Raw genomic sequence first — 144,179 nt, forward strand, 5'->3', positions numbered from 1 at the left:
CATCTGTTGCTCAATTACTTCCTAAACACTGCTTTGCTGAAGTACTGCAAACAGCAATTGTGTGGACACATTACATGTTTATTGTAAGCACCTATAAATCTTTCACGCTGCCAAATAAGGTTTTTTTTTTGGTCCAAGTTTTAAACTAAACATTAATGTAAAGTGCATGTTTTAATGTTTTAAATACTACCAAATGCAAACAAGTTGAATTAACCAAACTTAAACTACATCTAAACTACATAAAATGTAACCCTTTGTATATCACAAATATCTGTACCAACATAATGCAGCATACACTTAATTGAAAAAAAAACAAAAAACATTTCACTTTTGTTTGAATATCTGACAATGTTTAATATTATGTCATGTTGCCCATAGTAACCCAAAAACCTAGTTGTGAATACTATTTTAATATGGCCATTAAAGTGTTGTGCAAGGCATACCTGTTGCATTTTGAAAGATGCAATGCTTGTATGATTATTCGAGTTGTTCCCTTGTTCCCCAAGTGTCTAATATGCCTTGCTAAACTTTACTGGGCTAAGATTAACATAATGCATTAACTTTAATAAAGTACAGAATTTTTTTTAAAAATTTTTTATTACTGCAAAAAATTTAACAGTGGTCCAAACAACATGGCTACAGGTGAGTATCACAGGCAAAGATGGACCAAGCAGCAAGCAGATGCCACTGACACAAATCACATAGCAGAACTCAGTACTAGGGAAACTCCATCTTCTGACAAAATAATATTTTTAATGAAAAAAAATAATATGGTGTAAACACCCAGCCAGACATATATTTTGGGGGAACTGAGTTAGATTCAGGAGCCACCACACAAACACAACAATACACAGCACGCTAGGAAGAGGAAGATGGCTCTGGTGTACAGGAAAAAAAGCTCACAGGCTACAATATCTGAAAACTGAAATCTATATTTTCACTAAGAGGGAGTTAGCCATTCTGGCCACACAAGGCAACACAAAAAATACATAGAGCCAACATGAAAAACATGGGTGCTGCCCATCTGGAGAGACATCACTTTCCCCCCCCCCCCCCCCCGCCTGATGATGTTCTTCTTGGCTTGGTCTGCGGCGCAACCTTCGTGGGCCCTGCCCAGTGGGATGTTCTTCCTGGGCAGGGTGAGGGGAGGGAGCCGATGTGGCTGGCTCTCTGCCACTGTGGGCAAGGGAGACAGCGATGGCCTGGAGCCCTTGCAAGATCGAATTTGCAAGGTCTTTGAAGGAGGAGGCAAGTTGATCTTGTCCCTGCCTGATCTCTGCCAGACCTTGGCAGAGTTGAGCTACACCTTGCTCCACACTGGTTCTGTGCTCAGTGAGCCGGACAGCTATCTGGCTTACCTCCCAGAGCATCCTGTCCTGAAAAGCATTTAGGCTCTCACCATACCTAGCTATTTCAGTCAGGATTTCCGGGATAGCAGAGGGTTGGGTGGGGGGGCCAGTTGGAATCTGGATAGGTGGGATTTGTGGTCCCACACTACCAGACACACTAGGTCCCTCCACCTCAGCCTCAGCCACATAACCCTCCTGTGACTCTACCTGATCACCCCCCTGTGCTGTGTTATGTGCAAGCAAATAGAAGAATGTGTGGAAAAAGAGTAGAAAATTTAAATTTAGTGACTTTTGTAACAAAAACAATTAAACAATACAAATATGTGTGTAAACTTACCTGGCAAGTCATGTGCCGTCAGTATTTCAGGCAGGTCCGTGTCCATATAAGACACCCCTCCCCCCTCCTCATAACTGACACAGTCCATGGCCATCTCCTCCAGATCTGTGTACTCCACAGTGGCTGCTGGTCCTCCCCCTGTAGCCCTTGAGGCATTCCACTCCGCAGACCTCTTGCCCTTCAGGCGGGATTTGAAGTCGGCCCAACTACATATGTTTGGAAAAATAGGGGCAAGGTATAGAAAATAAATAAATACCTGCTTTAATATCTAGGACACATGTTATGCATTTGGTTGCTATAGGCAACATCACATCTAATATCTAGGACACATGTTATGCATTTGGTTGCTATAGGCAACATCACATCTAATATCTAGGACACATTTTATGCATTTGGTTGCTATAGGCAACATCACATCTAATATCTAGGACACATGTTATGCATTTGGTTGCTATAGGCAACATCACATCTAATATCTAGGACACATGTTATGCATTTGGTTTTTTAAGAATACTTTGCACAGATAATGGACTGCCAATATACACTTACCGTTTTCTAACTTCCTGTGATGTTCGGACTATAGAGCCGACTTCATTCACAGAGTGAGTGATGTCCCTCCAGATTCTATCTTTGGTAGCAGCACCCATGTTTTTTGGTCCTCTATGTATTTTTGACATGGCCTGTGTGACCAAAACACGCAACTCCCTCTTAGTGAATGCGGGCTGCCTTTTTTTTCTCCTTGAAGTAGCCTGTGAGCTTTGGTCCAGTTCCTCCTCACCATCTTCCTCTTCACTAGCTGCTTGTGTATTTTGTGTTTCTGCGGCTAATGCTGAATCTCCCTCAGTTACCCCAGTATGTCTGTCTGGCAGGGTATCCTCTCTTAACTGCTGGGGATCAGAAGCTGGAATGTCCCTAGTACTGAGTCCTGCTTCTTCAGAATCCGCGGAGGCGGATTGCAGCATCTGCCGACGCAACGCCATGCGTCTTTGTGTCAATGCGGACACCTGCTGCTGCACGCGGTCCAGCTCCGCTGCCAACTCCTCACGAGTAGCCATGTTGCTAGTGGCATGTCTGTACGCACAGGTGTGCAGCTATTTATAGCTGCGTGCGTAGCGGAAATTTACACAGGTGTAAATTATGCTAATTATGTGACTGATTGTACTGCTTATTTAAGAGCCTGGATTGCAGCCTGTGTGAGTGGGTGTATGATGAATGAAGGTGCTGTGTGGTCTCATAGAAGGTGGTCGTCTTTGGAACAACTTTGCAGAGTGAGTTATTTTTGCATTGTCTTGCAGACAGATGGCCGTTTATTCGCTTTTAACATTTTGTGTAGCGTAGTGCGTTTTTTTGGCTAAGTTTCTTTTGTGAGTATTCCTACATTAGTCAATTATCAAGCCAAGTATGTATGGTGGTGCAATGGAACTGGGTTTATGTATTTTGGAGGATATCTGTTTGATATTTAAATTGTTTATTATGGTATATGTGTTTTTTTTCTTACCTGTACTTTACAGTGTGTATGTTATATTGTTCACACAGTTTGTTTGATTTATTAGACTCCTTCTGTGTCTCTTGTAGGTGTCTCATTATTGTTTTTTGGATCCCTATTTATTTTGTGCCCAAGTAGGCTGCATTTTTGTTGATTTTTCTACCACATTTGATTCTTCATTTATTGAGCAGGTAAGTAGCCTATCCCTGTGTGTCCTGCTGTTTGTTGTAAGTGTCTATATGATCTCTTAGACTCCTTTTCTGTCTCTTGTAGGTGTCTCATTATTGTTTTTTGGATCCCTATTTATTTTGTGCCCAAGTAGGCTGAATTTTTGTTGATTTTTCAACCACATTTGATTCTTCATTTATTGAGCAGGTAAGTAGCCTATCCCTGTGTGTCCTGCTGTTTGTTGTGTCTATATGATCTCTTAGACTCCTTTTCTGTCTCTTGTAGGTGTCTCATTATTGTTTTTTGGATCCCTATTTATTTTGTGCCCAAGTAGGCTGCATTTTTGTTGTTTTTTCTACCACATTTGATTCTTCATTTATTGAGCAGGTAAGTAGCCTATCCCTGTGTGTCCTGCTGTTTGTTGTAAGTGTCTATATGATCTCTTAGACTCCTTTTCTGTCTCTTGTAGGTGTCTCATTATTGTTTTTTGGATCCCTATTTATTTTGTGCCCAAGTAGGCTGCATTTTTGTTGTTTTTTCTACCACATTTGATTCTTCATTTATTGAGCAGGTAAGTAGCCTATCTCTGTGTGTCCTGCTGTTTGTTGTAAGTCTCTATATGATCTCTTAGACTCCTTTTCTGTCTCTTGTAGGTGTCTCATTATTGTTTTTTGGATCCCTATTTATTTTGTGCCCAAGTAGGCTGCATTTTTGTTGATTTTTCAACCACATTTGATTCTTCATTTATTGAGCAGGTAAGTAGCCTATCCCTGTGTGTCCTGGAGTGTGTTTGTAGCAAGTGTGTATCTTATTTCTTATAGGCCATTTCTCTCTCTTGTAGGTGTCTCATTTCTTTGTTTACAAAGCATTTACTTTTGTCAAAGTAGGGCTGATTTTTGCTGTATTAGCTACTAAAGGCCCCCCGTTTTTTTTTTTTTTATTTAAAAATTTTTTTATAACTAATTTAAAATATTCATACTTAGTTGTTTAAAAATATATTATGGCAGTAATTATATGGGTATGTTTGAAATCTCAAATACTTTTTGATTTGTGATGTTAACCTATGTTTGAAATAATTAGCTAAAGGCTTCTTTTTGTTTTGTTCCCAATTTTGTGTTTTGGACCCGTATTTTAATCTTGAAGAAATGGAGTACGTTCCTGCAGTAAGTTAACACCTATACACTTTGACTTTGATTATGGATGACAATGTGTGTTGTAATTTTTTTTTTAATGATTCTTACCTTCATTTTAAGTTGGTGATGTCCATTCATGTGGCAGCTGAAGCCCTCCCACCCCAACCCACGGAACCACTCCCACCCCAACCGCTGCAAGCCCTCCAACCACAACCGGCTCCTCATCATCCAAGGCAATGGAGGCGTGCTAGGCCACCAATTTTCCGTACCCGTGTCCTCCTTTTTGGGATGCCTGATGATGTGGTTTTGCGCAGATACAGGCTGCCACCTCATCTAATCCTAGACACTCTCTCCATAATAGAGAGTGATCTAGAACAATCCATTAGGTATCCTACAGCAATACCAGCATTGACACAATTCCTTGCTGTGTTACATTTTGTTGCCACTGGTTCATACCAGCATGTTGTGGGCGATCTGGTTGGCATGTCGCAGGGCCAGTTCAGTAAGGTCCTGCGGCGTGTCAGCCAGGCTTTTATTAAGCGAGTTAAGCAATTTATTATGCCTTTGGATGTTGGGGCCCTAGATGTGGTGAAGCGGCAATTTGAGGAAGGTGGTAGTTGCTTCCCACATGTTATTGGGGTTGTGGATGGCACACATGTAGCTATTGTACCACCAAGACATAATGAAGAAATTTATAGAAACAGGAAACTGTTTCATTCTCTGAATGTAATGGTTGTTTGTGGGCCATCCCTCCAGATACTGTCCCTGAATGCTAAGTTCCCGGGGAACTCCCATGATGCCCATGTCATTAGACAATCAGGGATATGGCACAGATTAAGATCGATGGAAGGACAAGACATGTGGTTATTGGGTGAGTGTTTTTTTTTTTTTACTTACAATAATATTTTTAAATTTAAGATTCTAATTATTTTCTTTTCTTCTCATCAAACAGGAGACCGTGGATATCCTTGCACCCCCTGGCTCATGACTCCTTACAGTAAGCCCAGGCCAGGACTACAGACGGCATTTAACTCCGCGCTTACTGCCACTAGACAGCTGGTGGAGCGCACGATTGGTGTCCTTAAAGGGCGCTTTCGTGTGCTCCACCGCACTGGTGGCGACATCATGTATTCGCCGGAGATGGTAAGTAAAATTGTGGTCCTGTGCGCTATCCTACATAACATTGCTGTAAGGAGTCGCGTTGAGCTTCCTCACACAGAGGAATTGCCAGATGAGGAGCCAGGGGTTGGGCGGAGAGTCGGTGGGGGGAGTGTTTCCCGGAGGGGAAACAAAATAAGGGCACGCATTGTGCAGGAATATTTCAGGTATAGTGAATTGTTACAAATTATAAAAATATTAAACAAAGTCACTGTATGTTTATGTTCATTTTGCTCTGATGTCATTTAGGTAGCTATTGAAAGTTCATAATGTAATTTTTTTGGTGTGTGTGAATATATTATTAGTTGTTTCTGTAAATATTGTAACATGGTAACCTTACAATGTATTTTAATATTTTTTGTCATTTTTTGGAAATATATTGTCGTTGCTAAATTGCTGTAATTTTTTTTTTATTTTCCTGTTTTCAATACCAAAAACACAACATATGATAATAAATGTTGGAAACTTTGTGACTGTGCAGCTGATTGTTCATGCCAAATGTGATGAGTACACAGATTGTCTCAAATATTTTATTAAAAATGAGAGTTTGTGTGTTGAAATGTGAGGGTAGGAATTCCCTTTTTCATGTTCTTCCGCGACTGCGAATTTCCGCTGTAGCGCACCAACCCCTCTGCCCTTCACAGCACTGCCGAAAGCATTAAAGTGTTTACAATGCACACATCAATAAAGTTTATTTAGATGACAGCATAGATTTTAAACCAATCACATGCGAACACACACTATAAATATAAGCCCATATATGGAAAACGCCATTGCCATGATGCGCGCAGCAGCATTCACACGCCGCGAGCTGCGCGTACTAGTTTCAGTGATGGACCGCCGCGTAGGCCGCGCAGGGCCCTTTGTCCCAAATAGGGTGAAGCGCGAGGCCTACGCAGAGGTCCGGCGCTTATTGCGGACCCGCGTCCGCAGCCGGAGGACCGTTATTCAGTTGGAGAGGCACTGAAGCGACCTCCGCAGGCGTACGCCGGACCTGTTGGCGGAGCTCCGCCAACAAATCCGTACCCTACGTAGACGCAGTAAGTAAAATATTACAGTGCATAACAGATTTTTAGCAAATACTTTGCATACTTTCACTAAGTGAGAGTGTGTAAATTAGCACACTTACAATAAACTTGTAGAATAAACATGAGTGTGTGTGGGTAGGGCAAGCAGTACTGACTGTGTAGCAAGGTGCTTCTGAAAAAGTGCATGTTGTTGTACAGAGTTGCTACACAGGCTGTCAACTGAACCCAATAACTTGCTCAGTGTGGTAATTTTAATAAGGTGTGTTTTTTTTAGAACTGGAGATGTTGCCTATAGCAACCAATCAGATTCAATCTATTATATTCTAGAAGCAGCTTAATAAATGTTACATATAATCTGTTTGGTTGCTATGGGCAACCTCACCAGTTTCAAAATAAGAAAAAGCTATGAATGTTACCCCTGTGTCTTTAACATGGGACAGAACAGAGTAATAGAAAAATGCTGTTGTTAAAAATTTACATGCTACAAACAAAATATTACATATGTCATTCTAGGCCGAGCACAACGGCAAGCTGCTGCTGCTGGGAGCCCCGACCAGTCCCCTTCTGAGCCCCCCTCCCCTTCTCATACCCATTCCCCCTCTCCTTCCCAGTCCCCTTCTCAGCCCCCCTCCCCTTCTGTCACCCATTCCCCCTCTCCTTCCCAGTCCCCTTCTCAGCCCCCCTCCCCTTCTCACACCCATTCCCCCTCTCCTTCCCAGTCCCCTTCTCAGCCCCCCTCCCCTTCTCACACCCATTCCCACTCTCCTTCCCAGGCCTCTTCTCAGCCCCCCTCCCCTTCTCACACCCATTCCCCCTCTCCTTCCCAGTCCCCTTCTCAGCCCCCCTCCCCTTCTGTCACCCATTCCCCCTCTCCTTCCCAGTCCCCTTCTCTGCCCCCCTCCCCTTCTGTCACCCAATCCCCCTCTCCTTCCCAGTCCCCTTCTCAGCCCCCCTCCACCTCTCTTTACCAATACCCCTCTCTGTCCCCCTCCACCTCTGTAGGACAAAGCACCACTCCGCCCACCTCACCCTCTCTTTCCCATTCCCCCTCTCTGGCCCCCTCCCCCTCTGTGACCCAACCCACCTCTCCGCCACCCTCCCCCTCTCAATCTGACCCACCCTCTATACCAAGCTCCCCCTTCCAGCCTCCTTCCACCATCCAGCCTCCTTCCCCCATCCAGCCTCCTACCCCCATCCAGCCTCCTTCCCCCATCCAGCCGCCATCCCCCATCCAGCCGCCATCCCACCTTTGGAATGGGCAGCAGAGGCCCCGGAGGCACTTCTGGGAGGTGATCAAGTGGCACAGGACAGTAAGTTGACACTCATTGACATTTAATTTTTAACCGAATTTAACTACACATTCTAATAAATGCAGTGTTGTACTGGGTAAAATCTTTTGCCAAGGTAAAATGTTTGTCTTCTTCATCATGGTATGGATGTTGCATTTACATTTGTGTGAGGAACATTAGATGTACAGTGTCTACGTCTGCAATGTTGAGGATGCCCACTCTAGGTCGACACTCATTATGTTGACAGGGTTGCCCAGGACAACAGGGTTTGTATGTGCAACATTATTTGCTAAACAGTTAGACGTGAGTGGAGTGTAGTATGTTGTTGGACTTTTACACTTGTGGTTGGGTATTCCAATATTTGCACATTGAATTCGCATGCTTCACTTTGTTAGGCTGGCTAAGGACACAGTGATTTTTGTTGAGAAATTTACACTCAAAAATAAATAACATTTAATTTAAAAACATGTTGGACCTTATGTAGTAAGTAAGGCAGGCTTTCAGGGAGTGTGGGTATGCTACGATATGTTGTCCTTCTGAAGATGTTGATATTAGAGATGAGCGCCTGAAATTTTTCGGGTTTTGTGTTTTGGTTTTGGGTTCGGTTCCGCGGCCGTGTTTTGGGTTCGACCGCGTTTTGGCAAAACCTCACCGAATTTTTTTTGTCGGATTCGGGTGTGTTTTGGATTCGGGTGTTTTTTTTCAAAAAACCCTAAAAAACAGCTTAAATCATAGAATTTGGGGGTCATTTTGATCCCATATTATTATTAACCTCAAAAACCATAATTTCCACTCATTTTCAGTCTATTCTGAATACCTCACACCTCACAATATTATTTTTAGTCCTAAAATTTGCACCGAGGTCGCTGGATGACTAAGCTAAGCGACCCTAGTGGCCGACACAAACACCTGGCCCATCTAGGAGTGGCACTGCAGTGTCACGCAGGATGGCCCTTCCAAAAAACACTCCCCAAACAGCACATGACGCAAAGAAAAAAAGAGGCGCAATGAGGTAGCTGTGTGAGTAAGATTAGCGACCCTAGTGGCCGACACAAACACCGGGCCCATCTAGGAGTGGCACTGCAGTGTCACGCAGGATGTCCCTTCCAAAAAACCCTCCCCAAACAGCACATGACGCAAAGAAAAATAAAAGAAAAAAGAGGTGCAAGATGGAATTGTCCTTGGGCCCTCCCACCCACCCTTATGTTGTATAAACAGGACATGCACACTTTAACCAACCCATCATTTCAGTGACAGGGTCTGCCACACGACTGTGACTGATATGACGGGTTGGTTTGGACCCCCACCAAAAAAGAAGCAATTAATCTCTCCTTGCACAAACTGGCTCTACAGAGGCAAGATGTCCACCTCATCATCATCCTCCGATATATCACCGTGTACATCCCCCTCCTCACAGATTATCAATTCGTCCCCACTGGAATCCACCATCTCAGCTCCCTGTGTACTTTGTGGAGGCAATTGCTGCTGGTCAATGTCTCCGCGGAGGAATTGATTATAATTCATTTTAATGAACATCATCTTCTCCACATTTTCTGGATGTAACCTCGTACGCCGATTGCTGACAAGGTGAGCGGCGGCACTAAACACTCTTTCGGAGTACACACTTGTGGGAGGGCAACTTAGGTAGAATAAAGCCAGTTTGTGCAAGGGCCTCCAAATTGCCTCTTTTTCCTGACAGTATAAGTACGGACTGTGTGACGTGCCTACTTGGATGCGGTCACTCATATAATCCTCCACCATTCTTTCAATGTTGAGAGAATCATATGCAGTGACAGTAGACGACATGTCCGTAATCGTTGTCAGGTCCTTCAGTCCGGACCAGATGTCAGCATCAGCAGTCGCTCCAGACTGCCCTGCATCACCGCCAGCGGGTGGGCTCGGAATTCTGAGCCTTTTCCTCGCACCCCCAGTTGCGGGAGAATGTGAAGGAGGAGATGTTGACAGGTCGCGTTCCGCTTGACTTGACAATTTTGTCACCAGCAGGTCTTTGCACCCCAGCAGACTTGTGTCTGCCGGAAAGAGAGATCCAAGGTAGGTTTTAAATCTAGGATCGAGCACGGTGGCCAAAATGTAGTGCTCTGATTTCAACAGATTGACCACCCGTGAATCCTTGTTAAGCGAATTAAGGGCTGCATCCACAAGTCCCACATGCCTAGCGGAATCGCTCCCTTTTAGCTCCTTCTTCAATGCCTCCAGCTTCTTCTGCAAAAGCCTGATGAGGGGAATGACCTGACTCAGGCTGGCAGTGTCTGAACTGACTTCACGTGTGGCAAGTTCAAAGGGCATCAGAACCTTGCACAACGTTGAAATCATTCTCCACTGCACTTGAGACAGGTGCATTCCACCTCCTATATCGTGCTCAGTTGTATAGGCTTGAATGGCCTTTTGCTGCTCCTCCAACCTCTGAAGCATATAGAGGGTTGAATTCCACCTCGTTACCACTTCTTGCTTCAGATGATGGCAGGGCAGGTTCAGTAGTTTTTGGTGGTGCTCCAGTCTTCTGTACGTGGTGCCTGTACGCTGAAAGTGTCCCGCAATTCTTCTGGCCACCGACAGCATCTCTTGCACGCCCCTGTCGTTTTTTAAAAAATTCTGCACCACCAAATTCAAGGTATGTGCAAAACATGGGACGTGCTGGAATTTGCCCATATTTAATGCACACACAATATTGCTGGCGTTGTCCGATGCCACAAATCCACAGGAGAGTCCAATTGGGGTAAGCCATTCTGCGATGATCTTCCTCAGTTGCCGTAAGAGGTTTTCAGCTGTGTGCGTATTCTGGAAAGCGGTGATACAAAGCGTAGCCTGCCTAGGAAAGAGTTGGCGTTTGCGAGATGCTGCTACTGGTGCCGCCGCTGCTGTTCTTGCGGCGGGAGTCCATACATCTACCCAGTGGGCTGTCACAGTCATATAGTCCTGACCCTGCCCTGCTCCACTTGTCCACATGTCCGTGGTTAAGTGGACATTGGGTACAACTGCATTTTTTAGGACACTGGTGAGTCTTTTTCTGACGTCCGTGTACATTCTCGGTATCGCCTGCCTACAGAAGTGGAACCTAGATGGTATTTGGTAACGGGGGCACACTGCCTCAATAAATTGTCTAGTTCCCTGTGAACTAACGGCGGATACCGGACGCACGTCTAACACCAACATAGTTGTCAAGGACTCAGTTATCCGCTTTGCAACAGGATGACTGCTGTGATATTTCATCTTCCTCGCAAAGGACTGTTGGACAGTCAATTGCTTACTGGAAGTAGTACAAGTGGGCTTACGACTTCCCCTCTGGGATGACCATCGACTCCCAGCAGCAACAACAGCAGCGCCAGCAGCAGTAGGCGTTACACGCAAGGATGCATCGGAGGAATCCCAGGCAGGAGAGGACTCGTCAGAATTGCCAGTGACATGGCCTGCAGGACTATTGGCATTCCTGGGGAAGGAGGAAATTGACACTGAGGGAGTTGGTGGGGTGGTTTGCGTGAGCTTGGTTACAAGAGGAAGGGATTTACTGGTCAGTGGACTGCTTCCGCTGTCGGCCCAAGTTTTTGAACTTGTCACTGACTTATTATGAATGCGCTGCAGGTGACGTATAAGGGAGGATGTTCCGAGGTGGTTAACGTCCTTACCCCTACTTATTACAGCTTGACAAAGGGAACACACGGCTTGACACCTGTTGTCCGCATTTCTGGTGAAATACTTCCACACCGAAGAGCTGATTTTTTTGGTATTTTCACCAGGCATGTCAACGGCCCTATTCCTCCCACGGACAACAAGTGTCTCCCCGGGTGCCTGACTTAAACAAACCACCTCACCATCAGAATCCTCCTGGTCAATTTCCTCCCCAGCGCCAGCAACACCCATATCCTCCTCATCCTGGTGTACTTCAACACTGACATCTTCAATCTGACTATCAGGAACTGGACTGCGGGTGCTCCTTCCAGCACTTGCAGGGGGCGTGCAAATGGTGGAAGGCGCATGCTCTTCACGTCCAGTGTTGGGAAGGTCAGGCATCGCAACCGACACAATTGGACTCTCCTTGTGGATTTGGGATTTCGAAGAACGCACAGTTCTTTGCGGTGCTACTGCTTTTGCCAGCTTGAGTCTTTTCATTTTTCTAGCGAGAGGCTGAGTGCCTCCATCCTCATGTGAAGCTGAACCACTAGCCATGAACATAGGCCAGGGCCTCAGCCGTTCCTTGCCACTCCGTGTGGTAAATGGCATATTGGCAAGTTTACGCTTCTCCTCCGACAATTTTATTTTAGGTTTTGGAGTCCTTTTTTTACTGATATTTGGTGTTTTGGATTTGACATGCTCTGTACTATGACATTGGGCATCGGCCTTGGCAGACGACGTTGCTGGCATTTCATCGTCTCGGCCATGACTAGTGGCAGCAGCTTCAGCACGAGGTGGAAGTGGATCTTGATCTTTCCCTAATTTTGGAACCTCAACATTTTTGTTCTCCATATTTTAATAGGCACAACTAAAAGGCACCTCAGGTAAACAATGGAGATGGATGGATACAAGTATACAATTATGGACGGACTGCCGAGTGCCAACACAGAGGTAGCTACAGCCGTGAACTACCGTACTGTACTGTGTCTGCTGCTAATATAGACTGGTTGATAAAGAGATGTAGTAGTATGTATGTATAAAGAAGAAAGAAAAAAAAACCACGGGTAGGTGGTATACAATTATGGACGGACTGCCGAGTGCCGACACAGAGGTAGCTACAGCCGTGAACTACCGTACTGTACTGTGTCTGCTGCTAATATAGACTGGTTGATAAAGAGATGTAGTAGTATGTATGTATAAAGAAGAAAGAAAAAAAACCACGGGTAGGTGGTATACAATTATGGACGGACTGCCGAGTGCCGACACAGAGGTAGCTACAGCCGTGAACTACCGTACTGTACTGTGTCTGCTGCTAATATAGACTGGTTGATAAAGAGATGTAGTAGTATGTATGTATAAAGAAGAAAGAAAAAAAAACCACGGGTAGGTGGTATACAATTATGGACGGACTGCCGAGTGCCGACACAGAGGTAGCTACAGCCGTGAACTACCGTACTGTACTGTGTCTGCTGCTAATATAGACTGGTTGATAAAGAGATGTAGTAGTATGTATGTATAAAGAAGAAAGAAAAAAAAACCACGGGTAGGTGGTATACAATTATGGACGGACTGCCGAGTGCCGACACAGAGGTAGCTACAGCCGTGAACTACCGTACTGTACTGTGTCTGCTGCTAATATAGACTGGTTGATAAAGAGATGTAGTAGTATGTATGTATAAAGAAGAAAGAAAAAAAAACCACGGGTAGGTGGTATACAATTATGGACGGACTGCCGAGTGCCGACACAGAGGTAGCTACAGCCGTGAACTACCGTACTGTACCTGCTGCTAATATAGACTGGTTGATAAAGAGATGTAGTAGTATGTATGTATAAAGAAGAAAGAAAAAAAAACCACGGGTAGGTGGTATACAATTATGGACGGACTGCCGAGTGCCGACACAGAGGTAGCTACAGCCGTGAACTACCGTACTGTGTCTGCTGCGACTGGATGATAAATAATGATATAAAAAATATATATATATCACTACTGCAGCCGGACAGGTATATATATTATATAATGACGGACCTGCTGGACACTGTCTGTCAGCAGAATGAGTTTTTTATAGAATAAAAAAAAAAACACCACACAAGTGAAGTCACACGACGAGTGTTTAACTTTTTCAGGCAATCACACAATATAGTATACTACTAACTATACTGGTGGTCAGTGTGGTCAGGTCACTGGTCAGTCACACTGGCAGTGGCACTCCTGCAGCAAAAGTGTGCACTGTTTAATTTTAATATAATATGTACTCCTGGCTCCTGCTATAACCTATAACTGGCACTGCAGTGCTCCCCAGTCTCCCCCACAATTATAAGCTGTGTGAGCTGAGCACAGTCAGATATATATACATAGATGATGCAGCACACTGGGCTGAGCAGTGCACACAGATATGGTATGTGACTGAGTCACTGTGTGTATCGTTTTTTTCAGGCAGAGAACGGATATATTAAATAAAAACTGCACTGTCTGGTGGTCACTGTGGTCAGTCACTAGTAAACTCTGCACTCTCTACACTTCTACAATACTCCTAAGCTCCAGTAAATCAGGTCAATCTCTCTCTCTCTTCTAATCTAACTGGTGGCACTGGTCACTGGTCACACTATCAGCAGCAAGTAGTACTCCTCCTATATGCTCCCCAAAATTTGTGTCTCTCTCTAGTACTCTAGTCACTCTAAACGCAGAGGACGCCAGCCACGTCCTCTCCCTATCAATCTCAATGCACGTGTGAAAATGGCGGCGACGCGCGGCTCCTTATATAGAATCCGAGTCTCGCGATAGAATCCGAGCCTCGCGAGAATCCGACAGCGTCATGATGACGTTCGGGCGCGCTCGGGTTAACCGAGCAAGGCGGGAAGATCCGAGTCGCTCGGACCCGTGAAAAAAAACATGAAGTTCGTGCGGGTTCGGATTCAGAGAAACCGAACCCGCTCATCTCTAGTTGATATGCAGTGTGATGATGCAGGGCCAATCCCAAAAAAGATAAGTCGGCTTCACTCCAGATGTGAATGAATGCCAACATGGTGTTACATTTACTAAGATGGTAGTTCTCTTTAAGATGGGATGTTGCCCATAGCAACCAATAAGATTATACTTGTAATTTTTGTGGCCCCTTCTACAAGATAATATGTTGAATTTGATTGGTTGCTATGGTCAACGTCCCATCTTTAATAGAACTCCCATATTAGTAAATTTAACCCATGGTTTGGTACACTTTATTATAAAATAATAGTTAAAAACAAACATTGCTGAGCAGGCTTGTGTGTTGTTCTGCTACTGATTTATCCTTAAAACAGCCATGATGTAGTCACTTTGCCATTAAAGCAGGCCTCTCCAAACTGCGGCCCTCCAGCTGTTGAGAAACTACACATCCCAGCATGCCCTGACACAGCTTTTGCATTCTCTGACCCCAAAACTGTGTCAAGGCATGCTGGTATATGTAGTTTCACAACAGCTGGAGGGCCGCAGTATGGACATGCCTGCATTAAAGTGTGCTTTGTGCCTTGCTTGTATAATAGGTAATGTGAGTAAGTTAGTAATGTTTATGTTGCCTCTTAATTTCAGATGTTGCAGTTGGAGATCCCACAACTTTTGTGGGCATTCTGGACACCATGCGCCAACACCTGCATGGCTTACTCAGGAGTATTGACCAGCTCAAAAAATTTGCATGATTTTTTAAAAAAAAACATTTTATTTTTCTGTTAAAAAAAAAAAATTATTGACAAACAATAAAAACAATATATTTCAAGTTAAGCGGGTGTTGTGTTTATTAATGCAATAAAGGATCAGCAGATTGGCTAGCAGAAATTGATTACCTTAAACATTTCACACATCTAACGTAAGATTTAAAAAGAAAACAAAAATACAGTTAGGAGGTTATTGTCTAAGGCCCTCATTCCGAGTTGATCGCTCGCAAGGCGATTTTAGCAGAGTTGCTCACGCTAAGCCGCCGCCTACTGGGAGTGAATCTTAGCATCTTAAAATTGCGACCGAAGTAATCGCAATATTGCGATTACACACCTCGTAGCAGTTTCTGAGTAGCTCCAGACTTACTCGGCATCTGCGATCAGTTCAGTGCTTGTGGTTCCTGGTTTGACGTCACAAACACACCCAGCGTTCGCCCAGACACTCCTCCGTTTCTCCGGCCACTCCTGCGTTTTTTCCGGAAACGGTAGCGTTTTTTCCCACACGCCCATAAAACGGCCTGTTTCCGCCCAGTAACACCCATTTCCTGTCAATCACATTACGATCGCCAGAACGATGAAAAAGCCGTGAGTAAAATTACTAAGTGCATAGCAAATTTACTTGGCGCAGTCGCAGTGCGAACATTGCGCATGCGCACTAAGCGGAAAATCGCTGCGATGCGATGAAATTTACCGAGCGAACAACTCGGAATGAGGGCCTAAATAAACATGTAAACACCTTCATTCACAAACAACACCTCTACACTAAAATTATGCCAACAAAGTGTTCTTCAGGTATTTTTTGAAGACTTAATTGGTCATGAACATTATCATTCATTACACTAATTGTATTCGTAATTGAGGAGGGCTTGTGGACTTTAAACTGAAAGGTGTAATTTCACTTAATAGAAAAAAAAACCATTGTTGTGCGTTTTTCCGCAAAAGTGTGCACTTTTAAGAAGAATGTGTAAATCTACTAAAACTTAGTATTTTTACGTTGACGTTTGTGTTAATGCGATGCCTTCGCATTGCTGCGATGTCATTTGGCGTACGCCCACATTGTGTAATACTGTGAACGAATTGGCAAAAATACGTTGGGGGCGGATATTCGCAATTTTGCAACATATTCGCAATTTTGCTCATACCTTGTGCGAACGAAAAAAATAGCGAACAACTCGGAATGACCACCATAGTGCACACAATGCAAGTCGGATACAGTGCAGGTCGGAGTGCGGGTTGGATATAGTGTGCGTTGGCTACAGCGCAATGTTGGATACAGTGCAAGATACAGTACAGGTCGGATACAGTGCAGGTCAGAGTGTGGGTTGGATACAGTGTGTGGGTTGGATACAGTGTAGGCTACAGTGCAGGTTGGATAAGGTGTGTGTTGCATACAGTGAGGGTTGGCCAGGTCAGATGCAGTGCGCGTTGGATACAGTGCGAGATAAAGTGCAGGTCAGATACAGTATGGGTCGCATACATTGTGAGTTATATATATCATGGGTCAGATACAGGGTGGGCCGGATAAAGTACAGGTTACAGTGCGGTTCAAATACAGTGTGGGTTGGATACAGCGCAGGTCAGACTCAGTGTGGGTTGGATACAGCGTAGGTTGAATACAGTGTGGGTTGGATACAGCGCAAGTCGAATACAGTGTTGGATACAGTGCGGGTCGAATACAATGCGGGTCGAGTGCATTGTAGGTCGGATACAGCACGGGTTTCAGTGCAGGTGAAATGCAATGTGAGTCAGATACAGTGTTGTTCAGATACAGCATGGGTTACAGAGCAGGTCGGATACAGCATGGGTTTCAGTGCAGGTCAAATACAATATGGGTCGGATACAGTGTTGGTCAGATACAGCATGAGTTACAGTGCAGGTTAAATACACCAATAGTGCACTTACTGTGACAGAGGGTCCTCAGTGGGGATCCGGTCTGAAGATCGACAGTGTCTAGGTCGACAATGTTTAGGTCGACCACTATAGGGCGACAGTCACTAGGTCGACATGGATGGAAGGTCGACAGGGTTTCTAGGTCGACATGTGCTAGGTCGACAGGTCTAAAGGTCGACATGAGTTTTTCAAATTTTTTTTTTGGATTTTTTCATACTTAACGATCCATGTGGACTACGATTGGAACGGTAAAGTGTGCCGAGCAAAGCGGTAGCGGAGCGAAGGCACCATGCCCGAAGCATGGCGAGCGAAGCGAGCCATGCGAGGGGACGCAGTGCACTAATTTGGGATCCCGGTCACTTTACGAAGAAAACGACACCAAAAAAAACACCTCATGTCGACCTTTAGACCTGTCGACCTAGCACATGTCGACCTATAAACCCTGTCGACCTTCCATCCATGTCGACCTAGTGACTGTCGACCTATAGTGGTCGACCTAAACATTGTCGACCTAGATACTGTCGATAAAACGAACCACACCCCCTCAGTGTGGGGTTGTCAGCAGTGTTTTCAGTGTGGTGGTGCCAGCAGTGTCGGCACTGCAGGAATGCCTGCAGTGTCGACAATTGCGGGAGTGCTGGAGGTGTCCTCAGTACAGGAGTGCTAGCAGTGTCCTCAGTACAGGGGTGCCGGCAGTGTCGGCAATGCGGGAGTGCCGGAGTTGTCCTCAGTGCAGGAGTGCTGGCAAAGTCCTCAGTGCAGGTGTGCCAGCAGTGTTGGCAATGCGGGAGTGCTGGAGGTGTCCTCAGTGCAGGAATTCAGGGGTCCCGGCAGTGTCAGCAGTGTGGAAGTGCCGGAAGTGTCCTCGGTGCAGGGGTGCCTGCAGTGTCGGCAGTGTGGGAGGTGTCCTCAGTGCAGGAGTGCTGGCAGTGTCACCAGTGAAGGGTGCCGGCAGTGTTGGCAATGCGGGAGTACTGGAGGTGTCCTCAGTGCAGGAGTGTTGGCAGAGTCCTCAGTGCAGGGGTGCCGGCAGTGTCGGCAATGCAGGAGTGCTGGAGGTATCCTCAGTGCAGGAGTTCAGGGATGCGGCAGTGTGGGAGTGCCGGAAGTGTCCTCAGTGCAGGGGTGCCGGCAGTGTCGGCAATGTGGGAGTGCTGGAAGTGTCCTCACTGCAGGAGTTCAGGGGTGCCGGCAGTTTTAGCAGTATGGGAGTGCTGGAAGTGTCCTCAGTGCAGGGGTGCCGGCAGTGTCGGCAGTGCGGGCGGCTGTGTCGGCAGTGTGGGCGGTGGTGTCGGCAGTGCGGGCGGCGGTGCTATTAGCGCTGTGGGGGCATCCATCTTGGGGCCATTGTAGCCTATGGGGAAACGCTGATTGGCTGAGAGCCGTGACAGACAGCTCTCTCAATGGCCTTCCATAAGTTACTATGGAGACCAGCGTCCGAGGCAAAACCTCAGGATCTGACAGTGGAATCCTGAGGTTTTGCCTCGATTGGGGATCTGGGGCAGGCAGGGACATCCGAGCTGTGGCTCGGATGGCCCCGGATCCCCTAGGTTCGGGGGGGTTCGGTTCTCTGAGAACCGAACCTGCTCATCTCTACTGGAAATGTGATAGAAATCAGTACTTTTACTAATTTGTGAGCAGCTAGGGCACACTAGGTAAACTGTGTGGTCATAAAGCATTGGGGGTAATTCAGATCTGATCGTAGCAGCAAATTTGTTAGCTAATGGGCAAAACCATGTGCATTGCAGGTGGGGCAGATGTAACATGTGCAGAGAGAGTTACATTTGGATGGGTTATATTGTTTCTATGCAGGGTAAATACTGGCTGCTTTATTTTTACACTGCAATTTAGATTTCAGATTGAACACACCCCACCCAAATCTAACTCTTTCTGCACATGTTATATCTCCTCCCTGTGCAGTGCACATGGGCCCTCATTCTGAGTTGTTCGCTCTGTAACTTTCTTCGCATCACAGCGATTTTCCGCTAATTGCGCATGCGCAATGTTCGCACTGCGACTGCGCCAAGTAAATTTGCTATGCAGTTAGGTATTTTACTCACGGCATTACGAGGTTTTTCCTTCGTTCTGGTGATCGTAATGTGATTGACAGGAAGTGGGTGTTTCTGGGCGGAAACTGGCCGTTTTATGGGTGTGTGTGAAAAAACGCTGCCGTTTCTGGGAAAAACGCGGGAGTGTCTGGGCGAACGCTGGGAGTGTTTGTGACGTCAAACCAGGAACGAAACTGACTGAACTGATCGCAGTTGCCGAGTAAGTCTGGAGCTACTCAGAAACTGCTAAGAAGTGTCTATTCGCAATTCTGCTAATCTTTCGTTCGCAATTTTACTATGCTAAGATTCACTCCCAGTAGGCGGTGGCATAGCGTGTGCAAAGCTGCCAAAAGCAGCTTGCGAGCGAACAACTCGGAATGACCACCCTGGGGCCTAGATCAGACCTGATAAGGGTGGTCATTCCAAGTTGTTCAGTCCAGGAGACCAGTTGCAGCTAATCATAGAAGACGGCGCCCAGCTTTTCAGTCAGGGGGAGAGCGTGAGGCAGCTCCAGGGCGGTAACACCAGCAGTAGAGGGAGCCCGGAGCTGGGGGAGCAGCTACAGGTCAAGCGTCTTCTCCTCTAGGCTGGTCCTCACCCCCCGGTACTATGGAGTCTTTTCTAAAGAAGATATTGATATATCCGACCTGTACTCCTATGCCCAGGTGGATATAGTGGGGTCCAGGGCTTAAAGTGGTCCTGGAGAGGTGGGGGAACTCATCCCCTTTATCACCTGCGCGCCGTAGGCGCGCGCCGCAGAAGGGGGTGTGGCCTCACCAAGAAGGGGCGTGGTCACACAATAGTACCCCCAATTAAAAATCCGCTCCATTACACCTAATTACATCACTGTTACTTTAACGTTAATGAAAAATTGAGCCAGCCTAAAACTACACCTGCAACCTGGGAAGCATGTAATTCAATGCACAGCCAAGATGGGGGTAGGGGACCCCAGCTGGATACATACAGAGCAGTATCTCTATATATACACAGCGAGGGGTCTTAGCCCCGGTACTCACAGAAAGATCCCGAACAGCAGCGCAACAACTCCGAGCTCCTGTAGCAGCACCCTCATCGTCCACTGCAGGGGCAAACACAGGATTTGGTAGGATGGGGGCGTGTGTGTGTGTGTGATATATAAATAAAATGCCCCCGCACACACACTGGGACTGCAGACTGTACATACACACACACACTGGGACTGCAGTCTGCCCCACCACACCATGGCTGCAAATTACAAACACACACTGGGACCGCAGACTGCCCCCACCCCCCCCCCCCCACACACACAGATACTTAAACTGCAGAATACATTACACACATGCTCACCCCCCCCACACACACACACACATATACACAATGGGACTGCAAATTACACACACACACATATGCTGGGACTGCAGATAGTACACACACACTCCCCCTCTCCCTCCTTCCCCAGGGACAGCAGCAGCTCACACACATCTGACCTGTGTAATGATGGGAGGCACTGGCAGCTGTGGACTGGAGCTGAGGAAGACGGAGTTCCTGCCGATGAGTAGTGCAGTGAGTGTCTGGTCCCCTGCACTGCTTGGAACATGAAAGGGCTGCACGGAGCTGTGCCGCGGCAGCACAGATCACAGTTCAAGCTTGAGGCTTCTCTCACAAATAAATAAACAATAATCAGTGCACTGCGATGGGTCTGCCTGGCAGTCCTCCTGCATCGCAGTGCAATGATTATTGTTTATTTATTTGCTTGTTTGTGAGAGAAGCCTCAAGCTTGAACTGTGAAATGTGCTGTCCACCGGCATCATAGGGATTGGGACAGCCGGAGGCACTGCACTGGAGGGAGGCGGCTATCCGGGGCCTGCACACTGCTAGACGCGGGAGAGAGGAGGGAGCACACCTCTGTCAGTGGGACGGAGGAGTAGCAGGGTGCGTCAGTGGGTCCCAGCTGTAGTGAGGTTTGACGTTGTCAGCAGCCGTCAGCCATTCCTGCGGACCAGCTGCTGATCAAAAGAAGAGGCCGCTCTTTGAATCTGATTATGGCGCCGACTGTGCACCAATCACGGCTGGCGGACCGCCAGCCAATGAGAAGGTGCCACTAGGCAGCTTCTCATTGGCTAGCGGTGCGCGAGCCATGATTGGCTCACAGGCTCATCCAGTTGGAAAAAAAAAAGCCTTGCTTTCTTTTTATTGGCAGCCGGTCCGCCCATGAGCCAGGATTGGCTGGCGGGTGCTGCAAGCTACCAAGTGCACTGATCAGACGCTAGTGGTCGGACGGAGGCGGAACTGGTTCCGCCTTCAATTTGAAGTGACGGAACGCAGTTCCGCCCCGTTCCGGCCCACTTTAAGCACTGGTGGGGTCCCTGCTCTGTTACAGTGACCACGTCAGCATCGCAGTCCGTCTCCTTAGACTGCGCCCGGAACGCGATTTAATGGCTTGTCCCGCCTGGGGTAACCTCTTATCTCCTCCCTTCAGTAGCAGCCATACGAACCAGGAGATCATCTGCGACCGTCTGCCTGGAGACGGAGCGTCTCCGCCGCAACTACATGGGAACAGAGCCAGTAGGAGTATGCGACGCTGCTGGGGAGGTGACAGACCCGCAGCACAGAATGTCACCCTGACGTGTGTGCAGAGGGGCTGCTCCAAGCAGCCCTAAGAAAAGCTTTTTATGAGGTAAAAAGTGAAGACTTCAAGGGTAGCAGTGGTGGTAAATGTCTTGTGACATTCACTGCTGCAGCTCCAGCTCTCCCCAGCGGCGCTGTACACTCCCGAGCCTTGGTTGCCGGGTACCTACAGCGGAGGCTCCGGTTTTCTTCATGTTAGACACACACGGCTGGGGCTCTCCAGGATCTGCGCTTCGGGAGGTGGTAAGTGGGTCCCGCTCGCGGGACCCGGTCTTTATTGCGATCCAGCGCGGTCAGTGGGAGGCGGGCCGCGCGCGCTGGCGGTGGACACTGTGGATACAGGCGATCCCACTAGATCACCAGGGCATGGGCGCTGGTCAGGTGTTCTCTTAAAACCGATTTTAATATCGCCCAGAGTACCCGGTGGTTTTGCCAGCAAGGGGGATAAGGCTTAGACCTGAAGCCCCTTCCCCAGCCCCAGGGCGCCATTTCCAGCAAGTGTTCCCACCCTGGAGCTGCATCTCTGTCTTTTCCTCACTCCCTGTCAGTGTCTGCGGTGCCATTACTCCTCAGCTCACTGTTCCTGGGACTGCTTGGGCAAATCCTACTGTGTAAAGCCGCCTGGTTGTCAGCGCTGTGCCCATACTTGCCTACTTTTGAAAAGTAGTTTCAGGGAGATTGTAAATGTTAGCAGAATGTGTGGCACGCCATTGAGTGGGCGTGTCATGTTCCACCCAAGGGGCGTGTCTAGCTCCACCTATGGGCGTATCTATTTCCACTAATGGGTGTGTCCTGGAAAAGTGGGCGTGGCCTCGCAACTTCATACTATCAAACAATAAATATCTTTTCACCCCCCCTCTGCACACACAATTACCAGCCTTACACATAACAGCCACAGTAATGTTCCTTACACACAGTGTCTCCAGTACAGTGCCAGATACACATGATATACCCCCCAGCAGTGCCAGATACACATGATATACCCCCCCAGCAGTGCCATATAGACATGACATTCCCCGCAGCAGTGCCAGCTACACATGACATGCCCCGCAGCAGTGCCAGCTACACATGACATGCCCCGCAACAGTGCCAGCTACACATGACATGCCCCCAGCAGTGCCAGATAGACATAATATGCCCCGCAGCAGTGCCAGATACACATGATATGCCCCCAGCAGTGCCAGATAGACATGATATGCCCCCCCAGCAGTACCAGAGACACATGATATGACCCCCAGCAGTGCCAGATACACATGATATGCCACCCAGCAGTGCCAGATACACATGATATGCCACCCAGCAGTGCCAGATACACATGATATGCCACCCAGCAATGCCAGATACACATGACATGCCCTGCAGCAGTGCCAGCTACACATGACATGCCCCGCAGCAGTGCCAGATAGACATGATATGCCCCCCAGCAGTGCCAGATACACATGATATGCCCCCCAGCAGTGCCAGATACACATGACATGCCCCCCAGCAGTGCCAGATACACATGATATGCCCCCCAGGAGTGCCAGATACACATGATATGCCCCCTAGCAGTGCCAAATACACATGACATGCCCCCCAGCAGTGCCAGATACACATGACATGCCCCCAGCAGTGCCAGATACACATGATATGCCCCCAGCAGTGCCAGATACACATGACATGCCCCCCAGAAAAGCCAAACATGCCCGACAGAAAAGCCGCTTCCAATCGGCTACCGCTGCCCAGTGCACGGAACCCCGCGGTGGGAAACATTTACATAAAATACCATACATGTCATGATGTCGCCCGTGAAGACCCGCCCCTGGCATTGTAGGGAGGGGAGCGGCGGAGAGTAGCGTCGGCCCGTCGGCTTGGGTACGGCGTACCCACAGCTAAATTCTTGGACCCCTACGCTTTATGTACCCCATATTTTTGGAACCAGGACCAGGCGCAGAGCCCGGTGCTGGTTGATTAAATATGGGGGGACCCCTGTCATTTTTCCCCCCATATTTTTTCAACCAGGACCGGCTCAAAGAGCCCGAGGCTGGTTATGCTTAGGAGGGGGGACCCCACGCAATTTTTTTCCCCGTTTTTACACTAAACAGACCCTTTCCCATAGATAACCATGCACAGATCTCACTGATCCGTGCATGGTTATCCAAACTCGACTGGAAAAAGCAGGTCTATTTTATTGCTGCTTTTTTTAACGAATCGAAAAAAAACAGACCCGCACTTGAGCACTCAGAAACTAACACCCAAATACGAATGAATAGTGAATGCCCGTATTCTATGAAATAACAGCCGCGTTTGACCGATGGTCTATTCATTCGTATTTGTGAACGCTGTCATTCAAACCATTGCGAATAGTCCAAACACTGCCGAGATTGGTGCTTAGTGAATTCCCGGATTGGGACTTAGAAAAAAAAACACAAATCGGCCAAACTTGGATTTTTAGTAAATACTGGCCCATGTCGGGATGTCAGTATCGGCATTCCGAGCAATCGCGGTCATATTACAGGCAAAGAGTTGTCACTCTGAGTCTGTGGATAAAAGCAGCTCCACTGCTTCCTGTGGTACGAAGAGCATAATCCCGGTAAGTGCCAGCATTTCAAGGAGTAGCGTGCTGCATCGGGGCTAATTGGATAGTCCTCGCGTACCAATTAGCAGCAGTAAATTACCACGGCTAATTGGATACCACCATATTCATACAGTATACATGTGATATCCCAGCAGATGGGACGCCAGCGGTCATATGACTGACACCTGCAAACTCCAAGTAGAGAATCCCCGACCCTAGCCCTCTCTTCCCACATCCTAACCCTACCCCCCCCCCCTTCCCGCAGCCTAACCCTAACCCACCCCGGTTGTGCCTAACCCCCCTTCCCACAGCTTAATCCTAACTCCCCCCCCCATTTCATTTGGATGTTTCTGATATTTTCATTTGCACTTCAAATTACATATAATCCATTTAAACAAAATAAAAATAAAGTGAATGTGTTGTACCTGCTGCAGTTTAAAAAGCCCCACAGTCTACCCACATCCCTGCATACACAGCTGAGACACAGTTTAGCAAGACACCCATATACATATTTAACACTCGCCCGCTTTTGCCTGTCACCTTCACTCAAGCCACACAAACACGCATTTGTACAATGGTCCAAACAAGCACATTATGAGCCACCAGTTCCTGGCTGGGTTCTAAAATTTGCAGTCACTTTCAGTGTCCAGGCGTCTCCCGAATCTCTGCCCTGTGCCATACAGAGATCAGGTAATGGGTGATAAAATAACAGCTATCAATGCAGACTCACCATTTGCAGGCCGCAAAGTACCCAGCAACAAAGAATCAATAGGTCACCAGTCACGTGCTCCCTGGCAACCCATTGCTGCATGGTAGATGCTAGATCCAAGTGGCCTAAGGGACCTTTTATGTCAGGGGGAGGAGCCACGACAAAAGGGGGAGGAGCTAGGCCAGCAGGATAGTTCCTCTACTATCCACGCTACCAACTATTACCTTTAGTAATGAGGTGGGGAGCGAAGCGAGCCATCGAGCCCGAAGCTTGGCGAGCAAAGCGAGCCCGCGAGGATACTTTTCGGGCACCCTGTTCGGCCGTAGCTCCTCCCCCTGGTAACGTGTCTCCTCCCCATGTGATGTCAGAAGGTCCCTTCTCCCACTCCGATTTAGAACCAACCATTGCTGCATGGCACATGCCTCCAGCAGTGACTTTCACAGCCTATTGCTTCTGCAACACATCCCAACATAGAAAGGAAGAGTATGAGCGACAGGGACAGGGGGAGAGACAGAAAGAGAGAGTGGTGGAAGGAGACAGATGGACGCAGAAAGAGAAAGAGGTAGAAAGAAAGCATTAGTGAGACAGACAGAGAGGGAGAGAGTTTGTGTGGTTGTTGGAATAGCTAGAATAGAACAGCAGCTAATATAAGAGAGAAATTGAGAGCGCTCAGGAAGAATCACCACACCACACTTACCGACATTCTTTGTTTCCTCTCCAGGAGAAGCTGCCGGACACTTCAGAGGGGCGAGCTGGTTTCTCGCATCATTAGGCCCAGCCCCCTCGATGCAAAGCGCTGAGATTCGGGAGTCTGTAGGGAGGTGCTAAAATGATGCAAATTGTACCATTTAGCCCCGCCTCCTCCATACAGCATTGTGATCCTGACCGCTTTACTAGGAAGCAGGCAGAATGCGGGAGACCTGCCTACTCTCCCAATGGTTGGAGGGGGGGAAAGGGGGGGGGGATAGGTTGGGGGCACTACCCAGAAAATCTGGAGTTTTCTGCAACTTCCTGGAGAGTAGGCATGTATGCCCCACACATAGCTGCATCACCAGCATGGGGGACACTATGGCATATCTGAACTGGGTATCTGTGTGGCATAATGTAAGCTGGGGCACTACAGTGTCTTTAATACATTTGTGGTGCTGGGAGTATTTTAACATTATACTTTTGAATAACATTACCAGCATATCATATCAACAATTTTATTGGTAGGGGCACCCCAGGCGATAATTGCCCTGGGTCCCCCACAAACTTTAATCCAGGCCTGATGGGTGATATAAGAGAGACAGTTAAAGTCCAAGGCAATGCCGGGTACTTCTAATATGAGGGAGATGTACTAAGCAGTGAAAAGAGCGGAGAAGTGAGCCAGTGAAGAAGTTGCCCATGACAACCAATCAGCTGCTCTGTATAGGTTTAAGTTTATAGTATGCAAAGTATATACCAATCCTATATAATAAAAGGCTAATGCTAAGTGTTTTGCGCAACACCAGCCACTAGATGGAGCTATTCAAGTGTTGCTCCGTTCAAGCGCACACACCCTCCAGCGCTGACATTACTGTTACATTGTTCTGTCATTTTAACATGCTGATAACTAGTCTTACAATAAAGCAGCTTCTACTGTTCTAATAAAACATAGTTATGCAAATGATTTGGATATGGTATACCGGCTGACAGGATGCTGGCTGTCCGAATCCCACCAACGGCATCCCGCCAGCCATAATACCGTCAGCGTGCGCAGCGAATCCCCTAGCAGGTTCTATTCTCCCTTGGGTGGTCGCATGGACCCACTACCCGAGCGGGAATACCAGGGGAGGGGGAGGGGGGGCAGTCAGTATTCTGACTACCGGCATTTTACCAGGTGTCGGGATTCTGACGTCGGAATACTGAACGCCGGGATCCCGACAGCTGGTATTTTAAATCCCATCCAAATGCCAAGCTTGTTCAAGCGCACACACCCTCCAGCGCTGACATTACTGTTACATTGTTCTGTCATTTTAACAGGCTGATAACTAGTCTTACAATAAAGCAGCTTACACTGTTCTAGTAAAACATAGTTATGCAAATGATTTGGATATGGTATACCGGCTGACAGGATGCTGGCTGTCCGGATCCCACCAACGGCATCCCGCCAGCCATAATACCGTCAGCGTGCGCAGCGAATCCCCTAGCAGGTTCTATTCTCCCTTGGGTGGTCGCATGGACCCACCACCCGAGCGGGAATACCAGGGGAGGGGGGGGGCAGTCAGTATTCTGACTGCCGGCATTTTACCAGGTGTCGGGATTCTGACGTCGGAATACTGAACGCCGGGATCCCGACAGCTGGTATTTTAAATCCCATCCAAATGCCAAGCTTGTGTAATGTTGACAAATGAAATAATGTCACTCAGCTGGCATAGCTGAACTAATAAAGTAATACCGTCTGTGAGAGCAAGAGACTGTTAGCTGTGAATACTGATGATACAACATTGCTACATAGTTGCCTACCCTCCCTCATTCTGCAGGAGACTCCCTGAAATAGTAGCAATCTCCCTGACTCCCTGAATAAACCAGAAATCTCCCCGATTGCACATTACCCCCATTATATAGCTGGTAAAGAAAAATCGGAGATATATACATTTAAATGGGATTATCAGTGCCATTTCCCTGCATTGGTTATAAGACACAATGATCCCTATGGCTACATGCATTTTAAATAAGGTTTCTTGTGGCCACTTACAGTATATGTAACCTCTTGCAAAACACAATACACAAACAAATCCTGCAAAATATCAGTGTCTCTTCTTCAACAAGTAGATCTTACTAACTTTGGGGCTCATTTACATTTGGATATAAGTCATTTTCATGACACACCTCTCAGATATAGCCGTACACGTCGGCGCTGATGAGTGTTACTTTCACAATCTCCCTGAAATGCATTTTCAAAAGTAGGCAAGTATGCATTGCTACTGTATGTAGATATCACGGCCTAAATCCCAGCTTCAAAATGACTCTAAAATCACAGTTCCTTTAACCACCTCCTGATATTATATGATTCCACAATGTAGGTGAGGACTTTGAAATACTCCGGAAGAAAAATAAAAATACAATCTGTGCGGATACATACCTCATGACACATTTGCCACGTGTCTACTAAATATAATATTTTTAACTTCTTTACTGTGTGGTTTTTTTTTTCTTCATTACTGATATGCAGCCATGTATTCAGACTCACATGATATGAGCAGAGTTTCTTCATCAGACTGACTCATTAGCAACTCAGTGATCCATGAAAGAGCGGGGAGTCCCAAAGAAAGGGTTAAATGTTCACTTGGGTTGAATGTTGGTAAAAATGTAATATTTGTAGATAATTCTGTAGGATGAGGTCTTCTTGATGGGATCCGGTCTCTAAGTCGACAGTAACTAGGTCGACAATGTCTAGGTCGGCCACTATTGGTCGACAGTAACTAGGTCGACAGGGTGTCTAGGACGACAGGGTCTTTAGGTTGACATGTTCTAGGTCGACAGGTCAAAAGGTCGACATGAGTTTTTTCACAATTTTTTTCTTTTTTTGAACCTTTTGATACTTAACGATCCACGTGGACTACGATTAGAACGGTAATCTGTGCCAAGTGAAGCGAAGGCACCATGCCCGAAGCATGGTGAGTGAAGCGAGCCATGCGTGGGGACGCGGTGCACTAATTGGGGTTCCCGGTCACTCTACAAAGAAAACGACACCAAAATAACATAAAAAACTCCTGTCGACCTTTTGACCTGTCGACCTAGAACATGTCGACCTAAAGACCCTGTTGACCTAGACACCCTGTCGACGTAGTTACTGTCGACCAATAGTGGTCAACCTAGTTACTGTCGACCTTCCATACCACACCCCTTCTTGATACTGCATGGCATCATAACACCTTTAAAATATTCCGAACATTACATTACTGGAATTAGAGATGTGCGGCGGGCACTTTTTGTGTTTTGATTTTGGTTATAATTCGCCGCTCGTGTTTTGGTTTGGGTTGGTTTTGCCAAAACCACCCGTTCGTGTTTTGGTTTTGGTTTTGCATCTGGATGATTTTTGAAAAAACATAAAAACAGCTAAAATCACAGAATTTGGGAGTAATTTTGATCCTACAGTATTATTAACCTCAATAACATTAATCTCCAATAATTTCCAGTCAATTTTTACCACCTCATACCTCACAATATTGTTCACCAACATAGGCCAAAGCCTGGCTGGCTAAACTAAGCAACAGAGCAGCGGCACAAACACACAGCAGTTATTTCTGTTTAAAAATGTTTTACAAATTAGTATTGTATTAGCAATAACCAATCAAACCAATAGAAAACAATCCAACACAGAAATTTAGTCAGAATCGTGTGTACAATATCATTGCTCTTAAATAGTTACTAAACAGCAAATAAAAAAAAATACCCTAAACCATGTGTAAAATAGCAACAGTGGACATTGATGCCCCCCACACAAGTGCACATGCCCCCAGCACATGCCTATTCTCAGTGCCCAGTCTGTACCTCCCTCCTGGGGGCCCTGGTTCACTGATGACTGGCACCCTGTGCCCATGTAAAGTCCCAATCAGCCATTTTGTCGAGCAGCTCCCCAAATTCTCCCTAATCACAAAAAACAGCATTCTGTACCTGCGTAGGACAGTGCGGTTTACGTTGGGACACACAGTTAAATATTGACCAGGTTACAGTGCTGGTCGGATACAGTGCGGGTCAGACACAGCGCAGGTTACAGTGCAGGTTGGATACAAAGCGGGTCGGGTACAATGCAGGTTACAGTGTGGGTCAGATACAGTGCAGGTGGATACAAGGCAGGTCGGATACAGTGTAGATGGATACAATGCGGGTTGTATATTGGCCCTCATTCCGAGTTGATCGCAGCGGATCATCGCATCGCAAATAGGCAGAAATCGAGTAACTGCGCATGCGCAAAAGCGGAAATACGCATGCGCGAGTATAGCGAAACGACACTTGTGCAGAAATACTACAAAGAAAACTGCTCGTTACACAGAAACGAAAACGGGGATTGCCGAAGGCGTGGCAGAGGCGCGGCTTCGCAATCTTACGACATGGGCGTGAAAGTGGGCGTCTAGTGTGGGAGTATGCAACTAGCAGTAGGCGTGTTTTTAGCAGAAATGCTTTTTCGATGTTAAACTTAACATAGCAAATCTTCTCAATCTTGACGCAGCATCCGAGTAGCTCTGCAGTTACTCAACATTTGCGAAGTAGTGTTACAAGTGTGTGTGCAATAATTAGCAGTTAATTGGAGAGCCCATTCATCTGTTGCTCAATTACTTCCTAAACACTGCTCTGCTGAAGTACTGCAAACAGCAATTGTGTGGACACATTACATGTTTATTGTAAGCACCTATAAATCTTTCACGCTGCCAAATAAGGTTTTTTTTTTGGTCCAAGTTTTAAACTAAACATTAATGTAAAGTGCATGTTTTAATGTTTTAAATACTACCAAATGCAAACAAGTTGAATTAACCAAACTTAAACTACATCTAAACTACATAAAATGTAACCCTTTGTATATCACAAATATCTGTACCAACATAATGCAGCATACACTTAATTTAAAAAAAACAAAAACATTTCACTTTTGTTTGAATATCTGACAATGTTTAATATTATGTCATGTTGCCCATAGTAACCCAAAAACCTAGTTGTGAATACTATTTTAAATTGGCCATTAAAGTGTTGTGCAAGGCATACCTGTTGCATTTTGAAAGATGCAATGCTTGTATGATTATTCGAGTTGTTCCCTTGTTCCCCAAGTGTCTAATATGCCTTGCTAAACTTTACTGGGCTAAGATTAACATAATGCATTAACTTTAATAAAGTACAGAATTTTTTTTAAATTTTTTTTATTACTGCAAAAAATTTAACAGTGGTCCAAACAACATGGCTACAGGTGAGTATCACAGGCAAAGATGGACCAAGCAGCAAGCAGATGCCACTGACACAAATCACATAGCAGAACTCAGTACTAGGGAAACTCCATCTTCTGACAAAATAATATTTTTAATGAAAAAAATAATATGGTGTAAACACCCAGCCAGACATATATTTTGGGGGAACTGAGTTAGATTCAGGAGCCACCACACAAACACAACAATACACAGCACGCTAGGAAGAGGAAGATGGCTCTGGTGTACAGGAAAAAAAGCTCACAGGCTACAATATCTGAAAACTGAAATCTATATTTTCACTAAGAGGGAGTTAGCCATTCTGGCCACACAAGGCAACACAAAAAATACATAGAGCCAACATGAAAAACATGGGTGCTGCCCATCTGGAGAGACATCACTTTTTTTTTTTTCCCCCGCCTGATGATGTTCTTCTTGGCTTGGTCTGCGGCGCAACCTTCGTGGGCCCTGCCCAGTGGGATGTTCTTCCTGGGCAGGGTGAGGGGAGGGAGCCAATGTGGCTGGCTCTCTGCCACTGTGGGCAAGGGAGACAGCGATGGCCTGGAGCCCTTGCAAGATCGAATTTGCAAGGTCTTTGAAGGAGGAGGCAAGTTGATCTTGTCCCTGCCTGATCTCTGCCAGACCTTGGCAGAGTTGAGCTACACCTTGCTCCACACTGGTTCTGTGCTCAGTGAGCCGGACAGCTATCTGGCTTACCTCCCGGAGCATCCTGTCCTGAAAAGCATTTAGGCTCTCACCATACCTAGCTATTTCAGTCAGGATTTCCGGGATAGCAGAGGGTTGGGTGGGGGGGCCAGTTGGAATCTGGATAGGTGGGATTTGTGGTCCCACACTACCAGACACACTAGGTCCCTCCACCTCAGCCTCAGCCACATAACCCTCCTGTGACTCTACCTGATCACCCCCCTGTGCTGTGTTATGTGCAAGCAAATAGAAGAATGTGTGGAAAAAGAGTAGAAAATTTAAATTTAGTGACTTTTGTAACAAAAACAATTAAACAATACAAATATGTGTGTAAACTTACCTGGCAAGTCATGTGCCGTCAGTATTTCAGGCAGGTCCGTGTCCATATAAGACACCCCTCCCCCCTCCTCATAACTGACACAGTCCATGGCCATCTCCTCCAGATCTGTGTACTCCACAGTGGCTGCTGGTCCTCCCCCTGTAGCCCTTGAGGCATTCCACTCCGCAGACCTCTTGCCCTTCAGGCGGGATTTGAAGTCGGCCCAACTACATATGTTTGGAAAAATAGGGGCAAGGTATAGAAAATAAATAAATACCTGCTTTAATATCTAGGACACATGTTATGCATTTGGTTGCTATAGGCAACATCACATCTGATATCTAGGACACATGTTATGCATTTGGTTGCTATAGGCAACATCACATCTAATATCTAGGACACATGTTATGCATTTGGTTGCTATAGGCAACATCACATCTAATATCTAGGACACATGTTATGCATTTGGTTGCTATAGGCAACATCACATCTAATATCTAGGACACATGTTATGCATTTGGTTTTTTAAGAATACTTTGCACAGATAATGGACTGCCAATATACACTTACCGTTTTCTAACTTCCTGTGATGTTCGGACTATAGAGCCGACTTCATTCACAGAGTGAGTGATGTCCCTCCAGATTCTATCTTTGGTAGCAGCACCCATGTTTTTTGGTCCTCTATGTATTTTTGACATGGCCTGTGTGACCAAAACACGCAACTCCCTCTTAGTGAATGCGGGCTGCCTTTTTTTTCTCCTTGAAGTAGCCTGTGAGCTTTGGTCCAGTTCCTCCTCACCATCTTCCTCTTCACTAGCTGCTTGTGTATTTTGTGTTTCTGCGGCTAATGCTGAATCTCCCTCAGTTACCCCAGTATGTCTGTCTGGCAGGGTATCCTCTCTTAACTGCTGGGGATCAGAAGCTGGAATGTCCCTAGTACTGAGTCCTGCTTCTTCAGAATCCGCGGAGGCGGATTGCAGCATCTGCCGACGCAACGCCATGCGTCTTTGTGTCAATGCGGACACCTGCTGCTGCACGCGGTCCAGCGCCGCTGCCAACTCCTCACGAGTAGCCATGTTGCTAGTGGCATGTCTGTACGCACAGGTGTGCAGCTATTTATAGCTGCGTGCGTAGCGGAAATTTACACAGGTGTAAATTATGCTAATTATGTGACTGATTGTACTGCTTATTTAAGAGCCTGGATTGCAGCCTGTGTGAGTGGGTGTATGATGAATGAAGGTGCTGTGTGGTCTCATAGAAGGTGGTCGTCTTTGGAACAACTTTGCAGAGTGAGTTATTTTTGCATTGTCTTGCAGACAGATGGCCGTTTATTCGCTTTTAACATTTTGTGTAGCGTAGTGCGTTTTTTTGGCTAAGTTTCTTTTGTGAGTATTCCTACATTAGTCAATTATCAAGCCAAGTATGTATGGTGGTGCAATGGAACTGGGTTTATGTATTTTGGAGGATATCTGTTTGATATTTAAATTGTTTATTATGGTATATGTGTTTTTTTCTTACCTGTACTTTACAGTGTGTATGTTATATTGTTCACACAGTTTGTTTGATTTATTAGACTCCTTCTGTGTCTCTTGTAGGTGTCTCATTATTGTTTTTTGGATCCCTATTTATTTTGTGCCCAAGTAGGCTGCATTTTTGTTGATTTTTCTACCACATTTGATTCTTCATTTATTGAGCAGGTAAGTAGCCTATCCCTGTGTGTCCTGCTGTTTGTTGTAAGTGTCTATATGATCTCTTAGACTCCTTTTCTGTCTCTTGTAGGTGTCTCATTATTGTTTTTTGGATCCCTATTTATTTTGTGCCCAAGTAGGCTGAATTTTTGTTGATTTTTCAACCACATTTGATTCTTCATTTATTGAGCAGGTAAGTAGCCTATCCCTGTGTGTCCTGCTGTTTGTTGTGTCTATATGATCTCTTAGACTCCTTTTCTGTCTCTTGTAGGTGTCTCATTATTGTTTTTTGGATCCCTATTTATTTTGTGCCCAAGTAGGCTGCATTTTTGTTGTTTTTTCTACCACATTTGATTCTTCATTTATTGAGCAGGTAAGTAGCCTATCCCTGTGTGTCCTGCTGTTTGTTGTAAGTGTCTATATGATCTCTTAGACTCCTTTTCTGTCTCTTGTAGGTGTCTCATTATTGTTTTTTGGATCCCTATTTATTTTGTGCCCAAGTAGGCTGAATTTTTGTTGATTTTTCAACCACATTTGATTCTTCATTTATTGAGCAGGTAAGTAGCCTATCCCTGTGTGTCCTGCTGTTTGTTGTGTCTATATGATCTCTTAGACTCCTTTTCTGTCTCTTGTAGGTGTCTCATTATTGTTTTTTGGATCCCTATTTATTTTGTGCCCAAGTAGGCTGCATTTTTGTTGTTTTTTCTACCACATTTGATTCTTCATTTATTGAGCAGGTAAGTAGCCTATCCCTGTGTGTCCTGCTGTTTGTTGTAAGTGTCTATATGATCTCTTAGACTCCTTTTCTGTCTCTTGTAGGTGTCTCATTATTGTTTTTTGGATCCCTATTTATTTTGTGCCCAAGTAGGCTGCATTTTTGTTGTTTTTTCTACCACATTTGATTCTTCATTTATTGAGCAGGTAAGTAGCCTATCTCTGTGTGTCCTGCTGTTTGTTGTAAGTGTCTATATGATCTCTTAGACTCCTTTTCTGTCTCTTGTAGGTGTCTCATTATTGTTTTTTGGATCCCTATTTATTTTGTGCCCAAGTAGGCTGCATTTTTGTTGATTTTTCAACCACATTTGATTCTTCATTTATTGAGCAGGTAAGTAGCCTATCCCTGTGTGTCCTGGAGTGTGTTTGTAGCAAGTGTGTATCTTATTTCTTATAGGCCATTTCTCTCTCTTGTAGGTGTCTCATTTCTTTGTTTACAAAGCATTTACTTTTGTCAAAGTAGGGCTGATTTTTGCTGTATTAGCTACTAAAGGCCCCCCGTTTTTTTTTTTTTATTTAAAAATTTTTTTATAACTAATTTAAAATATTCATACTTAGTTGTTTAAAAATATATTATGGCAGTAATTATATGGGTATGTTTGAAATCTCAAATACTTTTTGATTTGTGATGTTAACCTATGTTTGAAATAATTAGCTAAAGGCTTCTTTTTGTTTTGTTCCCAATTTTGTGTTTTGGACCCGTATTTTAATCTTGAAGAAATGGAGTACGTTCCTGCAGTAAGTTAACACCTATACACTTTGACTTTGATTATGGATGACAATGTGTGTTGTAATTTTTTTTTTAATGATTCTTACCTTCATTTTAAGTTGGTGATGTCCATTCATGTGGCAGCTGAAGCCCTCCCACCCCAACCCATGGAACCACTCCCACCCCAACCGCTGCAAGCCCTCCAACCACAACCGGCTCCTCATCATCCAAGGCAACGGAGGCGTGCTAGGCCACCAATTTTCCGTACCCGTGTCCTCCTTTTTGGGATGCCTGATGATGTGGTTTTGCGCAGATACAGGCTGCCACCTCATCTAATCCTAGACACTCTCTCCATAATAGAGAGTGATCTAGAACAATCCATTAGGTATCCTACAGCAATACCAGCATTGACACAATTCCTTGCTGTGTTACATTTTGTTGCCACTGGTTCATACCAGCATGTTGTGGGCGATCTGGTTGGCATGTCGCAGGGCCAGTTCAGTAAGGTCCTGCGGCGTGTCAGCCAGGCTTTTATTAAGCGAGTTAAGCAATTTATTATGCCTTTGGATGTTGGGGCCCTAGATGTGGTGAAGCGGCAATTTGAGGAAGGTGGTAGTTGCTTCCCACATGTTATTGGGGTTGTGGATGGCACACATGTAGCTATTGTACCACCAAGACATAATGAAGAAATTTATAGAAACAGGAAACTGTTTCATTCTCTGATTGTAATGGTTGTTTGTGGGCCATCCCTCCAGATACTGTCCCTGAATGCTAAGTTCCCGGGGAACTCCCATGATGCCCATGTCATTAGACAATCAGGGATATGGCACAGATTAAGATCGATGGAAGGACAAGACATGTGGTTATTGGGTGAGTGTTTTTTTTTTTTACTTACAATAATATTTTTAAATTTAAGATTCTAATTATTTTCTTTTCTTCTCATCAAACAGGAGACCGTGGATATCCTTGCACCCCCTGGCTCATGACTCCTTACAGTAAGCCCAGGCCAGGACTACAGACGGCATTTAACTCCGCGCTTACTGCCACTAGACAGCTGGTGGAGCGCACGATTGGTGTCCTTAAAGGGCGCTTTCGTGTGCTCCACCGCACTGGTGGCGACATCATGTATTCGCCGGAGATGGTAAGTAAAATTGTGGTCCTGTGCACTATCCTACATAACATTGCTGTAAGGAGTCGCGTTGAGCTTCCTCACACAGAGGAATTGCCAGATGAGGAGCCAGGGGTTGGGCGGAGAGTCGGTGGGGGGAGTGTTTCCCGGAGGGGAAACAAAATAAGGGCACGCATTGTGCAGGAATATTTCAGGTATAGTGAATTGTTACAAATTATAAAAATATTAAACAAAGTCACTGTATGTTTATGTTCATTTTGCTCTGATGTCATTTAGGTAGCTATTGAAAGTTCATAATGTAATTTTTTTGGTGTGTGAATATATTATTAGTTGTTTCTGTAAATATTGTAACATGGTAACCTTACAATGTATTTTAATATTTTTTGTCATTTTTTGGAAATATATTGTCGTTGCTAAATTGCTGTAATTTTTTTTTTATTTTCCTGTTTTCAATACCAAAAACACAACATATGATAATAAATGTTGGAAACTTTGTGACTGTGCAGCTGATTGTTCATGCCAAATGTGATGAGTACACAGATTGTCTCAAATATTTTATTAAAAATGAGAGTTTGTGTGTTGAAATGTGAGGGTAGGAATTCCCTTTTTCATGTTCTTCCGCGACTGCGAATTTCCGCTGTAGCGCACCAACCCCTCTGCCCTTCACAGCACTGCCGAAAGCATTAAAGTGTTTACAATGCACACATCAATAAAGTTTATTTAGATGACAGCATAGATTTTAAACCAATCACATGCGAACACACACTATAAATATAAGCCCATATATGGAAAACGCCATTGCCATGATGCGCGCAGCAGCATTCACACGCCGCGAGCTGCGCGTACTAGTGGCAGTGATGGACCGCCGCGTAGGCCGCGCAGGGCCCTTTGTCCCAAATAGGGTGAAGCGTGAGGCCTACGCAGAGGTCCGGCGCTTATTGCGGACCCGCGTCCGCAGCCGGAGGACCGTTATTCAGTTGGAGAGGCACTGGAGCGACCTCCGCAGGCGTACGCCGGACCTGTTGGCGGAGCTCCGCCAACAAATCCGTACCCTACGTAGGCGCAGTAAGTAAAATATTACAGTGCATAACAGATTTTTAGCAAATACTTTGCATACTTTCACTAAGTGAGAGTGTGTAAATTAGCACACTTACAATAAACTTGTAGAATAAACATGAGTGTGTGTGGGTAGGGCAAGCAGTACTGACTGTGTAGCAAGGTGCTTCTGAAAAAGTGCATGTTGTTGTACAGAGTTGCTACACAGGCTGTCAACTGAACCCAATAACTTGCTCAGTGTGGTAATTTTAATAAGGTGTGTTTTTTTTAGAACTGGAGATGTTGCCTATAGCAACCAATCAGATTCAATCTATTATATTCTAGAAGCAGCTTAATAAATGTTACATATAATCTGTTTGGTTGCTATGGGCAACCTCACCAGTTTCAAAATAAGAAAAAGCTATGAATGTTACCCCTGTGTCTTTAACATGGGACAGAACAGAGTAATAGAAAAATGCTGTTGTTAAAAATTTACATGCTACAAACAAAATATTACATATGTCATTCTAGGCCGAGCACAACGGCAAGCTGCTGCTGCTGGGAGCCCCGACCAGTCCCCTTCTGGGCCCCCCTCCCCTTCTCATACCCATTCCCCCTCTCCTTCCCAGTCCCCTTCTGGGCCCCCCTCCCCTTCTCATACCCATTCCCCCTCTCCTTCCCAGTCCCCTTCTCAGCCCCCCTCCCCTTCTGTCACCCATTCCCCCTCTCCTTCCCAGTCCCCTTCTCAGCCCCCCTCCCCTTCTCACACCCATTCCCCCTCTCCTTCCCAGGCCCCTTCTCAGCCCCCCTCCCCTTCTCACACCCATTCCCCCTCTCCTTCCCAGTCCCCTTCTCAGCCCCCCTCCCCTTCTGTCACCCATTCCCCCTCTCCTTCCCAGTCCCCTTCTCAGCCCCCCTCCCCTTCTGTCACCCAATCCCCCTCTCCTTCCCAGTCCCCTTCTCAGCCCCCCTCCACCTCTCTTTACCAATACCCCTCTCTGTCCCCCTCCACCTCTGTAGGACAAAGCACCACTCCGCCCACCTCACCCTCTCTTTCCCATTCCCCCTCTCTGGCCCCCTCCCCCTCTGTGACCCAACCCACCTCTCCGCCACCCTCCCCCTCTCAATCTCAATCTGACCCACCCTCTGTACCAAGCTCCCCCTTCCAGCCTCCTTCCACCATCCAGCCTCCTTCCCCCATCCAGCCTCCTTCCCCCATACAGCCTCCTACCCCCATCCAGCCTCCTTCCCCCATCCAGCCGCCATCCCCCATCCAGCCGCCATCCCACCTTTGGAATGGGCAGCAGAGGCCCCGGAGGCACTTCTGGGAGGTGATCAAGTGGCACAGGACAGTAAGTTGACACTCATTGACATTTAATTTTTAACCGAATTTAACTACACATTCTAATAAATGCAGTGTTGTACTGGGTAAAATCTTTTGCCAAGGTAAAATGTTTGTCTTCTTCATCATGGTATGGATGTTGCATTTACATTTGTGTGAGGAACATTAGATGTACAGTGTCTACGTCTGCAATGTTGAGGATGCCCACTCTAGGTCGACACTCATTATGTTGACAGGGTTGCCCAGGACAACAGGGTTTGTATGTGCAACATTATCTGCTAAACAGTTAGACGTGAGTGGAGTGTAGTATGTTGTTGGACTTTTACACTTGTGGTTGGGTATTCCAATATTTGCACATTGAATTCGCATGCTTCACTTTGTTAGGCTGGCTAAGGACACAGTGATTTTTGTTGAGAAATTTACACTCAAAAATAAATAACATTTAATTTAAAAACATGTTGGACCTTATGTAGTAAGTAAGGCAGGCTTTCAGGGAGTGTGGGTATGCTACGATATGTTGTCCTTCTGAAGATGTTGATATGCAGTGTGATGATGCAGGGCCAATCCCAAAAAAGATAAGTCGGCTTCACTCCAGATGTGAAAATGCCAACATGGTGTTACATTTACTAAGATGGTAGTTCTCTTTAAGATGGGATGTTGCCCATAGCAACCAATAAGATTATACTTGTAATTTTTGTGGCCCCTTCTACAAGATAATATGTTGAATTTGATTGGTTGCTATGGTCAACGTCCCATCTTAAATAGAACTCCCATATTAGTAAATTTAACCCATGGTTTGGTACACTTTATTATAAAATAATAGTTAAAAACAAACATTGCTGAGCAGGCTTGTGTGTTGTTCTGCTACTGATTTATCCTTAAAACAGCCATGATGTAGTCACTTTGCCATTAAAGCAGGCCTCTCCAAACTGCGGCCCTCCAGCTGTTGAGAAACTACACATCCCAGCATGCCCTGACACAGCTTTTGCATTCTCTGACCCCAAAACTGTGTGAAGGCATGCTGGTATATGTAGTTTCACAACAGCTGGAGGGCCGCAGTTTGGACATGCCTGCATTAAAGTGTGCTTTGTGCCTTGCTTGTATAATAGGTAATGTGAGTAAGTTAGTAATGTTTATGTTGCCTCTTAATTTCAGATGTTGCAGTTGGAGATCCCACAACTTTTGTGGGCATTCTGGACACCATGCGCTAACACCTGCATGGCTTATTCAGGAGTATTGACCAGCTCAAAAAATTTGCATGATTTTTAAAAAAAAAACATTTTATTTTTCTGTTAAAAAAAAAAATTATTGACAAACAATAAAAACAATATATTTCAAGTTAAGCGGGTGTTGTGTTTATTAATGCAATAAAGGATCAGCAGATTGGCTAGCAGAAATTGATTACCTTAAACATTTCACACATCTAACGTAAGATTTAAAAAGAAAACAAAAATACAGTTAGGAGGTTATTGTCTAAATAAACATGTAAACACCTTCATTCACAAACAACACCTCTACACTAAAATTATGCCAACAAAGTGTTCTTCAGGTATTTTTTGAAGACTTAATTGGTCATGAACATTATCATTCATTACACTAATTGGATTCGTAATTGAGGAGGGCTTGTGGACTTTAAACTGAAAGGTGTAATTTCACTTAATAGAAAAAAAAACCATTGTTGTGCGTTTTTCCGCAAAAGTGTGCACTTTTAAGAAGAATGTGTAAATCTACTAAAACTTAGTATTTTTACGTTGACGTTTGTGTTAATGCGATGCCTTCGCATTGCTGCGATGTCATTTGGCGTACGCCCACATTGTGTAATACTGTGAACGAATTGGCAAAAATACGTTGGGGGCGGATATTCGCAATTTTGCAACATATTCGCAATTTTGCTCATACCTTGTGCGAACGAAAAAAATAGCGAACAACTCGGAATGACCACCATAGTGCACACAATGCAAGTCGGATACAGTGCAGGTCGGAGTGCGGGTTGGATATAGTGTGCGTTGGCTACAGCGCAATGTTGGATACAGTGCAAGATACAGTACAGGTCGGATACAGTGCAGGTCAGAGTGTGGGTTGGATACAGTGTGTGGGTTGGATACAGTGTAGGCTACAGTGCAGGTTGGATAAGGTGTGTGTTGCATACAGTGAGGGTTGGCCAGGTCAGATGCAGTGCGCGTTGGATACAGTGCGAGATAAAGTGCAGGTCAGATACAGTATGGGTCGCATACATTGTGAGTTATATATATCATGGGTCAGATACAGGGTGGGCCGGATAAAGTACAGGTTACAGTGCGGTTCAAATACAGTGTGGGTTGGATACAGCGCAGGTCAGACTCAGTGTGGGTTGGATACAGCGTAGGTTGAATACAGTGTGGGTTGGATACAGCGCAAGTCGAATACAGTGTTGGATACAGTGCGGGTCGAATACAATGCGGGTCGAGTGCATTGTAGGTCGGATACAGCACAGGTTTCAGTGCAGGTGAAATGCAATGTGAGTCAGATACAGTGTTGTTCAGATACAGCATGGGTTACAGAGCAGGTCGGATACAGCATGGGTTTCAGTGCAGGTCAAATACAATATGGGTCGGATACAGTGTTGGTCAGATACAGCATGAGTTACAGTGCAGGTTAAATACACCAATAGTGCACTTACTGTGACAGAGGGTCCTCAGTGGGGATCCGGTCTGAAGATCGACAGTGTCTAGGTCGACAATGTTTAGGTCGACCACTATAGGGCGACAGTCACTAGGTCGACATGGATGGAAGGTCGACAGGGTTTCTAGGTCAACATGTGCTAGGTCGACAGGTCTAAAGGTCGACATGAGTTTTAAAAAAAAAATTGGATTTTTTCATACTTAACGATCCATGTGGACTACGATTGGAACGGTAAAGTGTGCCGAGCAAAGCGGTAGCGGAGCGAAGGCACCATGCCCGAAGCATGGCGAGCGAAGCGAGCCATGCGAGGGGACGCGGTGCACTAATTTGGGATCCCGGTCACTTTACGAAGAAAACGACACACAAAAAACACCTCATGTCGACCTTTAGACCTGTCGACCTAGCACATGTCGACCTATAAACCCTGTCGACCTTCCATCCATGTCGACCTAGTGACTGTCGACCTATAGTGGTCGACCTAAACATTGTCGACCTAGATACTGTCGATAAAACGAACCACACCCCCTCAGTGTGGGGTTGTCAGCAGTGTTTTCAGTGTGGTGGTGCCAGCAGTGTCGGCACTGCAGGAATGCCTGCAGTGTCGACAATTGCGGGAGTGCTGGAGGTGTCCTCAGTACAGGAGTGCTAGCAGTGTCCTCAGTACAGGGGTGCCGGCAGTGTCGGCAATGCGGGAGTGCCGGAGTTGTCCTCAGTGCAGGAGTGCTGGCAAAGTCCTCAGTGCAGGTGTGCCAGCAGTGTTGGCAATGCGGGAGTGCTGGAGGTGTCCTCAGTGCAGGAATTCAGGGGTCCCGGCAGTGTCAGCAGTGTGGAAGTGCCGGAAGTGTCCTCGGTGCAGGGGTGCCTGCAGTGTCGGCAGTGTGGGAGGTGTCCTCAGTGCAGGAGTGCTGGCAGTGTCACCAGTGAAGGGTGCCGGCAGTGTTGGCAATGCGGGAGTACTGGAGGTGTCCTCAGTGCAGGAGTGTTGGCAGAGTCCTCAGTGCAGGGGTGCCGGCAGTGTCGGCAATGCAGGAGTGCTGGAGGTATCCTCAGTGCAGGAGTTCAGGGATGCGGCAGTGTGGGAGTGCCGGAAGTGTCCTCAGTGCAGGGGTGCCGGCAGTGTCGGCAATGTGGGAGTGCTGGAAGTGTCCTCACTGCAGGAGTTCAGGGGTGCCGGCAGTTTTAGCAGTATGGGAGTGCTGGAAGTGTCCTCAGTGCAGGGGTGCCGGCTGTGTCGGCAGTGTGGGCGGTGGTGTTGGCAGTGCGGGCGGCGGTGCTATTAGCGCTGTGGGGGCATCCATCTTGGGGCCATTGTAGCCTATGGGGAAACGCTGATTGGCTGAGAGCCGTGACAGACAGCTCTCTCAGTGGCCTTCCATAGGTTACTATGGAGACCAGCGTCCGAGGCAAAACCTCAGGATCTGACAGTGGAATCCTGAGGTTTTGCCTCGATTGGGGATCTGGGGCAGGCAGGGACATCCGAGCTGTGGCTCGGATGGCCCCGGATCCCCTAGGTTTGGGGGGATTCGGTTCTCTGAGAACCGAACCTGCTCATCTCTACTGGAAATGTGATAGAAATCAGTACTTTTACTAATTTGTGAGCAGCTAGGGCACACTAGGTAAACTGTGTGGTCATAAAGCATTGGGGGTAATTCAGATCTGATCGTAGCAGCAAATTTGTTAGCTAATGGGCAAAACCATGTGCATTGCAGGTGGGGCAGATGTAACATGTGCAGAGAGAGTTACATTTGGATGGGTTATATTGTTTCTGTGCAGGGTAAATACTGGCTGCTTTATTTTTACACTGCAATTTAGATTTCAGATTGAACACACCCCATCCAAATCTAACTCTTTCTGCACATGTTATATCTCCTCCCTGTGCAGTACACATGGGGCCTAGATCAGACCTGATAATAGCCGTGCAAAACTTTGCTCGGCTACGATCAGCCACCCTGAAATGTGGGGGAACGCCCAGCACAAGGCTAATCCGCGTCGCATGTCTGGCCCTCCGCCCGCCACACAGGTACAAAAGCATCACACGGCGGCGATGCTTTTGTACCTGAAGAGTACCCGGGTCGCAGCGGCTGCGTGTGACATCAAGCCGGGCCTGGTTGCCGGGCCCACACGGTCACACAATGGCAGTCCAACGCTGCTGGCCTGCCCCCTCCTGCCCAGCGAATGCCTCTACCTGATTGACATGCGTCGGCGTACTGCAGCACCGGCGCATGCGCAGTTCAGACCTGATCGCCCGATGGGCGAGAACGCACACAACAGCGATCAGGTCTGAATTAGGCCCATGATTTTGCCAATTAGCTAACTAATTTGCTTCTGCGATCAGATCTGAATTAGGCCCAATGTTGTTAAAAGAGGCAAAAATAAAACATTTTCTGCTGCGAGGTACACTGGGCTCCACAAGTCTGGACAATGGGGTGTAGAGTAGGATCTTGATCCGAGGCACCAACAGGCTCAAAGCTTTTTCTGTTCCCAGAATGCATAGCGCCGCCTCCTATATCACCCCGCCTCTCAGCACAGGAGCTCAGTTTGTCAGTTGGTGCTGCAGTACGCAGGCACTTAACAGAGGGGCTGCTCCAAGCAGCCCTAAGAAAAGCTTTTTATGAGGTAAAGGGCGGGATGTACTAATGTACATCGCCGCCCATCGCCGCCCTGCGCCACGATGCTGATTGCATATGTACTAACATATGCGATCAGCATTGCGGAGGACAGCTCTTCCGATAAGAGCTGTCCTCCGCGATGCACAGCGGTAGCCTGACTTCCGGGATTCGGCCCCAGAAGTCAGTCTGCGCATGCGCGGGGTGATGGGGGCGGCCGCAGGGCATGCTGGGAGGGATCCGATCGGATCCCTCACACAGCGCCGCGGAGAGAAGCCCATAGGCTTCTATGGACTATCGCCAGCTAAAGCTGGCGAACCCCGCCGCAGCGCTAACCTGGCGGCCGGGGGATAGTACATCAGGAAAATGCGGTAAACAGGGGGTTTACCGCATTTTCCGCTTAGTACATCCCGCCCAAAAAGTGAAGACTTCAAGGGCAGCAGCGGTGGTAAATGTCTTGTGACATTCACTGCTGCAGCTCCAGCTCTCCCCAGCGGCGCTGTGCACTCCCGAGCCCTGGTTGCCGGGTACCTACAGCGGAGGCTCCGGTTTTCTTCATGTTAGACACACACGGCTGGGGCTCTCCAGGATTGCGTGGCTGCTCTTCGGGAGGTGGTAAGTGGGTCCCGCTCGCGGGACCCGGTCTTTATCGCGATCCAGCGCGGTCAGTGGGAGGCAGGCCGCGCGCGCTGGCGGTGGACACTGTGGATACAGGCGATCCCACTAGATCACCAGGGCATGGGCGCCGGTCAGGTTTTCTCTTAAAACCGATTTTAATATCGCCCACAGTACCCGGTGGTTTTGCCAGCAAGGGGGATAAGGCTTAGACCTGAAGCCCCTCCCCCAGCCCCAGGGCGCCATTTCCAGCAAGTGTTCCCGCCCTGGAGCTGCATCTCTGTCTTTTCCTCACTCCCTGTCAGTGTCTGCGGCGCCATTACTCCTCAGCTCACTGTTCCTGGGACTGCTTGGGCAAATCCTCCTATGTAAAGCTGCCTGGTTGTCAGCGCTGTGCCTTTACATGACACTTAAGTATTCTACCTGCCTTTTTAGTCAGTGTTAGTAAGAAAGAGTGCATTTAGTCAGGGGTTTATAGTACAATTACCCTGTGATATACATCCAGTTTCTTACTGTGTAGTGTTATATCTATTGACTATATAGCTGTGTAAGCTAGTCCAGTGCAGTATTATTGTCTGTAATAACCTCTGCATTGTACAAACTGTGACTATCTGTGTGTGCATTGATAGCTGAGTGGTGTCCATCTCGTGTCTTTCACTCAACTTGCTATCCCTATATTCTATAACCTGAGGGGGCTTGGTGCGTCAGGTGTTATTTAATATAGGATTTTCACAAAGATTTACGGGTGGTCTTCTGTATGCCGAATGTCGGGATCCCGGCGCACAGTATACCGGCGCCAGAATCCCGACACCCGGCATACCGACAACTATTCTCCCTCGTGGGGGTCCACGACCTCCCTGGAGGGAGAATAAAATAGAGTGGCGCGCGTACACTGTGCCCGCAGCGTGGCGAGCGCAGCATGGCGAGCGCAGCGAGCCCGCAAGGGGCTCCTTTGTGCTCACCACGCTGTCGGTATGCCGGCGGTCAGGCTCCCGGCGCCGGTATGCTGGGCGTCGGGAGCCCGAGCGCCGGCATACCGTACGACACCCAGATATACTGTATTACGTATTTTTCTCTTTGATTTAGTCACCATATCTCTTCTTTATCTCTGCTGGTGCTGACTACACTGCGCAGGGGTTTGGGTTTAGGGATATAGTGCTGCTAATAATTGTACTGTGTTACCTCATACTGCAAGTTATATCATGTCTGTTTCTGAGGGTAACGGTTCTGGGGCGGAACACACTGCCGGTGTTGCTGAAGCCACAGGCACATATGGGGAGAATATAGCAGCTGTGGGCTCTGGTTCTGGGGGCTCCTTGCCAGGGACGTGCAGTCATGGGAGGCAGGGGAGGCAGTGCCTCCCCTGTCATTAATGATTAAAATAATATAAAGAAGATACTTATGACACATATTCTGTGTCATAAGTAATTTCTTTATCTTATCCTAATAATTTTAAGCCTAAAAAGTAGTTTGGGAGGCACTGATAACAGTGCCTCCCGTTAACTGTAGGAACTGGTTCAAGCTGGAGGGGCGGGGCCAAGCACTGGGCTGTCAAAGTCCATTAAAAACTGGAGCAGAAAGCGGCACTTATCCAAGTGCCTCGTTGACAGGGGAAACCCGCCCCTGTCAGCGAGGCAGATGTGATTGGACAGCGGATCCAGTGCTGGATCCGCTCGTCCAATCACCCGAAGAGGCAGGAGGACCCGGCGCCCAGCTCAGTTACAGTAGCGCATCGGGGTGAAGAGGCAGCGGGACCCAGAGTTGAAGCCAGGGCCGGCCGCGCAAACCAAGGAGGGCGCTGCTGTGGACCTACATCTCCGCAGCCGCCCGCTGTGCCTGGATGCCGCTGGGTGTCCCCCTGCTCCCAGCCCTCCCGCGATGCCAGGGAACTGGGGGAGACAGTGGCGGATTGCCCCCCCCCCCCCCCCCTCATGACGTCTGGGAAATGTGCCTTCAACGGTGTGACCTCCCGCTCCCAGCCCTCCCGCGATGCCAGGGAACTGGTGGAGGCAGTGGTGGATTGCCCTCCCCACTGTCGTCTGGGAAGGATCCCGCGGTGCCACCAGTGCATGAAACCCAGCCCCAGCCCACGGTGTCAATGTGGAACAGGGGACCCTGAAGGGGCCATGGCTGCCCGCTGCTGCACTACTGGAGCAGGTACCGCCCGCCGCTCACCGCCGCCAGCCACCCGCTGCCCACCGCTCAGTCAGAGGGACCTCACCGCCGCTGCCCATTGGTGCCTCCGCCGACCACAGTCAGGTAATGTTCCCCTGCTGTCACCCTCTCTCCCTGTCGTTACTGTCCCTGTCCCTATTGTCACTCTCTCTCTCTCTCCCTGCTGTCACTGTCGTCACTCTCTATCTCTCCCTGCTGTTACGCTCGTCACTCTCTCTCTCCCTGCTGTCACTGTCGTCACTTTCTCTCTCCCTGTCGTCAATCTCTCTCCCTGTCCCTGCTGTCACTCTGGCTGTCCCTGTTGTCACAATTTCAGCTCATTCAGTGTGCTACAATGTGAATTTCGGCTCATTCAGTGTGCTATAATGTGAATTTCGGCTCATTCAGTGTGCTACAATGTAAATTTCGGCTCATTCAGTGTGCTACAATGTGAATTTTGGCTCATTCTGTGTGCTACAATGTGAATTTCGGCTCTTTCGGTGTGCTACAATGTGAATTTCGGCTAATTCTGTGTGATACAATGTGAATTTCGGCTCATTCTGTGTGCTACAATGTGAATTTCGGCTCATTCTGTGTGCTATAATGTGAATTTCAGCTTGTTCAGTGTGCTACAATGTGAATTTTGGCTCATTCAGTGTGCTACAATGTGAATTTCTGGCTCATTCAGTGTGCTACAATGTGAGCTTCAGCTCATTCAATGTGCTAGTGTGAATTTTGGCTTATTCAGTGTGCTACAATGTGAATTTTGGCTCATTCAGTGTGCTGTAATGTGAATTTCGGCTCATTTAGTGTGCTTCAATGTGAATTTCGGCTCATTCAATGTGCTACAATGTGAATTTCGGCTCATTCAATGTGCTACAATGTGAATTTCGGCTCATTCATTGTGCTACAATGTGAATTTCGGCTCATTCAGTGTGCTATAATGTGAGCTTCGGCTCATTCAGTTTGCTACAATGTGAGCTTCGGCTCATTCAGTGTGCTACAATGTGAATTTTGGCTCATTCAGTGTGTTACAATGTGAGCTTTGGCTCATTCAGTGTGCTACAATGTGAATTACGGCTCATTCAGTGTGCTACAATGTGAGTTTCGGCTCATTCAGTGTGCTATAATGTGAATTTCGGCTCGTATCATGTGCTATAATGTGAATTTCAGCTCGTACCGTGTGCTATAAGGTGAAAGCGACACGCCCCCTTTTGGGTGACCACGTCCCCTTTTCTGGAGCACGTGCGTGCCTTCGGCGTGCAAAATTGCGTCCTTGTCTTTTCCATACACCCACTTCAAAATTTCCACTTCGACCACTATAAATATATATATACTTCATCATCACACCCGCAACACAGAGACGTCCATCCGATCCCAGACATCCATTAATTGTCGGTGAGCGGGACTGTGTGCGTTGGTAACCCCATGATCGGAACGCTGCATGGCGCTGATTGCTGGAAAGTTACAACTTTAATATATACTTTTATTTAGGAAGGACAGAATTGGAAAAATCGGAGGAGGGGTAGCAATGTATGTAAAAAAAATGCATAAATACTACATTAATACAAAGTATTGAAGAAAAAACTGAGGCCCTTTGGGTGACCATAGAAACAGGGGAAAAGTCGAGTATTCGTATTGGCGTGATATACAGGCCACCAGGTCAGGAAGAGGAACTCGACAAGTACCTATTGCAGGACATAACTAAAATGGCATTAAAAGGAGAGGTAATAATCATGGGAGACTTTAATCTTCCTGATGTAAACTGGGAAGTGTCTGTTGCTAGTTCCACTAGAAGTAGGGACATTTTAAATTCCCTTCAGGGAGCATCCCTCCACCAATTGGTGAGGGAGCCCACTCGGAAAGACGCTATATTAGACTTAATACTTACAATTGGAGACAGAATATCGGACGTAAAAGTGGGTGAAAACCTGGGATCCAGTGATCATCAAGCAGTATGGTTCAGCATAAAGACAGAGACTGACTCATCCCATACAAAAACAAAGGTGTGGGATTTTAGGAAGGCTGATTTTGTAGGGATGGGAAAATGTGTAAGCGATTCTTTGGTAGAGTGGAGGAACTTGGAAGCCGTGCAGGAGAGGTGGGAAACATTAAAATGTGCAATATTAAAGGCAACAGACCTTTGTATCAAAAGTGTTAGGAAAAACACAAGGAAAAGGAAGCCAGTGTGGTTTGCAAAAGAAGTAGCAAATATTGTGAAAGCAAAAAAGATGGCTTTTATGAAATATAAGCAGACACAAAATAATGAAGACAAAGAGATATATCTTGTTAGACAGAAGGATACTAAGAAGGTAATCAGATGTGCAAAGGCACAAGCTGAGGAGAAAATGGCCCAGTCAGTGGGTAAAGGAGGCAAAACTTTTTTTAGGTATATAAGCGAAAGGAGAAAAACAAAAGGCGGAATAACATGGCCTACATCATAAAACTAAAGACAGACACTGGGAGTCTTGTTGAGGGAGACAATTTAATAGCAGATCATCTTAATAATTAATTTTGCTCAGTTTTTACTACTGAAAGAGAGGGGAAGGGGCCACAGTTAAGTTTCAGGGATATTCAGGAAAATGACACAAGTACATTTACAGAGGAGAAGGTCCTAACAGAACTCTCAAAGCTGAAAGTGGACAAATCTATGGGGCCATATGGGATACATCCAAGGATACTAAAAGAACTTAAAGAGGTGCTGGTAGCACCATTGACAGAATTATTCAACCAGTCATTAGCTACAGGAGTAATTCCAGAGGACTGGAAAAGAGCAAACGTAGTCCCACTGCACAAAAGTGGAAGCAAGGAAGAGGCAAACAACCACAGACCAGTGAGTCTTACATCAGTAGTAGGGAAATTGATGGAAACACTCTTAAAAGAAAGAGTTGTAGATTATCTTAAATCCGGCAATTTACAGGATCCCAAACAGCATGGATTCACTGGGGGGAGATCATGTCAAACAAATCTTATTGACTTTTTTGACTGTGTGACTAAAGTGATGGATAAAGGTGGAGCCATGGATATTGCTTATCTAGACTTTAGTAAGGCTTTTGACACTGTTCCACATCGCAGACTGCTAAATAAACTTGAAAGTTTGGGATTGGATATTAGGATTATTGAATGGATAAGATCTTGGTTGAAGGATAGAAAACAGAGAGTTGTGGTAAATGGAGTGCATTCACAGGAGGGAAATGTTACCAGTGGAGTACCCCAGGGATCTGTACTTGGACCAGTGCTTTTTAATATCTTGATTGGTGACATTGCAAATGGCATTAAAGGGAAAGTATGCCTTTTTGCAGATGACACAAAGGTATGCAACAGGGTAGACACACCAGGTGGGGTAAAACAAATGATTGAGGATCTAGGTAGACTAGAGGAATGGTCAAGAGTGTGGCAATTACAGTTTAATGCCAAAAAATGCAAAATCATGCACTTGGGTCTCAAAAATCCAAAGGCTAAATATAGTATTAATGGCACTATACTGGAGACTACTGAGGAGGAAAGGGATCTAGGAGTCACTATTTCAGATGACTTAAAGGCAGGTAAGCAATGTAACAAAGCAATGAGGAAGGCTAGTCAGATGCTTGGCTGCATTGGGAGAGGAATCAGCAGCAGAAAGAAAGAAGTAATAATGCCACTGTATAGGTCATTGGTACGGCCTCATCTAGAATACTGTGTTCAATTCTGGAGGCCATATCTTCAAAAGGATATTAATACATTAGAAACTGTACAAAGAAGGGCAACTAAAATGGTGCATGGCCTACATCATAAAACATACCCAGAAAGACTAAGAAATCTCAATATGTATAGTTTGGAGCAGAGAAGGGAAAGGGGGGACATGATAGAAACTTTCAAATATATCAAGGGTTTTAACAAAGTCCAGGAGAGAATCATTCTCCAAATGAAGAGAAGCAATAGGACACGAGGACATGCACTGAGACTGGAGGGGGGGGAGGTTCAGGGGAAATTTGCGGAAAAATTACTTCACAGAAAGGGTAGTGGACAAGTGGAATAGCCTCCCATCGTAGGTGGTAGAGGCTAAGACAGTAGAGCAATTTAAACATGCATGGGATAGACATAAGGATATCCTTACAAAGAAATAAGGATCAATTAAGGTTAGAGATAAAAAAAAAAAAAAAAAAAAGGGGCAGACTAGATGGGCCAAGTGGTTCTTATCTGCCAACAAATTCTATGTTTCTATGTTTATACTCCCCATACCTGCACTACAGAGATGACCATCTGAACCTGTTACTTGACTCTATTTTATTTCTAAGGGTCCCCAACAAGAACCACAGGAGAAGAACCATACAAAGTTATTCCTACATGCAAGTTTCACAAGTCCTGAGGGTACTTATATATATTACTACAGGCGGTGGGCACTTTCTCACAGTCATTCTATTATGACACTGGGTGCACTGTTTATTTAAAGGCACTATTACCAATCACATCAGAAAATTCACTTATGCACACCTTCATATACGCTGGCAATATTACACTATTTTGTGGTATTCTTCTAATTTTCATACGGACCGTCCACGAAGTTAGTGGGAAAGCTACAGGACCGACATCAGGAGAACTACGATTTATATCACATGCTTGATATCCACATGGGTATTTAATTTGCACTTGGAGTTTGCATAACACAGAAGGCGCTGGGTTCTACCATTCTGTACATTTTACTTCTTTGGACTTATTTGGACTTTTGAAATAGAGTTCATACAAGAGGACCCTTTTAGCAGCCCCCCTAAATAGGGGAAGTGTTATTGACTGTTTTAATTCTTAATGATACTAGTCTTGTTATTTAGGTAGCAGCGCTATTTTGCACTATTGTTTTATATATATATATATATATATATATATATATATATACAGTGGGGATTGAAAGTTTGGGCACCCCAGGCAAACATTCATTTTAATGTGCAAAAAGAAGCCAAGAAAAGATGGAAAAATCTCCAAAAGGCATCAAATTACAGATTAGACATTCTTATAACATGTCAAAAAAAGTTTGATTTTATTTCCATCATTTACACTTTCAAAAGAACAGAAAACAAAAAATGGCGTCTGCAAAAGTTTGGGCACCCTGCAGAGTTAATACCTTGTACTGCCCCCTTTGGCAAGTATCACAGCTTGTAAACGCTTTTTGTAGCCAGCCAAGAGTCTTTCAATTCTTGTTTGAGGTATCTTCGCCCATTCTTTCTTACAAAAGTCTTCCAGTTCTTTGAGATTCCTGGGCTGTCTGTGACGCACTGCTCTTTTAAGGTCTATCCATAGATTTTCAATTATGTTGAGGTCAGGAGATTGTGAAGGCCATGGCAAAACCTTCAGTTTACACCTCTTGATGTAATACACCGTGGATTTTGAGGTGTGTTTAGGATCATTATCCATTTGTAGAAGTCAGCCTCTCTTTAACTTCAGCTTTTTTTACAGATGGCATCAAGTTAGCAACCAAAATTTGCTGGAATCTTATTGAATCCATTTTTCCTTCTACTCGTGAAATGTTCCCTGTGCCACTGGCTGCAATACAACCCCAAAGCATGATTGATCCACCCCAATGCTTAACAGTTGGACAGAGGTTCTTTTAATTAAATTCTGTGCCTTTCCTTCTCCAAATGTACCTTTGCTCATTCCAGCCATAAAGTTCTATTTTAACCTCATCGGTCCACAGAACTTTATTCCAAAATGCTTCAGGCTTGTCTATATGTTCATTTGCAAACTTCAGACGCTGATTTTTGCGGTGAGGACGTAGAAGAGGTTTTCTTCTGATGACTCTTCCATGAAGACCATATTTGTACAAGTATCTCTTTATAGTGGAATAGTGTACCACAACTCCAGTGTCTGCCTGATCTTAGTGGAGGGATCGTGCAGTCAAACGTGGATTTTTACTTGCTTTTCTCACAATCCTGCGAGCTGTTCTGTCTGATATTTTTCTTGGTCTTCCAGATCTTGCTTTAACTTCCACTGTTCTTGATGACTGCCATTTCTTAATTACATTCCGAACAGAGGATATGGGCATCTGATAACGCTTTGCTATCTTCTTATAGCCTTCTCCTGCTTTGTGAGTGTCAACTATTCTCAGTTTCAGTGTTCTACACAACTGCTTAGAGGAACCCATGGTGCTGATTGTTGGAGCAAGGTCAGATGAGTCTGGGCTTTTAAAACCTTTGAGATTGACATCACCTGGTCTTTCCAGATGATGATTGAGAACAATCCATGACACTGCCAGGTCTCAGCTGTCCAAAGGGGGCAGTACAAGGTATTAACTCTGCAGGGTGCCCAAACTTTTGCAGACGCCATTTTTTGTTTTCTGTTCTTTTGATAGTGTAAATGCTGGAAATAAAATCAAACTTTTTTTGACATGTTATAAGAATGTCTAATCTGTAATTTGATGCCTTTTGGAGATTTTTCCATCTTTCCTTGGCTTCTTTTTGCACATTAAAATGATTTTTTGCCTGGGGTGCCCAAACTTTCGATCCCCACTGTATATATATGTATATATACAGTCCAAAAACACGGCACTCTGCGGACTTAATCAACCGTATCAATAATTCCAATAGCCTTGCTTAGCTTAGCAAGGCTATTGGAATTATTGATTCGGTTGATTAAGTCCGCAGAGTGCCGTGTTTTTGGACTGTATTTTGACTTTCACCAATGAGCACCGCGGCGGGATGATAGTTGAAGTGTGAGTGCCGGTTACACGCTTGTGAGATATATATATATATATATATATATTCTCAGTGCCTCCCCAGCCAGTGCCACTGCTCCTTGCCCCCCAGTGGGACTGTGGCAACGGAGGCACATACTGACCCTCCGTGGGCCGCTTTTTCCACGCTTCTGCATACGCTAGTTCATAAACTAACACCCCCTATGGGACCCCCAATGCCGGTACAACCGTATGTGGTCCCTGCAGCTAACCCGCCGTGGGCGGACGATTTATCTGCTCAATTAAAGAAGTTTAACCAGTCCCTTACTACTAAAAAGTCGGACCATCGCTCGCCTAAGTCCAAGAGGTCCTCTAAGCGAGCGCTCGTCTCCTCACAATCCACTGCTGTCACCGACACCTCGTCTGATGAAGACAGCACATACACTGACCCCACAGGTTCTGACTCAGATACGGCTGATGGGGAGGGTAGTTCACATGTGGATGTTCCTGATCTTTTGGAGGCTATTAAGTTAATTCTGCAGATTACGGATGATCCCGAGCCATCCGTTCCTCCTAAGAAACCAGATAGGTTCAAGCGTCAGAAGGTGATTAAACAAGTTTTACCTCACTCTGACCACCTAGTGTATATACGTCAGGAACCCTGGCAAAGCCCGGGTACGAAGTTTGTGCCTCAAAAGAAGATGCTGGCTCGCTATCCCCTCGCGCCAGAGCTGTCTAAGAATTGGGAAACGCCTCCTCCAGTAGACTCACATGTGGCTAGGATGGTGGTTTCCTCAGCTCTACCTGTCACTACTGTCACGTCTCTAAAAGAGCCTACGGATAAACGTGTCAAGGGTTGTCCAAAAGCGATTTACACCCTCACGGGTGCTGCACAAAGGCCCACTATTGCAGCTACATGGGCGGCAGAGGCTATTGAAGCATGGGCCTTGGAGTTAGAAGCTGAAATCTCCTCTGACCATGCTAGACAATGCTCGTCATATATTGTCACAGCTTCTCGCTATATTAAAGGGGCGGCTTCTGATGCCGGTATCCTAGCAGCCAAGGCCTCTACTACGTCAGTCCTGGCTCGCAGGATATTGTGGCTGAGATCCTGGTCTGTGGATCTGGACTCTAGAAAAACCCTGGAGGTACTCCCTTTCAAGGGGGATATTCTGTTTGGGGAGGACTTAAATAAGATAGTGGCTGACTTGGCTACTGCCAAAACTGCCTGTCTGCCTAATACAGCTCCTTCTGTGTCGAAGGCCAAAGGCACGTCCTTTCTCCCCTTTCGTCCTTCAGGTAAAGCAAAAGGTCAGGCGTACCATAAGCAGGCCCGCACTTCCAAACCTGGTAAGCCGAAGCCCAAAAGAGCCTGGGCTGCCCGTCAGCCAGCAGCCAAGACCGATAAGCCTGCCACATGACGGGGCGGGCCTCCCCCTGGGGGATCCCAGGGTGGGGGGCCGGCTTCTAAGGAATACCCAGGAATGGTTGAAGACCACTTCAGATGCCTGGGTACAGGAAGTCGTCACTCGAGGTTACGCCATAGCCTTCAAAAACCGACCCCCTCATCGATTTTGCCAGACAGACGTCCCGTCGGACCAGACAAAGGCAAACACTCTGCATTCGGTGGTACAGACCCTCCTGGATACAGGAGTCATAGTACAGGTGCCTCTTGCTCAGAGGGGCCGGGGGTACTATTCTCCGCTGTTTCTAGTCCCGAAACCGAATGGGTCCTCCCAGCCCATTCTCAACCTCAAGGCACTGAACAAGTTTGTGAAGGTTTCCAAGTTCCGTATGGAAACCATTCGCTCTATAGTTCTGGCCTTGGAACCTGGGGACTACATGGTCTCCCTGGACATACAGGATGCTTACCTGCATATTCCTATAGCAGTGTCACATCAACAATACCTGAGGTTCGCTATTGGCAACCTCCATTACCATTTTCGGGCGTTACCTTTTGGTTTAACAACGGCTCCGCGAGTCTTCACCAAAGTTATGGCGGTGATGACGGTGGTACTCCGCCGTCAAGGGGTCAGGATACTGCCGTATCTGGACGACTTGTTTATCCTGGCAAATTCCCCAGATCTTCTCCTGCGTCATCTGGATATGACGGTCCGGTTTCTACAAGCCCACGGGTGGCTCATCAACTGGAAGAAATCCTCCCTGGTCTCTGTTCAGAGCATGGTGCATCTGGGAACTCTGTTGGACACTCACAACCAGAGGTTGTTCTTGTCTCAGGAGAAAGTCCTGAAGCTTCAGGACAGGATTCGTTGCTTTCTTTCTCGTCCGCAAGTGTCGATACATTCGGCAATGCAGGTGCTGGGCCTCATGGTATCAGCATTCGACATGGTGGACTATGCTCAATTCCATTCTCGCCCCCTCCAGAAGCTGATTCCAGCCAAGTGGGACGGCCTGCCTCACCGGATCAGGTCTCACATGATCTCATTGACTCCGGAGGTCCGTCTGTCGCTGCTCTGGTGGCTCCAGGACCGACAATTGTGCAGAGGCCGTCCCTTCTGGATATCCAACTGCGTCCTGTTGACGACAGATGCCAGTCTAAGAGGTTGGGGTGCGGTGCTGGAGCAGCACTCCTTGCAGGGTCGGTGGACCAAGGAGGAATCTCTCCTCTCGATCAACATTCTGGAATTGCGGGCGATCTTCAATGCGTTGAACCTAGCCCAGCATTTGATTCAGAACCGTCCTGTTCAAGCACAGTCGGACAACGCCACCACAGTGGCTTACATAAATCATCAAGGCGGCACTCGAAACCGTTTGGCAATGGAGGAAGCCTCACGGATTCTACGTTGGGCAGAACGCCATCTACCGGCAATATTCATTCCGGGAGTCCTGAATTGGGAAGCGGACTTTCTCAGTAGTCAGGACGTGCATGCCGGCGAGTGGGGCCTCCATCCAGAAGTGTTTCAATTCCTCGTGGAAAGTTGGGGTCTTCCAGATGTGGATCTGATGGCGTCTCGACACAATCACAAGGTTCCGGTCTTCAGAGCAAGGACAAGGGATCCTCAAGCAGCATTCGTGGATGCGCTGGCGGTGCCGTGGAGGTTTCGGCTGCCGTACGTGTTCCCTCCGGTGTCACTCCTGCCAGGGTAATTCGGAAGTTCAAGCAAGAAAAAGGAAATCTGCTTCTCATAGCTCCGGCGTGGCCCAGACGGCACTGGTTCTCAGACCTGCAAGGCCTATCGTCAGAGTATAAAAAAGAAAGATAACCCAGCGCAAGCTGATAATATTCCAATATCTGCAGCCTCTAGAGTGGGTATGCTCTTCCCACAAATTGACAAGAAGACTAGAAAATTTCTTTCCACAAGTGGAAAGAGAGTAGAGGCGCTGATATGAGAATATTATTAATACACACGTACTATGACAATATATATAATTAATAATATTTTATTTTAAGCAATAAAAACGATTTATTTATATTAATACCGGCCGGTAAGTATATTAAAATGCATTACATGATTTATACAATCCTTAAAATATAAAACAGATTTATTCCTGTATATAAAAAAAATTATTTATCAGAATGTCCGTTATAGCAGACAAATGTCGAGGCACTTGGGATCTATTGCACCAATGTATATACCCAGCTCAATGATAATAGTCCCTCTTCCCGTCCGCTGGTAGCAGTTCCTTTTAATGCGGACCTATCTGGAAATGAGGTATATTCAGATAATGAGCTGTCTTGTGTGCAATACTCAAACTGAATATTGATATACCCAGTATAGTTCACTGAAAGGCAGTCTCTTATTTGTTAAGGTGCAGGGGAGGCACAATTTTCCTTTTTTATGCAAGTGATGGTTTTACTTGGTAATGGGAGAGCTGTGCGGCAATAATTCCTTTTGTATGAGGTATATAATGAAGTGCTCACCTCATCCTCTCCCCCGGATCACACACCGCTTCCAAGCTTCGGTGCCGGCGCTGTCTCCAGCGCTAATCTCTCCCACAGCCGCTTCTCGGTCTGCTCCCTCTGAGCTGAGGTGTCAGACTCTACGGTGCACGCTGCTTAGAGCCCCAGCCGTCTCCTGATTGTTTGCCTCTGTGGCTGCAGTATCGATCTCCACACTGCCCATGAGCCGCGCGGTGGTCTGCTGTACCCAGCGCCGCTTCTCCTCATATGCCAACAAGCCTTCTAGCCGTAAGAGGCAATAGATGTAATAGATGAAATACCGGCTTTTGGTATAGATGTAGAAAGGTTTACGCGTTTCTCTGCCTTTAAATCAACTCGGCAGCTTAAAATAAAATATTATTAATTATATATATTGTCATAGTACGTGTGTATTAATAATATTCTCATATCAGCGCCTCTACTCTCTTTCCACTTGTGGAAAGAAATTTTCTAGTCCTATCGTCAGAGTGTCCACTTCTACTTCCACAACGCCCAGACCTCCTCGTTCAGGGCCCCTGTGTCTACCAGGACCCAGCCCGGCTGTCTTTGACGGCGTGGCTCTTGAAGCTTCCATCTTAAGAGCTAAGGGTTTTTCTGAAGAGGTCATTAAAACTATGTTGCAGGCCCGGAAACCGGCCTCTGCTCGGATTTACCATCGGGTCTGGCATTCCTACTTTGTTTGGTGCGCATCTAACCATTATGACGCTTCCAATTTTAGTACAGCCAAACTTTTGGCTTTTCTACAGCAGGGCCTAGATTTAGGCCTGCGTCTGGCCTCAATCAAGGTTCATATTTCTACCTTGTCGGTGTGCTTTCAGAGAAAAATTGCGACTTTACCTGATGTTCATACTTTCACTCAGGGTGTGTTGCGTATCCAACCTCCCTATGTCCCGCCTGTGGCTCCTTGGGACTTTTCGGTGGTTTTGGAGGCGTTGCAGGAGCCTCCATTTGAACCTCTTGGTTCAGCTGACCTTAAGTGGCTTTCCCTTAAGGTGGTGTTCTTGCTGGCTATTGCCTGATTTTTCACCGTGACCGGGCGGTTCTTAGGACTCGTCCCGGATATTTACCTAAGGTGGTTTCTTCATTCCACCTTAATCAGGAAATTGTGGTTCCAGCTTTTGTCTCTCCTGATTTGTCTCCCAAAGAGCGGTCTTTGTGGTACAGGCTCTCCGTATCTATGTGAAGAGAACTGCTTCTATTCGAAAGTCTGAGTCTCTCTTTGTTTTGTTTGGATTTCACAAACGTGGCTGGTCTGCTCACAAGCAGACCCTGGCCAGGTGGATTAGAATGGTGATTGCGCATGCTTATGTGAAGGCTGGTCTGTCAGCTCCTGTTCACATTATGGCCCATTCTACTCGGTCTGTTGGACCTTGTTGGGCAGCCCAACGTGGTGCGACCCTTGATCAATTGTGCAAGGCGGCTACGTGGTCCTCTGGGAACACGTTCATAAGGTTCTATGCCTTCGATACTGCCGCTTACCAGGATGCTTCCTTTGGACGCCGGGTTCTTGTGCCCGCTACAGTGCATCCCCTCCCATAAGGAACTGCTTTAGGACATCCCCATTGTCCAGACTTGTGGAGCCCAGTGTACCCCGCAGCAGAAAACAAGTTTTATGGTAAGAACTTACCCTTGTTAAAACTCTTTCTGCGAGGTACACTGTGCTCCACAAGGCGCCCACCCTGACGCACTTAGCTTCTTTGGGTTGATATGTCATTAGCCACTGACATTTCTCTTGTCGTGAGAGTGTGGTGTATGTGGCTACTAACCGTTGTCGTCTCTTTTCCTGCTACTGCATTGGGCTGGTTAACTAAACTGAGCTCCTGTGCTGGGAGGCAGGGTGATATAGGAGGTGGCGCTGTGCATTCTGGGAACAGTCAAAGCTTTGAGCCTGTTGGTGCCTCGGATCAAGATCCTACTCTACACCCCATTGTCCAGACTTGTGGAGCCCACTGTACCTTGCAGAAAGAGTTTTAACAAGGGTAAGTTCTTACCATAAAACTCGTTTTTGATACTTTTTTGATACTTGAACTAACAGCAGTCCTAGGGGCATATGTACTATGGGTCTGGGACTCAAGGTCGACACCAATAAGGTCAACACCAATTGGTCTGTTAAATGAAGTGCCCGTTCGTGAGCTCTGATTGGCTCACGAACCGGCACTTCATTTGCCAGACACGCTGCTGCCTCTGGAGAGCCAGGAAGGACACACAGGAGAGGCGCGCACCGTGCCCTCCGTGTCCTCCTTCCCAAACCGCACAGCCGCAGGGGAGCCCGGGGAGGGAGGGGTGGGGGTGTACCTGGCACAGGGTGAGCATTTTTGGCACTGGGGAAGCATATTTGGCACTGGGGGGGGTTTATGTGTGCCTGGCACTGGGGGGGGGGCATATTTGGCACTGGAAGTATATGTGTACCTGGCACTGGGGGGGGCATAGGGGCCACTGGGGGCATATGTGTACCTGGCACTGTGGAGGAATATCTGGCAGTGGGGGCATATGTGGCACTGGGAACAAACATTACCCCCTGGTTACAAGCACAACACCCAGCTCAAGATATCCCTGGCAACAAGCATTACCCCCTAGCAACGAGCATGACACCCAGTGCATGAAACCGCTGGCAATGAATATTACCCCTGGCAACAAGCTTGAAACCCAGCACATGATACCTTTGGCAACAAGCATAACACCTACCGCATGAAACCCCTGGCAACGAGCATGACATGCTGAGCATGAAAACCCCTGGCACTGTGCATGGAACCAAGAGCATGAAACCCCTGGCAACGAGCAGGTAATTTAAAAGTAATTAGAAGCCTTACTGTAGGACTTAATGTGTAATGGGCATTGCGGTGTGTGGCATAATGTATCACGGACATTGCGGTGTGTGTTATAATGTGTCACAGGCATTGTATGTGCTATAATGTATCAGGGGCATTGCAGTGTGTAGCATAATGTATAACGGGCATTGCGATGCGTGTCATAATGTGTCGGGGGCATTATGGTGTGTGGCATATTGTGTCATGGGCATTATTGTGTGTGGCATAATGTCTTAGGGCCATTGCAGTATGTGGCATAATGTATACTGGGCATTACTATAAGGAGGAACAATGACAAATAATGTAAGGTGCATGAATCAGGATTATTTTTTTTCCTGTGGTGGCCAACGTTTGGGCTTGCAGGTTGCAAAACTGGGGTATAAGTAGAGATGAGCGGGTTCGGTTCCTCGAGATCCGAACCCCCCCCGAACTTCACCCATTTTACACGGTTCCGAGGCAGACTCGAATCTTCCCGCCTTGCTCGGTTAACCAGAACGCGCCCGAACGTCATCATCCCGCTGTCGGATTCTCGCGAGATTTGTATTCTATATAAGGAGCCGCGCGTTGCCGCCATTTTCACTCGTGCATTGGAGATTGAACGGAGAGGACGTGGCAGCGTTCTCTCCCTGAAAAGCTCCATAATCTGAGCTCAGTGTGCTGCAAATATCTGTGCTCAGTGTGCTGCAAATAATCTGTGCTCAGTGTGCTGAAAATATCTACGTTCTCTGCCTGAAAACGCTCCATATCTGTGCTCAGTGTGCTGCAAATATCTGATCAGTGTGCTGCATTGTGGGGACTGGGGACCACCAGTATATAATAATTATAGTAGTACAGTACAGTAGGCCATTGCTGTATCTTGCAGCTCTGTGTCACTGAGTGCACGTATCCAATCCATATCTGTGCAGCATTTTTGTGAGCATTATATATATTATTACAGTGCAGCATTTTGGTGACCCAACAGTATATAGTTGTGTACAGTAGGCCATTGCTGTATCACTATCTTGCAGCTCTGTGTCACTGAGTGCACGTATCCATTCCATATCTGTGCAGCATTTTTGTGAGCAGTATATATAGTATTACAGTGCAGCATTTTGGTGACCCAAAAGTATACATACATAGTACAGTACAGTAGGCCATTGCTATTGATATATTACTGGCATATAATTCCACACATTAAAAAATGGAGAACAAAAATGTGGAGCGTAAAATAGGGAAAGATCAAGATCCACTTCCACTTCGTGCTGAAGCTGCTGCCACTAGTCATGGCCGAGATGATGAAATGCCATCAAAGTCGTCTGCCAAGGCCGATGCCCAATGTCATAGTAGAGAGCATGTAAAATCCAAAAAACAAAAGTTCAGCAAAATAACCCAAAAATCTAAATTAAAAGCATCTGAGGAGAAGTGTAAACTTGCCAATATGCCATTTACGACACGGAGTGGCAAGGAATGGCTGAGGCCCTGGCCTATGTTCATGGCTAGTGGTTCAGCTTCACATGAGGATGGAAGCACTCATCCTCCCGCTAGAACAATGAAAAGACTTAAGCTGGCAAAAGCACAGCAAAGAAATGTGCGTTCTTCTAAATCCCAAATCCCCAAGGAGAGTGCAATTGTGTCGGTTGCGATGTCTGACCTTCCCAACACTGGACGGGAAGAGGTGGCGCCTTCCACCATTTGCACGCCCCCTGCAAGTGCTGGAAGGAGCACCCACAGTCCAGTTCCTGATAGTCAAATTGAAGATGTCACTGTTGAAGTACACCAGGATGAGGATATGGGTGTTGCTGGTGATGAGGAGGAAATTGACGAGGATTCTGATGGTGAGGTGGTTTGTTTAAGTCAGGCACCCGGGGAGACACCTGTTGTCCGTGGGACAAATATGGCCATTGACATGCCTGGTCAAATTACAAAAAAAATCACCTCTTCGGTGTGGAATTATATTATCAGAAATGCGGACAACAGGTGTCAAGCCGTGTGTTGCCTTTGTCAAGCTGTAATAAGTAGGGGTAAGGACGTTAACAGCCTAGGCACATCCTCCCTTATACGTCACCTGGACCGCATTCATCAGAAGTCATTGACAAGTTCAAAAACTTTGGGTGACAGCGGAAGCAGTCCACTGACAACTAAATCCCTTCCTCTTGTAACCAAGCTCTTGCAAACCACACCACCAACTCCCTCAGTGTCAATTTCCTCATTAGACAGGAAAACCAATAGTCCTGCAGGCCATGTCACTGGCAAGTCTGACGAGTCCTCTCCTGCCTGGGATTCCTCCGATGCATCCTTGAGTGTAACGCCTACTGCTGCTGGCGCTGCTGTTGTTGCTGCTGGGAGTCGATCGTCATCCCAGAGGGGAAGTCGGAAGACCACTTGTACTACTTCCATTAAGCAATTGACTGTCTAACAGTCCTTTGCAAGGAAGATGAAATATCACAACAGTCATCCTGCTGCAAAGCGGATAACTCAGGTCTTGACAGCTAGGTTGGTGTTAAACGTGTGTCTGGTATCCACCGTTAATTCACAGGGAATTAGAGAATTGTTTGAGGTACTGTGTCCCCGGTACCAAATACCATCTAGGTTCCATTTCTCTAGGCAGGTGATACCAAGAATGTACACAGACGTCAGAAAAAGACTCACCAGTGTCCTAAAAAATGCAATTGTACCCAATGTCCACTTAACCACGGACATGTGGACAAGAGGAGCAGGGCAGACTCAGGACTATATGACTGTGACAGCCCACTGGGTAGATGTATTGCCTCCCGCAGCAAGAACAGCAGCGGCGACACCAGTAGCAGCATCTCGCAAACGCCAAATCGTTCCTAGGCAGGCTACGCTTTGTATCACCGCTTTTCATAAGAGCCACACAGCTGACAACCTCTTACGGAAACTGAGGAACATCATCACAGAATGGCTTACCCCAATTGATCTCTCCTGGGGATTTCTGACATCGGACAACGCCACCAATATTGTGCGTGCATTACATGTGGGCAAATTCCAGCACGTCCCATGTTTTGCACATACATTGAATTTGGTGGTGCAGAATTTTTTTAAAAACGACAGGGGCATGCAAGAGATGCTGTCGGTGGCTCGAAGAATTGCGGGCCACTTTCGGCATTCAGCCACCGCGTGCCAAAGACTGGAGCACCAGCAAACACTCCTGAACCTGCCCCGCCATAAGCTGAAGCAAGAGGTGGTAACGAGGTGGAATTCAACCCTCTATACGCTTCAGGATGGAGGAGCCGCAAAAGGCCATTCAAGCCTATACATCTGCCTATGATATAGGCAAAGGAGGGGGAATGCACCTGACTCAAGTGCAGTGGAGAATGATTTCAACGTTGTGCAAGGTTCTGCAACTCTTTGAAGTTGCCACACGTGAAGTCAGTTCAGACACTGCCAGCCTGAGTCAGGTGATTTCCCCTCATCAGGCTTTTGCAGTAGAAGCTGGAGAGATTGAAGGAGGAGCTAAAACGGAGCGATTCCGCTAGGCATGTGGGACTTGTGGATGGAGCCCTTAATTCGCTTAACCAGGATTCACGGGTGGTCAATCTGTTGAAGTCAGAGCACTACATTTAGGCCACCGTGCTCGATCCTAGGTTTAAAGCCTACGTTGTATCTCTCTTTCCGGCAGACACAAGTCTGCAGATGTTCAAAGACCTGCTGGTGAGACACTTGTCAACTCAAGCGGAACGTGACCCGTCAACAGCTCCTCCTTCACATTCTCCCGCAACTGGGGCTGCGAGGAAAAGGCTAAGAATTCCGAGCCCACCCGCTGGCGGTGATGCAGGGCAGTCTGGAGCGAGGGCTGACATCTGGTCCGGACTGAAGGACCTGCCAACGATTACTTACATGTCGTCTACTGTCACTGCATATGATTCTGTCACCTTTGAAAAAATGGTGGAGGATCATATGAGTGACCGCATCCAAGTAGGCATGTCAGACAGTCCGTACGTATACTGGCAGGAAAAAGAGGCAATTTGGAGGCCCTTGCACAAACTGGCTTTATTTTACCTAAGTTGCCCCCCCTCCAGTGTGTACTCCGAAAGAGTGTTTAGTGCAGCCGGTCACCTTGTCAGCAATCGGCGTACGAGGTTACTTCCAGAAAATGTGGAGAAGATGATGTTCATCAAAATTAATTATAATCAATTCCTCCGTGGAGACATTCACCAGCAATTGCCTCCAGAAAGTACACAGGGACCTGAGATGGTGGATTCCAGTGGGGACGAATTAATAATCTGTGAGGAGGGGGATGTACACAGTGAAAGGGGTGAGGAATTGGACGATGAGGAGGAGGTGGACATCTTGCCTCTGTAGAGCCAGTTTGTGCAAGGAGAGATTGATTGCTTCTTTTTTGGTGGGGGCCCAAACCAACCAGTCATTTCAGCCACAGTCGTGTGGCAGACCCTGTCACTGAAATGATGGGTTTGTTAAAGTGTGCATGTCCTGTTTATACAACATAAGGGTGGGTGGGCCCAAGGACAATTCCATCTTGCACCTCTTTTTTCTTTAATTTATCTTTGCATCATGTGATGTTTGGTGCCAATTTTTTTAAGTGCCATCCTGTCTGACACTGCAGTGCCACTCCTAGATGGGCCAGGTGTTTGTGCCGGCCACTTGGGTCGCTTAGCTTAGTCATCCAGCGACCTCGGTGCAAATTTTAGGACTAAAAATAATATTGTGAGGTGTGAGGTGTTCAGAATAGACTGGAAATGAGTGGAAATTATGGTTATTGAGGTTAATAATACTATAGGATCAAAATTACCCCTAAATTCTATGATTTAAGCTGTTTTTGAGGGTTTTTTGAAAAAAAAACACCCGAATCCAAAACACACCCGAATCTGACAAAAAAATTTCAGGGAGGTTTTGCCAAAACGCGTCCGAATCCAAAACACGGCCGCGGAACCGAATCCAAAACCAAAACACAAAACCCGAAAAATGTCCGGTGCACATCTCTAGGTATAATGTAGTCTTTTCCTGCAATGTCACGCCCCTTTATGCAAATCCACGCCCATTTCAGCAAGGCCACGCAGATTCATAGATTCATCACTTTACTAAAGGCAATTATGGGGGTGGGGGGCTGCGATGCGAGAAAAAAAATCTAGTTACGCCACTGGGTACAAAAATCGCATACTGAGAGCCGCCCAGCACAAGGCAAGGCCGCAGAGCATGTAAAGCACCATGCTGCGATGCGATCGCATTTCAAATGAGATCGCATCACAGAAATCGGGAAATACCAGTTGTCCACCTACATACGCAGCCAGGCTGCGTATGCAGGTGCACCAGCGCCATGTTTCTTTTCACAGGGATCGCAGGTGATGTCATCTTGCCACCCCAAAAACACACCTGCATTTCCTGCCCCTGAATGCCCGCCGGCTGTCAATCACTATGCGATTGCAGCATGCCGGGATGCGATTGCTTTGTGAAAGTCTGCGCATGTATGATGTGGTCGCAGTGTGACACTCTGAAACGGACCCCCTGTAATCTGCACATATGGAGAATATATATAAATGCAGGCACCCTCACTCATTGACTGAGACCCCTGAATGAGCCCCTTTCACTAGCTGGCCCAGTCAAACTGAAGGGATTAACTCCCCCTCCTGCGGTTGCTGGGAGATGTCAGCAACACCACGGCAGGAATCCTAGGGACACTAGGACCCTGAGTGCCCCTGCAGTGCTGGCCAGAGCGGGAAGGCTGAGAGAGCTTTGATTGGACTTGGCAGAGTTGAAATAGAGGTGGGGTTCGCGCTCAGAGAGTCTGTGTGAGGAGAGGCGCTGTGGAGAGGTGACACGTGAGGAGAGCCGCGTAGTGTGACCTGTCTGCTGACCGATAGATAGTGCCGAGTGGGGAGGCAGCAGTGTGCTCCCTGAAGAGAGCGAGCGGTGCAGAGGGCCAGAAGCTGGAGCAGCGGTAGAGGGAGACCGGACTTTGCGCACACGGAGAGGAGCCAGCACAGTGTGCTGAGAGGAGCTGCAGCTGGAGTGTGTGAGACCCTCGGCTGCAGGGACAAGTCAGTCTGGGAATGAACGTCAACCAGGGAGCTGCAGATGCCAGCGGCAGGGAGCTGGTGGGTGTGCTGAGAGACTCTGGAGCGTGAGAACGCGGTGACAGCCACAGGTACCTTAACTCCATATCCTCTTCCTGGCCGACTTACTGAGGTACAATCCTCTGCTAACTCCCTTGCGCACCTACCTAACTGCAACTGCCGGCTGATTATTTGGTATTATTGGCAGAGTGATTAGGCAAACAAAGCGTCCACAGCCTCACTGTAAACAAGCTAAGCCCAGTCAGCCAGTACTCAGACTCGAGCTGCCCCAACCAGCTTTGACCGGCCAGCCTGTCACTTAGTGAGTGACGTAGCAAAATACTTGAGACCCGAGTCACTGTTAACGGTCCCCTCTCCACATAAATTAATCCCCAGGATACTAGCCCGCGATACAGCCCCAGTCCGTCCAAAAGACAGGCAATCAGGCTCGGCTTGTCAGCTACTAGTATAGCTATTGGAGATAGTGGCTGAGTGAGGGAAAGAGACACTGCCATCCCTGCTTCATAGACAGTTACTCAGCGTCACAGGAATTCACTACAGCCTGCATCCAACTTTGCTTAGAGCCCTCTTGTTTTGCCTGAAACTGCTCTTCTATGCACACTAAGCTCTACTACTTGCAGGATAATGGACTCTGTTAAACTTGTAAGCTTATAAATGCTATCCCTATTGACTGAACACTGTTAAGAGTTTGCATGTTATTCTACACCCTGCACTGATCTGCTTGCTTTAAACTGCACCGCTACTGCATGCTATTCAGCACTATGGAACTGTACTAAATTCTGCCTTGACTGTGCTTGATTCTGCTAATCTGCACCCAGGGAGTGGGACTGTGCTGTAAACTCTGTTATTGACAGTGCTTTATCTGCTTTAACTACTACTTTGAAAACTGCAACTGTGTTGGGTCCTCTGGGGTTCCTCGTCCCTCTGCATAGGGTTCCACCAGCGAGATCCGGTCCAAGAGGTGATCCCGGGTGAAGAATCCAGGTACGTCTGCTGACATCTACACCTGCAACCACATTCCCACCTATACTCTACCTGTTACAGCAGTTCATGCACAGATGGAAGATTGGCTGATCTGCGTTTTCGCAAAATAGCAATTGACGCTGTATAACCCCCATAATGCACTGTGGTGTCCAACCTGCCCAACACCAATGACTGTACATATTATGTAATGTTATAAAGGCCACTAGTGCACACAGTGGGAGAGTTCTGAGTACCGAGAAACCCCCCCTGAATTGGACCAATTATTTTTTTTTTAAATTGCAAAGGGCCTACGGCCGGTGTTCGGAGCCCGGCCTCTATAATTCTATGAGAATAAGTTTCATACAAACGCATCATATTGGCTCCGCCCTCTCCATGCCGACCACTAATCGGGGAAATTTTGCCTTGGGGATGAGGCCTATTGGTGAAATATGCCCCAGCAATGACGTCCTGTTACATCTTCACCTCTTTCCCCAGGGCAGGCTTCAGCATAAGTCTGTGTACAGTGTGTTTATGTGTGTGTGTATGTTTTCTGTGTGTATTCTCTGTGTGTGTGTGTGTGTGTGTGTGTGTGTGTGTGTGTGTGTGTGTGTGTGTGTGTGTGTGTGTGTATGCAGTTAGCTTCCCGACGGGCGTGATCCCGGATTTTGATATACCGAGGTCAGGATCTCAAAGGAGGATGAAATCCCGGCGTCTAGAGACCGACGCCGCGTGGTAAGTCGGCATCACAATACTGACAGCCGGCATCCTGATCGTCCTGATACCAGGACGAGCTGGCATCCTGCCATGGGGTTTGGGGGGGGGGGGAAGAGGGAGGTTAGGTTTAGGCAGAAGGGGGTTAAGGTTAGGGTGCAGGGCCTGGAAGGTTAGGGATAGTGACCAGGGAGGGCACATAGAAGGGGAGGTTAAGGTTAGGCATCAAGCGGGGAGGGTTAGGTTTGGGCAGCGGGGAAGATTAGGGTTAGGCACCCACAAGGGAGGGTTAGGGTTGAGGGCAGAGGAGGGTAGGGGGACTTTAGAGGGGCCTGTCAGGATTCTGATGGGTGGGATGCCGCTGTCGGTATTCTGACCATTGGCATCCCGTCCATCGGTAATTCATACTGAACCCGTGTGTATTTATATATGTGTATATGTTCTATAAGGTAAATTTACAAAAGCTTTTAAAAATTAAAAGTGATGATGTTGCCCATAGCAACCAATCACATTCTGTCTATAATTTACTAGGATGCAATAGAGAAACGATAGACAGAATCTAATTGGTTGCTATGGGCAACATCACCACTTTTCATTTTTAGAAGCATTAGTAAATTTACCCCTATGTGTGTATATGTATGTGTGTATATTTTCTATGTATGTGTGTGTATGTGTATGCACTTGTGAGTATACAGTATGTGTGTGTGTTTGTGGACTATTTTTCTATGTAATGTGTGTGTGTTAATATATATTAATGCACACACATTACATAGAAAAATAGGCACCTAGCTTTCACCTAACATGGCAGTTAGGTGGTGATTGCCTGGTACTTTATCACCATGCTATTTATCACTCTCTGGCTTGATAAATCTGGGCCTTTGTCTTCATTTAAGGTACATAGGGGAGAATTCAAATGTTTGAAAAGTCGGTTGGGTGTCTGTTTTTTCCTGTCTATTCGATATAAAATAGACGCCCAAATGACTTTTCAAACAATTGAATATCCCCCATTAAATCCATTATGAATACAGGGGGTAATTTCAAATTGATCGCAGCAGGAAATTTTTTAGCAGTTGGGCAAAACCATGTGCACTGCACGGGAGGCAGATATAACATTTGCAGAGAGAGTTAGATTTGGGTTGGTTATTTTGTTTCTGTGCAGGGTAAATACTGGTTGCTTTATTTTTACATTGCAGTTTAGATTGCAGATTGAACTCACCACACCCAAATCTATCTCTCTCTGCACATGTTATATCTGCCTCCCCTGCAGTGCACATGGTTTTGCCCAACTGCTAACAAAGTTTCTGCTGCGATCAACTCAGAATTACCCCCACAGTGCACGAATATTGGAAGTTTCCACATAGATAACGTTGGACTATGACAAAGAAAATACCAATAAATTTACCAGCCAACTTATACCGCTTTCACATCGCAAACCCAGGTTGGACCCGACTTTTGAACCTGGGTCCGACCAAGGTCCAAGCAGCCTCAGTTTCAACCTGGGTTATTACTCGGATATTCCCTAGTTGGTGCCTTTCGCACTGAACCCGGGTCACCCATGTTAAACACTGTGATGTGATTTAAAATGGACTTTTCTAGCTCTCATTGATGAGGTTTCAAAGGAAATAAAATGAGGGGCTGGGGACTGCTCTGAGCTGTCACATAAACAGCCAATCAGCAGCTTTTTCTGAGACCTGGGTTAAATATTTCGGGTCAGAGGCTTTCACACTGCACAATGACCCAGGTCCGACCCTTGTTTAACCCTTCTTTTAACCCGGTTTGAAATGCAGGGTTGCTAGACCCGGGTGATTCACTTTGGCACTTTCACACTGCACCTTGACTCGGGTCGAGCCGGCAACAACCTGGGAATAACCCGGGTTATTCTGGCGATGTGAAAGGGGTATTAGCTAATGGACATCAAAAAGTTTGATTTTTGTTAATTAACTAAGGCCCCCATTTATCAAGCCTTAAAGAGTGATAGATAGCGCGGTGATAAAGTACAAACCAACTAGCACCTATCTGTCATGTTAAAGGCTGTGTTTAAAAAAAATGACAGGAGCTGATTGGTTGGTACTTTATCACCGTGCAATATATCACTCTCTAAGGCTTGATAAATCCGGGCCTAAAGTTGGTCATCTCATCTACCTAGTATTTTTTTCAATGTTAATTAATATCTGTTTAAAATCGAAATCTTCGAGGACTGTCAACAACACAAAAGTTACGATACTGTTACAGGAATATTTGCTTAAAACAAACACACCGATTCATACGACCATCTGGTTGTATTAGTAGCTCATGATATTTTAGATTTATCTTATGACAGTCAGCATCTTAAGCAATTTTGAAACAGTGAGCACTCCTAAAATGTAAAATCTAGACATTGAGTCCTGGCTTGGGGCCTTATTCAGGATTGATATCAAAATCTAATTTGTACAACAACCAGGCAGTATTTATTATTCACAGAAACAATATAACCCACCCAAATCGAACTCTCTTTTCACATGTTACATCTGCCCCACCTGCAGTGCACATGCATACCTCCCAACTTCTCTGCCTGATAAAGAGGGATATTGGCACGGCGAAGCCACGGCCCGCTGGAAAAAGGGCCGAGTTCTGCCGGGAAAGGGGCGTGACATCACGTGAGTGCCGTGCTCGCGAGTCACGCCCAGTTTTCATCACTGTCCCCTCTTCCTCTGTCTCTTCGGTAATAGATGCTGTGCGCATGCTTACAGCGTCTATTTACCACTGCTCTGCTAAGCAGAGCAGTGATTACAGGACACTGCAGCGGGCGGGTGGGACAGCAGGACAGTCCCAAAAAAAGGACTGTCCCGCGAAAATTGGGACAGTTGGGAGGAATGCACATGGGTTTGCCCATTAGTGTGCTTTTTTTTCCTTTGCTAACAAACCTGAATAACCCCCTTGGCTCACTTTGGGGTACTGAGTCTCAGCTTGGATCAACTCACCAAGTTTGTATCTCGGATCTAAAAACCGGGTGTACTATGAGTGGCCGGCTGTCGGGATCCCGGCGCCTAGCATACCGGCGCTGGGATCCCGACAGCTGGCCGATGCCGGCAGCGGGGCGAGCGCAAAAGAGCCCTTTGTGGGCTCACTGCGCTCACCATGCTGCGGGCACAGTGGCGCATGTATTTTTTCTCCCACCAGGGGTGTCGTGGACATCCCTAGAGGGAGAATAGTTGTCAGTATCCCAGGGGTCGGGATCCCAGCGCCGGTATGCTGAGCTCCGGGATCCCGACAGCCGGTATATCGAGTGCCACCCCTAAAATTCTAGTCTTGTGTCTTTTGAATTGCATGTAAGTCTCTCCCTCATGACTTCAGGTGCCATCTCACAGTGGAAATTACTGTTATTCAGGTTAAGAACACTGTAGTAACAAAACAGCTCCAAATTACATGATGTTTCTTCTTTTTAATGATGTTTAAAAAATCCAGATCCAAAGCCGAACTGAAACAAACTAACATCTAGACTAGGTCATTTTAGGTACTAACACCCAGACTAGGTCATTTTAGGCACTAACATCTAGACTAGGTCATATTAGGTACTAACACCCAGACTAGGTCATTTTAGGTACTAACACCCAGACTAGGTCATTTTAGGTACTAACACCCAGACTAGGTCATTTTAGGTACTAACATCTAGACTAGGTCATTTTAGGTACTAACATCTAGACTAGGTCATTTTAGGTACTAACACCCAGACTAGGTCATTTTAGGTACGAACACCCAGACTAGGTCATTTTAGGTACTGACATCTAGACTAGGTCATTTTAGGTACTAACATCTAGACTAGGTCATTTTAGCTACTAACACCCAGACTAGGTCATTTTAGGTACTAACATCTAGACTAGGTCATTTTAGGTACTAACACCCAGACTAGGTCATTTTAGGTACTAACATCTAGACTAGGTCATTTTAGGTACTAACACCCAGACTAGGTCATTTTAGGTACTAACATCTAGACTAGGTCATTTTAGGTACTAACACCCAGACTAGGTCATTTTAGGCACTAACATCTAGACTAGGTCATATTAGGTACTAACACCCAGACTAGGTCATTTTAGGTACTAACACCCAGACTAGGTCATTTTAGGTACTAACACCCAGACTAGGTCATTTTAGGTACTAACATCTAGACTAGGTCATTTTAGGTACTAACACCCAGACTAGGTCATTTTAGGTACTAACATTTAGACTAGGTCATTTTAGCTACTAACACCCAGACTAGGTAATTTTAGATACTAACACCCAGACTAGGGGGCTAATTCAGATCTGATCGTTGCTGTGCATTTTTGCACAGTGGGCGATCAGGTCATAACAGCGCATGCATATGCACCGCAATGCGCATGCGCGTCGGACAACAACAATGGGGATCGCCGATCAGCGATGGGATGGTGTGAAAAATCTGTTTGCACTGGCGTTCGCAAGGTGATTGACAGGAGGAAGCCGTTTGTGGGTAGTAAATGACTGTTTACTGGGAGTGTTCTGGAAAACGCAGGCGTGCCTGAGCATTTTAACGGAGGGTGTGTGACATCAGCTCCGGCCCCGATTAGCCTGATTCAAACGCACTGGGATAGTAAGTCCTGGGCTGCGCAGAGGCTGCACACACAGAATTTTAGAAGCTCGGCGTACAAATAGCATTGTACACTTGCATGGCGAAAATATACTCCCACTGTAGGTTGGCGACTATCTGAACGCAGGACAACAAAAAACGCAGCCCAGAGATCAGCTCTGAATTCCCCCCAGGTCATTTAAGGTCCTGTAGAATTAAGCATGTTATTTGCTGTTACATAAAATCTGAAAGGAAACTGTATTGAAAGAGGGGAAAGCAATACGGAGTGTGGTGGGTACAGAGCCACCCACCATGCTCAGCAGCTGCCATGAGCTGCTGCAAGCCTTGTCACTTTCTTAACTTGTTCCTCCCGTCTTCTATCTCACTGTGCTCTTCTGCGCACTGCATCTCCCACTCTTTTCTCTACTATTTGCTCCGCTCTGTGCCTGCATCCTCTATTCCCTATCTGTCTCACACTGGGTCACCTATCCCCATACACACACCCGATCACCATGCTGCAGTGCAGGGGAGCATGTACCTGCACTACACGTCCACACATCTCCCAAGAGTCATTCATTCATTCATTCATTCCCTGCAGCACAATGGTGAGCAGAGCCGGCCATAGGCATAGGCAAACTAGGCAGTTGCCTAGGGCATTTGATATGCCTAGGGGCATCAGCAGCTTCTGCTGATTAAAATGATATGCAGCATGCCTATATTCTGTGTGTAGCATTTCATATGCAGATACAGCCACAGTCTCACATAGTATATAGGCATGCTGCATATCATTTTAATCAACAGAAGCTGCTTGTGCATCCTAGCCACATAGCAATGCAAATAAGATGCATTTTCATAAAAAAAGGTGCCCGACGTTAGCATTGAGGCAAGATTTATGAGGACACATCTGTATCCAAGCAGTGGCAGAGGTCACAGTGTTAGTGGCAGTGTGAGTGCTGTGTGCATGTGAGTGGGTTGGTTGTGCAGTAGTGTTCGGAATATGTGTAAGGAGCATTATGTGTGTCATCTAAAAATGCATTAATAATGTGCAACATATGTGTAAGGGGCACTATGTGTGTCATTATGTGTATAAGGGCATTAATAATGTGTGGCATATGTGTAACAGGGTACTATTGTATGTGTCATTATGTGTATAGGGGCACTAATAATGTGCAGCAAATGTGTAGGGGGCACTATGTGTGTCATTATGTGTATAAGGGCATTAATAATGTGCGGCATATGTGTAAGGGACATTATGTGTAAAAGGGCATTACTAAAGGTTGTCATAATGTGTAAGGCACATTATGTTTATAAGGGCATTAATAATGTGTCTCATATGTGTAAGGGGCATTACTGTGCGGAATTGTGTATAAATGCATTACTATGTGTGGCATTATGTGTATAAGGTGCTCTACTATGTGGCGTTGCGTATAAAAAGGGCACTACTGTGTCGTCTAATGTGAATAAAGAGCAATAGGGTGTGGTGTAATGTGAATAAGGAGCAATTCATTGTGATGTAATGTGAATAAGGGGCTCTACTGTGAGGAGTAACGTTTATAAGGTAAAGTGATACTACTGTGGGATGTAACATGAATTATGGACACTATCACATGATCAAATGTGAATAAAGTGCAGTACTGTGTGGCGTAATTGGAATTGGGGTTACTGTTGTGTGGCCATGCCCAATGCCAGCAAAAACACACCCCTTTTTGGACTGTGTGCCAAATGTGCGAACTGTTCCTATTTAAAATATAGGGGGTACAAACCCCAAAATAAGGACTGCTATGGATGAGGGGTGATGGTGCTGGTAAAGAAGTGCAAGGTGAGAGGCGGAAACAGCGGTGGTGCTAGGGGGCACCAGCCAAAATCTTGCCTAGGGCATCATATTGGTTAGGGCCGGCTCTGATGGTGAGTAATACTTAGCCCTGCACTCATCTGGGGGTGTAATCAGGGATTAGGCTGGTGGGCTCTGAGCTGGGCTTCTGCTTCTGGGGGCTGCAGATTTCCTATTCATTCACACCCAGACCCACGTTTTAATGTATGCACAATCTGCTGAGAGGTTCCACTGTGCAGAAACGAGTTTTATGCATTGGAATTTGGAATTGCTATTATTATTATTTTTTTCAATAAACATTTTATTTAGTTTACAGCAGCCAAAATAGAGCACCAACTATTATATGTGTAATTAAACAAAATATTTGAATTGGCTATAGCTGGTAGGAATTTCTTAGGAGTGTGAAGTAAGGCACTAGGGGAATACGGAAAGAATAAAGCTTCTTCCAGTTTATAATTAGTAAACACAGATTGTTGTAGGAACCAGTCAGAGATATATCTAAAGAGTTTATAGAATTATGACCATATATTAAAATTAATTAATGAATAAAGTCAAATCAGGCGCTCTAAACAATGTATAGATCACAAAGGTGTAAGTCACAAAAATACTGCAATATTAAAATATAATGGCTGCTCCCATAGGGTATTCTGATAACCCAAATCAGACACTAATTTCTAATATACATATATACAGCTGGTTCAGGCGGCACTCGTAGGAATTTTTCAAAGGAAAAAAGATACTCAGACCATGTAGTCAGTCAACGTTTCAATTTAGTTGATACATTTTCGTCAGGACAACAATATAAATGAAAGTGCTCACCTTTTAAAGCTTCACCCGAAGTGCATTCCATGCCGCCGCATCCCGCGCTGGTCTTGTCTGACGTCACTGGAGTGCGCCCGTCCCGGGCCTCTTGACGTCAGGTTGCCAGGTAACGAGGAAGCGTCGCGGCCAGTGTTAATAAAACCCGTCACCATCAGGCACTGTAGAGCAATGTTAAAAGATATAGTTATATAGAACAGTACTATGTTAAGCCAGTATTCCCGTGAATTAGTTAATACTACACGGTATATTAATGTACAAAAGCAATTTAAAGCTATAAAGTTATCATATAGTTTAAATAAAACAATGGAAGCTAAGTTGGTCATTAAGTCCAAAGGGTTTCACTGTGTTCAGTTCATAAATCCAGCGTGCTTCACGCTGCAACAGCACCCTAGCTCGATCTCCTCCTCTAGGGCTTTCAGGAACAAAATCAATCATTTTGTAACGGAGAGTTGAAAGATTGTGTTTGAACTCCTTGAAATGTTTTGCGACAGGCTGGTCAACTTGTTTTCCTTACAGTGCCTGACGTATAGCACTTCTGTGTTGTGCCATGTGTTCACGTAAGGTACAAACAGTCTGTCCAATATACAGCAAGCCGCAGGGGCAGCGTATGTAATATATGATATAACGACTAGTACATGTGAATATGGCGAATCTTACATTTCTTTCCAGTCCTGGGATGTGTAAATGTATCTCCTATTTCAAGAAAGCTACAAGTGGTGCAGCCAAGACAACGGTAATTTCCTGGCTTCTTGGTTAGAAAATGCTGTGATTTACTGTTGTTAGATATTATCAAGTCAGTAATATCTGTGCGTACCACCCAATCACAGATGTTTTTAGATCTCCTATAACACGGTAACAATCTAGTATTCTGCAGAAGGGGAAGATTTTTTATCACTTGTGATAATAGGCCAATGTCTCTTTGCTACTCCAGTGATTTCTGTACTGGACGTTGAAAATTCATTGATCCAAGTTATTCTATCATCTGAGATGTCATCAATCTGTTTCTTCTTCAATAGTTCCGATCTCGGAACAGACATGGCTCTATTCCTAGCTTTATGCAAAGTATGTGATGCATATCCCTTCTGCAAGAATCTTCTTGTCATCAAATTCAGTTGTTCACATTCATCATCGGTGTTATCACAAATTCTCCTTATTCACAAGTATTGAGAAGAGGGCAAACCTTCTTTCAGTGCTCTTGGATGATGACTTGAAGCATTAAGCAGGGAATTGCAGTCACTTGGTTTATTGAATACTGTGGTGTTAATTATTCCACCATTCATTTTGACAAGCACATCCAGGAAATGGATACATTCATTACTAATCTCAAAGGTGAATTTACAACAGTAAATCACAGCATTTTCTAACCAAGAAGCCAGGAAATTACCGTTGTCTTGGCTGCACCACTTGTAGCTTTCTTGAAATAGGAGATACATTTACACATCCCAGGACTGGAAAGAAATTTAAGATTCGCCATATTCTAACATGTACTAGTCGTTATATCATATATTACATACGCTGCCCCTGCGGCTTGCTGTATATTGGAAAGACTGTTTGTACCTTACGTGAACTCATGGCACAACACAGAAGTGCTATACGTCAGGCACTGTAGGGTAAACAAGTTGACCAGCCTGTCGCAAAACATTTCAAGGAGTTCAAACACAATCTTTCAACTCTCCATTACAAAATGATTGATTTTGTTCCTGAAAGCCCTAGAGGAGGAGATCGAGCTAGGGTGCTGTTGCAGCGTGAAGCACGCTGGATTTATGAACTGAACACAGTGAAACCCTTTGGACTTAATGACCAACTTAGCTTCCATTGTTTTATTTAAACTATATGATAACTTTATAGCTTTAAATTGCTTTTGTACATTTATATACCGTGTAGTATTAACTAATTCACGGGAATACTGGTTTAACATAGTACTGTTCTATATAACTATATCTTTTAACATTGCTCTACAGTGTCTGATGGTGACGGGTTTTATTTACACTGGCCGCGACGCTTCCTCGTTACCTGGCAACCTGACGTCAAGAGGCCCGGGACGGGCGCACTCCAGTGACGTCAGACAAGACCAGCGCGGGATGCGGCGGCATGGAATGCACTTCGGGTGAAGCTTTAAAAGGTGAGCACTTTCATTTATATTGTTGTCCTGACGAAAATTTATCAACTAAATTGAAACGTTGACTGACTACATGGTCTGAGTATCTTTTTTCCTTTGAAAAATTCCTACGAGTGCCGCCTGAACCAGCTGTATACATTATTACTCTTGGAGGGCACCAAGGTGGATGTTGTTTATAAGGATGAGTGCCGGGCATTTGTCTGCATATATGAGTGTGTTTTGGAAACAACACGCTTAGCCAGGGCACCAACCTAATTTCTACTATACAAGCTTCAGTACTGTTTTATTTGCACGGTGATTGGAACTGTTTATGTGGGTTAAATCACCATGACTGACACTGAGTTGGACAATGTGGGATACAAAGAAACTGAGTTATCATTGGATAACATACATATCTTCTCAGATGATGAAGCAAGACATATTCCTTTTCCTACTAATTTGGAAGCTACCGCTGGCAGTGGCGGAACAAGCGAGCGGTGGGCCCAGGTGTGACAAAATGCTTTGCCCCCCCCCCCATCCCATCCAAGTCCACCCCCTCACCCCTGGAGAGGATCTGGGGAGGGGGACCTGCTCAGGGCCAGAGAAGTGGATACCTAGCAACAGTGCCGTAACTAGACATTTTAGCACTGTGTGCAAGAAACGGCATCGGAGCCCCACCCCTGCATGCAAAACAGGGGCAGTGCGCGCCGTAGGGAAGTAGTGTGTCCACAAAATAATACCAATTCATAAAACGGTGCACAGTAGTCTCCATTATTCAAATTACGCCGCACAGTAGCACCACTACACCAGGTAGAGACCCTTTTACACCTTACGGCGGACAGATTCCTCTTTTTACACATTACAGCAGACAGCGTCCCCTTTTTATACATTACGGCAGACAGCGTCCCCCTTTTTACACATAACGGCAGACAGCTTGCCCTTTTTACACATAACGGCAGACAGCGTCCCTTTACACATAACGGCAGACAGCGTCCCCTTTTTACACATAACGGCAGACAGCGTGCCCTTGTAACACATAGCGGCAGACAGCGTACACTTTTTACACATAGCGGCAGACAGCGTGCCCTTGTTAAACATAGCGGCAGACAGCGTACACTTTTTACACATAACGGCAGACAGCGTGCCCTTTTTACACATAACGGCAGACAGCGTCCCCTTTTTACACATTACGGCAGACAGTGTGCCCTTGTTAGACATTACGGCAGACAGCGTCCCCCTTTTTACACATTACGGCAGACAGCGTCCCCCTTTTTACACATTAGGACAGACAGATTCCCCCTTTTTACACATTGTGGCAGGCAGATTCCCCCTTTTTACACATTGCGGCAGGCAGATTTCCCCTTTTTACACATTGCGGCAGACAGTCCCCCTTTTTTGCAGAAAGAAAGAAAGAAAGAAAAAAAGAAAGAAAGAAAGAAAGAAAGAAAGAAAGAAAGAAAGAAAGAAAGAAAGAAAGAAAGAAAAAAAGAAAGAAAGAAAGAATTATACTTACCCTCTCCGCTGGCTCAGGCTCCTCGGTGCAGCTTCTGGCAGATCACGATTCCTGGGCAGGAGAGAAGGAGGAGGAGGGAGGTGGAGGAGGGAGCCGCAGCAGCACTGTGTTATTGGTGGAGGCGCTGCTGCTGCTGTCCTTTGGCTTCACTATAGGCTGTTCTTGGAAGACAGCCTATAGTGAAGCAGAGAGACAGCAGCAGCAGCGCCTCAACCAGTAGCAAAACGTTGCTGCGGCTCCCTCTTCCACCTCCCTTCTCCTTCTCCCCCGTACCGCTGCACTCCTCTCCTCTCTGTCCGGGCGGCTGTGTGCTGCGGGCAGCGGTTGCCCGCAGCACACAGCGGCATGTAATGAGTCAGTTTGACTCATTACATGCTTTGGGCCCCTGGAGAGTGGCGGGCCCCAGTGCAACACACTGGTTGCACTGGCGTTAGTTCCGCCTCTGACCGCTAGTGATGAAACTAACTTACAGCATTATCATGCTCTTCTCAAACTTAAACAACGTGAACTAGATTTTTGCCTGCATGGGGTGATGCTTTCAGACTACTTCCGTGAAAAATTAATACCTCGAGGCTTTCGAATTAGAAACATCCCTACAATAGGGAGACATAACTCAGAATTCTGCCGCAAGTGGGCGGGTATTTTGAATAAAGCCTCGTTTGACTTAATACTTTTAGTTATTGAGGAGGTCACCCGGGAGTTAAACTTGATAAAGGAGAAAATTAAAACGTTTGAGGAATTACATCTAGCAAAATTAACGACGGATACTGCTACTAACTGGATGGAGAAATTGCAAATACAAGTAGATAAATACAAGAAAGACTTAATCCAGTTTAAGAAGAACAAATTAACAACTGTGAAACGTGATTATGAAGAGAAACGTGTATATAGCTGGGTGAATTCTGTTCCAGGAAAACCGCGACAATTTAATTCTAGATACAGACGACACCGACGATTTCCACTGGAAACTGATATGGAAAGTGGGCAAAATACCTCTAACAGTGAGGGAGCTGGTATTAGCAGTGGCAATCTTGCGTCTCGACCCCCTTTAGGTGTGACCACCCGTGCAAAGCTAGATGGCAGAGGAGAACACCAACGAAGAGGGGAAAACAGTGCCAAAGGCAAAGGAAAAGGGAATACCAAGACGAAAAAGTGATGTTCAATTTATCCGACAGAGTTTTAACTGAAGATGAAACTAAAGTCCTAAGAAAAGGCTTAAATTTTGTCCCGACAAATACCCACGATGGCTTCAGGAGTAAGGTGGACCTTTACTGCTTTGGTCGCCAATTGCGACTAAAGGAGTATTTTGGTAACAAAAAAGAACAACAGATTAACATCATTAAAACCTGTCCGATTAAGACTAAGTCTCTTTTTGACCCTCCCTCAATTAGTCCCACGATTAAAGCATTTAGCAATGTAATCACGACTACTATTGATGTACAATCTAAGAATCAGTCCAAAATTCACGGGAATCTTAATAAATCAGAGCAACTGGCATTAAGAAATCTGTCAAAATATACGGATATTGTTATCCGCCCCGCAGATAAGGGGGGCGGGATCGTTGTTCAAAATGTTGATGATTATACAACGGAAGCTTATCGCCAGTTAAATGATAGCAATGTATAACGTAGAATTGAAAGTGACCCTACGGAAGCTTTTAGTAAGGAATTGGAAGAAACCCTGAAAAAAGCTGTCGATAATAACTATATCTCCTCTAGTACGGCTGCTTCTTTATTAAAAATATCTCCGCGTATACCTGTTTTTTATTTGTTGCCGAAGTTGCATAAGGACCCCATATCACCACCTGGGAGACCGATAATTTCGGCAAGAAATTCACTATTCTATGATGTATCACGATATCTAGATGTTTATTTGCAACCGGTGATCCAGGCTGAAAGTACTTACCTCCAAGATACAACTATGTTTTTGCACAAGTTGAACGAAGTAGACCTTCCATTGGATGGATGCTGGATGTGTACTATAGACATCGTAAGTTTGTACACGAACATACCACATGGTAGGGGTATGGAAGCAACTAAGAGGTTGTTAATGAATAATCCCAAATACATGGGACCAGATCTGGACTTTCTCTTGGAGCTTTTAGAACTAGTCCTTAATAGGAATTACTTTTTATTTAATGGGGAGATGTTTATACAGCTCCTTGGCTGTGCGATGGGGTCCTGCGTGGCCCCAGCCTACGCAAATGCGTTCATGTTTTCAGTTGAGAGAGATTTGTTTTTCAGTAATCCGCAAAGGTCAGCAAAAATACATATGTTCTATAGGTATATAGACAATATTTTTATGTTATGGCGAAAAAATGGAGTTCATCAACATGATGATGGAGATTAGCACAATGGACCCTAACATTAAATTCACCTTTGAGATTAGTAATGAATGTATCCATTTCCTTGATGTGCTTGTCAAAATGAATGGTGGAATAATTAACACCACAGTATTCAATAAACCAACTGACTGCAATTCCCTGCTTAATGCTTCAAGTCATCATCCAAGAGCGCTGAAAGAAGGTTTGCCCTATTCTCAATACTTGCGAGTAAGGAGAATTTGTGATAACACCGATGATGAATGTGAACAACTGAATTTGATGACAAGAAGATTCTTGTAGAAGGGATATGCATCACATACTTTGCATAAAGCTAGGAATAGAGCCATGTCTGTTCCGAGATCGGAACTATTGAAGAAGAAACAGATTAATGACATCTCAGATGATAGAATAACTTGGATCAATGAATTTTCAATGTCCAGTACAGAAATCACTGGAGTAGCAAAGAGACATTGGCCTATTATCACAAGTGATAAAAATCTTCCCCTTCTGCAGAATACTAGATTGTTACCGTGTTATAGGAGATCCAAAAACATCCGTGATTGGGTGGTACGCACAGATATTACTGACTTGATAACATCTAACAACAGTAAATCACAGCATTTTCTAACCAAGAAGCCAGGAAATTACCGTTGTCTTGGCTGCACCACTTGTAGCTTTCTTGAAAATAAGATTTTACTCACCGGTAAATCTATTTCTCGCAGTCCGTAGTGGATGCTGGGACTCCGTAAGGACCATGGGGAATAGCGGCTCCGCAGGAGACTGGGCACAACTAAAGAAAGCTTTAGGACTACCTGGTGTGCACTGGCTCCTCCCACTATGACCCTCCTCCAGACCTCAGTTAGGATACTGTGCCCGGAAGAGCTGACACAATAAGGAAGGATTTTGAATCCCGGGTAAGACTCATACCAGCCACACCAATCACACCGTATAACTCGTGATACTATACCCAGTTAACAGTATGAAATATAACTGAGCCTCTCAACAGATGGCTCAACAATAACCCTTTAGTTAGGCAATAACTATAAACAAGTATTGCAGACAATCCGCACTTGGGATGGGCGCCCAGCATCCACTACGGACTACGAGAAATAGATTTACCGGTGAGTAAAATCTTATTTTCTCTGACGTCCTAAGTGGATGCTGGGACTCCGTAAGGACCATGGGGATTATACCAAAGCTCCCAAACGGGCGGGAGAGTGCGGATGACTCTGCAGCACCGAATGAGCAAACTCTAGGTCCTCCTAGGGTATCAAACTTGTAGACTCTTGCAAAAATGTTTGAACCCGACCAAGTAACAGCTCGGCAAATTTGTAAAGCCGAGACCCCTCGGGCAGCCGCCCAAGAAGAGCCCACTTTCCTCGTGGAATGGGTTTTTACAGATTTAGGGTGCGGCAGTCCAGCCGCAGAATGTGCAAGTTGAATCGTGTTACAGATCCAGCGAGCAATAGTCTGCTTAGAAGCAGGAGCACCCGGCTTGTTGGGTGCATACAGGATAAATAGCGAGTCAGTTTTCCTGACTCCAGCCGTCCTGGAAACATATACTTTTCAGGGCCCTGACTACGTCCAGTAACTTGGTCCTCAATTCCGCCTTATCCATATAAAATACAGATAAGGGCTTTTGTACACGCCTGGCCGACGCCAAGGCCCACAGCATGACCACTTTCCACGTGAGGTATTGTAGCTCCACGGATTTAAGTGGCTCAACCCAATGCGACTTCAGGAAATCCAACACCACGTTGAGATCCCACGGTGCCACTGGAGGCACAAACGGGGGCTGACTATGCAGCACTCCCTTAACCAAAGTCTGAACTTCAGGCAGTGAAGCCAGTTCTATTTTGGAAGAAAATCGATAGAGCCGAAATCTGGACCTTAATGGAACCCAATTTTAGGCCCATAGTCACCTCTGACTGTAGGAAGTGCAGAAATCGACCTAGCTGAAATTCCTCCTTTGGGGCCTTCCTGGCCTCACAGCACGCAACATATTTCCGCCATATGCGGTGATAATGGTTTGCGTTCACTTCTTTCCTAGCTTTAATTAGCGAAGGGATATCTTCCTCCGGAATGCCCTTTTCCTGCAGCAGGTCCTGTCTGAGCGGCAGAGGTCATGGGTCCTCTGAGATCATTTCTTGGAGTTCTGGGTACCAAGCTCTTCTTGGCCAATCCGGAACAATGAGTATAGTTCTTACTCCTCTCCTTCTTATTATTCTCATTACCCTGGGTAAGAGAGGCAGAGAAGGGAACACATACACCGACTGGTACACCCACGGTGTTACCAGAGCGTCCACAGCTATCGCCTGAGGGTCCCTTGACCTGGCGCAATATCTTTGTAGCTTTTTGTTGAGGCGGGATGCCATCATGTCCACCTGTGGCCTTTCCCAACGGTGTACAATCATTGGGAAGACTTCTGGAAGAAGTCCCCACTCTCCCGGGTGGAGGTCGTGTCTGCTGAGAAAGTCTGCTTCTCAGTTGTCCACTCCGGGAATGAACACTGCTGACAGTGCTAACACATGATTTTCCGCCCATCGGAGAATCCTTGTGGCTTCTGCCATCGCCATCCTGCTTCTTGTGCCGCCCTGTCGGTTTACATGAGCGACCGCCGTGATGTTGTCTGACTGGATCAGCACTGGCCGGTGTTGAAGCAGGGGTCTAGCCTGACTTAGGGCATTGTAAATGGCCCTTAGTTCCAGAATATTTATGTGTAGGGAAGTCTCCTGACTTTTCCATAGGCCTTGGAAGTTTCTTCCCTGTGTGACTGCCCCCCAGCCTCGAAGGCTGGCATCCGTGGTCACCAGGACCCAGTCCTGTATGCCGAATCTGCGGCCCCCTAGAAGATGAGCACTCTGCAGCCACCACAACAGCGACACCCTGGCCCTTGGAGACAGGGTTATCCGCCGATGCATCTGAAGATGCGACCCGGACCACTTGTCCAACAGATCCCACTGGAAGATCCTTGCATGGGACCTGGCGAATGGAATTTCTTCGTAAGAAGCTACCATCTTTCCCAGGGCTCGCGTGCATTGATGCACCGACACCTGTATTTGTATTAGGAGGTCTCTGTCTAGAGACGACAACTCCTTGGACTTCTCCTCCGGGAGAAACCCTTTTTATCCTGTTCTGTGTCCAGGACCATACCCAGGAACAGTAGACGCGTCGTAGGAACCAGCTGCAACTTTGGAATATTCAGAATCCAGCCGTGCTGTTGTAGCACTTCCCGAGATAGTGCTACTCCGACAAACAACTGCTCCCTGGACCTCGCCTTTTTAAGGAGATCGTCCAAGTACGGGATAATTATTTCGGCCATTACCTTGGTAAATACCCTCGGTGCCGGGGACAGACCAACGGCAATGTCTGGAATTGGTAATGACAATCCTGTACCACAATTTTGAGGTACTCCTGGTGAAGAGGGTAAATAGGGACATGCAGGTAAGCATCCTTGATGTCCAGTGATACCATGAAATTCTCCAGGCTTGCAATAATCGCCCTGAGCGATTCCATTTTGAACTTGAACCTTCGTATATAAGTGTTCAAGGATTTCAATTTTAGAATGGGTCTCACCGAACCGTCTGGTTTCGGTACCACAACATTTTGCAATAGTAACCCCGGCCTTGTTGAAGGAGGGGTACCTTGATTTCACCTGCTGGAAGTACAGCTTGTGAATTGCCGCCAGTACTACCTTTCTCCGAGGGCAGCAGGCAAGGCTGATGTGAGGTAACGGCGAGGGGGAGTCGCCTCGAACTCCAGCCTGTATCCCTGTGATACTACTTGCAGAACCTAGGGATCCACCTGTGGGCAAGCCCACTGGTCCCTGAAGTTCCCGAGACGCGCCCCCACCGCACCTGTCTCCACCTGTGGAGCCCCAGCGTCAAGCGGTGGACTCAGAGGAAGCGGGGGAAGATTTTTGAACCTGGGAACTGGCTGTCTGGTGCAGCTTTTTCCTTCTTCCCTTGTCTCTGTGCAGAAAGGAAGCGCCTTTGACCCGCTTGCTTTTCTGAAGCCAAAAGGACTGTACCTGAAAATACGGTGCTTTCTTAGGCTGTGAGGAAACCTGAGGTAAAAAATTTTCTTCCCAGCTGTTGCTGTGGATACGAGGTCCCAGAGACCATCCCCAAACAATTCCTCACCCTTATAAGGCAGAATCTCCATGTGCCTTTTAAAGGCAGCATCACCTGTCCACTGCCGGGTCTCTAATACCCTCCTGGCAGAATGGACATTGCATTAATTCTGGATGCCAGCCGGCAAATATCCCTCTGTGCATCCTTCATATATAAGACGACGTCTTTAATATGCTCTATGTTAGCAAACTTATTATCCCTGTCTAGGGTATTAATATTATCTGACAGGGTATCAGACCACTATTTATGCTGAGGCAATTGCAGGTCTCAGTATAGAACCTGAGTGTGTATATACAGACTTCAGGATAGCCTCCTGCTTTTTATCAGCAGGCTCCTTCAAGGTGGCCGTATCCTAAGACGGCAGTGCCACCTTTTTTGACAAACGTGTGAGCGCCTTCCACCCTAGGGGATATCTCCCAACGTGACCTATCCTCTGGCGGGAAAGGGTACGCCATCAGTAACTTTTTAGAAATTACCAGTTTCTTATCGGGGGAAACCACGCTTCTTTACACACTTCATTCACTCATCTGATGGGGGAACAAAACACTGGCTGCTTTTTCTCCCCAAAAATAAAACCCCTTTTATGTGGTACTTGGGTTCATGTCAGAAATGTGTAACACATTTTTCATTGCCGAGATCATGTAACGGATGTTCCTAGTGGATTGTGTATATATCTCAACCTCGTCGACACTGGAGTCGGACACTGTGTCGACATCTGTGTCTGCCATCTGAGGTAACGGGCGTTTTTTGAGCCTCTGATGGCCTTTGAGACGCCTGGGCAGGCGCGGGCTGAGAAGCCGGCTGTCCCACAGCTGTTACGTCATCCAGCCTTTTATGTAAGGAGTTGACATTGTCGGTTAATACCTTCCACCTATCCATCCACTCTGGTGTCGGCACCACAGGGGGCGACATCCCATTTATCGGCCTCTGCTCCGCCTCCACGTAACCTTCCTCATCCAACATGTTGACACAGCCGTACCGACACACCGCACACACACACACACACAGGGAATGCTCTGACTGAGGACAGGACCCCACAAAGTCCTTTGGGGAGACAGAGAGAGAGTATGCCAGCACACACCAGAGCGCTATATAATGCAGGGATTAACACTATAACTGAGTGATTTCCCCCCCCAATAGCTGCTTGTATACACATATTGCGCCTAAATTTAGTGCCCCCCCTCTCTTTTTAACCCTTTGAGCCTGAAAACTACAGGGGAGAGCTTGGGGAGCTGTCTTCCAGCTGCACTGTGAAGAAAAAATGGCGCCAGTGTGCTGAGGGAGATAGCCCCGCCCCTTTTTCGGCTGACTTGTCTCACGCTTTTTTCATGGATTCTGGCAGGGGTAATTTATCACATATATAGCCCTGGGACTATATATTGTGGTGATTTGCCAGCCAAGGTGTCTTATATTGCCCTCAGGGCCCCCCCCCCCCCCCCCCCCCCAGCGCCCTGCACCCATCAGTGACCGGAGTGTGAAGTGTGCATGAGGAGCAATGGCGCACAGCTGCAGTGCTGTGCGCTACCTTGTTGAAGACAGAAGTCTTCTGCCGCCGATTTTCCGGAACACTTCTTGCTTCTGGCTCTGTAAGGGGGCCGGCGGCGCGGCTCCGGGACCGAACACCAAGGTCGGGTCCTGCGGTCGATCCCTCTGGAGCTAATGGTGTCCAGTAGCCTAAGAAGCCCAAACTACCACCAGTTAGGTAGGTTCGCTTCTTCTCCCCTTAGTCCCTCGCTGCAGTGAGTCTGTTGCCAGCAGATCTCACTGTAAAATAAAAAACCTAAAATATACTTTCTTTCTAGGAGCTCAGGAGAGCCCCTAGTGTGCATCCAGCTCAGCCGGGCACAAGATTCTAACTGAGGTCTGGAGGAGGGTCATAGTGGGAGGAGCCAGTGCACACCAGGTAGTCCTAAAGCTTTCTTTAGTTGTGCCCAGTCTCCTGCGGAGCCGCTATTCCCCATGGTCCTTACGGAGTCCCAGCATCCACTTAGGACGTCAGAGAAATAGGAGATACATTTACACATCCCAGGACTGGAAAGAAATGTAAGATTCGCCATATTCTAACATGTACTAGTCGTTATATCATATATTACATACGCTGCCCCTGCGGCTTGCTGTATATTGGAAAGACTGTTTGTACATTACGTGAACACATGGCACAACACAGAAGTGCTATACGTCAGGCCAGTGGCGTAACTACTGCCCCCGCAGTCCTCGCGGTGGCTTGGGGGCGAGGGGCTGCGGGGGCGCCACTGACTTTGCACAGATTGACATGCGGACGAGCGTCCGCATGTCAATCTGCGGTCTCCTTCCCTCCGCTGCTGTAAGGAGGGACACGGAGCGCACATCGCGCGCCTCTCCTGTGTCCCTCCCTGGCTCTCCCCCGGCCTGTCTAATAAAGGAAGTGCCGTTCGTGAGCTCTGATTGGCTCACGAACCGGCACTTCCTTTATTAGACCGGCAGGAGAGCCAGGAGGGACACAGGAGAGGCGCGCTATGCGCTCCATGTCCCTCCAACACAAAGGAGCGGGGGGGTGGGAGCAGGCACTGTGGGGGAAGATTTGGCACTGGGGGCATATACCTGGCACTGTGGGGGAAGATCTGGCACTGGGGGCATATACCTGGCACTGTGGGGGAAGATCTGGCACTGGGGGCATATACCTGGCACTGTGGGGGAAGATCTGGCACTGGGGGCATATACCTGGCACTGTGGGGGAAGATCTGGCACTGGGGGCATATACCTGGCACTGTGGGGGAAGATCTGGCACTGGGGGCATATACCTGGCACTGTGGGGGAAGATCTGGCACTGGGGGCATATACCTGGCACTGTGGGGGAAGATCTGGCACTGGGGGCATATACCTGGCACTGTGGGGGAAGATCTGGCACTGGGGGCATATACCTGGCACTGTGGGGGAAGATCTGGCACTGGGGGCATATACCTGGCACTGGGGGCATATACCTGGCACTGTGGGGGGATATTTGGTACTGGGGGGAGCAGGCACTGAGGGGGCATATGTGGCACTGTGGGGGAATATCTGGCACTGGGGGCATATACCTGGCACTGGGGGCATATACCTGGCACTGTGGGGGAAGATCTGGCACTGGGGGCATATACCTGGCACTGTGGGGGAATATTTGGCACTGGGGGGAGCAGGCACTGAGGGGGCATGTGTGGCACTGTGGGGGAATATCTGGCACTGGGGGCATATACCTTGCACTGTGGGGGAATATCTGGCACTGGGGGGAGCAGGCACTGAGGGGGCATATGTGGCACTGTGGGGGAATATTTGGCACTGGGGGGAGCAGGCACTGGGGGGGCATATGTGGCACTGGGGGGGGGGGGTATATGTGGCACTGGGGGCATGTACCTGGCACTGTGGGGGAATATCTGGCACTGGGGGCATATACCTGGCACTGTGGGGGAATATCTGGCACTGGGGGCATATGTGGCACTGGGAGCATGGCCCTAGCAACAAGCACTACCCCCTAGCAACGAGCATGACACCCAGTGCATGAAACTCCTGGCAACAAGCATGACACCCAGTGCATGAAACCCCTGGCAACGAGCATGACACCCAGTGCATGAAACCCCTGGCAACGAGCATGACACCCTGAGCATGAAAACCCCTGGCACCGTGCATGGAACCAAGAGTATGAAACCGCTGGCAACGAGCATGACACCCAGTGCATGAAACCTCTGGCAACGAGCATGACACCCTGAGCATGAAAACCCCTGGCACCGTGCATGGAACCAAGAGCATTAAACCCCTGGCAACGAGCAGGTAATTTAAAAGTAATTAGAAGCCTTACTGTAGAACTTAATGTGTAATGGGCATTACGGTGTGTGACATAATGTATCACGGACATTGCGGTGTGTGTCATAATGTGTCAGGCATTACGGTGTGTTGTATACTATATCACGGGCATTGTGGTATGTGGTATAATGTCTCAGGATCATTGTGGTGTGTGTCATACTGTGTCACAGACATTGTATGTGCTATAATGTATCAGGGGCATTGCAGTGTGTAGCATAATGTATAACGGGCATTGCGATTCCTGTCATAATGTGTCACAGGCATTACGGTGTGTGGCATAATGTGTCGGGGGCATTACAGTGTGTGCATATTGTGTCATGTGCATTATTGTGTCAAAGTCAGAAAAATATCTCTATGCACACTGCCATATTTGCACCTCACACAGGTCTGCGCTGCGCATGCGTGCGCTCTCCCGTGCGTGCGCATACTCGCTGTGCGGGCACCCGCGGGCGCGCGGTATGTGCATTTACGGTAGAGTTCATGTGTTCGTAGCGTGCGACTCAATCGTTACATATTTCCACTATATAATGTATTTTGTAGATCATGGTCCCTTTGATAGAATCTGAAAGTTTGGTTAATGTAGAATGTTCATGAACAGAGAAATCCCCCTTTGTTTGATACAAAGGGTCAGACAGGAGTAATACAGTGGTGTTTAGTACCCATCGGAAGAGTATTTAATTAGCAATATTCCGGTGTTGGTTTGAAGCGGATTAATCGCTCGTGCGAATAGTTATGGACATAAGAAGTTTATGAACATTCACTGTATTTGCACTTACTTATCCATGCGGCGGGAAACCCAGTTTCCCTCCCACCTGAGCTGTTGGAAATAGTCACAGCCCACCTGTATGAATCAACCTATGACCTTTTGTTATAATGCGAGGAGGAATTCCTGTGTCCAATGAACAATGAGATTGTAGGGACCATTGAATTGTATTGTGTGTGGGGCATAAATAGACAAGCCGATCACATCCAGCTCTCACTCTTCAACGGTTATCATTGCTGAAAATCGGGAGCTGGATGTCCAGAGGCGCATGCGATCGTTTCCTTTGTGCGTAAGTTTTCTCCGCAATCATATTGTCTTTCTTGTTGTTATGGGCCATTTCTCTCTCTCTCTCTCTCTCTTCTCTTCTTTCTCTCGTACTCTCCTAAACGTAATAGTATTGTATTGTATTTCCTGTGTAGTTATCTGGTTAGGTAGTCTATGTTATATTGTAGTGTATGACTTGTATTGTATTAATTCTTTTGCAAGTATAACATTCATAATATATATATTAGGCGTTGGACCCTAAGCACGGTATCTGTGTATTTCTTATAGTGTTAAGTATTCACAGAGCGTCGGTGACGCTCAAACAGCTTTTAAGTTAATAAGGTTACACTGTGTTGCATCTACACCCTATCTCTACACTAAGGTTTTACAGCATATTACATTGTTTTTGGTTTAGATTTAAAGGTTTAACATTGTGAGCGTCAGCGCCGCTGGTGATCTCCTCGTGGTCCCGTCGTCCGCTACGCTATAGCGAATCATTACGTTAGTCGGCAGCCAATAGCGTGCCTGCCTGTGATCTCTCGGCCATGAGCGAACGTGACGCTTGAGCGTCTCGACCACGGCTAAGCGATCGTTACGCAACGAGCGTACCCTTACGGTACTCCATACGTAAATAGCGTACAGTGGCCCTCATTCCGAGTTGATCGTTCGCAAGGCGATTTTAGCAGAGTTGCTCACGCTAAGCCGCCGCCTACTGGGAGTGTATCTTAGCATCTTCAAATTGCGAACGATGTATTCGCAATATTGCGATTACAAACTACTTAGCAGTTTCAGAGTAGCTCCACACTTACTCGGCATCTGCGATCAGTTCAGTGCTTGTCGTTCCTGGTTTGACGTCACAAACACACCCAGCGTTCGCCCAGACACTCCTCCGTTTCCCCGGCCACTCCTGCGTTTTTTCCGGAAACGGTAGCGTTTTTTCCCGCACGCCCATAAAACGGCCTGTTTCCGCCCAGTAACACCCATTTCCTGTCAATCACACTACGATCGCCGGAGCGATGAAAAAGCAGTGAGTAAAAATACTATCTCCATTGTAAAATTACTTGGCGCAGTCGCAGTGCGAATATTGCGCATGCGTACTAAGCGGAATTTCACTGCGATGCGATGAAAAATACCGAGCGAACGACTCGGAATGAGGGCCAGTGTTCTTAGACCTCATAAAGGGTTTTATATAAGATAAATATTTAGCTTTATCAATTGGCGGCTCGTCCTGTCCTTCACATATCTCTGCTAGGTAATTTCAGCAGACATTATCCAGCAGCAAAGGGCGGGAGGTCATATTCCTCGTAGTGCTGTTTGGATAAGCGTCTGCTTCGCTTAGTAAAGGGTGCTGAAGGAATCCGGAACCGGAGGTAAGAACAACACGCTAGTGTCTTTTAAAAACTGTTTATTTCTGTCTTGCGTACACACGCACATATCTGCATTTCTTTTTCATTCGTGTATTTTCATATATCACTCTCCTGTTTGCCATTTTATAATTGATAAAACGTGCTAAGAGAGATTTGTCGCTATTTCATAGTTAAAGTGTAAAACCCACATGCAACTCTACCCAAGGTAAAAGGAGAGATTGGTGTGTTGCGCGGTAGACGATCGAGGATCATCTACATTGATAAAAGTGTTAGTTGTGTTGCGGTGGACATTGGTTTTGTGTACACGTGTCTCTAACAAAGGGCTGAGACTCGCGTACGCCAAGGCCGACGCACGCAGCGTAAATTACGCAACGGAGCGTCTGGGTACGCCCACGTAACTCAAGTCACACGACAGTTGATTTTTAAATAGCGCATCAGGCGATAAATAGCGCAACAGGCGATAAGTAGCGCATCAGGCGATAAATAGCGCAAAAATCTATTTTAGTGTCCGAAATTTAGATTAACAGATCCTTCTCCAAATTCACAACACATCTGGTCTAAAGAAAATTTCTGCGCAGAAATAGAAATAGAAGCAAAAGTGTACGTGTGGTGAGTGAGTGTTTTGTATATATAAGTTTATACAATTTTACAGGTTGAACCACAAGAAGTCGAGTTCTCGCAGAGGTACATACATGTAAGTGACGTGCATGGTGGCTAGGGAGGCATCTCTGGTTAAAAATAAAATTTGAGCAGTAGAGAATAGTAGACCAGGAGGTCATACTACAGACCGGGAGGTCCAGGTACAGCAGACTAAGAAGTCTGCCATAAAAGAGAAAAGGGCACAACCCAGGGGGTTGGTGCAAAACCCATATAGGCCAATAAAGCTCTGGCTGAAGGAATTCGCAGCCGAAATTTTCGATTCCACTGGTCGCTCAGCACATAAGATTAGTTGCTTATGTGCTGAACGATTGTACCGCACGTAATTGTGTACATTAGTTAATCTGACCAGTACCATTTGTGTACGATCCCGGTCATAAAACTATTTGTACACTCTGATGTGATTTGTGTAATTTTTTATTTTCTGAAGGGAAGTTCGCTGGTCACTCAGGAATTGTCCAACAACCAATAGTTACTGGAAAGAGTAAGTGTTCTGCGGATATCCCTCGCATGTTCCAGTAAATAGAGGTTCATAGGGGCCCTGGGTCGAGTACGCCAGCACTAAGGCAGTGTGTGGGTCGTATTGGTCGGCGTGGGCGAGTGAGTGGGGTACTCGGTAAACCGCCACCGTCAGCCTATCGTGAACATTTTGGTTTTTGTAAGGGTTCGCTGAAGACCCTGAAATAAGGTCAGAGGTGGTGAAAGCAACGCCTGCAAGTTATGGGGGCCAATTGTTCAGGAAGGGGGCGATCAACCTCGGTTCGGGTTGATTCAGTAAACCGACCAGTCGGGTCGGCAAGGTACGTAATGTGTGAAAAATATGGCTCACATACAGAGGTTTTATGTGATGAATGGGAGAGAATGACAGTGCATGACGGGGAGAAATTCCCAAGAGTAGGTAGCTTTAGATCAGAAGTGTTGCAAAATTTAAGGAGGAGGATATGTCTCATTAAATCAACAAAGAGACGAATCCAACATTATGATTATTTGCAGTTATGGCAACAGGAGGGTGAAATACAGAGAGGATTGGCTCTGGCGGCGGGATCTAATCCTATCAAGAAATTGATAGCGACAGCCCCGCCGCCACCATACATATCAGGAGAGAAATTGGTTGCGGAGAATGACGCACCAGGGTGTAACAAACAAACACTTAGCAACTGTGTAAATGTTAATAAGTTAACCAATGCAAGTATTAACCCGTGCAAGTTGTACCCTGTTTTGAACTTTCCCCAGGAGTGTGATCAAGAAGACGAATCGGCAACAATATCGGCGCTCTCTCTAGCAGCCACCATAGCAGAGACAACAGTAGGCACGGCTCCACCCACGAGATTAGTAACAAAAGCCCCTAGCGGAGGGATAGGTGAGGTCGTATTTACAGGTAAGTACGGCACCATACACTATGCTGAAACCATTTCACCACAGGCTGTAGAACCTACACAGAGTGATGTTAGTAAACTTAATCCTGTTAGGGTAATAGCAGTGCCAAATGGGAAAACTGACACGACAGGAATCACTCCTGTTAGGAACATTGCCATGTACAGCCCATTTTCCCGAATGGAATTAAGAACCATAGTGTCTGAGTTCCCTGACCCTAGGAAAGACTTAGTTGCCAGCCAGAAATACATCAGAGACCTAGGGAACACTTTAGAGCCCAATAACAAAGACTGGCAGGTATTGCTGAGGGCATGTTTACCCTCAAATGTCGACGCAGCTCAATTTTTGGCTGACTGTGGATTAGATCAGGATGTACCTCTTACAGATGTGTACAACAAAGATAACGTAAAAAGAATAAGTTTACAGTTAAAGGAGTATTTCCCAGCAGTAGTTAAGTGGAACAAGATTTTCTCCATTAGACAGAAAGAGTCAGAAACTGCTGCAGAATATTTTCACAGGGCATTACTAGAAACGGCAAAGTACACAGGTATAGAGGACATTAAAACAAACATAAACCATCGAGAAGTAGCAGTATCTGTACTAATGGATGGGTTAAAAGAGACATTAAAGACAAGAGTACAGACCACGCAACCATGTTGGCGAGGTCTGTCGGTGGCTACTTTGAGAGAGGCTGCTATTGATCACGACCGGAATATCACCCGACACAGGGAGTCCCAAGGTGATAAGTTAATGGCCGTAAGTATACAGGCCCTGACCACAAGGCAGCCTTTGTATAAATCACCAAACCCTGTGGGTAAGTCAAATGTGGTAACTTGTTTTTCATGTTATAGACAGGGACACATGGCACGAGACTGTAGAGTGAAAAATTCACAAAACTCATATCAACCCCCTAGACAACGACACGACACACGACATTGGGAGCAAGGTCCGCAGAGACGGAGTTATGAGCCACATACAGGGGAAACAAAAAGATACCCCCCGAACAGAGACTGGCAAGCCACTGGTAGTTCCCATTTAACCCCTTCACAAGCAGTTGCTGCCAGCGGGATTCAGGGAGGTCACCATACCCAATAGGGGTGTGGCCATACCTGTAATCTGCAGCCAGTAAAATTGATTGCAAGTCTTGGGAGTGAACCAGAAATTGCAATCAATGTAGCTGGTAAATCATTAAACTTTCTTGTAGATACAGGGGCGGCCAAATCAGTGATAAATTCGACAGTGGGCATGAGAACCACTGGTAAGACAATTCCAGCCATAGGAGTAACGGGAGTAGTCCAGCACTACCCTGTTAGCAAACCAGCCGAGATTACAGTAGGGCCGTTACATACCAAGCATTCCTTTTTGCTAGCTGCATCGGCACCGACTAATCTCCTGGGAAGAGACTTATTGTGCAAAATGGGGTGCGTCATTTATTGTACTCCTGAAGGTGTATTCTTGGACATACCTGAGAATCACGCTCAGGAAGTGCGAGACATGTTAGACTCCCCGTCAAAATTAATGTCACATACCATTATGACAAATAGGACTCCATCCCAAGTAGAGGAAATGACATCCCAGATACCAGAGTCACTTTGGACTAAAGATGGACAGGACACTGGATTAATGGCAAACGTAGCTCCGGTAGTTGTACAAGTAAAAGATGGTAGGATAGCTCCAAAAATCCCACAGTACCCTCTGAAGCCAGAGGTGGAGTTAGGAGTTTATCCCGTAATAGAGCGCTTGCTACAACAGGGCATTCTGGTAAGAACGTCCAGCACTGCCAATAGTCCCATCTTCCCTGTTAAAAAGAGTGGGGGGAGGGGTTACCGGCTAGTGCAGGATCTAAGGGGGATTAACAAAATAGTTGAGAGTCAGTTCCCCGTAGTGCCAAATCCAGCTGTCATCCTTATGCAAATCCCTCCCACTGCAAAATTTTTCACTGTTATTGACCTCTGCTCCGCTTTCTTTTCGGTACCTCTGCACCCTGACAGTCAATATTTGTTTGCATTCACATACAGAGGAGTCCAATACACATGGACACGATTACCACAAGGTTTCATAGACAGTCCAAGTATCTTTTCCCAGGCTTTGCATGATTGTTTACAGTCTTTCCAACCAGAGAGTGGATCAGTATTAATACAGTACGTGGATGATCTACTACTGTGTTCTGATTCATTGGAAGCATCCCTGAAGGATACGAAACAGCTCCTGTTTCATCTTTCAGACACAGGACACAAGGTTTCCAAAGACAAGTTGCAATTATGCCAAACTAAGGTAAAATATTTGGGACACTGTCTAACACAAGGACTGAGACACCTGACCGCTGATAGAATTCAAGCAATTAGAGACATGACTCTGCCACAAACCCAGCAACAGATCAGAACATTTTTAGGAATGTGTGGGTATTGCCGTAACTGGATCCCAGGATTTTCCATTCTAGCGTTACCTTTGCAGGAGATGGTCTCCTCAAACAAACCTGATCGGATTTCGCATACAGACGAGTCCGAGATGGCATTTGAGAGACTTAAACAGTGCCTAACGCAGGCACCAGCATTAGGTATGCCAGACTATGGGAAACCCTTTGAGCTGTACGGAACAGAAAGTGCTGGTTGCGCGGCAGGCGTCTTAACCCAAAAGCACGGTGATGCCAGCAGGCCGGTAGCATACTACAGCGCTCAGCTAGACACGGTAGCGCGATCCCTCCCCACATGCTTGCGAAGCGTTGCTGCGATAGCATTGCTAGTAACGAAAAGCGAAGATGTAGTGCTAGGTCACAACCTCACAATTCATACACCACATGCAGTGTCAGCCTTGCTAAATTCTGCCCAAACCAGGCACGTCTCATCAGCGCGGTTTACAAGATGGGAATTGGCACTAATAGCCCCCGTAAACATCACCATAAGGAGATGCAGTGCATTAAATCCTGCAACATATCTCCCAGGTGTGCCTGGACAGGCACAAAGGGTGGAGGATGAGAGTGGTGGGGAAGGAGAATTTAACACAAAGGAAGACACACATGATTGTATGGAATATTTGACCCAAAATTTTACCGCAAGGCCTGACATCAGTGACAACCCACTGGAAGATGTAGATCTAACTTTCTACACGGACGGTAGTTGTCATAGACAGTCAGACTCGGGAGACTTGTGTACTGGATACGCAGTCGTAGATGACCAAGGCACCATAGAAGCGGAACCGCTAGGCCCACCTCACTCAGCCCAGGTTGCTGAACTGGTCGCCCTAACCAGAGCATGTGAATTGGCTAAGGGCAAATCAGCCAATATCTACACCGACTCTAGATACGCATTCGGGGTAGTCCATGATTTCGGAGCCCTATGGCGCCTCAGAAATTTCATGACGGCAGCTGGTACACCGATAGCGCATGCAGCTCACATCAAAAGGCTTCTAACAGCGATACAGGAACTCGACAGCGTGGCTGTTATCAAGTGTAAAGCACACACATATAGCCAGGACCCAGTATCACTTGGTAACAGCCGAGCAGACGAAGCAGCTAAGTTAGCAGCTGGTACCCCCAGACAGACAGACACCACACAACTGATGGTATTTAATACCATCAACACACAGAAGTTGTGTGAAATGCAAAATTTGTGTTCCACACAGGAAAAGGCAGTCTGGAAGGCAAAGGGATATGGCCAGGAGTCCTCAGGACTCTGGACGGATGGACAAGGTAAACCGGTGGCCCCCAGAGCATATCTCCCATGTTTAGCTGAGGCAGCTCACGGGCTGACTCATCTGGGCAAGGAGGGAATGTGCAAGTTGGTAAGAGCATATTGGTGCGCCCCAGGATTTTCATCTCATGCAGGTAAGAGAGCAATGTCATGCCTTACCTGTTTGAGAAAGAACATCGGAAAAGCAATACCAACAGAACCATCTCATATCCCACCTGCAGGCGGCCCTTTCCAGGTAATACAGATTGACTTCATTCAATTACCCCCTTGTCGAAATTTGAAATATGTACTTGTTTGTATAGATGTTTTCTCAAATTGGGTCGAAGCATTTCCTGCGGCCACAAATACCGCTATGTTTACTGCTAAGAAAATTGTGCAGGAATTTGTATGTAGATATGGTATCCCTAGAATAATTGAAAGTGATAGGGGTACCCATTTCACAGGTGATGTCTTTCAAGGAATGTGTAAGTTGATGGGAATTGATAGCAAGCTGCACACTCCATACCGTCCACAGGCGAGTGCGAAGGTAGAAAGAGTGAACAGCACTATTAAAAATAAACTGAGCAAAGTTATGGCAGAGACAGGATTGACATGGCCAGAAGCTCTACCCATTGTACTGTACAGCATCAGAACCACTCCCAGGTCCCCTCTTAATCTGTCTCCTTTTGAAATCTTGTTTGGTCGACAACCGCATGTTATGATTAACCCTCAGGATGATTTGAAGTGTAACAATGAAGTGACTGTAAAGTACTTGATTAGCATGAGTAAACAGCTAAGGAATCAAAATTATAATTTGAAGTTGGTGATTCCTGATTTACCAGATAGTAATTGTCATGACATTGAACCTGGGGATTATGTAATGATACGGAATTTTCTACGCTTAGGTTGCCTTATTGACAGATGGGAAGGACCATACCAAGTCTTATTGACTAGCACTACAGCATTGAAAGTTGCCGAGAGAGAGACTTGGGTTCATTCGTCCCATTGTAAGAAGGTTGCTGATCCAGAGAGGTCCCGTGATAAGGAACAGATGGTAGAGGAAGTTGTATCACTGGAGTGTCTGTTCCAGGAGGACTGAGGCGGCACCTGAGCATTGAGAATCACAAGATCAAAAGCAGTTGTCGATTCCCTGTTCCCTTTTATTGTTTTTCTCCACTTCCCATCCACCCTCCCTCAAATTATTTTTCCCCCTTCTCATTCTTCTTCGTTTCCTCCTATAAGATGGACTTGCCCCAAGAGACTGTGATCCGGATTTTCCTGTTGACCATGATGTTGACCAGAGCAGTCTGTTCCGGCGAGAGTACCATGGAGGTCGAGAGAGGTTCTGGAATGGGTTCTGATGACAGAGATGGAGGTGTAGTTTCCCAAGAACAACATAATCAACAAGCAAAGGCGAGTATCAGAAAACGATCCGATAGCATTGACCATAGAAGGAATTGTGAAGGATTGTTAGCTGAAGAAAACTGTATCTGTAGGCTCTGTGACAACGTAGTTGAGGATGGGTGCATCAAGAAATGCCAATCCAGTTTTAATATCCACATGGACCGGCATCCATTGAGTGACTATCACTCCTTAGTGGGTAGTGTGTTAAATCAAACAGATTGTTGGGTATGCTCTCAAGTACCTCAAGGTCATAGCAAATCAGGACTAGTACCATTTCCTTTAACGATAGGGGAGGTACTTGAGCTAAGTGGTGGGAGGCCGGTGGACAGGAGGTTTAATATCTCCAGTCCTCCTAGCTTGAAGCTCCACCAATATCATGTGGATAGATCCCTCATATGTTTTAACATTTCCAATCCCCGAAAGCCGGGAAATTGGGAAGTGTCATGGAGTAACCAAACCATGACCTTTTCATATAGAGCAGATAGAATGCCGACAGATACAGAGCTTGTACGCCACATAGCCAGTAGAGGAAAATCTTTCCGATATAGGTATACCCTAGGAAATAGGATTACGAGAGTTGGAGAGGTATCACCAGGATACTGTGCACATATCGTACAAGCTGATACGTGTACTAGACAGATGGGAGAATTAGGGTTAGGAGATTTCACATGGAAGATGTGTAATATGGTTATGTCCTACTCCATCCCATATGTTCTCCCCGATGATGCATTTCTCTGACGTCCTAGTGGATGCTGGGACTCCGTCAGGACCATGGGGAATAGCGGCTCCGCAGGAGACAGGGCACAAAAGTAAAAGCTTTAGGATCAGGTGGTGTACACTGGCTCCTCCCCCCATGACCCTCCTCCAAGCCTCAGTTAGGTTTTTGTGCCCGTCCGAGCAGGGTGCAATCTAGGTGGCTCTCATAAAGAGCTGCTTGGAGTAAAAGTTTTGATAGGTTTCTTATTTTCAGTGAGTCCTGCTGGCAACAGGCTCACTGCAACGAGGGACCTAGGGGAGAAGAAGTGAACTCACCTGCGTGCAGGATGGATTTGCTTCTTAGGCTACTGGACACTAGCTCCAGAGGGACGATCACAGGTACAGCCTGGATGGGTCACCGGAGCCGCGCCGCCGACCCCCTTGCAGATGCCGAAGTAAGAAGAGGTCCAGAAACCGGCGGCTGAAGGCTTTTCAGTCTTCATGAGGTAGCGCACAGCACTGCAGCTGTGCGCCATTGCTCTCAGCACACTTCACACCAACGGTCACTGAGGGTGCAGGGCGCTGGGGGGGGCGCCCTGGGCAGCAATGTTAATACCTTTTCTGGCTAAAGAATACATCACATATAGTCCCTGAGGCTATATGGATGTATTTCACCCCTGCCAGGTCTCAGAAAAACCGGGAGAAGAGCCCGCCGGAATAGGTGGCGGGGCCTATCTCCTCAGCACACAGCGCCATTTTCCCTCACAGAACTGCTGGTGGGAAGGCTCCCAGGCTCTCCCCTGCACTGCACTACAGAAACAGGGTTAAAACAGAGAGGGGGGGCACTTATTTGGCGATATGATTATATATTAAGATGCTATAAGGGAAAACACTTATATAAAGGTTGTCCCTGTATAATTATAGCGTTTTGGTGTGTGCTGGCAAACTCTCCCTCTGTCTCCCCAAAGGGCTAGTGGGGTCCTGTCCTCTATCAGAGCATTCCCTGTGTGTGTGCTGTGTGTCGGTACGTGTGTGTCGACATGTATGAGGACGATGTTGGTGAGGAGGCGGAGCAATTGCCTGTAATGGTGATGTCACTCTCTAGGGAGTCGACACCGGAATGGATGGCTTATTTAAGGAATTACGTGATAATGTCAACACGCTTCAAGGTCGGTTGACGACATGAGACGGCCGGCAAACAAATTAGTACCTGTCCAGGCGTCTCAAACACCGTCAGGGGCTTTAAAACGCCCATTTACCTCAGTCGGTCGACATAGACACAGACACTGACTCCAGTGTCGACGGTGAAGAAACAAACGTATTTTCCTTTAGGGCCACACGTTACATGTTAAGGGCAATGAAGGAGGTGTTACATATTTCTGATACTACAAGTACCACAAAAAAGGGTATTCTGTGGGTGTGAAAAAACTACATGTAGTTTTCCTGAATCAGATAAATTAAATGAAGTGTGTGATGATGCGTGGGTTTCCCCCGATAGAAAATTATTGGCGGTATACCTTTTCCCGCCAGAAGTTAGGGCGCGTTGGGAAACACCCCTTAGGGTGGATAAGGCGCTCACACGCTTATCAAAACAAGTGGCGTTACCGTCTCCAGATACGGCCGCCCTCAAGGAGCCAGCTGATAGGAGGCTGGAAAATATCCTAAAAAGTATATACACACATACTGGTGTTATACTGCGACCAGCTATCGCCTCAGCCTGGATGTGCAGCGCTGGGGTGGCTTGGTCGGATTCCCTGACTGAAAATATTGATACCCTTGACAGGGACAGTATTTTATTGACTATAGAGCACAGAGAGATATTTGCACTCTGGCATCAAGAGTAAGTGCGATGTCCATATCTGCCAGAAGATGTTTATGGACACGACAGTGGTCAGGTGATGCATATTCCAAACGGCACATGGAAGTATTGCCGTATAAAGGGGAGGAGTTATTTGGGGTCGGTCCATCGGACCTGGTGGCCACGGCAACAGCTGGAAAATCCACCTTTTTTACCCTAAGTCACATCTCAGCAGAAAAAGACACCGTCTTTTCAGACTCAGTCCTTTCGTCCCCATAAGGGCAGGCGGGCAAAAGGCCAGTCATATCTGCCCAGGGATAGAGGAAAGGGGAAGAAGACTGCAGCAGGCAGCCCATTCCCAGGAACAGAAGCCTTCCACCGCTTCTGCCAAGTCCTCAGCATGACGCTGGGGCCGTACAGGACCCCTGGATCCTACAAGTAGTATCCCAGGGGTAAAGATTGGAAATTCGAGACGTCTCCCCCTCGCAGGTTCCTGAAGTCTGCTTTACCAACGTCTCCCTCCGACAGGGAGGCAGTATTGGAAACAATTCCCAAGCTGTATTCCCAGCAGGTGATAATCAAAGTACTCCTCCTACAACAAGGAAAGGGGTATTATTCCACACTATATTGTGGTACTGAAGCCAGACGGCTCGGTGAGACCTATTCTAAATCTGAAATATTTGAACACTTACATACAAAGGTTCAAATCAAGATGGAGTCACTCAGAGCAGTGATAGCGAACCAGGAAGAAGGGGACTATATGGTGTCCCGGGACATCAGGGATGCTTCCTCCATGTCCCAATTTGCCCTTCTCACTAAGGGTACCTCAGGTTCGTAGTACAGAACTGTCACTATCAGTTTCAGACGATGCCGGTTGGATTGTCCACGGCACCCCGGGTCTTTACCAAGGTAATGGCCGAAACGATGATTCTTCTTCAAAGAAAATGGACGATATCCTGATAAGGGCAAGGTCCAGAGAACAGTTGGAGGTCGGAGTAGCACTATCTCAAGTAGTTCTACGACAGCATGGGTGGATTCTAAATATTCCAAAACCGCAGCTGTTTCCGACGACAATTTGCTGTTCCTAGGGATGATTCTGGACACAGTCCAGAAAAGGGTGTTTCTCCCGGAGAAGAAAGCAAGGGAGTTATCCGAGCTAGTCAGGAACCTCCTAAAACCAGGAAAAGTGTCAGTGCATCATTGCACAAGGGTCCTGGGAAAAATGGTGGCTTCTTACGAAGCGATTCCATTCGGCAGATTTCACGCAAGACTTTTCAGTGGGATCTGCTGGAAAAATGGTCCGGATCGCATCTTCAGATGCATCAGCGGATAACCCTGTCTCCAAGGACAAGGGTGTTTCTTCTGCGGTGGCTGCAGATTGCTCATCTACTAAAGGGCCGCAGATTCGGCATTCAGGACTGGGTCCTGGTGACCACGGATGCCAGCCAGAGAGACTGGGGAGCAGTCACACAGGGAAAAAATTTCCAGGGAGTGTGATCAAGTCTGGAGACTTCTCTCCACATAAAACAATGCTCTAAGCTTAGCAAGACCTCTGCTTCAAGGTCAGCCGGTATTGATCCAGTGGGACAACACCACGGCAGTCGCCCACGTAAACAGACAGGGCGGCACAAGAAGCAAGAGGGAAATGGCAGAAACTGCAAAGATTCTTCGCTGGGTGGAAAATCATGGGATAGCACTGTCAGCAGTGTTCATTCCGGGAGTGGACAACTGGGAAGCAGATTTCCTCAGCAGGCACGACCTCCACCCGGGAGAGTGGGGACTTCATCGGGAAGTCTTCCACATGATTGTAAACCGTTGGGAAAGACCAAAGGTGGACATGATGGCGTCCCGCCTGAACACAAGAGACCCTCAGGCAATAGCTGTGGACGTTCTGGTAACACAGTGGGTGTACCAGTCGGTGTATGTGTTCCCTCCTCTGCTTATCATACCCAAGGTACTGAGAATTATAAGACGTAGAGGAGTAAGAACTATACTCGTGGCTCCGGATTGGCCAAGAAGGACTTGGTACACGGAACTTCAAGAAATGCTCACAGAGGACTCATGGCCTCTGCCGCTAAGAAGGGACTTGCTTCAGCAAGTACCATGTCTGTTCCAAGACTTACCGCGGCTGCGTTTGACGGCATGGCGGTGGAACGCCGGATCCTAAGGGAAAATGGCATTCCGGAAGAGGTCATTCCTACCCTGGTTAAAGCCAGGAAGGAGGTGACCACACAACATTATCACCACATGTGGCGAAAATATGTTGCGTGGTGTGAGGCCTGGAAGGCCCCACGAAGAAATTTCAACTCGGTCGATTCCTGCATTTCCTGCAAACAGGAGTGTCTATGGGCCTCAAATTGGGGTCCATTAAGGTTCAAATTTCGGCCCTGTCAATTTTCTTCCAAAAAGAATTGGCTTCACTTCCTGAAGTCCAGAAGTTTGTCAAGGGAGTACTGCATATACAACCCCCTTTTGTGCCTCCAGTGGCACTGTGGGATCTCAACGTAGTTCTGGGATTCCTCAAATCACATTTTAAACCGCTCAAATCTGTGGATTTGAAATATCTCACATGAAAAGTGACCATGCGGTTGGCCCTGGCCTCGGCCAGGCGAGTGTCAGAATTGGTGGCTTTGTCTCACAAAAGCCCATATCTGATTGTCCATTCGGACAGGGCAGAGCTGCGGACTCGTCCCCAGTTTCTCCCTAAGGTGGTGTCAGCGTTTCACCTGAACCAGTTTATTGTGGTACCTGCGGCTATTAGGGACTTGTCGGACTCCAAGTTGCTAGATGTTGTCAGGGCCCTGAAAATATAGGTTTCCAGGACGGCTGGAGTCAGGAAAACTGATTTGCTGTTATCCTGTATGCACCCAACAAACTGGGTGCTCTTGCTTCTAAGCAGACGATTGCTAGTTGGATGTGTAGTACAATTCAGCTTGCACATTCTGTGGCAGGCCTGCCACAGCCAAAATATGTAAATGCCCATTTCACAAGAAAGGTGGGCTCATCTTGGGCGGCTGCCCGAGGGGTCTCGGCTTTACAACTTTGCCGAGCTGCTACTTGGTCAGGAGCAAACACGTTTGCAAAATTCTACAAATTTGATACCCTGGCTGAGGAGGACCTGGAGTTCTCTCATTCGGTGCTGCAGAGTCATCCGCACTCTCCCGCCCGTTTGGGAGCTTTGGTATAATCCCCATGGTCCTGACGGAGTCCCAGCATCCACTAGGACGTCAGAGAAAATAAGAATTTACTTACCGATAATTCTATTTCTCGTAGTCCGTAGTGGATGCTGGGCGCCCATCCCAAGTGCGGATTGTCTGCAATACTTGTACATAGTTATTGTTACAAAAATCGGGTTATTATTGTTGTGAGCCATCTTTTCAGAGGCTCCGCTGTTATCATGCTGTTAACTGGGTTCAGATCACAGGTTGTACAGTGTGATTGGTGTGGCTGGTATGAGTCTTACCCGGGATTCAAAATCCTTCCTTATTGTGTACGCTCGTCCGGGCACAGTATCCTAACTGAGGCTTGGAGGAGGGTCATGGGGGGAGGAGCCAGTGTACACCACCTGATCCTAAAGCTTTTACTTTTGTGCCCTGTCTCCTGCGGAGCCGCTATTCCCCATGGTCCTGACGGAGTCCCAGCATCCACTACGGACTACGAGAAATAGAATTATCGGTAAGTAAATTCTTATTATTTCATATGCGGGAGGAAGGCGTATAAGTGGCTTGCCCCAAACTCTGAAGGATTGTGTTATATTGGAAAAGTACTGCCTGAAGTAATGACTGTATCACATGCCAAAATGAAAGATATACACCGTGTTGCCCAAGCTCCTTATACTCACACCCATTACGAGCACGTAGTTAAACGGCACCTGATAGAAAGAACAGAGCATCCGGCCTCTGACATGATCCATGAATCCACCGGGATTCAGTTTCTAATCGCGTTAGACATCACTCGCACCGCCAGAGGAGTGTTGAATTATAAATACATATCTGCGCTCGCAAATTTGTTAGACAATATCACAGAAATGTATGATGACACGTTTAGGTATACTGGAAGAGAACTTCAAGCTTATAAAACAGAACTGGTTCAGCATAGAATGATTCTCAATTATCTCACGGCAGTAACAGGTGGATATTGTGTCACACTGGCAACGCAGTACGGCGTGAAATGTTGCACATATATTACAAATAGTACCGAGGACCCGGTCGAGGTCATAGACCAAAAGATGGACGACATTCTCCAATTGAAGTGGGAATTTCGCAGGAGACACAATCTCACCCTTGCTGCTGTGAGTAATGAGCTGACTGGTTGGGTGTCATGGTTGAACCCGCGAAATTGGTTCTCCGGTTTAGGAGAATGGGCTCAAGGAGTCATAATGGATGTAGGGAAGTTTCTCCTATGTATCTTAGGTGTTATCATAACGATTGGCTTGATATTTAGATGCGGTCAGGCTTTAACGAAGTGCAAACGAAGTACCAGGGTGATGAGTTTAAGGAGTGAGGAAATTGTAATTCCAATGGATTTGATTTATGACCCAAATGTAGAAACAATGATGTGATGAAAATACGATTTCTACGGTCCGTTTCTTTCACCTGTTTTTCCGTTTTCCTCCAAGGTAAAAAGACCCACTTGGACGAGGAATTTGATGAGCCGATATACAGACAACGGATGGATTAAAGAAGAAGTTTTGACAACCTGATACACAGATTTTTGATGAACTTTGACATAGATCCCCAGTTTCCCTAGAAATTTTAAAATTACGCTAGCCCAACACTTTTGTAAATCTATGGACATTGACAAAGCTTTTGCTCGCACCTTATGGGCAAAAGCACAAAGAAGACTGCATTCAACAGACACCGAACAAGACTTCAACCGACAAATGTTCATTTACCTGACATAGAATACCACTGCATTTACCGTAATTATGTCTTTTCTTCATCTCTACAACCTTCAGGTAATTACACACATAGTATAGGGAATACAGGCACAGATACCAGCAATCACATATTCCCCAATTCATGTATCATCAACTAAAATGTGCTCCCCATTTTGTTCAAAATCCGAAAAGAGCTCGGTAAAGTTTGACAGCCCATCCACAGACCCGTACCACGGGATAAGAAGGAATTCAAATGTATACTTCGCAATGCCTCGAAGCTTGATTTAAAACACGTACGGCACGATGATACATGACCCCCAAGCACGGATTCATACACACATGCTTCTGCTATCACACTAGGTCATACCCTTTTCCTACCTTCTCCTCTCCTCCCCTACCCAACCATGTAAATGTATTAACCCCTGACATATATTTTTCTCTTTTTGAAATGTTTTAGGAAGTGGCAGTTATTGTGGACTGCCAAAGGGTGGACTGTCAAAGTCAGAAAAATATCTCTATGCACACTGCCATATTTGCACCTCACACAGGTCTGCGCTGCGCATGCGTGCGCTCTCCCGTGCGTGCGCATACTCGCTGTGCGGGCACCCGCGGGCGCGCGGTATGTGCATTTACGGTAGAGTTCATGTGTTCGTAGCGTGCGACTCAATCGTTACATATTTCCACTATATAATGTATTTTGTAGATCATGGTCCCTTTGATAGAATCTGAAAGTTTGGTTAATGTAGAATGTTCATGAACAGAGAAATCCCCCTTTGTTTGATACGAAGGGTCAGACAGGAGTAATACAGTGGTGTTTAGTACCCATCGGAAGAGTATTTAATTAGCAATATTCCGGTGTTGGTTTGAAGCGGATTAATCGCTCGTGCGAATAGTTATGGACATAAGAAGTTTATGAACATTCACTGTATTTGCACTTACTTATCCATGCGGCGGGAAACCCAGTTTCCCTCCCACCTGAGCTGTTGGAAATAGTCACAGCCCACCTGTATGAATCAACCTATGACCTTTTGTTATAATGCGAGGAGGAATTCCTGTGTCCAATGAACAATGAGATTGTAGGGACCATTGAATTGTATTGTGTGTGGGGCATAAATAGACAAGCCGATCACATCCAGCTCTCACTCTTCAACGGTTATCATTGCTGAAAATCGGGAGCTGGATGTCCAGAGGCGCATGCGATCGTTTCCTTTGTGCGTAAGTTCTCTCCGCAATCATATTGTCTTTCTTGTTGTTATGGGCCATTTCTCTCTCTCTCTCTTCTCTTCTTTCTCTCGTACTCTCCTAAACGTAATAGTATTGTATTGTATTTCCTGTGTAGTTATCTGGTTAGGTAGTCTATGTTATATTGTAGTGTATGACTTGTATTGTATTAATTCTTTTGCAAGTATAACATTCATAATATATATATTAGGCGTTGGACCCTAAGCACGGTATCTGTGTATTTCTTATAGTGTTAAGTATTCACAGAGCGTCGGTGACGCTCAAACAGCTTTTAAGTTAATAAGGTTACACTGTGTTGCATCTACACCCTATCTCTACACTAAGGTTTTACAGCATATTACATTGTTTTTGGTTTAGATTTAAAGGTTTAACATTGTGAGCGTCAGCGCCGCTGGTGATCTCCTCGTGGTCCCGAGCGTCCGCTACGCTATAGCGAATCATTACGTTAGTCGGCAGCCAATAGCGTGCCTGCCTGTGATCTCTCGGCCATGAGCGAACGTGACGCTTGAGCGTCTCGACCACGGCTAAGCGATCGTTACGCAACGAGCGTACCCTTACGGTACTGCATACGTAAATAGCGTACAGTGTTCTTAGACCTCATAAAGGGTTTTATATAAGATAAATATTTAGCTTTATCAATTGTGTGTGGCATAATGGCTAAGGCCATTGCAGTATGTGGAATAATGTATACTGGGCATTACTATGAGGAGGAAAAATGAGAAATAATGTAAGGGGCATGAATCAGGATTATTTTTCTTTCCTGTGGTGGCTAACGTCTGGGCGTGCAGGTTGCAAAACTGGGGTATAAGCTCTTTTCCTGCAACGCCACGCCCCTTTGCGCGAAGCCACGCCCATTTCAACGCAGTCACACACCCTTTTTGGTGGCGCGCGCCGTAGGCGCGCGCAAATTTGTCCCTTTCCAAGAGCCAATTATGGGGGGTATGGGGGGGGGGGGGGGGGGCGCCGAAGGATTTTTTGGCTTGGGGGAGAAAAATTTCTAGTTACGCCACTGCGTCAGGCACTGTAAGGAAAACAAGTTGACCAGCCTGTCGCAAAACATTTCAAGGAGTTCAAACACAATCTTTCAACTCTCCGTTACAAAATGATTGATTTTGTTCCTGAAAGCCCTAGAGGAGGAGATTGAGCTAGGGTGCTGTTGCAGCGTGAAGCACGCTGGATTTATGAACTGAACACAGTGAAACCCTTTGGACTTAATGACCAACTTAGCTTCCATTGTTTTATTTAAACTATATGATAACTTTATAGCTTTAAATTGCTTTTGTACATTTATATACCGTGTAGTATTAACTAATTCACGGGAATACTTGTTTAACATAGTACTGTTCTATATAACTTTATCTTTTAACATTGCTCTGATGGCGACGGGTTTTATTTACACTGGCCGCGACGCTTCCTTGTTGCCTGGCAACCTGACGTCAAGAGGCCCGGGACGAGCGCACTCCAGTGACGTCAGACAAGACCAGCGCGGGATGCGGCGGCATGGAATACACTTCGGGTGAAGCTTTAAAAGGTGAGCACTTTCATTTATATTGTTGTCCTGACGAAAATTTATCAACTAAATTGAAACGTTGACTGACTACATGGTCTGAGTATCTTTTTTCCTTTGAAAAATTCCTACGAGTGCCGCCTGAACCAGCTGTATACATTATTACTCTTGGAGGGCACCAAGGTGGATGTTGTTTATAAGGATGAGTGCCGGGCATTTGTCTGCATATATGAGTGTGTTTTGGAAACAACACGCTTAGCCAGGGCACCAACCTAATTTCTACTATACAAGCTTCAGTACTGTTTTATTTGCACGGTGATTGGAACTGTTTATGCGGGTTAAATCACCATGACTGACACTGGGTTGGACAATGTGGGATACAAAGAAACTGAGTTATCATTGGATAACATACATATCTTCTCAGATGATGAAGCAAGACATATTCTTTTTCCTACTAATTTGGAAGCTACCGCTGGCAGTGGCGGAACTAGCGAGCGGTGGGCCCAGGTGTGACAAAATGCTTTGCCCCCCCCCCCCCCATCCCATCCAAGTCCACCCCCTCACCCCTGGAGAGGATCTGGGGAGGGGGACCTGCTCAGGGCCAGAGAAATGGATACCTAGCAACAGTGCCGTAACTAGACATTTTAGCACTGTGTGCAAGAAACGGCATCGGAGCCCCACCCCTGCATGCAAAACAGGGGCAGAAAATACATAGTGGCGTGGCTTCCTGGGGAAGGGGTGTGACCACAAAATAATACCAATTCATAAAACGGCGCACAGTAGTCTCCATTATTCAAATTACGCCGCACAGTAGCACCACTACACCAGGTAGAGACCCTTTTACACCTTATGGCGGACAGATTCCTCTTTTTACACATTACAGCAGACAGCGGGGTATATTTACTAAAATTCGTATTTTCCCGTCTGAGGTCAATGTTCAATCACGAATGACATCGAAAGTGTAAAGTTGCAACTTTACACTTTCATGGCTCACCCACTTGCGCAGGACCACGGGCAAAGATCTCAAATAGCGGTCCATGACGACTCTTTCAACCATCTGGGGACCAGTTAATGTCTCTGGCTGTAACCATTTTTTTGTTTGGAGCGAGGAGGCTTCTCCATGGCGCACACCCAACAGTGCACCCGTTGTGCCCATACTGACAACGTGACTCCCGGGCAGGTCAGGATCTCAGTCTTTATTTTATCATAGTCCCGAGCCTCAGCAGGGCTTAAATCAAAGTACGCTTTTTGAGGCTCACCTGACAGAAAAGGTGCCAGCAGACTGGCCCAGTGTGCTTTCGGCCAGTTCTCCCGCTCGGCAGCCCTTTCAAATGTGGTCAGGTAGGCCTCCACATCATCAGTCTCTGTCATTTTCTGCAGGAAGTGACTGGCCGTATAGAACTAGAGCTGGTCAGAGCACTGACGGCCACATCTCCAATCCGGGCTGCAAGGCTCTGCACCACTTATGTTAAGGCCTCTCTATCCTGAACGCTGTTGCCTGTAAAGTTCGTTAATATTTACCTGCTGCTGTCTGTTGGCCTCCTGCTGAGCCGCTGTAGTTTGCAGCAAGGCTTTGAGCAGTTCCTCCATGTCGACAGATTTTTCAGGCGGCTTTGTACCTGCTTTCACTCAGGATATATATCAAATCCTCAGGGCGAGTCTCAGCAACTTCACACTGGGCTGTATCTGCATAAACCACCATTTTCTGCAGGCCTCATAAAGCTGCTGCTTTCACTTATGCGCAGAACGGCATGCCCGCATTCTCCACCAAATTGTAACACTGTAAGGGAACAAGGTGCCGTTTCCTGGGGTAAATGGCAGCAAGCAGCAGCTGAGGAATCACACAAGTCCAGTTTGTGGTGCAACTGGCCACGACCAGTTTTATTAAACAGAAAATAAAACAAACATCAAAAGAAAATACCTTGCCTGTCCGGCACTAACTAAACACAAGACTTTCCTAACTGTCTCTAAACAAAAACACAAAGTTTTCCAGTCAATACTGTATGGCTCACTTGTATAAAGAAGCGTGTTTCTCTCTTCAGAGATTCTGCAGTCTTCCCAGGCATTCTGCACACACTAATCAGGCTAGCAGCCCTATAAGGCTCTTGCACAGCTGAAAGCCCTGATTAGCCCTCTGTGAGGCCAAAGATCTGAACTGGGCCCAATGTCTGGAACTTGCCCTCTCTCTCTCTCTCTCTCTCTCTCTCTCAGAGCCCTTATCCAGCTTTTTCCAGCAAACTGAAAAGGTTCTAACAAAACAAAACATTTTCCTGGAAGTTTTCATTTTCTCAAACATGTAAGACAAGAACCTGGGACAAACATACCTGCCCTCAAACACCATTCCAGTGTTCTTGTCACAATATGCAAATGATTGTGCATCATCCAGCCAACAAGAAATTCATGATGCAGTAGTGTGTGAGCCTTCTTGTCAATAAGTCGTCGCTTCTGCCAAATCCAGATAGAACAGCTGGAGAGTCAGCCATGGAGATACGAGTAGGTGTGCAAAATCCAGATACAACAGCAGAAGGGTCTTGCAAGCAGTTAGGTATGGCGGAGCATTCTCCATGATTGTGTCCGTCCACCGAAAATAGACTCAATTGCTTTTTCCAATGTGTGTTGGGGGCGCATTTCCAAATTTTCTTGCCTTCCTGAACATATTTAGTGGGATTTTGCAAATAGCCTTACATCGTTGCAACATTGTGTTCCCTAATTGCTTGCTCTGTTAAATGCTACAATTGATAATGACTCCTGAAAACCGCTCTGTGGAGTCTCATTTTGTGTCTACTTCTTTTCCCAATTTCCTACCTCTATCCAATACAAATGTAAACGCTTGGAGGCCATCAGGATGTGAAGCCTACCTAGGCTTAAATCCTGAATTGAAAGTACAAGCAAAGTAAATACATTTCCTTCTGCTAAATTAAGTCCTAAATTCATGACTCACCGTAATCCGATAGTTTGGCTTTTTCGATCTTCGTTATTGGTCATTGCTTTGGGTCCAGATCAACTGCAGAAGGTGTGCGCGTTTTCTGGAAAAGCTGGAAATATTCCGATACGCTGCATCTCCTGGTGTGTGTTTCCCTCAAGTGGCTGTCAGTAAGCAAATGCATGGCTACACACCTCAGGCTAAGCAGATTGTGACATCACAGAACACACATCATAGAACCTGGATTATAGAAGAGGCCTCCAACCTAAAGCCCTGCTTACGCAGTGACAGGAGCTGTTTGCTGTCTATTTAAATAATCCAGTTTCCGTAATAATTCCCATGTGGAAGAATCGCCGCAACCAGAGAACCTTCCGATAAAGAATGTCACACTGCCCGATTGATTTGACTGCATTATGCAAACAAAAGTACGGAGCCATGAAGGCCGGCAGTCGTCTTGTGGGTGTGTGCATGAGTTTGTGCATGTGTACGTGTGTGTGCATGCATGTGTACGTGTGTGCATTCATGTGTGCATGTGTACGTGTGTTTGTGTGTGTGTGTCCCCAATGCAAAGCATATGCAAATGATTGTGCATCATCCAGCCAACAAGAGAGAAACTCATGACACAGGAGTGTGTATGCCTTCTTGTCAATTAGTCATCGCCTCTGCCAAATCCAGATAGAACAGCTGTAAAGTCAGCCATGGAGATAGGAGTAGGTGTGCAAAGTCCAGATAAAAAAGCAGAAGGGTCTGGCAAGCAGTTAGGTATGGCGGAGCATGCTCCATGATTGTGTCCGCCCACCAAAAATAGACTCAATTGCTTTTCCAATGTGTTTAGGAGTGCATTTCCAAATTTCTTGCCTTGCCGAACGTATTTAGTGGGATTTTGCAAAAACGTCTTACATTGTTGCAACATTGTGTTCCCTAATTGCTTGCTCTTTTAAATGCTACAATTGATAAAGACACCTGAAAACTGGTCTGTGGAGTCTCATTTTGTGTCTACTTCTTTTCCCAATGTCCTACCTCTATCCCCTACAAATTTAAATGCTAGGAGGCCATCAGGATATGAAGCCTACCTAGGCTTCAGTCCTGAATTCAAAGTACATGCAAACTAATTAAATTTCCTTCTGCTAAATTAATTCCTAAATTCATGATGCACCGTAATCCCGTAGATTGGCTTTTTCGATCTTAATTTTTGGGCATTTCTTTGGGTCCAGATCGACGGCAGAAGGTGTGTGCGTTTTCTAGAAAAGCTGGAAATATTCTGATACGCTGCATCTCCTGGGGTGCGTCTCCCTCAAGTGGCTGTTAGTAAGCAAATGCATGGCTACACACCTCAGGCCAAGCAGATTGTGACATCACAGAACACGCATCATAGAACAAGGATCATAGAACAGGCCTTCGACCTAAAGCCCTGCTGACGCAGTGACAGGAGCTGTTTGCTGTCGATTTAAATAATCCAGTTTCCGCAAGAATTCCTATGTGGAAGGTTCTGCGCAACCAGAGAACCTTCCGATTAAAAATGTCACACTGCTGATTGATTTGACCTCATTGTGCAAATAAAAGTTCGGAGCCAGCAAGGCCGGCAGTCGTCTTGTGGGTGTGTGCATGCATGTGTGCATGTGTACGTGTGTTTGTGTGTGTGTGTGTCCAAGGCAAAGCATATGCAAATGATTGTGCATCATCCAGCCAACAAGAGATAAACTCATGATGCAGTAGTGTGTGAGCCTTCTTGTCAATAAGGCGTTGCCTCTGCCAAATCCAGATAGAACAGCTGGAGAGTCAGCCATGGAGATAGGAGTAGGTGTGCAAAATCCAGATACAACAGCAGAAGGGTCTTGCAAGCAGATAGGTATGGCGGAGCATTCTCCATGATTATGTCCGTCCACCGAAAATAGACTCAATTGCTTTTTCCAATGTGTTTTGGGGGCGCATTTCCAAATTTTCTTGCCTTCCCGAAAGTATTTAGTGGGATTTTGCAAATAGCCTTACATCGTTGCAACATTGTGTTCCCTAATTGCTTGCTCTTTTAAATGCTACAATTGATAAAGACTCCTGAAAACCGCTCTGTGGAGTCTCATTTTGTTAAATAGAGAAATTCAGCGCTAAAGATAGTAACAATCAATATTTATTGAACAAAGGTTTTCCTAGTCATATATATGGCATACATATAGGAGAAAATATATTATGTATATAAATATACTGTGGCAACAGAAAAAGTAAAAAAATAAATAAGAATAAAAAACACCAATAGTGGTAGGGCAAGGAGCAACACTGCTAAATATTTAATAAAAAACTTTGTTAGAATTGCTGGGAAAATAATTTGAAAAAGCCTGGTTCTTAGTGAAATTTTTGTACCAAGATTACCAGTTCCACTTGAATGAGTCCTCCAATAGGTTAGCACTCCTGTATAGCACTGGAGATTCTCTCACTGGTTGGATTTTCTCATATTGGTACTATGCAGTTCCACTTGAATGGATCCTCCAATAGGTTAGCACTCCTGTATAGCAATGGAGAGCCTCCCACTGGTTAAATTTTCCCATGTTGGTACTAGGCTGCAAGTCAACCACAGCAGGGTCTTTCACAGAGGCTTGCCAAAGAGTGTCCCAAATGGACCGTGGTTCCCTATCGATGGGCAGCAGGCTGATAACACAGAGTATAGGTCCCAGTCTTGTCACCGACGCGTTTCACTGCCTAAGCAGCTTTTTCAAGGTAGAGGTGTAGTGTGCCATAAGCCCTTTATATAGCAGTGTTGATCACAATACCCCACAGGTGTGTAGAGATTAATTAATTCAAACATCGTTCAAATTTAAAAGCTAACCTAACTGTATTGAAGTATTAGTAGCCAGAAAGACAGTCCTACTAGATAATTGCAAAAACAAAATTCAGAAAGTATTAAAAACTAACATTTTAATAATCCTAATATGGTCACATGATCGCTGATCCCGGAAGTAGGAAGCATTACAACATACTATATGGCCTGAGTGTCAAGCCTCCCTTTCATATTCTGAAAATGAACACACGATATAGCTAGTCACATACCAATCACATGATCTAGTTCCGGTCACGTGATCGAGTGCCGATCACGTGATAGAGCAAGTCCCACAGTTGCCTAGCAGCAGTGGTTGCTGTTAGACAATGGAGACGTGTGTAAACCCCCGCCCCCATTGCCAACTAATATGATATAGAGTCCTCTAGTCATCAGTCACGTGGTCAGACTACAGTCACGTGACCGGCTGGTCATCACATTGCTTAGCAACAATAATAAACGCTGGACCATGTATTTTCTTAAATTGCACAATAGACATATGGCCAGCTCTGCGGCCAACATTTACACAATTTTAACTGTAGATCTGGACACCTTTTCTGAATTTGGTTGTTCTCTAAACACCAACACTTATAATTTACAGTTCACTTCACAATTTAATAAAATGAATATTTCCTTCCTGGACATAGCCCTGAGTGTTGTAGACAACCAGGTCCATACATCCAATTTCGTTAAGCAAGTGGGGAATAATGGATACCTTCATTATAAAAGCGCCCATTATTACCCATGGAAGAAAAATATCCCAAGGGGTCAGTTGATGCGACTCCGCAGAAACTGCTCAACCATGGAGTCTTTTTTGCTTCAGGCGGATCAATTATTAGAGAGATTCAGGGATAGAGAATATCCCCAGTACATATTGGATAATGCAAGGAGAGAGGTGTCACTAATGGACAGACAGTCCTTACTGTTGACCAAAACTCGGGCTATAAACTTTGATGGCAAAAATAGAGAACTGGCGTTCATCTCTAAATTCAATAATGAATCTAAAAATATTAAATCTATTATTAACCGGAACTACCCTATGCTAAAGAGTGATCCTATTCTGTCTAAAATACTTCCTCCCACTCCAGAATTTCTTTTTAAGAAAAATAAGTCTCTCAAAACCATATTGGCTCCTAGCCAATTGAAAACCTCACATCCGAAGTCTCCAAGGGTAAACTTTTGACTTACATCGGGAATCTGTGGCTTTTACAAGTGTGGAGCCATCAGATGCACTACCTGTCTTCATTATGTAATAAGACGAAAGAAGTAGTTTCTCCGGTTGATCAGAAAATCCTCAAAATTTCTAGCCTCATTAATTGCAACACCTCTTGGGTGATCTACCGTCTACAGTGTAGTTGCAAGTTGAATTATGTAGGTAGGACCACTAGAAGTTTAAAGTCAAGGTTTATGGAATACCGTAGAAACATCATTAACGGTGTCACTAACCATAGTGTTTCAAGACACTTTTCAAAATTTCATAATAAAGATCCAATGTCTTTAACAATCTTAGGTTTGGAACATATTAATTAGTGATGTGCACCGGAAATTTTTCGGGTTTTGTGTTTTGGTTTTGGATTCGGTTCCGTGGCCGTGTTATTGGATTCGGACGCATTTTGGCAAAACCTCCCTGAAATTTTTTTGTCGGATTCGGGTGTGTTTTGGATTCGGGTGTTTTTTTTTACAAAAAACCCTCAAAAACAGCTTAAATCATAGAATTTGGGGGTCATTTTGATCCCATAGTATTATTAACCTCAATAACCATAATTTCCACTCATTTTCAGTCTATTCTGAACACCTCACAATATTATTTTTAGTCCTAAAATTTGCACCGAGGTCGCTGGATGACTAAGCTAAGCGACCCAAGTGGCCGACACAAACACCTGGCCCATCTAGGAGTGGCACTGCAGTGTCAGACAGGATGGCACTTCAAAAAAATAGTCCCCAAACAGCACATGATGCAAAGAAAAAAAGAGGTGCACCAAGGTCGCTGGATGGCTAAGCTAAGCGACCCAAGTGGCCGACACAAACACCTGGCCCATCTAGGAGTGGCACTGCAGTGTCAGACAGGATGGCACTTCAAAAAAATAGTCCCCAAACAGCACATGATTCAAAGAAAAATTAAAGAAAAAAGAGGTGCAAGATGGAATTGTCCTTGGGCCCTCCCACCCACCCTTATGTTGTATAAACAGGACATGCACACTTTAACAAACCCATCATTTCAGCGACATGGTCTGCCACACAACTGTGACTGAAATGACTGGTTGGTTTGGGCCCCCACCAAAAAAGAAGCAATCAATCTCTCCTTGCACAAACTGGCTCTAGAGAGGCAAGATGTCCACCTCCTCCTCATCGTCTGATTCCTCACCCCTTTCACTGTGTACATCCCCCTCCTCACAGATTATTAATTCGTCCCCACTGGAATCCACCATCTCAGGTCACTGTGTACTTTCTGGAGGCAATTGCTGGTGAATGTCTCCACGGAGGAATTGATTATAATTCATTTTGATGAACATCATCTTCTCCATATTTTCTGGAAGTAACCTCGTACGCCGATTGCTGACAAGGTGAGCGGCTGCACTAAACACTCTTTCGGAGTACACACTGGAGGGGGGGCAACTTAGGTAAAATAAAGCCAGTTTGTGCAAGGGCCTCCACATTGCCTGTTTTTCCTGCCAGTATACGTACGGACTGTCTGACGTGCCTACTTGGATGCGGTCACTCATATAATCCTCCACCATTCTTTCAATGGTGACAGAATCATATGCAGTGACAGTAGGCGACATGTCAGTAATCGTTGGCAGGTCCTTCAGTCCGGACCAGATGTCAGCACTCGCTCCAGACTGCCCTGCATCACCGCCAGCGGGTGGGCTCGGAATTCTTAGCCTTTTCCTCGCAGCCCCAGTTGCAGGAGAATGTGAAGGAGGAGCTGTTGACGGGTCACGTTCCGCTTGACTTGACAATTTTCTCACCAGCAGGTCTTTGAACCTCTGCAGACTTGTGTCTGCCGGAAAGAGAGATACAACGTAGGTTTTAAATCTAGGATCGAGCACGGTGGCCAAAATGTAGTGCTCTGATTTCAACAGATTGACCACCCGTGAATCCTGGTTAAGCGAATTTAGGGCTCCATCCACAAGTCCCACATGCCTAGCGGAATCGCTCTGTTTTAGCTCCTCCTTCAATGTCTCCAGCTTCTTCTGCAAAAGCCTGATGAGGGGAATGACCTGACTCAAGCTGGCAGTGTCTGAACTGACTTCACGTGTGGCAAGTTCAAAGGGTTGCAGAACCTTGCACAACGTTGAAATCATTCTCCACTGCGCTTGAGTCAGGTGCATTCCCCCTCCTTTGCCCATATCGTAGGCAGATGTATAGGCTTGAATGGCCTTTTGCTGCTCCTCCATCCTCTGAAGCATATAGAGGGTTGAATTCCACCTTGTTACCACCTCTTGCTTCAGATGATGGCAGGGCAGGTTCAGGACTGTTTGCTGGTGCTCCAGTCTTCGGCACGCGGTGGCTGAATGCCGAAAGTGGCCCGCAATTCTTCGGGCCACCGACAGCATCTCTTGCACGCCCCTGTCGTTTTTTAAATAATTCTGCACCACCAAATTCAATGTATGTGCAAAACATGGGACGTGCTGGAATTTGCCCAGATGTAATGCACGCACAATATTGGTGGCGTTGTCCGATGTCACAAATCCCCAGGAGAGTCCAATTAGGGTAAGCCATTCTGCGATGATGTTCCTCAGTTTCCGTAAGAGGTTGTCAGCCTCTTATGGAAAGCGGTGATACAAAGCGTAGCCTGCCTAGGAACGAGTTGGCGTTTGCGAGATGCTGCTACTGGTGCCGCCGCTGCTGTTCTTGCTGCGGGAGGCAATACATCTACCCAGTGGTCTGTCACAGTCATATAGTCCTGAGTCTGCCCTGCTCCACTTGTCCCCATGTCCGTGGTTAAGTGGACATTGGGTACAACTGCATTTTTTAGGACACTGGTGACTCTTTTTCTGACGTCTGTATACATTTTCGGTATCGCCTGCCTAGAGAAATGGAACCTAGATGGTATTTGGTACCGGGGACACAGTACCTCAATCAAGTCTCTAGTTCCCTGTGAATTAACGGTGGATACCGGAAACACGTTTCTCACCACCCAGGCTGCCAAGGCCTGAGTTATCCACTTTGCAGCAGGATGACTGTTGTGATATTTCATCTTCCTCGCAAAGGACTGTTGGACAGTCAATTGCTTACTGGAAGTAGTACAAGTGGTCTTCCGACTTCCCCTCTGGGATGACGATCGACTCCCAGCAGCAACAACAGCAGCGCCAGCAGCAGTAGGCGTTACACTCAAGGATGCATCGGAGGAATCCCAGCCAGGAGAGGACTCGTCAGACTTGACAGTGACATGGCCTGCAGGATTACTGGCTTTCCTGTGTAAGGAAGAAATTGATACTGAGGGAGTTGGTGGTGTGGTTTGCAGGAGCTTGGTTACAAGAGGAAAGGATTTAGTGGTCAGTGGACTGCTTCCGCTGTCATCCAAAGTTTTTGAACTTGTCACTGACTTCTGATGAATGCGGTCCAGGTGACGTATAAGGGACGATGTTCCTAGGTGGTTAACGTCCTTACCCCTACTTATTACAGCTTGACAAAGGCAACACACGGCTTGACACCAGTTGTCCACATTTCTGTCTAAATAATTCCACACCGAGGAGGTGATTTTTTTTTGTATTTTGTCCAGGCATGTCAAAGGCCATCTTCGTCCCATGGACAACAGGTGTCTCTCCGGGTGCCTGACTTAAACAAACCACCTCACCATCAGAATCCTCCTTGTCAATTTCCTCCCCAGCGCCAGCAACACCCATATCCTCATCCTGGTGTACTTCAACAGTGACATCTTCAATTTGACTATCAGGAACTGGACTGCAGGTGCTCCTTCCAGCACTTGCAGGGGGCGTGCAAATGGTGGAAGGCGTAACCTCTTCCCGTCCAGTGTTGGGAAGGTCAGGCATCGCAACCGACACAATTGGACACTCCTTGGGGATTTGTGATTTAGAAGAATGCACAGTTCTTTGCTGTGCTTTTGCCATCTTAACTCTTTTAAGTTTTCTAGCAGGAGGATGAGTGCTTCCATCCTCAGGTGAAGCTGAACCACTAGGCTTGAGCATAGGCCAGGGCCTCAGCCGTTCCTTGCCACTCCGTGTCGTAAATGGCACATTGGCAAGTTTACGCTTCTCTTTAGATGATTTTGATTTAGATTTTTGGGTCATTTTACTGAGCTTTATTTTTTTGGATTTTACATGCTCTCTACTATGACATTGGGCATCGGCCTTGGCAGATGACGTTGATGGCATTTTATCGTCTCGGCCATGACTACTGGCAGCAGCTTCAGCACGAGGTGGAAGTGGATCTTGATCTTTCCCTATTTTACCCTCCACATTTTTGTTCTCCATTTTTTAATGTGTGGAATTATATGCCAGTAATATATCAATAGCAATGGCCTACTACTATATATAATGCGCACAACTGAAATGCACCACAGGTATGGATGGATAGTATACTTGACAACACAGAGGTAGGTAGAGCAGTGGCCTACTGTACCGTACTGCTATATAGTATATACTGGTGGTCAGCAAACTGTGCAAAACTGAAATGCACCACAGGTATGGATGGATAGTATACTTGACGACACATAGGTAGGTAGAGCAGTGGCCTACTGTACCGTACTGCTATATATTATATACTGGTGGTCAGCAAACTGTGCAAAACTGAAATGCACCACAGGTATGGATGGATAGTATTCTTTACGACACAGAGGTAGGTAGAGCCGTGGCCTTCTGTACCGTACTGCTATATAGTATATACTGGTGGTCAGCAAACTGTGCAAAACTGAAATGCACCACAGGTATGGATGGATAGTATACTTGACGACACAGAGGTAGGTAGAACAGTGGCCTTCTGTACCGTACTGCTATATAGTATATACTGGTGGTCAGCAAACTGTGCAAAACTGAAATGCACCACAGGTATGGATGGATAGTATACTTGACGACACAGAGGTAGGTAGAGCAGTGGCCTTCTGTACCGTACTGCTATATAGTATATACTGGTGGTCAGCAAACTGTGCAAAACTGAAATGCACCACATGTATGGATGGATAGTATACTTGATGACACAGAGGTAGGTCGAGCAGTGGACTACTGTACCGTACTGCTATATATATAGTTATACTGGTGGTCAGCAAACTGTGCAAAACTGAAATGCACCACAGGTATGGATGGATAGTATACTTGAAGACACATAGGTACGTAGAGCAGTGGCCTACTGTACCGTACTGCTATATATTATATACTGGTGGTCAGCAAACTGTGCAAAACTGAAATGCACCACAGGTATGGATGGATAGTATACTTGACGACACAGAGGTAGGTAGAGCAGTGGACTACTGTACCGTACTGCCATATATATATATAGTTATACTGGTGGTCAGCAAAATTCTGCACTGTCCTCCTACTATATACTACAATGCAGCACAGATATGGAGCGTTTTTCAGGCAGAGAACGTATAATACTGGTGGTCACTGGTTACTGTTCAGCAAAACTCTGCACTGTCCTCCTACTATATAATACTGCTGGTCCCCAGTCCCCACAATAAAGCAATTAGCACACTGAGCACAGATATTTGCAGCACACTGAGCACAGTCAGATATGGAGCATTTTTCAGGCAGAGAACATAGATATTTGCACTTGCAGCACAATGAGCACAGATATTTGCAGCACACTGAGCACAGATATTTGCAGCACAATTTGCAGCCCACTGAACATACAAACTGAGAGGACGCCAGCCACGTCCTCTCACGATCATCTCCAATGCACGAGTGAAAAATGGCAGCGACTCGCGGCTCCTTATATAGAATACGAATCTCGCGAGAATCCGACTGCGGGATAATGACGCTTGGGCGTGCTCGGGTTAACCGAGCAAGGTGGGAGGATCCGAGTCTGCTCGGACCCGTGCAAAAAAGGGTGAAGTTCGGGGGGGTTCGGATCCTGAGGATCTGAACCCGCTCATCACTAATATTAATATAACGGAGAGAGGGGGGATAGATATACACGTTTATGTAAGCAAGAAATTTTCTGGACATTTCAGCTTGACTCACTATACCCCAGTGGCCTCAATGAGGCTTTGGAGTTGAATGCCATTCTGTGAGAGTCTATATTGGTCCAGACTGATAGGGAGTATTTTATTTTAAGTCCTTGATTTCTGGACCTGAATCAGGTATAATACAGCCTACTGAGTTTTGAATATATGTTAAGCTATGGATGTTATGGGGGATCAACTGTCATCGCTCATATGACTATGAGCGTTGAATACGGACTGAGTTTTTTATTATGATGTTGTTCCAATGGGTAAAGAAATTACTTGGCTTCCATGTGATCGCAATGGCGGTCACATGACTAGATGGATTATATTAATATTCTCTGCGCTCTAGTTATGTCCGCGGTTCTGTGGTTGTGGGGCGGCCGCCGCTGCCGCTGGGTGGTTCGATGTCACTGTGTGTGCCCTGTGGCCGCTTTTAGGCGGCACTTGGCGGACGCTGTGCCATCGGCCAAGTGGCGGCGACGGGGACCGGGACACACCACCAGATCTACAGTTAAAATTGTGTTAATGTTGGCCGCAGAGCTGGCCATATGTCTATTGTTCAATTTAAGAAAAGACATGGTCCAGCCTTTATTATTGTTGCTAAGCAACGTGATGACCAGCCGGTCACGTGACTGTAGTCCGACCACGTGACTGATGACTAGAGGACTCTATATCTTATGAGTTGGCAATGGGGTCGGGGGTTTACACACGTCTCCATTGTCTAACAGCAACCACTGCTACTAGGCAACTGTGGGACTTGCTCTATCACGTGATCGGCATAATAATATAATACATATTTTCTCCTATATGTATGCCATATATATGACTAGGAATACCTTTGTTCAATAAATATTGATTGTTACTATCTATAGCACTGAATTTCTCTATTTCTCTGTTGTTTCACTCATGGGGTCTGACTAGCCCTTTATATTCAGCAGCTGGTAGTCTCACAGCACCTGTCAGCACCAATTCTACCTTGGTAGTTTTTCTTTACACTAGTCTCATTTTGTGTCTACTTCTTTTCCCAGTTTCCTATCTCTATCCAATACAAATGTAAACGCTTTGAGGCCATCAGGATGTGAAGCCTACCTAGGCTTCAGTCCAGAATTGAAAGTACAAGCAAACTAACTAAATTTCCTTCTGCTAAATTAATTCCTAAATTCATGACCGTAATCCCGTAGTTTGGCTTTTTCGATCTTCGTTATTGGTCATTGCTTTGGGTCCAGATCAACTGCAGAAGGTGTGCGCATTTTCTGGAAATGCTGGAAATATTCCGATACGCTGCATCTCCTGGTGTATGTCTCCCTCAAGTGGCTGTCAGTAAGCAAATGCATGGCTACACACCTCAGGCCAAGCAGATTGTGACATCACCAAACACTCATCATATAACATGGATAATAGAACAGGCCTCCGACCTAAAGCCCTGCTGACGCAGTGACAGGAGCTGTTTGCTGTCTATTTAAATAATCCAGTTTCCGCAAGAATTCCTATGTGGAAGATTTGGTGCAACCAGAGAACCTTCCGATAAAGAATGTCACACTGCCCGATGTGTACGTGTGTGTGCATGCATGTGTACGTGTGTGTGCATGCATGTGTGCATGTGTACGTGTGTTTGTGTGTGTCCCCCCCCAAGGCAAAGCATATGTAAATGATTGTGCATCATCCAGCCAACAAGAGAGAAACTGATGACGCAGGAGTGTGTGAGCCTTCTTGTTAATTAGTCGTCGCCTCTGCCAAATCCAGATAGAACAGCTGTAGAGTCAGCCATGGAGATAGGAGTAGGTGTGCAAAATCCAGATAAAACAGCAGAAGGGTCTGGCAAGAAGTTAAGTATGGCAGAACATTCTCCATGATTGTGTCCGTCCACCAAAAATAGACTCAATTGCTTTTTCCAATGTGTTTAGGAGTGCATTTCCAAATTTCTTGCTTTGCCGTAACGTATTTAGTGGGATTTTGCAAATAGCCTTACATCGTTGCAACATTGTGTTCCCTAATTGCTTGCTCTTTTAAATGCTACAATTGATAAAGACACCTGAAAACTGATCTGTGGAGTCTCATTTTGTGTCTACTTCTTTTCCCAATTTCCTACCTCTATCCAATACAAATGTAAACGCTTGGAGGCCATCAGGATGTGAAGCCTACCTAGGCTTCAGTTGTGAATTCAAAGTACAAGCAAACTAAGTAAATTTCCTTCCGCTAAATTAAGTCCTAAATTCATGACTCACCGTAATCCCGTAGTTTGGCTTTTTCGATCTTAGTTTTTGGGCATTGCTTTGAGTCAGATCGACGGCAGAAGGTGTGTGCGTTTTCTAGAAAAGCTGGAAATATTCTGATACGCTGCATCTCCTGGTGTGTGTCTCCCTCAAGTGGCTGTCAGTAAGCAAATGCATGCCTACACACCTCAGGCTAAGCAGATTGTGACATCACAAAACACACATCATAGAACATGAATTATAGAATAGGCCTCCGACCTAAAGCCCTGCTGACGCAGTGACAGGAGCTGTTTGCTGTCTATTTAAAAAATCCAGTTTCCGCAAGAATTCCAATGTGGAGGGATCGGCGCAACCAGAGAGCCTTCCGATAAAGAATGTCACACTGCCTGATTGATTTGACTGCATTGTGCAAACAAAAGTACGGAGCCAGGAAGGCCGGCAGTCGTCTTGTGGGTTTGTGTATGCGTGTGTGCATGTGTACGTGTGCGTGCATGTGTAAGTGTGCGTGCATGTGTGCATGTGTACATCCATTTGTGTGTTATTGTGTCCTGCCAAGGTAAAGCGTATGCAAATTATTGTGCATCATCCAGCCAACAAGAGAGAAACTCATGACACAGGAGTGTGCATGCCTTCTTGTAAATTAGTTGCCACTGCTGCCAAATCCAGATAGAACAGCCGTAAAGTCAGCCATGGAGAAAAAAGTAGGTGTGCAAAATCCAGATACAACAGCAGAAGGGTCTGGCGGAGCATTCTCCATATTTGTGTGCGTCCTCCGAAAATAGACTCAATTGCTTTTTCCAATGTGTTTCGGGGGTGCATTTCTAAATTTCTTGCCTTGCCATGCGTATTTTGTGGGATTTTGCAAATAGCCCTATACCGTCGCAACATTGTGTTCCCTAATTGCTTGCTCTTTTAAATGCTACAATTGATAAAGACACCTGAAAACGGGATCCGGACTGAAAGTCGACAGTAACTAGGTCGACAATGTCTAGGTCGACCACTATTGGTCGACAGTAACTAGGCCGACAGGGTGTCCAGGTCGACAGGGTCTTTAGGTCGACATGTTCTAGGTCGACGAGTTTTTCACAATTTTTTCTTTTTTTAAATTTTTTCATACTTAACAATCCGCGTGGACTACGATTGGAACGGTAATCTGTGCCGAGCGAAGTGGTAGCGGAGCGAAGGCACCATGCCTGAAGCATGGCGAGCGAAGCGAGCCATGCGAGGGGACGCGGTGCACTAATTGGGGTTCCCGGTCACTCTACGAAGAAAACGACACCAAAATAACATTAAAAACTCATGTCGACCTTTTGACCTGTCGACCTAGAACATGTCGACCTAAAGACCCTGTCGACCTAGACACCCTGTCGACCTAGTTACTGTCGACCAATAGTGGTCGACCTAGACATTGTCGACCTAGTTACTGTCGACTTTCAATACCACACCCCCGGAAAACTGCTCTGTGGAGACTCATTTTGTGTCTAATTCTTTTCCCAATTTCCTACCTCTATCCAATACAAATGTAAATGCTTGGAGGCCATCAGGATGTGAAGCCTACCTAGGATTCAGTCCTGAATTCAAAGTACAAGCAAACTAACTAAATTTCCTTCTGCTGAATTAAGTCCTAAATTCATGACTCACCGAAATCCCATAGTTTGGCTTTTTCGATCTTCGTTATTGGTCATTGGTTTGGGTCCAGATCGACTGCAGAAGGTGTGCGCGTTTTCTGGAAATCCCCCGATCACCCTGCTACCCAGGGTGGTGAGGAAAATAAAGCAAGCAAAGGGTGCCGTGATTCTAATAGCTCCGGCTTGGCCCAGAAGGCATTGGTACATGGATCTGCAGAGATTGTCGATGGATGCTCCAATCCTGCTCCCTCAACGTCCAGATCTACTAATGCAGGGTCCTTGTTATCACTGGCATCTGGATCGACTATCGTTGACGGTGTGGCTCTTGAAACCTCTATCCTGAAGTCAAGAGGATTCTCACAACAGGTAATTCAACCAATGCTCAGAGCAAGGAAATCCTCCTCAGCTCGTATTTTTTTTTTTGTAAAACTGTTTTTATTTTCTCATTTTTATAATATAAAATTTTACATACAGTGGTGAGTGAAAATGAAAAAAGATAGGAATGGCCAAGATACATACATACATTTCAGCATTAACAGTACTGCGAGTGTCTCTGTGCCTTGCAACTCGTACCACTTAATTTCGCATATCCTATACTTATACACTGTAAACTGTCATCACCCACTTATAAACATCATAAAATAATAAGGGAGAACACAAGAAGGGAAAAGGGAAGGGGGGGGGGGGAGACAAGACAAGGCAGTTCACTCCTTAGTCGCGTGGCATACATACATACTGTAACACTGTAGGGGTGCAAGGTGCCTTTTCCTGGGGAATATGGCAGGACGCAGCAGCTGAGGAACAACACAAGTCCAGTTTCTGGTACAACTGACCCCGGCCAGTTTTATTGAAACAGAAAATAAAACAAACCCCAAAATAAAAATACCTTGCCTGTCCGGCACTAACTAAACATAAGATGTTCCTAACTGTCACTAAACAAAACACAGAGTTCTTCAGTACATACTGTATAGCTTACTTGCATCAGAAAGCGTGTCTCTCACACACAGATCCTGCAGCCTTCCCAGGCAGTCTGCCCATACTAATCAGGTTAGAAGCACTATATCACTCTTACACAGCTGAAACCCTGATTAGCCCTCTGTGAGGCCAAAGACCCGAACTGGGCCCAATGTCTAGAACTCGCCTTATCTCTCTCTCAGAGCCTTTACCCAGCTTTTACAGCAAACTGAAAAGGTTCAGACAAAACAAAAAGCATTTTTCCTAGAAGTTAACATTTTCTAAAACATGTAAGACAAGAACCTGGGACAAATATACCTGCCCTCAAACACTATCCCAGTGTTCTTGTCACATATCCCCCTCCCCTGTTTCGACCTAGGGGCCGGAACACTTGTAGCCCCCAAACAGAAGATGCGAGACAATGCATCTGCGTTGGCCAATTGTGTTCCCGGTCTATGTTCGACAGTAAACTTAAAGTCCTGCAACGCTAGAAACCATCTAGTTACACGAGCATTCTTGCCTCTATTTACATACATCCATTTTAAAGGGGCATGGTCTGTCACTAGTTTGAATTGTCTACCCAAGAGGTAATATCTCAAGGTATCTAGTGCCCACTTAATGGCCAAAGCCTCCTTTTCCACAATGGCATACCTTTTTTCATGCTCATTGAGTTTCCTACTCAAATAAATGATAGGGTGTTCGTCCCCATCTCTGGTTTGGGACAGCACAGCACCTATCCCTACCTCTGAGGCATCTGTCTGTACCACAAATTCTTTTGAAAAATCTGGTGTTATCAACACCGGTTGTGAACACAAAGCCACTTTTAACGCTTGGAACGCCTTTTCTGCATCAGGGTTCCATTTCACCACATTTGACTGCTTCCCTTTGGTAAGGTCTGACAACGGCACCGCTGTGGTCGCAAAATTAGGAATAAACCGTCTATAGTACCCAGTAATTCCCAAAAAAGCCCTTACCTGTTTTTTATTCACTGGACGAGGCCAGTTTTGAATAGCATCAACTTTATTCAATTGGGGCCTAATCAGACCTCTGCCTATGGTGAAGCCCAAGTATTTGACCTCCTCCATTGCGAGGCAGCACTTCTTTGGGTTAGCAGTTAACCCTGCCTCTCTGATTGAGTCCAGTACTGCTTGTACTTTAACCAAATGTGACCCCCAGTCTGTACTGTGAATTACCACATCATCCAAATAGGCAGCTGCATATTTTCTATGGGGCCTCAAAATTTTATCCATCGCCCGTTGAAAGGTTGCTGGAGCCCCATGCAACCCAAAGGGTAACATCTTATACTGGTACAGCCCCTCCGGAACCGAAAAGGCTGTTTTTTCTTTGGCGCTATCAGATAAAGGTATTTGCCAGTAACCTTTGGTCAGGTCCAATGTGGTGAGAAACCTGGCTGTTCCCAGCCTTTCTACAAGCTCGTCCACACGGGGCATGGGGTATGCGTCAAACTTGGACACCTCATTTAACTTACGAAAGTCATTACAGAAGCGTATGCTACCGTCGGGCTTCGGGATGAGCACTATGGGACTGGACCACTCACTGTTAGACTCCTCTATGACTCCAAGTTCTAACATGGTTTTAACTTCCTTAGAAATAGCTTCTCGCTGAGCTTCAGGAATCCTATATGGCTTTAAATGAACCCTGACCCCTGGTTCTGTGACAATGTCATGTTTTATTATGGTCGTTCGGCCAGGCAGCTCTGAAAATACCTCCCTATTTTGGATGAGAAATTCTTTAACCTGATTGTTCTGATCAGCTGATAATGTCTCTGACACCTTCACTGCGGGAAGCAACCGGGGTGAAGACACCGAAGGGCAAGGCTCCGCTGACAGAGACAACCTATCTTTCCAGGGTTTGATTAAGTTAACATGGTAGATCTGTTCGGGTTTTCTCTTTCCCGGCTGGTATACTTTGTAATTAACCTTATTCACTTTTTCCCTAATCTCAAATGGACCCTGCCATTTAGCTAGGAATTTGCTTTCCACAGTGGGTACCAAAACAAGAACTCTATCTCCAGGAGCAAATTCCCGTATCTTGGCACTCCGGTTATAGACCCTCTGTTGAGCACTTTGGGCCTGTTCCATGTGCTCTCTGACAACAGGTACCACGGCTGCAATCCTATCCTGCATTTGTGTTACATGCTCAATAACGCTTCTATAAGGAGTGGGCTGTCCTTCCCACGTCTCTTTGGCAACATCCAACAGCCCTCTGGGGTGTCTACCATACAACAAATCAAATGGAGAAAACCCCGTAGAGGACTGAGGAACTTCTCTGATGGCCATTAACAAGTAGGGCAACAAACAATCCCAGTTTTTCCCATCTCTCTCAACAACCTTTTTTAACATACTTTTTAATGTTTTATTAAACCTTTCCACCAACCCGTCAGTTTGGGGATGGTAGATGGACGTCCTGAGGTGAGTGACCTTAAATAACTTGCACAATTCTTTCATGATCCTTGACATAAATGGAGTACCTTGGTCAGTCAAAATTTCTTTTGGTATTCCCACTCTACTAAATACCTGCACCAGCTCCCTAGCTATCGCCTTGGTTGTGATAGTGCGTAAAGGGACAGCCTCAGGATATCGAGTGGCATAGTCCATAATTACCAGGATATACTGATGGCCCCGAGCAGACTTTAACAAGGGCCCCACGAGATCCATGGCTATTCTGTCAAACGGGACCTCTATAATAGGCATGGGAACTAGTGGGCTCCTGAAATGGGGTCTAGGGGCATGATACTGGCACTCAGGACAGGAAGAACAATATTCAGACACTTCTTTATAAACCCCTGGCCAAAAGAACCTTTGTAAAACTCTTTCAGTGGTTTTTTCTGCCCCTAAATGTCCTGCGGTAATGTGACTGTGAGCTAAATCTAGTACCGTTCTCCGATAAGGCTGGGGAACTACCAGCTGTTCCACCACATCCTCACCCCTTTTGACAATGTGGTACAAGAGCTCATTACAGATGGCCATGTGGGGATACGTAACCCTGTCATCTGGTACCACAGGTTCCCCATTAACAATCTTAACATTCTCTCTAGCCTTTATTAAGGTAGGATCCTTTAACTGTTCAGACGCAAACAGATCCTTCTTTACCTCCAGGTCAGGCACGCTTTCAGTTCTAACTACTATGTCTCTGTTCCCGGCAAGAGGGTCCTCACTGGACTCCCCATCTGTCACTTCCCCAGCCAAACTAGCAAAAGGCAAAGGGCCAGAAAGTTCCGAAGACCCACGTACATCCATAAAATCACCGGTATTATCAACTGGCTTTTTACTTCTCACATCTGTTGATAACCGTGATTCCCACAGTTTCCAAAAATGAGGAAAATCCCTCCCTATTATGGCCTCATGCACCAAGGTAGGGACCAGTCCCACTTTAACCATTGCTGACCCACAACAAGTTTCTATATTCACCTCAGCAGTGGCATAATGTTGGGTATCCCCATGTATGCAAGTTACCCCAATAGGTATTTGCTGGACCTTTAAGGGGTTCACTAACCCAGCTTTCACGAGGGTAACTAAACTTCCTGAATCTAGCAAGGCCTCTACCCGGTTACCTTCTAAGAACACATCACACATTTGTTTTTCCAGCTCAGGTGAAGGTACCACAGTACAGGCTAACCTAGCAAAGAAAGATATTCTGCGACATTCAAAGGCAGCATCACATTGCATGGGTTCTTGCGTGACTGGGCAATTGGCAATAACATGACCTGGCATACCACACCTAAAACATTTAACCACACGATTATCAACCCATTTGGGCAGCATAGACCGTTCTAGCCCCATTGGCCTGTTTCCAGGGCCAGTGTTTACAGTCTCTCCAGCCTTGCGTTCTCTTAACCGCCCAGCAACGTTTTCCCACGGAACAGTCTTACCAGTCTTTACTGAAGGGCGCTGTCGAGGATCTATGGGTTGCTGGGTGGTCATCAGTAGTTCCTCTGCTGCCAAATACCTCTCTACCATGTCCACTAATTGGTCAGCAGTACCCGGGTTTCCATGGCTCACCCACTTGCGCAGGACCATGGGCAAAGATCTCAAGTAGCGGTCCATGACGACTCTTTCCACCATCTGGGGACCAGTTAATGTCTCTGGCTGTAGCCATTTTTTTGTTAGCTGAATAAGGTCGTGCATCTGGGAGCGCGGAGGCTTCTCCATGGCGTACAGCCAACGGTGCACCCGTTGTGCTCGTACTGACAGCGTGACTCCCAGGCGGGTCAGGATCTCAGTCTTTAGTTTATCATAGTCCCGAGCCTCAGCAGGGCTTAAATCAAAGTAAGCTTTTTGGGGCTCACCTGACAGGAAAGGTGCCAGCAGACTGGCCCACTGTGCTTTCGGCCAGTTCTCACGCTCGGCAGTCCTTTCAAACGTGGTCAGATAGGCCTCCACATCATCAGCCTCTGTCATTTTCTGCAGGAAGTGACTGGCTCGTATAGAACTAGAGCTGGTTGGAGCACTGACGGCCACATCTCCAACCCGAGCTGCAAGTCTCTGCACCACTTCTGCTAAGGCCTCTCTATCCTGATGCTGTTGCCTGTAAAGTTCATCAACAACTGCCTGCTGTTGTCTCTTATTTTCCTCCATTGCCACCTGCTGTTGTCTCTTATTTTCCTCCATTGCCACCTGCTGCTGTCTGTTGGCCTCCTGCTGTAGTCTCCAATTTTCCTCCATTGCCACCTGCTGCTGTCGGTTGGCCTCCTGCTGAGCCGCTGTAGCTTGCAGCAAGGCTTTAAGCAGATCCTCCATGTCAACAGATTTTTCAGGCGGCTTTGCAGCTGCTTTCACTTATGCGCAGAACGGCCTGCTCGCATTCTCCACCAAGTTGTAACACTGTAGGGGTGCAAGGTGCCTTTTCCTGGGGAATATGGCAGGACGCAGCAGCTGAGGAACAACACAAGTCCAGTTTCTGGTACAACTGACCCCGGCCAGTTTTATTGAAACAGAAAATAAAACAAACCCCAAAATAAAAATACCTTGCCTGTCCGGCACTAACTAAACATAAGATGTTCCTAACTGTCACTAAACAAAACACAGAGTTCTTCAGTACATACTGTATAGCTTACTTGCATCAGAAAGCGTGTCTCTCACACACAGATCCTGCAGCCTTCCCAGGCAGTCTGCCCATACTAATCAGGTTAGAAGCACTATATCACTCTTACACAGCTGAAACCCTGATTAGCCCTCTGTGAGGCCAAAGACCCGAACTGGGCCCAATGTCTAGAACTCGCCTTATCTCTCTCTCAGAGCCTTTACCCAGCTTTTACAGCAAACTGAAAAGGTTCAGACAAAACAAAAAGCATTTTTCCTAGAAGTTAACATTTTCTAAAACATGTAAGACAAGAACCTGGGACAAATATACCTGCCCTCAAACACTATCCCAGTGTTCTTGTCACAATACATACATACATACATACATACATTACCCCATTCCATGTGCCCATCAACCTCAATATAGCAAGGTATTAACTCATATCAATTAGCATCTACATGTTTGTGAAGAACCCAGGAGGTATTTTCAAAGAGCTTTTCAATGTGGTCCTGTGTATCAATTGTCAGGAATCTGCATCCTTCATCGCATCACTATTGTGGAACTACAGGTTCCAGCAGTTCAGTTCCAGTTCCAGTCTACTGCAGCCTGGAGTACACAGTGCTTCAGCTAACTCACAGCTTATCTGAACACCCAATCCAGCGGGGTGTGTTCTCACAGAGATGCAACATCCAATCATCACAGACCAAGGGGTATAAACTCCAGTTCCTGGCTCAGTCTCATCGCCTTGGACAACACGTCACATTCTGTGAACAGGCGTCTCCTGTTTGCAGTCCTCTGTCTGAAGAGATACCCCTGTGTACTGGACCTGTGGAACTACAGGTCCCAGCAGTTCCAGTTCCGTTCCAGTTCCAGGTTCCAGTCTTCAATTCTTTGTTTCCAGCAATCTCCTATTTCTGGTATCTCCAAGTTGTTTCCCTGTTCAGTGTTCCTGTGGAACTACAAGTACCAGCATCCATTCCAGCTTTCCTATGAGTCCCATTCGGTGTACAAGTTCTCCTGGTTCCTGTTTCCAGCAGTGACGTGCGGTGGGGTGAGGCAGAGCCTTTCCTGTCATACTATCGTTCGAGCCAGAGTTTTGACTGGATAAAGTATATGAAAAATACAAAGAATATGTTTGAAATATCTTCTTTGTATTATTCTAATCATTGTTATAGCCAAAACCGTGGAGTAAAAAGTCTATGGCAGGTGAGGCAGTGCCTCACCTGCTTATCTTTTCTGCACGGCTCTGATCAAAACTCACCAAATTTCCAAAAGTATATACTGCTGCACCTGTGTATATGTCCAGATGTACCTTTTGGCTCATATATTGCATGTAAATCTGGCTCTGGTGCTAGACAGTGCCACCTGAGCCATTTAGCTCACCGCACGTCCCTGGTTTCCAGTGGTTTCCTTGTTGTCATTCTTCAGTCTTCAGTTTGCCACAACAACTTGCAGTAAGAGACTTTCTTCAGGTGTTCTTCCATTACTCAGTCTGTGCACCTGATTACCAGCATCTAGCATTGTGCATTGCATTCAGCACTTAACTTGCTGTGTTAGAACTGTCTCCTGCTAGGGCCTTGCTTGGCTTAAAGACGTGTGCTTCTACAGAGACTGTGTGCTTTGATTGCTATTTGTTATATATCGGAGTTTCGTTTGCTGCATCTGATTTCATTATTGCCTTATCATTTTATATCAAGTTACAAGTTCATCTTCATTGCTCATTTGTTACCAGTGACTTTTGAAATATTCATTTAATCGGACTAAGTTACCATTCATTATTCCTGTCATCCGTTATATCCGTTGTTCAGTTGCTGTGTTATCCCTGTGTGATAATAAATATCAAGCGCTCATGCGCAGGACTTTCCTTCAGTCTCCCCGTTTCCTCTATCACACCTACACTGACCCACTAGTGCCCCCTCCGGGGACAGACTAAATCAGAATCCTGACAGTTTGTCCAAGGCCCATGGACCCGGACGGTGGTCAGAGTGTGGGGTCAGGGTCACTCCAAAGTTTGGTGTCACAACTCAGTGATCAAGAGTCAAGTATCAATGGACCTAACCCGGTTCCAGCCGTCGGTCCAAAAATTCCACTGGTTCCAGCCAGCCCGAGTAGCTCTGTTTCCAATGATGAGCTACCTCCTTCGGTTCCAGCCGATTCCAGTAAGACTCCTCCGGTTCCAGACGGTTCAAGCTCTTCCGGTCCCATCCGTCAGTCCGGATCAGCCTCCTTCGGTTCAAGCCGGTTCCAGTAAACCTCCTTCGGTTCAAGCCGATTCCAGTAAGCCTCCTTCGGTTCCAGCCGATTCCAGTAAGACTCCACCGGTTCCAGACGGTTCAAGCTCTTCCGGACCCAATCCGGTCCCATCCGTCTGTCCGGATCAGCCTCCTTTGGCTCCAGCCAATTCCAGTAAGCCTCCTTCGGTTCCAGCCGATTCCAGCATCCTCGGATCAAATCCGGTCCTATCCGTCAGTCCGAGGACTCCTCCGGTTCCAGCCGGTTCAAGCTTTTCTGGACCCAATCCGGTCCCATCCGTCTGTCCAGATCAGCCTCCTTCGGTTCCAGCCGATTCCAGTAAGACTCCTCCGGTTCCAGCCGGTTCACGCTTTTCTGGACCCAATCCGGTCCCATCCGTCTGTCCAGGTCAGCCTCCTCTGGTTCCAGCCAGCCCGAGTAGCTCTGTTTCCAATGCTGAGCTACCTCCTTCGGTTCCAGCCGATTCCAGCATCCTCGGATCAAATCCGGTCCTATCCGTCAGTCCGAGGACTCCTCCGGTTCCAGCCGGTTCAAGCTCTTCCGGACCCAATCCGGTCCCGTCCGTCTGTCCGGATCAGCCTCCTTCGGTTCCAGCCGATTCCAGTAAGACTCCACTGGTTCCAGCCAGCCTGAGTGGCTCCGATGATGGGCTACCTCCTTCGGTTCCAGCCGATTCCAGTAAGACTCCTCCGGTTGCAGCCGGTTCAAGCTTTTCTGGACCCAGTCCGGTCCCATCCGTCTGTCCAGATCAGTCTCCTTCAGTTCAAGTCAATTTAAGTAGTCCTGGACAAATCCCGGTTCCATCCGTCTGTCCAAAGTCGCCGTCAGTTCCTACCGATTCCAGTTCCTCCGAACCCGGTGTGGTTCTCTCCAGTGTGTCAAGTAAGGAACTCCTGTCAGTTTTGGAGATGACGTCCTCTCTCCACCCTAGAGTATTTCAAGTTGATTCTACTCCTGCTTATGAATGCTTATTCCAGTCCTCTACTCTTAAGTGTCCTACATTGTCTTCTGAGACTTCAATTGACATTCAGCCTTCCAAGTTCCAGCGTGGGTGTTCGGTGCCCACCCATAAAAGGGGGGGGTACTGTCAGGAATCTGCATCCTCCATCGCATCACTACTGTGGAACTACAGGTTCCAGCAGTTCAGTTCCAGTTCCAGTCTACTGCAGCCTGGAGTACACAGTGCTTCAGCTAACTCACAGCTGATCTGAACACCCAATCCAGCGGGGTGTGTTCTCACAGAGATGCAACATCCAATCATCACAGACCAAGGGGTATAAACTCCAGTTCCTGGCTCAGTCTCATCGCCTTGGACAACACGTCACATTCTGTGAACAGGCGTCTCCTGTTTGCAGTCCTCTGTCTGAAGAGATACCCCTGTGTACGGGACCTGTGGAACTACAGGTCCCAGCCGTTCCAGTTCCGTTCCAGTCTTCAATTCTTTGTTTCCAGCAATCTCCTATTTCTGGCATCTCCAAGTTGTTTCCCTGTTCCAGTGGAACTACAAGTACCAGCATCCATTCCAGCTTTCCTACGAGTCCCATTCGGTGTACAAGTTCTCCTGGTTCCTGTTTCCAGTGGTTTCCTTGTTGTCATTCTTCAGTCTTCAGTTTGCTATGAACTCCAGCCACAGTTTGCCACAACAACTTGCAGTAAGAGACTTTCTTCAGGTGTTCTTCCATTACTCAGCCTGTGCACCTGATTACCAGCATCTAGCATTGTGCATTGCATCCAGCACTTAACTTGCTGTGTTAGAACTGTCTCCTGCTAGGGCCTTGCTTTGCTTAAAGACGTTGCTTCTACAGAGACTGTGTGCTTTGATTGCTATTTGTTATATATCGGAGTTTCGTTTGCTGCATCTGATTTCATTATTGCCTTATCATTTTATATCAAGTTACAAGTTCATCTTCATTGCTCATTTGTTACCAGTGACTTTTGAAATATTCATTTAATCGGACTAAGTTACCATTCATTATTCCTGTCATCCGTTATATCCGTTGTTCAGTTGCTGTGTTATCCCTGTGTAATAATAAATATCAAGCGCTCATGCGCAGGACTTTCCTTCAGTCTCCCTGTTTCCTCTATCACACTTACACTGACCCACTAGTGCCCCCTCCGGGGACAGACTAAGTCAGAATCCTGACATCAATGTCTAGACTGTCAATGTAAGGCTCCCATTTCGAGTAAAAGCGAGCGACTCCCTTCTCAATGTCTGGCAAGGTGGCTTGGCGCTCGAAATAGAGAATCCGTAAAATAACATTTTTTAATTCCCCCAGAGAGGGAGATGACTTCTTCGTCCAATGGTTCAAAATAACCTTATTAGCCACCGTGAGGATGACCGTGAGAATGGGCGTGACTCGCTTCCTATCCGGGCCAAGAGGCCAACCCTCAAAACAGTTGCATAAACAAGCTATGGGGTCTCTGGCGACCCTCAATGAGAGAGTTCTATTAATAAATACAATAACTTTGTTCCAAAACGTGGCAATCTTCCTACATGTCCAAAAACAATGAAAAAAGGAGGCCCTTGACATGTGGCATTTTAAACATTCACTATTCCCATCCGGGATCATATGCACTCTTTGGGCCGGGGCTATATAAGCCCTGTGTAATAACTTAAAGTACACCTCCTGAAGCTGAGCCGAGTGTAGATATTTAAATGTATACTGACAGGATTTCAGTAGAATTGGTTGCGCCGGGAAGTCCGGTACATCCCCTTCCCAATTAGAAACCGTACGTTTCCATAGCTTTTCCTTCTGTATCACCCGTAAATGGTCATAATAATAAGATAAACGATAAGCCGAGGCATTCGTGAGAGTGAGGAGAGTGGCTATCGGATCCTGTTTGTCTGGTGAGGTCATAGGGACAGCCATAGTAATGACAAAATGTCGGGCTTGCAGGTACATATAAAAATTTGAGTTTGCTATACCATATTTGGACTTTAATTCCTCAAAGGAGAGCATATGCCTTCCCCCAGGGTCAAATACGTCTCTAATAGACGAAATTCCCTGCTCCCGCCACTGCTTAAAGGCCCTCATTCCGAGTTGATCGCTAAGAGTCATCGCATCGCAAATGTACGAAATGTAAGTATCTGCGCATGCGCAAATGCGTGATTACGCATGCGCGAGTACATACGTACGACAACTGTGCAAAATTACTCAGAAAAAATAAAGCCGTAACTGCCAAACGAAAACGAGGAGTGGCGTGGGCGTGGCGGAGGCGAGACTTCGCAATGCTCCGACAAGGGCGTGAAAGTGGGCGTACAGTGTGGGAGTATTCAACTCGCAATGGGCGTGTTTTTCGCAAATAAACATTGTCGCTGTTAAAACTAACATAGGAAACCGTAGCAACATTCACGCAGCAGCAGAGTAGGTCTGCAGTTACTCTACATTTGCGAAGTACTGGTACAAGTGTGTATGCAGTAATTAGCAGTTAATTGGATATCACATTCATCTGATGTCCAATTACTTGTTAATTAATGAGCAGATGAAAGTTACCAACCAGCAATTGTCTGAACACACATTACATGTTTAGTCTACTCACATAGAAATCTCACACACTGCCAAATAAGGGTGTTTTTTTTTTTTTTGAAATTGTTGTGTAAGCCTTTTTAAAACTTGTTTTAATGTGTGTAAGACTCCCAAATACAAGCAAATGAAAATATTTGTGAAAGTGTTTGAAATCTGCAAAATTGTTTAAAAATAAACCAACACCAACATAATGCAGCATACACTTTAATTTAGGCTTAAAAGTCACAATAATATTTGATTATAATATCTGACAATGTTTGAAATGATGTCCTGTTGACCCTAGATATTTATAAAAAGCGTCGTGTCTGTTTACTTAATATGGACATTAAAGTGTGGTGCAAAGCATACCTTTTTTTTTTTCAATTTTTAAGGAGAATTAGCAGATTGGTCTACAAGTGTCTATATGCTGACCTAATCTTTCTGGAACTGCATTACCTGGAAGAAACTGCTCAAATTTTTGAAATATATTTTTTATTACTATATAATTTTTTGACAACATTTAAACATGGCTCCACATGAGTCGCACAGGCAGAGATGGACCAAGCAGCAAGCAGATGGCACTGACAATCATTAGATAGCAGAACTCAGTACTCTGCAAAAGTCTGCTTCTGACAAAAGTATATTTTTAAAGCATAAATAAAACATGACACACCCTGCCACACACACATTTTAAACCAAATGAGAAAGAATTAGGATCCACCACACAAACACAACAATACATAGCACACTAGTAAGAGGAAGATGGCTCTGGTGTTTATACACATAAACTCACAGGCTACAATACATCCAAACAGAAAGAATACATTTCACTAAGAGGGAGTTATCCATTCTGGTCACACAAGCCAACTCCAAAAATACAGAGAGGCAACATCAAAAACATGGGTGCTGCCCATCTGGAGAGACATCATTTTCTTCTTTTTCTCCCCGCCTGAGGCTGTTCTTCTTTGGAAGGTCTGCGGAGCGACCTTCGTTGGGCCTGCCCAGTGGGCTGTTCTTCCTGGGCAGGGGCAGGGGAGGGAGCCGATGTGGGTGGCTCTCTGCCACTGTGGGCAAGGGAGACAGCGATGGCCTGGAGCCCTTGCAAGATGTTATTTGCAAGGGTTTGGAATGAGGAGGCAAGTTGTTCTTGGCCCTGCCTGATCTCTGCCAGACCTTGGCAGAGTTGAGCAACACCTTGCTCAACACAGGTTCGGTGCTCAGTGAGCCGGACAGCTATCTGGCTTACCTCCCGGATGACCCCGTCTTGAAACCGATTTAGGCTCTCACCATACCTAGCGATTTCAAGCAGGATCTCCGGGATAGCAGAGGGTTGGGTGGGGGGGCCAGTAGGAACCTGCAGAGGTGGGATTTGTTGGCCCACACTGCCAGACTCACTAGGTCCCTCCACCTCAGCCTCAACCACATAACCGTCCTGTGACTCAAACGGATCACCCCCCTGTGCTGTGTTTTGTGGCAAGCAAATAGAAGAATGTGTGGGAAAAAAGTAGGATACAAAATTAGTTTATTATTATAAATACTGTCAAAATTACAGACAACTAAATGTGTAAACTTACCTTCCAAGTCATGTCCCGTCAGGATCTCAGGCAGGTCCGTGTCCATATGAGACACCCCTTGGCCCTCCTCATAACTGACACAGGGCATCGCCATCTCCTCCAAGTCAGTATACTCCACAGCGACAGGTGCTCCTCCACCTGTAGCCCTTGAGGCATTCCACTCCGCAGCCCTCTTTGCCTTCAGGCGGGATTTGAAGTCGGCCCACCTACATATGTATTGTGAAAGAGGGACAAAGTAGAGTCTTATTATTTGTCTAAGCTAATATATAGGACACGTGTTCTGCTTGTGTTTGCTAGACATAACATCACATGTAACTACATTTTTTAGTCAACTTAGCACAGAAAAAGGACTGTCAATATGCACTTACCGTCGTCTCACTTCCTGTGATGTTCTGACGACAGAGCCAACTTCATTCACAGATTTTGTGATGTCTCTCCAGATTCGTTCTTTTGAAGCAGCCCCCATGTTTTTTGGCCCTCTATGGATTTTGGACATGGCCTGCGTGACCAAGACACGCAACTCCCTCTTAGTGAATGCAGGCTGTCTTTTCTTCCGTCTGGAGGTAGCCTGTGAGGTTTCTTGTTGTTCATCACCATCTTCCTCCTCACTAGCAGCTTCTGTCTGTTGTGTTTGTGTGGCTAAAGCCAATTCTCCCTCAGTTTGGTCACTTTGTGTGTGTGGCAGAGTATCCCCAGTCAATTGTTGTGGTTCAGAAGCAGACATTTGCAGAGTACTAGGTCCTGCCTCTTCAACATCCGCAGAGGCGTATTCCAGCATGCGCCGTTGGCAATCTATGCGTCTTTTCCGCAATGCCATCTCCTGCTCTGCAATGCGGTCCATCTCTGCTGCGATTTGCTCACGAGAAGCCATGTTTGTGATGACGTGTGTACGCCGAGGTGTGTGCTTATATACCTACGTGCGTATCGTTAATTCACACAGGTGTACACTGTTAATCTGATTAATGATTGCACTGCTTATTTAAGGGCCTACTTTGCACGCTGTGAGTGTAGGTAGTTTGGAGTTTCACTTGAGTTTGTTGGCTTGTGCGTGAAGGTGCTATAGGAATTTGCAGAGTGAGTAATTGTCAAGCATACATTTGTCCTTTCGTTTGCGTTTTGAGTATAGACATTTTTTTGTTGCGTTTTTTCGTTTGTGAGTATTCTGGAAATCTTCTTGGTAATTTTTTGAATTCAAAGATTTTTTTTTTGGGTTTTTTTTTTATTTTTATTTAAAAACACATATATATTTAGCAAGTCCATTTTTGTAAATAAACCTGTGCTTCTTTGATTTGACTGTCATTTTTGTTCTCTTGTAGGAGTTGTTTTTTGGGTGAGGAAACCCTTGTATATTTTGAGTTTTTGGTGTGCAAGAAAACACAAAAACTTTATTGATTTTGGATCAGGTAAGTGCCCTTTGCCTGTGTTGTTGTTTGTTTGTTTGTTTGAATGGTCTGTATGTTGTTTTTGACTGTCATTTTTGTTCTCTTGTAGGAGTTGTTTTTTGGGTGAGGAAACCCTTGTATATTTTGAGTTTTTGGTGTGCAAGAAAACACAAAAACTTTATTGATTTTGGATCAGGTAAGTGCCCTTTTTTTTGTTACTTGATTGAATTTTTTCCTTTATTTTATTTTTATTTATATTTGTTTTATGGTGTTTGTGATGTGTTTGATGCTCAGAAATCTAGAAACTAACATTTTTGGTTTTTCTCACATTAACATATGTTTATTTTATTTTTTTAAAATTTTGTTCCTGAATTGAACCCAGAAATAATGTCGTACGCTCCTGCAGTAAGTTGACTCCACCTTTTTTTATACATTTATTGTTTGTATATTTTTTAATAAATAATTTTGGAGTATTAAACATTTTTTTGTTTTTATCTCAAAAAACTGTGTTATGTCGATATTTATCGCAGCAGAAGCCCTACCTCCCCAACCCACGCCAGCACTCCCACCCCAACCGCCAGCCCCACAACCACAACCGGCTCCTCATCAACCAAGGCAACGGAGGCGTGCTAGGCCACCAATTTTCAGAACCCGTGTCCTACTTTTTGGGATGCCAGATGATGTGGTGGTGCGTAGATACAGGCTGCCACCACATCTAATCCTAGACACTCTCTCCATAATAGAGAGTGATCTGGAGTCTGAAATTCGGTATCCTACAGCAATACCACCATTGACACAATTCCTTGCTGTGTTACATTTTTTGGCTACAGCCTCATATCAACATGTTGTGGGAGACCTGGTTGGCATGTCGCAGGGCCAGTTCAGTAAGGTCCTGCGGCGTGTCTGCCAGGCTTTCCTAAAGCGGGTGAAGCAATTCATTGATATGCCTTTGGATGTTGGTGCCCTAGATGTGGTGAAGCGGCAATTTGAGGAAGGTGGTAGTCGCTTCCCACATGTTATTGGGGTTGTGGATGGCACACATGTTGCTATTCAGCCACCAAGACATAATGAAGAAATTTATAGAAACAGGAAACTGTTTCATTCTCTGAATGTAATGGTTGTTTGTGGGCCATCCCTCCAGATCCTTTCCCTGAATGCCAAGTTTACTGGAAGTTCACATGATGCATATGTCATTAGACAATCAGGGATATGGCAGAGATTAAGAGCAAGTCAACGAGCAGACATGTGGTTATTGGGTGAGTTTGTAGATATTTTTTATCTTAAAAATAAATGAAATTTTTGAATATACTCTTTTTAATTTAAGGTTTTTCCTCAAACAGGAGACCGTGGATATCCTTGCACCCCCTGGCTCATGACTCCTTACCGTAATCCCAGGCCAGGACCACAGATGGCATTTAACTCTGCGCTTACTGCCACTAGGCAGCTGGTGGAGCGCACAATTGGTGTCCTTAAAGGGCGGTTTCGTGTGCTCCACCGCACTGGTGGCGACATCATGTATTCGCCGGAGATGGCAAGTAAAATAGTGGTCCTGTGCGCAATACTACATAATATCGCGGTAAGGAGTAGTGTAGAGCTTCCTCAGGCAGAGGAATTGCCTGATGAGGAGCCAGGGGTTGTTCGACACTTCGGTGGTGGGAGTGTTACACGGAGGGGGAGCCAAGTGAGGGCAAGGATTGTTGCCGAATATTTCAGGTATAGTGTTTTTATATTATTTTTATGTTAAAAAAACAAAGCACAGTATGCTTATGTTTTGTTTGTAATGTTGACATTTTGTTTGAGATTGTAAGGTCATTGTGTAATGGTTTAGGATTTTTTGTTTATTTGTCATTTTTAAAAAAGTAAAAATCCGTTAACACGTTAAGCTTACAATTTGAGATTAGTACAAAATATAATGTGATGTGGCTAAATAGTGTCCTTATTTGTTTTATATCCTAAAATCTTGATTATTTAAACAAACACAAAAACAAATGAAATTGAATCTTGCCCACTTTGTGACTGTCCAGCTGAATGATCACACAAACTGTGGTGAGTACACAGATATGTTTACAATTTTATTCAAAACTGTGTGTCTCTGTGTCTGTTTGTGTTATGGTGTTTTTTTTTTTGTTTTTTTTTAATGCAAAAATTTACTTCTGCGGATGCGTTTTTCCGCTCGTGCGAAATAACACTGCTCTTCACAGCATTGCAAAGATCAATAAAGTTATTAGAAATGACAACAGATTTATGACCAATCACATGCTAACAGACGCTATAAATATATGCCCAAATAAGGAAAACGCCATTGCCAAGATGCGTGCTGCACCGTTCACCAGGCGTGAGCTCCGCGTCCTGGTTGCGGTGATGGACCGCCACGTAGGCCGCGTTGGGCGCTTCATCCCAAATCGGGTGAAGCGCGAGGCCTACGCGGAGGTCCGCCGCCTGCTGCGGACTCGCGTCCGCAGCAGGCGGTCAATCATTCAACTTGAGAGGAGATGGAGTGATCTCCGCAGGAGGACTCCCGAGCTGTTGGCGGAGATCCGCCAGCAAATACGTTCTATGCATACACGACGTAAGTTACATTACATAAGAATATTAGCAAACATTGTGCAAATTTACACTAAGTGGTAGGCTAATTGTAACGCTGAGTGTGTTTTTTTACAAAATAGGACAGTGTGTGTGGTTAGGCCAAACAGTACTGACTGTAGCAAACTGACACCAAACAAGTGCATGTTTTCAAGAATTAATAACCAGCCAGGAAACTGTTCCCAAATACTTGATCATTGCTGCCTATATAATAAGGTGCCTTGAATAGTGATCTGGTGATGTTGCCTAGACCAATCAATATGACTCAATGGACTAGATTACGGAATGAGCTTCAAAGTAAAAGTTATGACTCATTTTGTTTGCTGTGGCCAACATGAATAGGATTTATACATGTTTGATTTTCATTTATAAAAAACACTGTATTTTACATGGAACAGAACATTGAAAATTGAAATTGTTTACTATGTAATTTCACATGTAAACTAAATGTTGTCAAAAATATCATTATAGGACAACAACAACGGCAGACCTCTCCGCCCCCTTCCCCTTCCCAGTCCCCCTCCCCTTCTCACTCCCCCTCCCCTTCTCACTCCCCCTCCCCTTCCCAGTCCCCCTCATCTTCCCAGTCCCCCTCATCTTCCCAGTCCCCCTCAGCTTCCCTGGCCCACACCACTTTACACTCCCCTTCTCACCACACCTCTCCATCTCTTTCTGGGACCCCTTCTCCTCCTTCCCATACCCCTTCTCCTTCAACTTCTAAATCACCATCTCTGCCCCCCTCACCCTCTATTGGCTTAACTTTCTCTCCGCCCCCCTCGCCCTCTCAATCAGACCCCCCCTCTGAAATTCCAGCACCAATCCAGCCTCCTTCCCCCATCCAGCCTCCTTCCCCAATCCCTCCTCCTTCCCCAATCCCTCCTCCTTCCCCAATCCCTCCTCCTTCCCCCATCCAGCCGCCTTCACCCATCCAGCCAACATCCCCACCCAGTGAATGGGCAGAGGAAGCCCCTGAAGCCAGTTCAGGGAGTGTTCATGTTGCCGTGGAAAGTAAGTTTTGTTTTTTGTTTTTTTAAATGATTACCTACTTACACTTACAATGACAAAACATGCAGTGTTGTACTGTTTGAAATCTTGTACCAAGGACACAAATTTGTGTTTTTCTTCATGGTGTACATGTTGCATTTACATATTTGTGAGTGTCATTATATGTACAGTGTTTATGTGTGCAATGTTTTGTGTGTCCACTCTAGGTTGACACTCATTAGGTAGCCAGGGTTGCCAGGACAACAGGGTTTATATGTGTGTTTTTTTCTGGGAAACAGTTAGACCTGAGTGGAGTTTAGTATGTTGTTGGTCTTTTACACTTGTGCCTGTGTAGTCTTAATATTTGCACTTACAAAACACATGCTTCACTTTGTTATGCAGCCTAATGACACAGTGATTTGTGTTGTGAAAGTTACACTCACAAAATGACTATTTGTTAAAGTCAAACCTGTTTGCAATTATTTAGTAAGGGCAGCTTTCAGGGAGTGTGGGAATGCTAGGATATGTTGGCCTTCTGAAGATGTTGATATGCAGTGTGATGATGCAGCACCAAACCCCTTAAAAATATTAAAAAAACACTCCAGATGTCAATGAATGCCAACATGGTGTAACAGTGACGAAGATGGTAGTTATCTTTAACATGGGATGTCGCCCATAGCAACCAATACAAATAAA

At 46.1% G+C, this 144,179-nt stretch overlaps 1 protein-coding gene and 1 long non-coding RNA gene across 3 annotated transcripts in view; one reads left to right on the forward strand and one right to left on the reverse strand.

The window, feature by feature from the left end:
• Positions 1-30,782: 30,782 nt before the first annotated feature.
• Positions 30,783-75,091, reverse strand: LOC134980892 (uncharacterized). The gene is made up of 3 exons (XR_010190485.1): positions 75,004-75,091; positions 32,044-32,249; positions 30,783-31,930 (listed from the first exon to the last, which is right to left on the reverse strand). It is a non-coding gene; the product is annotated as an uncharacterized LOC134980892 (long non-coding RNA).
• A 65,203-nt stretch (positions 75,092-140,294) lies between these two features.
• Positions 140,295-144,179, forward strand: part of LOC134980890 (putative nuclease HARBI1) — a 4,431-nt gene continuing 546 nt past the window's right edge. Inside the window, exons 1-5 of one of the 2 annotated variants that reach the window (XR_010190484.1) lie at positions 140,295-140,321; positions 141,058-141,172; positions 141,257-141,629; positions 141,941-141,962; positions 142,971-143,507. Coding sequence is in view for 1 of the 2 variants with exons in the window: in XM_063947899.1 (XP_063803969.1) it covers positions 140,587-141,172; positions 141,257-141,629; positions 141,941-141,944 (963 nt within the window). In the remaining variant the exon portion in view is untranslated. Of the gene's footprint in view, positions 140,322-140,457; positions 141,173-141,256; positions 141,630-141,940; positions 141,963-142,970; positions 143,508-144,179 lie in introns of those variants that run through there. The other variant, XM_063947899.1, reaches the window with a different exon arrangement.

Source organism: Pseudophryne corroboree, chromosome 12 (genome assembly GCF_028390025.1).
Source record: "Pseudophryne corroboree isolate aPseCor3 chromosome 12, aPseCor3.hap2, whole genome shotgun sequence".
Classification (NCBI taxonomy): Eukaryota; Metazoa; Chordata; class Amphibia; order Anura; family Myobatrachidae; genus Pseudophryne; species Pseudophryne corroboree.